Consider the following 121,896-nt stretch of genomic DNA (forward strand, 5'->3'; position numbering starts at 1 on the left):
TTCCATGCCCCCACTACTCTCTGGGTAAAGAACTTACCTCTGATATCCCTCCTATATCTTCCACCTTTCACCTTAAATTTATGTCCCCTTGTAATGGTTTGTTCCACCCGGGGAAAAAGTCTCTGACTGTCTACTCTATCTATTCCCCTGATCATCTTATAAACCTCTATCAAGTCGCCCCTCATCCTTCTTCGTTCTAATGAGAAAAGGCCTAGCACCCTCAACCTTTCCTCGTAAGACCTCCTCTCCATTCCAGGCAACATCCTGGTAAATCTTCTTTGCACCTTTTCCAAAGCTTCCACATCCTTCCTAAAATGAGGCGACCAGAATTGTACACAGTACTCCAAATGTGGCCTGACCAAAGTTTTGTACAGCTGCATCATCACCTCACGGCTCTTAAATTCAATCCCTCTGTTAATGAACGCGAGCACACCATAGGCCTTCTTCACAGCTCTATCCACTTGAGTGGCAACTTTCAAAGATGTATGAACATAGACCCCAAGATCTCTCTGCTCCTCCACATTGCCAAGAACTCTACCGTTAACCCTGTATTCCGCATTCATATTTGTCCTTCCAAAATGGACAACCTCACACTTTTCAGGGTTAAACTCCATCTGCCACTTCTCAGCCCAGCTCTGCATCCTATCTATGTCTCTTTGCAGCCGACAACAGCCTTCCTTACTATCCACAACTCCACCAATCTTCGTATCGTCTGCAAATTTACTGACCCACCCTTCAACTCCCTCATCCAAATGATTAATGAAAATCACAAACAGCAGAGGACCCAGAACTGATCCGTGCGGTACGCCACTGGTAACTGGGATCCAGGCTGAATATTTGCCATCCACCACCACTCTCTGACTTCTATCGGTTAGCCAGTTCGTTATCCAACTGGCCAAATTTCCCACTATCCCATGCCTCCTTACTTTCTGCATCAGCCTACCATGGGGAACTTTATCAAATGCCTTACTAAAATCCATGTACACTACATCCACTGCTTTACCTTCATCCACATGCTTGGTCACCTCCTCAAAGAATTCAATAAGATTTGTAAGGCAAGACCTACCCCTCACAAATCCGTGCTGACTATCCCTAATCAAGCAGTGTCTTTCCAGATGCTCAGAAATCCTATCCTTCAGTACCCTTTCCATTACTTTGCCTACCACCGAAGTAAGACTAACTGGCCTGTAATTCCCAGGGTTATCCCTAGTCCCTTTTTTGAACAGGGGCACGACATTCGCCACTCTCCAATCCCCTGGTACCACCCCTGTTGACAGTGAGGACGAAAAGATCATTGCCAACGGCTCTGCAGTTTCATCTCTTGCTTCCCATAGAATCCTTGGATATATCCCGTCAGGCCCGGGGGACTTGTCTATCCTCAAGTTTTTCAAAATGCCCAACACATCTTCCTTCCTAACAAGTATTTCCTCGAGCTTACCAATCTGTTTCACACTGTCCTCTCCAACAATATCGCCCCTTTCATTTGTAAATACAGAAGAAAAGTACTCGTTCAAGACCTCTCCTATCTCTTCAGACTCAATACACAATCTCCCACTACTGTCCTTGATCGGACCTACCCTCGCTCTAGTCATTCTCATATTTCTCACATATGTGAAAAAGGCCTTGGGGTTTTCCTTGATCCTACCCGCCAAAGATTGTTCATGCCCTCTCTTAGCTCTCCTAATCCCTTTCTTCAGTTACCTCCTGGCTATCTTGTATCCCTCCAATGCCCTGTCTGAACCTTGTTTCCTCAGCCTTACATAAGTCACCTTTTTCCTCTTAACAAGACATTCAACCTCTCTTGTCAACCATGGTGCCCTCACTCGACCATCTCTTCCCTGCCTGACAGGGACATACATATCAAGGACACGTAGCACCTGTTCCTTGAACAAGTTCCACATTTCACTTGTGTCCTTCCCTGCCAGCCTATGTTCCCAACTTATGCACTTCAATTCTTGTCTGACAACATTGTATTTACCCTTCCCCCAATTGTAAACCTTGCCCTGTTGCACGTACCTATCCCTCTCCATTGCTAAAGTGAAAGTCACAGAATTGTGGTCACTATCTCCAAAATGCTCCCCCACTAACAAATCTATCACTTGCCCAGGCTCATTACCCAGTACTAAATCCAATATTGCCCCTCCTCTGGTCGGACAATCTACATACTGTGTTAGAAAAGCTTCCTGGACACACTGCACAAACACCACCCCATCCAAACTATTTGATCTAAAGAGTTTCCACTCAATATTTGGGAAGTTAAAGTCGCCCATGACTACTACCCTATGACTTCTGCACCTTTCCAAAATCTGTTTCCCAATCTGTTCCTCCACATCTCTGCTACTATTGGGGGGCCTATAGAAAACTCCTAACAAGGTGACTGCTCCTTTCCTATTTCTGACTTCAACCCATACTACCTCAGAAGGCTGATACTCCTCGAACTGCCTTTCTGCAGCTGTTATACTATCTCTAATTAATAATGCCACCCCCCCCACCTCTTTTACCACCCTCCCTAATCTTATTGAAACATCTATAACCAGGGACCTCCAACAACCATTTCTGCCCCTCTTCTATCCAAGTTTCCGTGATGGCCACCACATCGTAGTCCCAAGTACCGATCCATGCCTTAAGTTCACCCACCTTATTCCTGATGTTTCTTGCGTTGAAGTATACACACTTCAACCCATCTCCGTGCCTGCAAGTGCTCTCCTTTGTCAGTGTTCCCTTCCCTACTGCCTCATTACACGCTTTGGCGTCCTGAATATCGGCTACCTTAGTTGCTGGACTACAAATCCGGTTCCCATTCCCCTGCCAAATTAGTTTAAACCCTCCCGAAGAGTACTAGAAAACCTCCCTCCCAGGATATTGGTGCCCCTCTGGTTCAGATGCAACCCGTCCTGCTTGTACAGGTCCCACCTTCCCCAGAATGCGCTCCAATTATCCAAATACCTGAAGCCCTCCCTCCTACACCATTCCTGAAGCCACGTGTTCAACTGCACTCTCTCCCTATTCCTAGCCTCGCTATCACGTGGCACCGGCAACAAACCAGAGATGACAACTCTGTATGTCCTGGCTTTTAACTTCCAGCCTAACTCCCTAAACTTGTTTATTACCTCCACGCCCCTTTTCCTACCTATGTCGTTGGTACCAATGTGCACCACGACTTCTGGCTGCTCCCCCTCCCCCTTAAGGATCCTGAAGACACGATCCGAGACATCCCTGGCCCTGGCACCCAGGAGGCAACATACCTCCCGGGAGTCTCGCTCGCGACCACAGAATCTCCTATCTATTCCCCTAACCATTGAATCTCCTACAACTATTGCTTTTCTATTCTCCCCCCTTCCCTTCTGAGCCCCAGAGCCAGACTCAGTGCCAGAGACCTGGCCTCTAGGGCCCTCCCCCGGTAGGTCATCCCCCCCAACAGCATCCAAAACGGTATACTTGTTTTGAAGGGGAACGGCCACGAGGGATCCCTGCACTTTCTGCCTGTTTGTTTTTTTCCCCCTGACTGTAACCCAGCTATTCTTGTCCTGTACCTTGGGTGTGGTTACCTCCTTGTAACTCTTCTCAATCACCCCCTCTGCCTCCCGGATAATCCGAAGTTCATCCAGCTTCAGCTCCAGTTCCCTAACACGGTCTTTGAGGAGCTGAAGTTGGGTGCACTTCCCGCAGGTATAGTCAGTGGGGACACCGTTGGTATCCCTCACCACCCACATCCTACAGGAGGAGCATGTAACTGGCCTAGCCTCCATCCCCTCTTACCTGACAGAATATAGCTGCCCTGTGGACTAACTAGATCTCTGCCCTCCGACCCTGCTCCCAGTCAGCTACACTTTCTGTAAACTCCTGGCTCTCTTCGCACTCTTTGCGGAAATGTCGGAAACAAAATGAAAGGAGCACCTTACTCCCTCCTCACCTAACTCCCTCGGTCACCAAACTCTTACTATAGCACTCAAATGCACCAAATTCAGCACTCCCTCGGTCACCAAACTCTGACTATAGAACTCAAATGCACCAAATTCAGCACTCAGTGCAAACAAAGTCTGCACTGTAGGGGATCACTTTTATACTGTGAATCTAGCCTCTGAAAACTGGCCTAATCCAATTAACTAATTAACAAGCTCCAGCTGCAAGTGCCTACAAGTAGAAGCCTGTTTAAAGCTTATTGAAAATTCACCTTCTTCGAAAGCAAACAGCAACTTTTAAGTTAATTAACTAAATAAAAGAAAGACTAAACTTTCGATAAAAATGAAGCCTTATACTCCCTCGGCCACCAAACTCTCACTATCGCACTCAAATGCACCAAATTCAGCACTCATTTGGTTCTAATGCACAAATGATCCAACACGGCTGTAGATGGTACAACTCTGTTTTATTGTCTAAACAACGGTAACAACTAACTACTGGCTTGGGTACGTGCTTCACCAGCTAACCTGTGGACTCAGCCCTATCACTATCTTAGTGAGGCACCCAGCATATGGTGTATGTCTGAGTGGCACGCTGTGAGCTCTGTGCTCTGAGCTATCTCCTGGTAGAATGAGTGGGAACTGTGGTGTTCCCTGTTTTATAGTGCGTGTGCTCTCACTGGTGATTGGCTGCGATGTTGTGTGTGTGTTGGTTGGTCCAACTGCCTGTCCATCAGTGTGTGTGTGATTGCACCATGATATGCTGATGTGGATATCATGACACCCCCCCCCCCCTTTCACAAAGGATATGTGCCTACATGCTAATAAATAGAAATGTGTACTGAGTGCATCGGAGTATGTGTGTGCAATATTTACAACATGTACATGAGGCTAAACTATATACAGAGGAAGGTGTCAGGTGCAACAGAACAACGAGGTTGTACCAATAACAGAACAAATGCAATCAACAAACGACGAGAGAAAACTTCTGGAACAATGAACAACATGAAAAGAAACTCATTAACAGTACTGTAAAACAATTCAGTGAGTCCAATGTGCTAACAGGCTCATAAGTCAAGTCTTTCAGGTGGGCGACGAATTCGGGTTGACCGCCTCAAGGGTGGGTCAGGATCCACTGGCTGAGGAATGGGCCTGGCCACGGGCGAGAGAGGAATAGGCAGAGTGGCAGGAAGCTCAACGAAGTCGACATCAGGGAGAACAGGAGGGCGTGGCACCGGTGCATGATCTCGTAGCAAGCACGGAACCAGACGAAGGGCCCGCCGAGTACGGCGGCGAATGGAGCCATCAGACATACGAACCAGGAATGAGCGGGGAGCCACGTGGCGGAGAACCTCGGTGGTTGCCGACCAGCCACCCTCCGGTAGGTGTACGCGGACGTTGTCTCCAGGCGCCAGGGCAGGAAGATCAGTCGCCCGAGCGTCATGTGCCACCTTCTGCTGAGCACGCTGCTGTTGCATCCTTCGCAATACTGGAGCATGGTCGAGGTCAGGAACATGAATGGATGGCACAGTGGTCCTGAGGGTGCGATTCATCAACAGCTGGGCTGGCGAGAGGCCCATGGACAGTGGGGCCGAGCGATAGGCCAGCAGGGCTAAACAGAAGTCATATCCGGCTTCAGCAGCCTTGCAGAGGAGCCGCTTCACAATGTGGATGCCCTTTTCCGCCTTGCTATTCGACTGAGGATGCAAGGGACTGGACGTCACGTGTGTGAAGTTGTATGAAGTGGCAAAAAGAAGACCATTCTTGGCTTGCAAAGCAAGGTCGTTGTCAGACATGGCGGTGAACGGAATTCCATGGTGAGCAAAGGCTTCTTTGCATGCCCAGATGACAGCTGATGATGTCATGTCGTGCAGGCGTATGACCTCCGGATAACTTGAGAAGTAGTCAATAAGAATAATGTAGTCCCTGCATGAAAGAGGTCCATGCCCACCTTCGACCAGGGGGATGTGACCAACTTGTGGTATTATCAGGTATTACAGTACACGAGAGGCTGAAGACCATTGGTTAAACCTAGGAGTTTACCATTGGCTGTTGGTACGTAGCTCCACCTTGACGGGCAGGGTCTAAGAACCGGTGCCGTCCCAGCAGCCCTCATTTTCTGTACTGAAGCTGCTGGGAAACAGTTCTAGTCGATTAAAGCCTTCAGTTATGTTACAACCTCGTCTTTGAGTTTAATTTATCATGCATCAATTTAATCGACGAGACTTAAGCTGAAAGAATGGATCTTCGAATCAAGCCGGAGTGCCTACAACTCAGCCCCCACACGGATGACTCGGCGGCGATATTTAAGCACTGGCTGGCGTGCTTTAAAGGCTACCTCGAGACGGCCGGAGGCACCCCGTCAGGAGAACAGAAACTGCATCTCCTGCACTCGAGAGTAAGCCCTTAAATCTTCACCCTCATCGAGGAGGCGGAGGACTACGATGCTGCGATTGAACTGTTAAAAGGACATTATATCCGCCCTGTAAACCAGGGTCTATGCATGTTACCTGCTCGCAACTAGACGGCAAAGCCCCGCTGTTTCTGCTGCGGGCAGACGAAGCATCCCCGCACGCGCTGCCCGGCCCGCAACTCCACCTGCAAAGGGTGCGGCAAGAAGGGCCATTTTGTGGGGGTCTGCCAAGCACGAGCCGTGGCCGCGGTCTCCAGCGACTCCGGACCGCCGCGGCAATCTTCCCCTCAGGCCCAGCACTCACCGCCACCCCCTATCCTAGGGCCACGTCCGATCCACGGGCGCAGCCATCTTGCCCCTCGACACCACGCTGGACGGATGGGCGCTGCCATTTTGTCCATCCCTGACCTCCATGTGCGATCCATGGGAGACGCCATCTTGGATGGGGCCCCAGGCCCTCAGCACGGCCGACTACACGCTGCCCGATCACAACCCGCAACTGCTCCATCTGGCCTCGGTGACGCTGGACCAAAATCGACCTCGCGACTGCAACGTGCAGGACCACGGTGTTCATCAACGGCCACGAGACGTTTTGCATGATCGACTCTGGGAGCACGGAGAGCTTTATACACCACGACATGGTAAGGTGCTGTTCACTTGTTACCCATCCTGTAAACCAAAGAATCTCCCTGGCCTCCGGGTCACACTCGGTGGAGATAAAGGGGTTCTGCCTAGCAGACCTCACCGTCCAAGGCAGGAAATTCAACAATTTCCGCCTTTATGTCCTCCCGCACCTCTGCACGGCTACACTCCTGGGGTTGGATTTCCAATGAAACATGCAAAGCCTGACCTTTAAATTTGGCGGACCTTCCCCCCTCTTACTGTCTGCGGCCTCGCGACCCTTAAGGTCGACCCGCCTTCCCTGTTTGCGAACCTCACCCCGGATTGCAAACTTGTCGCCACCAGGAGCAGACGGTACAGTGCCCAGGACCGGACCTTCATCAGGTCAGAGGTCCAAAGGCTACTGAGGGAAGGGGTCATTGAAGCTAGCAACAGTCCCTGGAGAGCTCAAGTAGTGGTGGTAAAGACCGGGGAGAAACATAGGATGGTCATTGACTACAGTCAGACCATCAACAGGTTTACGCAGCTGGATGCGTACCCTCTCCCCCGCATATCCGAACTGCTGAACAGGATCACACAATATAAGGTCTTTTCCACGGTGAATCTCAAGTCCGCTTATCATCAGCTACCCCTCCTCACTAGTGACCGCAAGTACACTGCCTTCGAAGCAGATGGGCGGCTCTACCAATTTTTAAGGGGGCCCTTTGGTGTCACTAATGGAGTCTCGGTCTTCCAACGTGAGATGGACCGAATGGTTGACCGATACGGCTTACGCGCAACGTTCCCGTATCTGGATAACGTCACCATCTGCGGCCATGACCAGCAGGACCACGACACCAACCTCCGGAAATTTCTGCAGACCGCGAAAATCCCTAACTTAATGTATAATAAGGATAAATGCGTATTTAGCACCGACCGCCTAGCCATCCTCGGCTACGTAGTGCAAAATGGAGTTACAGGCCCCGACCCTGAATGCATGCGCCCCCTTATGGAGTTCCCCCTCTCTCACTACCCCAAGGCCCTGAAGCGCTGCCTCGGGTTTTTCAGTTATTACGCACAGTGGGTCCCCAACTACGCAGACAAAGCCCGACCCCTAATCCAGTCCACAACCTTCCCCCTGTCGACGGAGACCTTCTGCCGCATCAAAGCAGACATTGTGAAGGCCACGCTGCGCGCCATCGATGAGTCCCTCCCCTTCCAGGTCGAGAGCGATGCGTCCGACATAGCTCTGGCCGCCACCCTCAACCATGCGGGCAGACCCGTGGCCTTCTCCCGTACCCTCCATGCTTCAGAAATTCGCCATTCCTCGGTTGAAAAAGAGGCGCAAGCCATAGTAGAAGCTGTGCGACATTGGTGGCATTATCTGGCCGGCAGGAGATTCACTCTCCTCACTGACCAACGGTCGGTGGCGTTCATGTTTGATAATGCACAGCGGGGCAAGATAAAGAACGACAAGATCTTACGGTGGAAGATAGAACTCTCCACCTACAACTTGTACCGTCCTGGGAAGCTAACCGAGCCTTCCGATGCCCTGTCCCGCAGCACGTGTGCCACCGCACAAGTGGACCGCCTCCGGACCCTCTACGAGGACCTCTGCCACCCGGGGGTCACTCTTTTTTTCCACTTCATTAAGACCCGCAACATGCCCTACTCCATCGAGGAAGTCAGGACAGTCACCAGGGACTGCCAAATCTGCGCGGAGTGCAAACCGCACTTCTACCGGCCAGAGAGGGCGCACCTGATAAAGGCTTCCCGTCACTTTGAACGCCTCAGCATGGACTTCAAAGGCCCCCTCCCCTCCACCGACCGCAACACGTATTTCCTGAACGTGATTGATGAGTACTCCCGGTTCCCATTCGCCATCCCCTGCCCCGACATGACCGCAAACACCGTCATCAAGGCCCTCCAGGGTATCTTTACACTGTTCGGTTTCTCCGCGTACATACACAGTGATGGAGGTCCTCCTTTATGAGCAACAAACTGCGTCAATTCCTGCTCGGCAAGGGCGTTGCCTCAAGCAGCACGACCAGTTACAACCCCCGTAGAAATGGGCAGGTAGAGAGGGAGAACGGAACGGTCTGGAAGACCGTTCTACTGGCCCTACGGTCCAGGAATCTCCCCGTCTCCCACTGGCAAGAAGTCCTCCCGGAGGCCCTCCACGCCATCCGGTCGCTGCTGTGTACAACTACCAATCAGACACCTCATGAACGTCTCCTTGTTTTCCCCAGGAAGTCCTCCTCCGGGACCTCGCTCCCAACCAGGCTAGCGACACCCGGACCCATCCTGCTTCGGAAGCAGGTGCGGGTGCACAAGTCAGACCCGTTGGTCGAGAGGGTCCACCTGCTGCACGCTAACCCCCAGTACGCCTACGTGGCGTTCCCTGACGGCCGGCAAGATACAGTCTCCCTCCGTTCCAGCAGCCCTCACTTTCTGTACCGAAGCTGCTGGGGAACAGTTCTAGTCGATTAAAGCCTTCAGTTATGTTACAACCTCATCTTTGAGTTTAATTGATCGTGCATCACAACTCATGGGGCTGAAGTGTCTCAGGGGGTTGCGTTGGCTGAAACCTTTGGCAGGTGGGGCAGTTGAGCACCATGTTGGCGATGTCGTCGCTGATGCCCGGCCAGTACACAGCCTCTCGGGCCTTCCGCCTGCACTTTTCAACTCCGAGATGGCCTTCGTGCGTTGTTCGAGGACAAGCCGGTGCTTGCTGTGTGGGATCACGATCCGGTCCAACATCAAGAGGACACCATCAATGACGGCCAAGTCATCCCGGACGTTGTAAAATTGTGGGCACTGCCCCTTGAGTCACCCTTCCGTCATGTGGCACATCACACGCTGTAGAAGGGGTTCAGCCACAGTCTCATGGCTAATTTTGGCCAGACGTGCATCAGTGGCCGGCAGATTGGCCGATGTGAAGGCTACTTGTGCATCGACCTGACAAACGAACCCCTCCGAGTCGGGCAGTGTGTTGACCGTCCTGGACAGAGCATCTGCGATGATGAGATCCTTCCCTGGGGTGTAGACAAGTTGGAAGTCATATCTCCGGAGCTTGAGCAGAATGCGCTGGAGGCGAGGGGTCATATCGTTGAGGTCCTTCTGAATGATGCCGACCAGGGGGCGATGGTCGGCCTCCACAGTGAACTGCGGAAGACCATATATATAGTCGTGAAACTTGTCGATGCCAGTCAACAGGCCTAGGCACTCCTTCTCAATCTGCGCATAGCGCTGTTCTGTGGGGGCCATGGCCCACGACGCATAGGCGACCGGTGCCCATGATGCGGTGTTGTCCCGTTGCAGGAGTACCGCCCCAATGCCGGACTGGCTGGCGTCAGTTGAGATCTTTGTTTCCCGTGCGGTATCGAAAAACGCCAGTACCGGGGCGGTGGTGAGCTTGACCTTGAGCTCCTCCCATTCACTCTGGTGTGCGGGCAGCCACTGGAATTCCGTTGTCTTTTTGACCAGGTGGCGAAGAGCAGTCGTGTGCGAAGCAAGGTTAGGAATGAACTTCCCCAGGAAGTTGACCATCCTGAGAAAGCGCAGCACTGCCTTCTTGTCTGACGGCTGCTGCATGGCTGCGATGGCTGCCACTTTGTCGGCATCCGGCCGCACACCCGACCGGGAGATGTGGTCCCCCAAAAACTTTAGCTCAGTCTGGCCAAAAGAGCACTTGGCTCGGTTAAGGAGCAGGCCCTGATCCCGTATCCGTGCAAATACACGCTAGAGAAGACTGATGTGCTCCTGTGGTGTGGTGGACCAGATGATAACGTCGTCTACGTAGACGCGTACCCCTTCGATGCCCTCCATCATATGTTCCATGATGCGATGGAACACCTCGGAGGCCGAGATTATGCCAAATGGCATCCTATTGCAGCAGTATCTGCCAAATGGAGTGTTGAAAGTGCACAGCTTCCTGCTGGACTGATCCAATTGAATCTGCTAAAAGCTCTTTGAGGCATCAAGCTTGGTGAATATTTTTGCCCGAGCTATCTCGCACGTGATTTCTTCTTGTTTGGGTATGGGGTAGTGTTCCCTCATAATGTTGTGATTCAAATCTTTTGGGTCGATACAGATCCGGAGCTCGCCGGAGGGCTTCTTGACGCACACCATGGAGCTGACCCATGGCGTTAGCTCCGTGACCCAGGAAAGCACTCCTTGGTCCTGCAGGTCCTGCAGCTGATGCTTGAGGCGGTCCTTGAGTGGTGCTGGGACCCTACGAGGTGCGTGAATGACCGGGGTGGCGTCCGGTTTGAGCCATATTTTGTACGTGTAGGGCAGTGTGCCCATGCCCTCGAAAACCTCCTGGTTGTGCGCGAGGAGTGAATGGATCTGCGCCCTAAAGTCTGCATCCGGGAAATCGGACGTGCCTTCTGGAGACAGAGTGTGTACCCGCTGAACGAGGTGGAGGATCTTGCACGCCTGTGCGCCTAACAGATAGTCCTTCGAGAATCCTACGATTTCAAATGATAATGTGGCTTTGTGTGAGTTGTGTGTAACATCGAGCTGGCAGGACCCCATGGCCGGGGTGACGTTTCCATTGTAGTCAATCAGCTGACAGTGGGATGTCAGAATCGGTGGTTTAACCTTCAAGGTCTGGAAGGCTGACCATACGAGGAGATTGGCGGAGGCACCAGTGTCCAGGCGAAATGTGATCTGGGATCGGTTGACCGTTAGGGTTGCACACCACTCATCGCCTGGATCGATGCTGTGCACTGGCAGTGGCTGGTGGTTCCGACTTGGGGACATCCGGTTCTTGTGGATTACCGCAACGCAGAAGGGTTCCCTGTCTTCGGTATCGCTGGTCTGCATGTTGTCAGGATATGACTCGGTGTAGGGGGGCTGAATTGCCCGCACGTCCCTGCGAGGCTGGCGGAATTGTTGGGAGTTGGCAGGTTGAGCTGCCCGACAGCAGGCAGCATAGTGGTCGATCCTGCCACAACGGAGGCATTGTCGCGCTTTGGCCGGACATTGCCGCTTTAAGTGGGCGGAGTCACAGTTGCCGCATGTCGTGACGTCATGGCGTTCGTTGCGCCATCGCGCATACGCGGTGCGGTCCTGCGTAGAGAGCGCCTGCGCATCCCGTCCCTCTGCGTCTACGTCCCCTCTTTTGACACGTACAAGCACAGGAGGCCTCGGAAAGCGCGTGGACTGGCCGGCCGCCCTCGTCCGGGCCGCGGGCCGGTAGGAACTCGATCGACTGGACCTGCTCCGCCTCGTAGGACCCATGCCGTGCCGTTTCGGCCGCCTGGATTTGGGAATACCGGCTGGTCGCGTTCTCATGGAGGACGCAGGTCTCGATGGCAGTCGCTAGGGTGAGGTGCTTTATTTTAAGGAGCTACTGGCGTAGGGTGTCCGAGATGACCCCAAACACTATCTTATCCCGTATCATGGAGTTGGAGGTGGCCTCATAGTCGCAGGACTGAGCAGACCACCCGACCGACTCGTGGCGTCGATGTAAAACAAAGATGGACTGTCCAATGAACATTTTGTTTTTCCTATACCCTCTGTAAATAGTTGTAACAGGACGATACTGTCCAATACTGTACTACCATGTAACTGTTCTATCCTCCCAGGACCAGCCCTGTAAACCCTTACCACCATACGAACCATCACCCCGCCGGGTTCATTTTTGACAAGGGGTGAATGTGGTAGTATGTATTGGGGGTCATGTGGGACTGGAAGCCCTAATGTCATTGGCTGACAGATCCCGGGTCCTGGTTGGCCGTTGACCTCATACTCCGCCCTGAAGGCGAAGTATAAGAAGCCGGTGCCTTCCCCCGCAGGCCAGTTTACTATCGGGCTGCTGGGGAACAGACACGCTTAATAAAGCCTCATCGACTTCACTCTATTCGTCTCACGGAGTCTTTGTGCGCCACACAAGTATATGGAGGTGTGTCAAGTCAGATTGGAACGGCTCATCCTTACCCTGCAGGCGCTGCTGGAATAGGTACCTCTCGAAGCTCTCATTGACTTCCACGCTGAAGTGTTCCTCGAACTTCAGAAGCACCGTCTTATATTTTGTTTTGTCCTCGCCTTCCGCGAATGCCAGGGAGTTGTAGATGTGGATGGCGTGTTGCCCCGTCGTGGAGAGGAGGAGGGCAAGCTTCCTGGTGTCCAATGCATTCTCCCTGTCTGTGGCTTCTAGGAAGAGCTGGAAGCACTGTTTAAACAGCTTCCAGTTTACGCCAAGATTTCCAGCGATTCAGAGCGGCTGCGGCGGGCTGATGTTTTCCATGGAGCAGGATGGCGGATTTCTGAAAGGGTGCAGGTAGGTCTCACAGTCGCTGGTTAGCTTCCACTACTGGTATTATGTCATGTTGGGTGTTCTGATGCACAAATGATCCAACACGGCTGTAGATGGTACAACTCTGTTTTATTGTCGAATCAACGGTAACAATTAACTGCTGGCTTGGGTGCGTGCTTCACCAGCTAACCTGTGGACCCAGCCCTAGCACTATCTTAGTGAGGCACTCAGCACATGGTCTATGTCTGAGTGGCACGCTGTGAGCTCTGTGCTCTGAGCTATCTCCTGGTAGAATGAGCGGGAACTGTGGTGTTCCCTGTTTTATAGTGTGTGTGCTCTCACTGGTGATTGGCTGCGATGTTATGTGTGTGCTGGTTGGTCCAACTGCCTGTCCATCAGTGTGTGTGTGATTGCACCATGATATGCTGATGTGGATATCATGACAGCGAGGTGGAGAATCCCGCCGCTGTTAGATGAATTGGACGTTCTGAATTCTCCCTCTGTGTACCCAAACAGGCGCCGGAATGTGGCGACTAGGGGCTTTTCACAGTAACATCATTGCTGTGTTAATGTAAGTCTACTTGTGACAATAAAGATTAGTATTGAAGCTAGTTGGTACCACTTAAAACTAGTTGGTACCACTTAAAGCAATTGATACCACTTAAAGCTAGTCTATTCAACTTAACACTAACCTGTACCACTTAAAGCTAGCCATCACCACTAAAAACAACCTGTACCACTTAAAGCAAGCCATTGCCACTTAAAGCTATCCGGTACCACTTAAAGCTATCCGGTACCACTTAAAAATAGTCAGTACCTCTTAAAGCTATCTGGTACCATTTAAAGCGCTTAAAAATAGCTGGTACCGCTTAAAGCTAACCGGTGCCACTTAAAGCTAACCGGTGCCACTTAAAGCTAACCGGTGCCACTTAAAGCTAACCGTTGCTACTTAAAGCAAGCCAGTGCCATTTAAAGCTAGCCAGCACCACTTAAAGCTAACCGGTGCCACTTAAAGCTAACCGGTGCTACTTAAAGCTAGCCAGTGCCACTTAAAGCTAGCCAGTGCCACTTAAAGCTAGCCAGTGCCACTTAAAGCTAACCGGTGCTACTTAAAGCAAGCCAGTGCCACTTAAAGCTAGCCAGTGCCACTTAAAACTACGATTGCCACTTAAAGCTAGCCAGTGCCACTTAAAGCTAGCTGGTACCACTTAAAGCTAGCTAGTGCCACTTAAAGCTAACTGGTGCCATGCAAAGCTAGCTGGCACCACTTACAGCTAACTGATGCCATGCAAAGATAGCCAGCCCACTTAAAGCCAGCAGTGCTACTTATGTTCGCTGGTACCACTTAAAGCTAGTTGGCAGCACTTGATGCCATCTGGTACCACTTGAAGCAAGTCAGTACCACTTAAAGCTAACTGGTACCACGCAAAGTTAGCCAGCACCAGTTAGATTTAGCTGACACCACTTAAAGCCAGCCGATGCCATTAAAAGCTAACTTGGCACCACTTTATGGGGAGGTGCATTCAGTCAGGTGCAGATTCTCAAATTGTTTGTTGCAGAGGAGGAATTATGGCCAAGTGCTGGAGGCCTCCGTGGAGTAGGTCAAGAGGGTTAGAGATGTGCTCTTTGTATGTTCTCCCCATGTCTGCGTGGGTTTCCTCCCGGGTGCTCCGGTTTCGTCCCACAGTCCAAAGATGTGCGGGTTAGGTGGATTGGTCGCGCTAAATTTCCCCGTAGTGTCCAAACGTTAGGTAGGGTTGCTGGGTCACGGGATAGGGTGGAGGTGTGGGCTTAGGTAGGGTGCTCTTTCAGGGGCCGGTGTAGACTCGATGGGCAGAATGGCCTCCTTCTGCACTGTAAATTCCATGATCTATGATCTATCCACAAAAGGTAGTGGGCCAGATAACACTGGGAGTCAATGCACAGGAGTCAAGCCCTGAGGACCTGGATATAATGCTCCCAAATGTAGCAGTAGACTCACTCGCCACCCAATGCATCACATCGCCTGCCAACATTCGCTACGAATTTAGATTCATTGCTAACATTCAGGGCATCTCCTCACCTTCACACATTTAGCAATGCTGCAAGAATCACACTCACATCTCACAGTCTGCACACAATGCATGCTATTGAATCAGGGCAGTCATACACCTGAATAGGTGACACCACTCTCAACGATGGTCTCTTGCCAGACAAATTGCAGAGACAGCGAGAGCTAGCATGAATGGAACATGCATGACTGCAGCTATTGGCACCATTGGCGGAGACTGTGCTCGCTATTAGTGATACGGCCATGGCTGAGGCTATGCGCCTGAACCCATCAAAGATGGGAGATGTTGCAAATATCACCCGTTCAAGCCTGGCAGGAGCCTGGCACATTCGTAATCTGCCCTGTGGCTGCAGATTTCAGTGAGGATGTCCTTAATGAAGCACTGACATCGCACCCACTATTCGTCACTTAGGCTTCGGAAGAGAATATCTCTCTGAAGACCCTGGGCAGATATGGCTGCCTGCTGAGAGCCCTCTCCCCATTCTTAATCACCCTTTTCCAGCATAATTTGGTAAGGTGTCACTTCAAAGATTAGTGTGAAAAATAAAAATCCATTGTATAGGAATAACATATTGGTCTGGGTAGAAGATTGGCTGGATGACAAAAAGCATTGAGCAGGCATACTTGGGTCTTTTTCAGGTTGGCAAGATATAACAAGTGGTGCACCACAGGGATCCGTGCTGGGACCTCAACTGTTTAAATTTATATCAATGACTTGGACGAAGGATTTGAAGGGATGGTTACCAAATTTGCTGAAGACATAAATATAGGTTGGAAGGTAAGTTGTGAGGACATAAAGAGGCTACAAAAAGATATAGATAGGTTAAGTGAGTGGTGTAGAAATGTAGATTTCTGGCTAACTATAATCAAGGCATGATGGGATACTTGGCCATAATTGTGGTATACTGAAAATACTTCTAAGAGGGCAAGAATAGTTTGGCAAGTCCTCTTTCCTGTGTATTGTAGTGTCACTTCTTTATCTATATCCATCTGTTTCCACACATTGTCACACACACATAGGCATGTATTTCCCTGTCAGCCGAGTAGGGTTAAGTATATTCCGCTCCGGCTGGGTCAGATACTGTGATCTGTAAAACTCTATTCGAGGACGTGACTACCTTTTGCATAACATTTTCTCTTTCAGATACTGACTAAGAGAACAGGGTTTTGAAAATGCAGGTCCTGGACATAACTTCACCATTAAAATGTTAATGAAACGTCAGGAGAAGGCTGTCAGGGACGCCTTAGGACTGCCAAATGTGTTTGGAACACAGTTAATAGATCGGCAGTAGATGTATTGGAGAAGGACGTGAGGGACGCTTATGAATTGCGGGAAATTTTGGTCAAAGTATAAGTGCAATTAAGGACTCGGTCTATTGTGGCATACAACGTAGACTGAGAATTGACGGTATGTTTAGTTAAAGACTAGAGTTTATGAGTTACATTTAGATAAGATGTGTATGTCTTTGAACCGTTATAACCTCTTGGAAATCATTGCCATAAAACAACCTGGAACTGATAGGTAGTCAGAAATATCTGGTTGCCTGACTTGCCGTAGGTCTGTACCTCAACAATATCTCACACATCTAGGCTGAGCCCGAATTAAGAGCCCAAATGGGCCACGTAACGGCCAGGTGAAGTGGGTGTAGAGAACTTGATTGGGATGGAAGGATTGTGATACCCGGGGCTGGATTCTCCCAAAACGAGACTATGTCCCCACGCCAGAGTAAAAACGGTTGAGTTTAACACCAGAAATTCCTTCCAAAACGTTCAACGAATCCAGTGCCCTGCAGGGGGCTAGCAGGGACCCGGAGTGAATCTCGCCGCTTTTGCTGCAGATGTGGGCTTATATTTGTTTTCATGAGGCCCAAGATTCTCAAGCCTCTGGTAGATCAACACAGGTTGTCATCAGAATAGTGTCTACTGTAGGGGATACTTTACTTCATCAAAGCACTAAATGGGGGGAAAACCACCATTGCGTGGCAGTCTCACTGCCGCTATTCCTGCCCATCCAATCAAGTTCATCAGACACAATTTGCCTTTAACAAATCATGCTGGCTGCCCTTATTAAACCAGACCTCTCTAAGTGAGGTCTCAATTCTCCAATTTTGTCTTGACAATGATTTCCAGTAATTTACCCATTCCTGATTTTACTGCTTTGTCTATAATTACCAGATTTAGTCTTCTTCAACTTTCGGAACAGGGATGTAACATTTACAATCCTCTAGTCCTCTGGAACCACCCGGGTATGTCCAAGAAGGGTTGAAAGATTATGTTTGGAGTTTCTTTTATTTGCACCCTAGATTCCCTGAGCTGCTTGGGATACATTCCATCTGGACCAGGTGATTTGTTATTCTTAATACCTTCTCTTTATTTTTTTCTATCCAAAATCTCTACCTTGCCTTTCTCTGTTGCAAGCTTACATTTACCTTCTTCTTTTATAAGGACAAATGTGAAGTATTTGTTCGGTAACTCAGCCATGTCCTCTGCATTCACAAAAAGATTACAGGGGCTAAGATGGACAATCCACAAAAATGGGGGTAGGGAGAATGATGCGCCATCAGTCTGCATCTGTTCCTTCTGATGCAGACAAACTTTGTGCTGCACCATTGCTGTCAGTATCCAGGGCTAAATGCACTGTTGTGTTTCGGCTCACTCCAGCAAGGGGGGGTACATTCTGGAAGAGACAAGTCCCACTGAGAACCATTGGGCATTGCTTAATGGGAGGCACATTCAGTCTGGAACAGGTGCTGGAATTGTTTGTGGAAGAGATCCTGAGCAGGAAAAAGAGGAATGACCAGAAAGGCGAGGTCTTATCCCACGTTCTCTGACATTGCACCAGAAGCTTTAGTAGAGGAGGTGGAAAGGAGTTGTTATCTATCCACACAATGCCATCCAGAGAAATGTTTCATAGGTAGTGGGGCCATATTGCACTGGGAGTCAATGCCAGGAGTCTACACCTGAGAACCTGGATGTTATGCTGGCAAAGGTTCAATGAAATCAAACAAGTAGCAAAAGTCAGATCATGCATCTTTCAAATGCCACTTCCTAGCAACTGTACCACTAGATTCACACAATGCCCAATGCGTCACATCACTCACTGACCAATCACCTCTATGAATTACAAATCATATTCATTGCGTAAGATTTTCTCAGAAATTGACAAAGGCCACTGGCGGGCAGGAATGGCGGCAGTGAGACTGCCACACAATGGTGGTTTCCCCCCCATTTAGTGGCAAAAGGTTTTATCCACGGGTTCCATGCCATCTGCCCTGGCACCACCTCAGCGCTGCAATCATCAGGATGCCACATTTAAAGGCTGCCCGAGAGATACACCAGCCACACTTTGTACGTCGATGGGAAGTGATAGCTGCCAGGAAATTCTCCCCCAAATCCTCTGACGCCTCCCTGACGCAACTCCTCAAATCTATAGATGCCTGATCTGATGTGCTGTACCCACGCTGAGGCAGAAAACCAACCAACAAGGTCACCAACCCAGCATGGGCAGCAGTCGCAGGGGTTGTGAGTGTCAATGGCCTGCAGAAGAGGACAGCCATCCAATGCCAGAAGAAGATGAATTATCTCTTCCATTCTGCCAGGGTAAGTCACTCATCTCATCTCTCTTAACTCACACACTCACATGCCCATTACACATGCTCAAGGATCTCGCTCACTGTCAGCTCAAGGGACACCACCGCTCACTCTCCCGAACACATCTTCGTCTTCCCTGCAGGTCATGACTTCATCAACTCGCTGGTCCCATTCACCATCCACACATGCCAGGAATCCTTATCATCTGCCCTCGCATCTGCCTTGCTTTCATGCAGGAGAAGCTGGCATGTAACTAGAGGGATAAATCGCAGACAGGTGGAGGGATGAACAAAGAGAACAAAGAACAAAGAAATGTACAGCACAGGAACAGGCCCTTCGGCCCTCCAAGCCCGTGCCGACCATGCTGCCCGACTAAACTACAATCTTCTACACTTCCTGGGTCCGTATCCTTCTATTCCCATCCTATTCATATATTTGTCAAGATGCCCCTTAAATGTCCCTATCGTCCCTGCTAGAGCTTAAAGTCCTCACCTTTATCCTGAATGATGAGGTGAAACCCTCCCTGTTGCATTGCCATGATCTGACCCTAGTCATTGAGAGCCAGCGAGCTGCCATCAGCCAAATAGGAGTCAAGACATTCACAAAAGCTCCATGAGGATCTATACACTGTCCCCACTGCAAATCGTCATCAGCCTCCTGCAATGTAGGGACTATGTTCTGCAGGGCGCAGCAAGCAACCACAATGCGAGCCACCCTCAGTGGATTGCATTGCAGGGCTCCACCAGACGGATCCAGGCACCAAAACCCCATCTTCAGCATTCCTATGGTCTGCAAAGTCCAAGTTGCAGCATAAATGTTATTGTACCCTGTCTCAGCTACACTCTGTGACCTTGGCACAGGCATCATTAGCCACACCCTCAGTGGGTTGCCCTTGTTCGTGAAGAGCCAACACTGTAGCCTCTGTGGACCCAGAAACATTTCACGGATCTGTAAGTGGCTCAGAATGTAGAGGTTGTGGACACTGGGAATTGAGTATACAGAGGATGTATTTGGTATGGTCGCAGACCAGCTGAACATTCACTGAGTGGAAGCCCTTGTAGTTCATATAGTTCAATGCTTGATGCTCCGGAGATCTGAGTGCCACATGAGTGTAGGCAATGGCACGTAGTGCCTGTGGAAAAACAGGGATTTTATGCAAAGCCCATTACTGTTGCATCCGAGCTTGCTTGATCCTAGTTGAAATGGACACATTTATGTGCCCTCATGAATATAGCTTCCATCACCTCCTGAATGCACTTGTGTGCAGAGGCTTGCAAAATCCTGCAGAGGTCACTTGTGGAGTCCTAGAATGAGCCACTGACATAAAAATGGAGCGCCGCTGTACTTTCAGTGATACTGGCAATGGGTACACTCCAAGCGCAGTACGGCAGCACAGTGGTTAGCACAGTTGCTTCACAGCTCCAGGGTCCCCGACTTGGGTCACTCTGTGTGGAGTCTGCACGTTCTCCCCAGTGTTGGCGTGGGTTTCCTGCGGATGCCCCGGTTTCCTCCCACAATCCAAAGATGTGCAGGTTAGGTGGATTGGCCATGCTAAATTGCCCCTAGTGTCCAAAAAGGTTAGGTGGGGTTACGGGATAGGATGGAGGTGTTGGTATAGGTGGAGGTGTGGTCTTAGGGAGGGTGCTCTTTCCAAGGACTGGTGCAGACTCGATGGGCTGAATGGCCATCTTCTGCACTGTAGATTCCATGATTCTATGATGAAGTCACTGATGCCAAATCCTGCAGAAGGTGGCAAATGTGACCGACTAGTTCATGCATACATAGCCTTTAACAACACTGGTTTCTGCAGGTATGTCAGGCACTATTTGTATAACCTGGGTCTAGTGAAGCACCTGGGAGCGACGGCTCGCTGGGGTTCATCCTCTGCATGCAGGATAGGCCCTGTCATATCTTCCTCTTCACGGTTCTACTCCTCCCTTTGGTAGGTGCCTCTGTTGATGTCTTCTCCCTCTATCCTGTCTCCCTCTATCCTGTCTATGTGCGAGAAGAAGTTCACCAGGTTCCATGCTTCTTTTGTTCTCCTCACTGCAGTATTAAAGAGAGAGACTTTATGATTAGTTACTGTCTCCTAAGGATCACTCTTTGCCCATTCACCATCTGAAGCTGCCTCTCATGTCCTGGCCACCACATTGATGTGCAGTCCTTCAATTCACATTCTGGTTGGGCAAGACCCCCTCATCATCCTTGCTCCACACCAGATGACCAAATGGTCACAGCTTTGACCACTCTACTGCATCATGAGCTTTCATCTCAGATGCAGGCATTGTCCCAAGCTTCACTCCAAGGCCTTGTGCTCAACCTGGTCTATGGGGTGAATGCTTGTCAATATGTACCTCAGCACACGGCCAAGGATTACAAATGCTGTCTTCATACTGCCCAGCCTTCCCTTCTCTCTGTGCGAGCCTTCCACGAAGCCCGAGGTTCAGCAGCAGAAGGCATCCTCAGGAACTGTGCTTGAAAAACTTGATAGTCTAGCACCTGGTATACCCCACAGTCTTTCCCCTGCTACCCCCAGGTTAGCACACTCCCCCTACCCAGTACCACCAGAGTCAACCCCCTGGTCCTCCCGATTCTTCTGCCCAATCTCCCCTCCCAACTAGATCCCCTGGTACCTTGGAGACTTCTCTCCAAGTCTCCTCCAATAAGCCCCCGGTACCATGGAGTCAACCCCCGTTTTCCTTCCAGCATTACCTTAGTCTCCCTCGAGTGTTACCTGGTTGCCCTCGAGTGAGACCTGGGACAACCCTGAGTGAGATCCAGGTCATGCCCAGGTCAAGTCTGGTCACCCCAAATCAGGGCCAGTACCCCCGTGTGTACCCATGAAGCTGCACCGTGAGTTCCCCCCGCACCTCCATGTCATGTGTTAACGTCCTTTAAAGAAGGCAATGAAAAGCCTTGACCTTGTGGAGAACTCCTCCTCCACCTTGAATATGGCGAACGTGATTTTATCCTATGTGGAGGAACTCTGCAAATGGCTCCCCCATGCCCTCGCTTTTGGCAGCTCCGAGTCCCGGCAGCACAACAAAATCTGCCTCCGGGCCATCAAGGAGGCAAAGGCCACCACACCAGCCTCTCTCCCCACCTGCAATCCTCGATCCTCTGACAACCCAAATATCGCTCGTGCCACCTCCACTCACAAGGGGCGAAATTCTCCGACCCCCCGCCGGGTCGGAGAATCGCCGGGGGCTGGCGTGAATCCCGCCCCCGCCGGTTGCCGAAGTCCCACCGCTAAAATGCCTGTCCCGCCGGCGTAAATTGAACCACCTACCTTACCGGCGGGACAAGGCGGCGCGGGCGGGCTCCGGGGTCCTGGGGGGGGGGCGCGGGGCGATCTGGCCCCGGGGGGTGCCCCCACGGTGGCCTGGCCCGCGATCGGGGCCCACTGATCCGCGGGTGGGAATGTGCCGTGGGGGCACTCTTTCCCTTCCGTCTCCGCCACGGTCTCCACCATGGCGGAGGCGGAAGAGACTCCCTCCACTGCGCATGCGCGGGAATGCTGTCAGCGGCCGCTGACGCTCCCGCGCATGCGCCACACAGAGATGTCATTTCCGTGCCAGCTGGCGGGGCACCAAAGGCCTTTTCCGCCAGCTGGCGGGGAGGAAATTCCTCCGGCGCGGGCCGAGCCCCTCAATGTTGGGGCTCGGCCCCCAAAGATGCGGAGCATTCCGCACCTTAGGGGCGGTGCGATGCCCGTCTGATTTGCGCCGTTTTGGGCGCCAGTCGGCGGACATCGCGCCGTTTCCGGAGAATTTCGCCCAAGATCTTCGACATTCCGTTCGCAAACTCTTTCCAGAACCCCTCCAACTTCGGACATGCACAAAAAACCTGATAGTCTAGCACTATCAAGTGCACTATCAAACTCAACTCCTTCCTCAAGAAGTCCCTCAGCTGCAGGTTGTGGTATTATAAGTATTACGGTACCTGAGAGGCTGAAGTACCATTGGTAGAACCTATATGCTTACTATTGGCTAGAGAGTATAATAGCTCCGCCCTGATAGGCGGGTTATAAGAACCCGTGCCGTCCCAGCAGCCGTCATTCTGTACCTGAGCTGCTGGGGGAAACATCTAGCTTATTAAAGCCTTCAGTTGTACTACAACCTCGTTTTAGTGGTCATTGATCGTGCATCACAGGTACCTGAACCATTTCCTTTCGGCAGCAAGTACAACTTGAGCTCCTCCAATTCCACAAATTTAAGCTCCACGAACAAGTCCCGAAAATACATTATCCCCAACCCCGAAACCTCACACCCAGCCACACTGGAACAAACTTGTGGTTGCCACAAATTGGCGTCCAGAGAGACATGCCTTCCATCATACAGTGCTGCCAACATTGATTCCACACCCTCAACTCTGATACCTCCATGGGCTTGTGGATTACCTGGCTGGCGTGAATGGAAGAGGTGCCGACAATAGTGCCCTCAGACTGGTCCCTTTACACAAAGCCTCCTCCACGTTCCCACACCGCCCTCTCCTCCACAGCCCACCTCAGCACCATAGCTATGATCACCGCCCAGTAATAATTCTCCAGATACAGCAGCGCTAGCCCCCCGCCTGCCTATCCCTTTCCAGAAATACCGTCCTGGTCTGGGAAATCTTGCCCACCCATACGAACCCCAGTAACACCTTACTCGCCCTACGAAAAAAAGACTTGGGCACAAAAATTGGGAGATTCTGAAACACGAATGAAAGATTCAGGAGCACCGTCATCTTTACCATCTGGATTCTTCCAACCAACAATAAAGGCGACACATCACCGGCTGGATTCTCCATTTCAGGAACTATGTCCCCTGCCGTCGTAAAAACTGCGGCCTTTCACGCCAGAAAACCTGGCGTCAAAAGGCCCCATATTCATAGCCCTGCAGGGGGCTTGCAGGGACCCGTCATGAATCTCGCAGCTTTAGTTCCAGATACGGGCCCCTTCCGGTCAGAGGCTGCGCAAGTGCACGCCAGCGGCCGCACCATGCTCCATGGCGGACTCAGACCGCAGAGCTGGACTTCCTAAATAGTGCCCCTGATCGGCCGCGCGCCCGGCCCAGACTGCCTGCTCGAAAATACCCCGGACGTGTATGAGTCCGCCCTTGCACTCTGATCGGCCCACCCCAAGCATGGCAGCCACAGACTGAGTCCACAGCCGCCACGCGAGTATCCCGAACGGCAGGATCAGATTAAATCCACGCTGTCGGGATTTTGGCTGATCGGGGGTGGAGAATAGCGGGGCTGGCCTCTGGCAATGGCCGCAGGACGGTGATACGTGACGCGGCGTACTTCCTGGGTACGCTGCTCTTCGGGGGCCGGAGGGATGGAGTTTAAGACTAGGGAGGTTCTGCTGCAATTGTATAAGGTGTTAGTGAGGCCACACCTGGAGTATTGTGTTCAGTTTTGGTCTCCTTACTTGAGAAAGGACGTCCTGGCACTGGAGGGTGTGCAGAGGAGATTCACTCGGTTAATCCGAGAGCTGAAGGGGTTGGATTACGAGGAGAGGTTGAGTAGACTGGGACTGTACTCGTTGGAATTTAGAAGGATGAGGGGGGATCTCTCCTAGTTCTTATGTTATCAACAACTCCGCCAATCTTTGTGTCACCCGCAAATGTACTAATCAGACCACCCACATTTTCCTCCAGAACATTTATATATACTACAAATAATTGAAGTCCCAGCACTGATCCCTGCGGAACACCACTAGCTACAGATCTCCATTTTGAGAAACACCCTTCCACCGCTACTCTTTGTCTTATGTAACCAAGATGTGGAGATGCTGATTTTGGATTGGGGTGAGCACAGTAAGAAGTCTTACAACACCAGTTTAAAGCCCAACAGGTTTGTTTCAAATCACTAACTTTCGGAGCACTGCTCTTTCCTCAGGTCGATCCCATGTGATTTTAGTTATTGTACCAGTCTGCCATGTGGGACCTTGTAAAATGCCTCACTAAAGTCCGTATAAACTACATCCACAGCCCTTCCCTCATCAATTTTCTTTGTCACCTGTTCAAAAAACTCAATCAAGTTGGTGAGACATGATCTTTCCCATACAAAACCATGCTGCCTGTCACTAACTAGTCTATTTTCCTCCAAATATGCATATGTCCTGTCTCTCAGTATCTTTTTCAAAAGCTTCCCCACCACTGATGTCAGGCTCATCGGCTATAATTTGCTGGATTGTTCCTGCTTCCTTTCTTAAACAAGGGAATAACATTGGCTATTCTCCAGTCCTCTGGAACCTTGCCTGTGGTCAAAGTGGATGTGACCCGCCTTCCTGTACCAGCCTCCCTGAACAGGTGCTGGAATGTGGCGACTAGGGGCTTTTCATAGTAACTTCATTGAAGCCTACTTGTGACAATAAGCGATTTTATTTATTATTTATTTATTATTAAGCTATCTGTTACAGCCCCAGCTATTTCTTCCCTTGTCTCCCTCAGTAATCTGGGTAGATCCCATCCGGCCCCGGGGACTTGTCTATCTTAATGGATTATAGGATACTCAACATTTCCACCTTTGATAAATTGACGTTCTCAAGAGCGTTCACACACTATCCCTGACCTCAACATCCGTCATGTCCTTCTCCCTGTGAACACCGATACAAAGTGCTCATTAAGGATTTCACCCACTTCTGTGCATAACTTCCCTCCATTGTCCTTAAGCGGGCCTACTCTTTCACTTGCTACCGTCTTGTTCCTAATATATGCATTAAAAGCCTTGGGATTCTCCTTGACCATGTTTGTTAAAGACATTTTAGCCCTCCTAATTCCATGTTTACGTTCTTTCCTACTTTCACTGTATTCCTCAAGGGCTTCGTCAGTTTTTAAATGCCTAATCTATCATATGCTCCCTTTTTCCTTTTTACTAAGCTTACAATTTCCCTTATCATCCATGGTTCCCGAATCCTGCCATTTCCATCCTTCATTTTTGCAGGGACATGCCTGTCCTGCACTTCAATCAACTGGCCTTTAAAAGCCTCCCACAGGCAGATGTGGATTTGCCCTCAAATAGCCGCTCCCAATTCAAATTCCCCAGTTCCTGCCTAATTCGGATGGAATTGGTGCTCGCCCAATTAAGCTCCCTCATCCGCAGGCCACTCGTGTCCTTATCCATGAAGACCCGAAATCATATGGAATTATGGTTGCTAAGCCCAGAATGCTCCCCCACTGAAATATCAATCACCTGGCCCGGTTCATTCCCTGATACCTAGTTAGTATAGGCCCCTCCCAGGTTGGATTGTCAAAAGCCCACCTGGACACATCTAACAAATTGCCCTCCATCCGAGCCCCTGACTGCAAGGGATTCCCACTCCATATGGGGGAAGTTAAAGACACCTATCACAACAACCCTGCTTTTTTCACACCTTTTCAGTATCTGGCTACACAACTGCTCCTCTGTCTCCTGCAGGCTGTTGGGAGGTCTACAGTACACTTCCAACATTGTGATTTTGCCCTTCTTATTCCTGAGTTCCACCCATAATGCCTCACTACAAGTACCCTTCAATGTATCCTTCCGCAACACAGCTGTGATCTACTCCCTAATCAGCAATTTAACTCCCCCACCTCTTTTGTTTTTCCATCTGTTCTGTCTAAAACAACAATATCCCGGAATGTTCTTGCCAACGGTTCAATCGCTAGGGCAAAGAGCGAAGGGGAGAGCGGGCACCCCTGCCTCGAACGTGATGCAACCCAAAATACTCCGAATTAACACAATTGGTCCGCACACTCACTTTAGAAGCCCGAAATAACAATCTCACCCAATCAAAAAACCCCTACCCAAAGCCAAACCGCCACAGCACCTCGAGTAAGTACGACCACTCCACAAGGTCAAACACCATCTCTGCGTCCACAGTCACAGCCATCTCCACCTCCCGACCCATCGAGGGCATCATTATCACATTCAATAGACTCCGAACATTGATCAATATATGTCGGCCCTTCACGAACCCTGTCTGGTCCTCCCCTATTAACCCTGGCACACAATTCTCTATCGCCACCGCCAGTACCTTCAGCAATAGCTTTGCATTCAAATTTAACAACAATATTGGGCGATCTGACCCACAATGCTCTGGGTCATTATCTTTCTTCAAAATAAGCAAGATAGATGCCTGACACAGCGTGGAGGGGAAGCTCACCCCATCCCCACTGACTCATTGTGCATCTCCACTAACAGGGGCACCATCTCCGATCCAAACTTCTTATGAAACTGCATGGAACCTATCCGGGCCTGGGTCCTTCCCCGACTGCATCACCCCCACACAATCCATCGCCTCTCCCAGATCAATCGGGGCCCCCAGCCCTCGCCTCATCTGCCTTCGGGAATTCCAGTCCATCCAAAAAACGCCTCATGGAGGGACATGCCTTGTGAAGCCATTTGTGATTCACACCATTAAGTCATCACATAGTCATGGATGGATATTTTGATGAGGGCAGTATAATTCCACCCTCGGCAAGAACTCATGGAACATAGAACATAAAACATACTGTGCAGAAGGAGGCCATTCGGCCCATCGAGTCTGCACCGACCCACTTAAGCCCTCACTTCCACACTATCCCCATAACCCAATAACCCCTCCTAATCTTTTTTTTGGTCACTAAGGGCAATTTATCATGGCCAATCCTCCAAACCTGCACGTCTTTGGACTGTGAGAGGAAACCGGAGCACCCGGAGGAAACCCACGCAGACACGGGGAGAACGTGCAGACTCCGCACAGACAGTGACCCAGCGGGAATCAAACCTGGGACCCTGGCGCTGTGAAGCCACAGTGCTATCCACTTGTGCTACCGTGCTGCTCACAAATTCATCTGCATCATAGTTAAGTGCCAGACATCTTTTATCTGGGTAAAAACAGAGGGATATGTCAGCTAAAATTTTATAGTTCTTTTGATTTGATCCATCATTAGAGAGATGTGTGAATTCCTTGAAGGGCCTTGACAACCATTCACCCAAGCAGATTGCACCACACTTAATGACAGAATTACCTCTCTCTTGCAAGGCAAGTTTGCGTGTTACTAGAGACAGCAAGACAAACTGATTTGGAACATATGCAACTCCAGATCGCTACCCCAATGGAGAAGATTGTTCTTGCCATCATTGATAATAATAATCGCTTTTTGTCACAAGTAGGCTTCAATAAAGTTACTGTGAAAAGCCCCTAGTCGCCACATTCCGGTGCCTGTTCAGGGAGGCTGGTACGGGAATTACATCCATTGCTGAGGCTGCGGCCAGTGGTGAGGCTCAAGTTATCAAACATGCGAGATATTGCAAATGCCACCCGTTCCCCTCCTAACCACTAGGTTTGAGACCCTCACTTGGGAATCTCCCCTTCCCCCTTTCCTCCTGTATGAGTTATATATAACCTTTTCCCAATGGACTGGGATTTGTGAGTTTCATACCTGACTTTCCCCCGCTCTCTCTAACTGTTGTCATGTCAGCCCTGATGTGTTAGGCAAGTTGGTTCGATGTGGACTGCACTCGATGCAGAGAAGTTAGAAACAGACGTCTAACACAGGAGAAGATCCAACACTGTTTTATTCAACTAGATGAACTGCTGTGCATATCCAGCTGTGGGTCGACACTACACTGATCTGACTAGTGACCTTGTAGTAGCCTGACCAGACTTACTGGCTACCGCATGGTGTTTGCACTGTGCTAGCTCGTGGACTCTGACTGTCTCAGTAGCTGGGTCCAGAGAGAGCGGGAAACCTAGTGCCCTCTGGCTTGATAGTGGTAGTGTCCTGTCTTGTGATTGGTTGTGCTGTGTTGTATGCTTACTGGTCACCTATGTGTCAATCACTGCCTGTCTGCATCTCATTATATACATGAGTTGATATTATGACAAGCCCCTTCCCTCGCTGGTTTCTCTGGCCATCCCTCTGTTAACTTAGGCCACAAAGAACCTGTTTGCCAATGACTTACGGAATATACACATTAGCTCACTTGAGGGTTAGTGAGTCGAAGGTTGTTGGGCTTTGATTTCTATGTATCTGGTTCCTATGTATTTAGTTCCTAAGTATTCCTGTGTATTCTTGCAAATGCAACAGGACAGCAGCTGAAGCCAAGTATCAGGCACTGTGAGACGTCACCACTGAGTGTTATTAATGATCCCTCTGGGTCACAGAAATCTTTTACTGTTGTGGTTTGATATCATTCACCTCCTCTCAATGCAACTATCATTAGGATTAACTTCCACCACACTTCCTGTAACCCTTGAAATAAAACAAATTTTTTCTCCGTGAGTAGATTTGATCACGGGTGTATTATAGCTACTTATTAATTCATACAGCTTCAGTTATATGCATACACATACAGATTCAGGCATCCTTTGGTTTTCTTTGTACTTCCACACTCCTCTTTCTGGGGGCTGAGATCATGACCAGAAGCTCTTAGGGTCTAATTCCTCTGCATCCTCACCTTCTTCTTTATCTTACCTACTGCTGGGGCTTCACAGACGGTAATCATCACCGTGAACATCATCAACTGCATAAGCACACAATACCTCCCCCCCCCCCCACTCCACCCCTTGGCCCCAGGTGAGAATTGTAGGGGCTCCTCACAATCCCACTATCCCTCATGGTTTGACCCACCATGCACATGATAGTTTCCCGTCGGCAACCAGTTTGGGATGTTGCTTACTTCTACTGATTAATGTGGAACCATTTTACCTGCAAGGGTAACTACTGCACAGACGATGTGGCGATCGTCGACCTCAATGCTGAAGTGTCTTTCATACAAGGTTACAAACACACCCATCCTCGTATAGTTTTGCACCATCACTTAGTCACCTATGCACCATTCCTGCTGCTTTGACACAGGTGGAACAAAAGCCCTTATATGAACGAGTGATACCTTGATCATTCCTCCCATCTCTTTTTTCAAGAAGAGCAGAACAAAGAATAAAGCTGTTGCTGTGTGTGGTGGCTTGAGTTGTAACAAGGTTTTTTTTTCATTCAAGAAAATACCTCAATATCTCCCTCTAGACTAGTTTGTTTCCAAATTATTGTGATATATTTTTTCCTTCAACTTTCTCAGATTTCAGGACGTTCGCCTCAATAACGTAAATCACTCTTTCAATTGTTTCAAAGTTCCAAACTCTCCCTTTTTATTCTGATGCGACCATCAATTCACACGAAACCAAGAGTAGAAGTAAACTGTGGCTTTATTCAACTAGAACAGTGCCTGCCTGCGACTGGTCTGCTAGTGAGAGCCGCCTACAGGGCTACTGCACTTTATATCTTCCCTCAAGGGGTGAAGCCAGGGGCGGAGCCCACAAGGCACCAACATGATACATTATAGATAATACCTTACAATGGTCCATAGGTGGAGCCCACATGGGCAACAGTGTGATACAGTTATATACATGGTGAATGGTTAATGCAATAGGTTCACCACATTCATCCCCCTGTTAAAAAAATGAAGTCCGGCGGGGGTGAAGGGTTCATAAGTTCAGCCTGTCCGGCGAACGGATCGTGCGCTGTGATCACCGAAGCTCTGGTAACGCAGCTGGCCTGGGTGTCGAACTCATCCGTGCGGGCGTGGGTAGTGAAGTCGCCAGTGCGGGCACAGACGTGGACTCCGGGAGCGTGTCTTCTGGAGCTTCATTCCTGTGGGTCGGTAAAGGGGTAATGGAGAGTGGGAGGCAGTGCGGGTGCCATGTAGGGCCGGGGGCGCTGGTCAGCATAGGTTGGGCGGGGTAAGTTGGGGTGGCAGTGGTAGTGGAACGTGCGGGTGCCAGGTCCCAGAGGGAAACCGTATCCTGTCGGCCGTCGGAGTGTTCTATGTATGCGTACTGGGGGTTGGTGTGTAGGAGCTGGACCCTCTCGACCAGGGGGTCGGATTTATGGCTCCTGACGTGTTTGCAGAGCAGGACGGGCCTCAGTATCTTCAGCCAGGACGGAGGCGAGGCCCCGGAGGTGGATTTCCTGGGGAAACCAAACAGGCGGTCATGAGGGGGTCTCGTTTGTGGCCGTGCAAAGGAGGGACTTAATAGAGTGGAGTGCGTCGGTGAGGACCTCGTGCCAGTGGGGAACTGGGAGATTCCTAGACCGTAGGGCCAGGAGGACGGTCTTCCAGACCGTTGCGTTCTCCCTCTACACCTGCCCGTTTCCCCGGGGGTTATAACTGGTAGTCCTGCTCGAGGCGATGCCCTTACCGAGCAGGTACTGACGCAGTTCGTCGCTCATGAACAACGAGCCCCGGTCACTGTGAACGTACGCGGGGAAACCAAACAGGGTGAAGACACTATGTAGGGATTTAATGACAGTGGCCGCGGTCATGTCGGGGCAAGGGATTGAAAGGGGAAGCGGGAGAACTCGTCAATGATGTTGAGGAAATATGTGTTGCGGTTGGTGGAGGGGATGGGCCCTTTGAAATCGATACTGAGGCACTCAAAGGGCCGGGATGCCTTTCCAGGTGGGCCTTATCCGGTCGATAGAAGTGCGGCTTGCACTCCGTGCAGATCGGGCAGTCCCTGGTCATGGCTTTGACCTCTTCAGTGGAGTAGGGCAGGTTGAGGGCCTTGATGTAGTGGAGAAGCCAAGTGACCCCCGGGTGGCAGTGGTCATCGTGGATAGACCGTAGTCGGTCATCTTGCGCGCTGTCACATGTGCCGCGGGACAGGGCATCTGGGGCCTCGTTGAGCTTCCCAGGACGATATACTATATCATAATTATAGGAAGAGAATTCGATCCTCCACCTCAAGATCTTATCATTCTTGATCTTGCCCCATTGCATATTATCGAACATGAAGGCTACCAATCGTTGGTCGGTGACGAGGGTAAACCTCCTACCAGCGAGGTAGTGCCTCCAGTGCCGCACGGCTTCCACGATGGCTTGGGCTTCTTTTTCGACTGAGGAGTGTTGAATTTCAGAGGCGGTGAGTGTTCATGAAAAAAATGCTACTGGCCTGCCTACCTGACTGAGGGTAGCGGCGAGGGCGACTTCTGATGTATCGCGCTCCACCTGGAACGGGACGTACTCGTCCACCGCGCGGAGGAAGTGGAAGAGGCGGCAGTCTGCATCAAAGGCCGTTTAGTGGCGGTCCTCCGGGCGGATTGGGAGCTGGTGGTATGCAGGCTTCAGATCCACCGTGGAGAACACCCGGTAGTGTGCGATCTGGTTAACCAAGTCTGCGATCCGGGGAAGGGGGTACGCATCGAGGTGCGTGTGCCAGTTTATGGTGAGGCTGTAATCTACAACCATCCGGTTCTTTTCCCCGGTCCTGACGACCACTACCTGGGCTCTCCAGGGGCTATTGCTGGCCTCAATGATTCCCTCCCGCAAGAGTCGCTGGACCTCGGACTTGATAAAAGTCCTATCCTGGATGCTGTACCGCCTGCTTCTGGTGGCGACTGGTTTAAATTTGGCGGTGAGATTTGTGAAGAGCGGGGGAGGGCCGACATTTAGGGTCACAAAGCTACATATGGTGAGTGGGGGTAGGGGCCCGCCGAACTTCAGAGTTAGGCTCCTGAGGTTACCCTGGAAGTCCAGTCCCAACAAGGGGCAGCACGGTAGCCTTGTGGATAGCACAATTGCTTCACAGCTCCAGGGTCCCAGGTTCGATTCCAGCTTGGGTCGCTGTCTGTGCGGAGTCTGCACATCCTCCCCGTGTGTGCGTGGGTTTCCTCCGGGTGCTCCGGTTTCCTCCCACAGTCCAAAGATGTGCAGGTTAGGTGGATTAGCCATGATAAATTGCCCTTAGTGTCCAAAATTGCCCTTAGTGTTGGGTGGGGCTACTGGGTTATGGGGATAGGGTGGCGGTGTTGACCTTGGGTAGGGTGCTCTTTCCAAGAGCCGGTGCAGACTCGATTGGCCGAATGGCCTCCTTCTGCACTGTAAATTCTATGATAAAAAAGAGAGGAGCGCAGAGGTTAGGGAGTACATATAACTTAAAATTGGCGTACTCGGCGCCCTGTATTGCGAGGGTTGCGGTAGTGCACCCCCAGGTCTGCACCGAGTGCGACCCAGAAGCGAGGGAGATGGTTTGATGTGCCAGGAAGATTGGGAACGTGCAGCGTCTTACCATGTCTGGATGAATGAAGCTCTCCATGCTCCCGGAGTCGAACAGGCAGGGCGTTTCGTGTCCATTTACCCGGACGGTCTTCATGCAGCTCCGGAGGTGTTTGGGTCGCGACTGGTCAAGTGTGATCGCGCTGAGTTGCGGGTAGCCGGCGTGGTCGGAGGTGTTGGGGTGGTCCCAAGATGGCGGCCCCCGTCAGTTGCACGTGTCGGGTGGTGAGGAAGATGGCATCCAAGATGGTGGTCCCCATGAGTCGCATGTGACGGGCCGCGTGGGCGCGGATGGCCAAGATGGCGGCCCCCATGAGTCGCCCATGTTGTGCAGGCTGGAAGATGGCTGCCCCCACGGACAACACAAGGCCGATGTCGAGTTCAGGAGGGGCAGAGCCGGCTCTACACTGCAGGATCTGCCGGCCTGTGAGTCTGAGGGTTGTGCCTGCGATTTTGACGGTTTGGACCTGGCCAGGCAACCCTTAGCGAAATGTCCTTTTCTTTCACAGTTGCAGCAGTTCGCGTTCCAGGCCGGGCAGCGTTGCCTGGGGCGCTGAAGCTGGCCGCAGAAATAGCAGGGTAGTCCCCCATGGTGGGCGGGCAGCCGCGCAGCACAGGCCTGGGGTACTCTTTGGTCGGGGGTCCACGAGGGGGTTGTATGATCAGACGGGAACGCGTTGAGGCTTTGGAACGCTACTTCTAGAGAGGAGGCTAACTTTACCGTCTCTTCCAGGTCTCGGACACCTTTCTCGAGTAGGCGCTGTCTCACGTAGTTGGACCTGACTCCAGCCACGTAGGCGTCCCGGACGGCGAGGTCCATATGTTGAGTGGTTGTAACGGCCTGGTAGTTGCAACTTTGCGCAAGGTACTCTTCCAGCGATTCCCCGGGGCGTTGGTGGCGAGTAGTGAGGAGATGCCGTGCGTATACCTCGTTCACGGGCCTTACGTAGAGGCGCTCTAGCATCGCGAGGGCGTCTGCGTAAGTGGAGGCTTCCTCGCGTTGCACAGAGATTCGATGGCTCACCCGGGCGTGGAGGAGGCTCAGTTTCTGATCGTTGGAGATGGAAGGCGAGGAGGAGGCGGCGGGGTAGGCCTTGAAACAGCGGAGCCTGTGCGAAAAAAATCCCTTTTGCCTCCGCGGCCTGCGGGTCGAGTTCCAGTCGGTCAGGTTTGAGGGCCGATTCCATAGTGGTGTTGTAGCTGATTAAATTGATGCGATAATCAATTCATGCGAAACCAAGTGTAGAAGTAAACTGTGGCTTTAGTCAACGAGAACAGTGCCTGCCTGCGACTGGTCTGTGCGTGAGAGCCACCTACAGGGCTACTGCTCTTTATACCTCCCGTCAAGGGGTGGAGCCAGAGGCGGAGCCCACAAGGCACCAACATGATACATTACAGATAATACCTTACAATGGTCCATAGGTGGAGCCCACATGGGCAACAGCGTGATACAGTTATATACATGGTGAATGGTTACTCCAAAACATTCACCACATGTTCCAGCGCCTTTTTTTAAAACAAAGGAATAAATGTATCCCAACAATGCTGACAAACCAGTTCAAGCTGTTTTCTTCTGAGCAGAGAAAGGCCTTTTAAACTGCCTAATTTCTTTTCTCAACAACTTCAGAGCAAGCACCCTAATGGGCCAGAAACGATGCATCCAAGGTCGTAACGGGAAAAAATGACCTTATTTATGATGCGACCATCAATTCACGCGAGACAGAGAGTTGAAGTGAACAGTGGCTTTAATCAACTAGAACAGTGCCTGCCTGCGACTGCTCTGCTAGTGAGGGCCGCCTACAGGGCAGCTGCTCTTTATACCTCCCCTCAAGGGGGCGGAGCCCACAAGGGCACCAACATGACACATTTCTGTGTAATATCGTACAATGGTCCATAGGTGGAACCCACATGGCCAACAGCATGATACAGTGTAACATAGTGGTGAATGGTTAGTACAATACGTTCACCACATTCACCCCCTGTTAAAAAAATGATGTCCGACGGGGGTGAAGGGTTCACAGGTTCAGTCTGTCTGGTGCCCTGATCGTGCACTGCGATCGCCGGAGCTCTGGTATCGCAGATGGCCCGAGTGTCGAACTCATCGGTGCGGGCATGGGTGGTGAACTCGCTGGTGCAGGCACAGACATGGACTCCGGGAGCGTGTCTTCTGGAGCTTCATCCCTGTGGGTCGGTGAAGGGGGAAGGGAGTATAGGAGGGGATGTGGAGGCCATGTAGGGGCTGGGGTGCTGGTCGGGGTAGGTTGGGTGGATAGTTGGTGGTGGAACCTGCGGGTGCCAGGTCCCGGAGGGAAGCCATATCCTGTCGGCCGTCGGGGTGTTCTATGTATGCGTACTGGGGGTTGGTGTGTAGGAGCTGGACCCTCTCGACCAGGGGGTCGGATTTATGGCTCCTGACGTGTTTGCGGAGTAGGACGGGCCTCAGTATCTTCAGCCAGTACGGAAGCGAGACCCCAGAGGTGGATTTCCTGGGGAGAACAAACAGGCGGTCATGAGGGGTCTCGTTCGTGGCCGTGCAAAGGAAGGACCTAATGGAGTGGAGCGCCTCGGGGAGGACCTCCTGCCAGTGGGAAACTGAGAGATTCCTAGACCGTAGGGCCAGGAGGACGACCTTCCAGACCATTGCGTTCTCCCTCTCCACCAGGGGTTGTAACTGGTAGTCCTGCTCGAGGTGAGGCCCTTACCGAGCAGGTACTGACGCAATTTGTCGCTCATAAACGAGGAACCCCGGTCACTGTGGACGTAAGTGGAGAAACCGAACAAGGTGAAGACACTATGTAGGGCCTTAATGACAGTATCCGTGGTCATGTCGGGGCAGCGGATTGCAAAGGGGAAGCGGGAGAACTCGTCAACGACGTTTAGGAAATACGTGTAGCGGTTGGTAGAGGGGAGGGGCCCTTTGAAGTCGATCCTGAGGCGCTCAAAGGGCCGGGATGCCTTCACCAGGTGGGCCTCATCCGGTCGATAGAAGTGCAGCTTGCACTCCGCACAGATTTGGCAGTCCCTGGTCATGGCTCTGACCTCCTCGGTGGAGTAGAGCAGGTTGCGAGCCTTGATGTAGTGGAGACGTCGGGTGACCCCCGGGTGGCAGAGGTCATCGTGGATGGCCCGGAGTCGGTCATCTTGCGCGCTGGCGCACGTGCCACGGGACAGGACATCTGGGTGCTCATTGAGCTTCCCAGGACGATACACTATATCTTAATATAGGTGGAGAGTTCGATCCTCCACCTCAAGATTGTATCGTTCTTGATTTTGCCCCGCTGTGTATTATCAAACATGAAAGCTACCGACCGTTGGTCGGTGACGAGGGCAAACCTTCTACCAGCAAGGTAGTGCCTCCAGTGCTACACAGCTTCCACGATGGCTTGGGCTTCTTTTTCGACTGAGGAGTGCCGAATTTCGGAGGCATTGAGGGTATGGGAAAAAAATGCTACTGGCCTGCCCGCCTGGTTAAGGGTGGCGGCGAGGGCGACCTCTGACGCGTCGCTCTCCACCTGGAAGGGGGCGGACTCGTCCACCGCGCGCATCGCGGCTGTGGCAATATCTGCCTTGATGCGGCTGAAGGCCTGGCGGGCCTCAGCTGCCAGTGGGAAGATGGCAGCTTTGATCAGTGGGCGAGCTTTGTCCGCATAGTTGGGGACCCACTGGGCTTTGCAGGAGGGGACGCATACGGTCGGGGCCGGGCCCTGGAACTCCGTTTTCCACAATGTAGCCGAGGATGGCGAGTCTGGTTGTGCGGAAAACGCATTCTCCTTGTTATAAGTGAGGTTGAGGGCTTGGGCAGTTGGCGAAAGTTCTGGAGGTTGACGTCGTGGTCCTGCTGGTCATGGCCGGAGATAGTGACATTGTCCAAGTACGGAAATGTGGCCCGCAGCCCATGCTGGTCCACCATTTGGCCCATCGTTCTTTGGAAGACCGAGATCCCGTATGAGACGCCAAAGGGAACCCGGAGGAAGTGGGAGAGGCGGCCGTCTGTCTCAAAGGCCGTGTAGCGGCGGTCTCCCGGGCGGATTGGGAGCTGGTGGTATGCGGACTTCAGATCCACCGTGGAGAACACCCGGTAGTGTGCGATCTGATTGACCATGTCTGCTATCCGGGGAAGGGGGTACGCAATGAGGTGCGTGTACCGGTTTATGGTTTGGCTATAGTCTACAACTATCCGATTCTTTTCCCCAGTCCTGACGACCACCACCTGAGCTCTCCAGGGGCTATTAGTGGCCTTGATGATCCCTTCTCGCAAGAGCCGCTGGACCTCCGACCTGATAAAAGTCCTGTCCTGGATGCTGTACCACCTGCTTCTGGTGGCGACTGGCTTACAGTCGGCGGTGAGATTTGCGAAGAGCGGGGGAGGGTCGACCTTCAGGGTCGCGAGGCTACATACGGTGAGTGGAGGTCGGGGCCTGCCGAACTTCAGGGTTAGGCTCCTGAGGTTGCACTGGAAATCCAGTCCCAACAGGAGAGGAGCGCAGAGATCGGGGAGTACATATAGTTCACAATTGGCGTACTCAGCACCCTGTATCGCGAGGTTTGCAACAGTATACCCCCGGATCTGCACTGAGTACGATCTAGAAGCGAGGGAGATTGTTTGAAGTGCGGGAAGATTTGGAGCGAGCAGTGCCTTACCGTGACTGGATGAATGAAGCTCTCCATGGTCCCGGAGTCAAACAGGCAAGGTGTTTCGTGTCCATTGACCCGGATGGTCATCATGGAGTTCCGGAGGTGTTTTGGTCATGACTGGTCGAGGGTGACTGCGCCGAGTTGCGGGTAGCCGGCGTGGTCGGAGGTGAAGGGTGGTCCCAAGATGGCTGCCCCCGTCGGTCGCACGTGTCGAGCGGCATTGCAGATGGCGGCCAAGATGGCGGCCCCTGTCGGTCGAACGTGTTGGGCGGCGAGGAAGATGGCGGCCAAGATGGCGGCTCCCGTGAGTCGCACATGGTGTGCGGGGTTGAAGATGGCTGCCCCCATGGACAACACGAGGCAGATGACGTGTCCGGAGGGGGCGGAGCCGGCAGGCACGCAGCCACACTGCGGGGTCTGCGGGCCTGTGAATATGAGAGTCGGGCCTGCGATTTGGACCTGGCCAGGCAAACTTTGGCGAAGTGTCCATTTTTGCCGCAGTCGCTGCAGTTCGCGTTACTGAAACAGGATATACACTGTTCTCAGCAGCAAAAAACGAGAGTACAGACGGCATTGTTGCCTGCCTAATGCCAGTGTTAAGGACACATGCTGAGGACCGGATCCAGTGGTCATGGTCCATGTAGGTACCTATGACATAGGCAGGATGAGGAAGGAGGTTCTGCATTGCCAGTAGGTGGAGCTAGGCACCCAATTAACAAACAGAACTAAGCAGGTAATCATTTCTGCATTGTTTCCTGAGCCAAGTGCAAATTGGCATAGGACAAATAAGATTAGATAAATGAATATATGGTTCAAAAGTCTGGTGTTGGAGAAATGGGTTCTGGTTCATGGAGCACAGGCAGCAATACTGGGGAGAGTGGGATCTGTATCATTGGGACAGTCTACACCAGCACAGTGCTGGTGTTCTAGTGAGCTGCATAGTTAGGAAAGGGAAGAGTGTTAAACTAAATATGGGGAACAAGAAATACATTTGAGAACATGTGTTAAGCTAAAGAGTGGAGATAATTAAGGCACAAGAGAAAAGTACTAATTTGAGAAATGATAAACAGATCATGACAGGAAGGGACTGAGAGTGCAAATCTAAGAGTAAATCAACAGGTAAGGCTAGACACCACAAATATAAGAAAAACTAAAGGCTTTGTATCTAAATGCACATAAAATACTCCAGGAAATAAGGGAAGCAAATGGAATGTTGGCATTTATGACAAAAGGAATTGAGTATAAAGGTAAGGAAGTGATATTGCAACAATGTAAGGCATTGGTGAGACCACATCTGGAGGGTTGTGCACAGTTTTGGTCCCCTTATTTGAGGAAAAATGTTGGGGCATTGGAGGCAATTCAGAAGTGGTTCACTAGATTGATTCCAGAGTCTCTCCGGCGACACGGTAGCACAGTGTTGCTTCACATCTCCAGGGTCCCAGGTACGATTGCCAGCTTGGGTCACTGTTTGTGCGGAGTCTGCATGTTCTCCCCGTGTCTGCGTGGGTTTCCTCCTGGTGCTCCTGTTTCCACCCACAAATCCCAAAAAGACGTGCTGTTAGGTAATTTTGACATTCTGAATTCTCCCTCAGTGTACCCGAACAGGCGCCGGAGAGTGGCGACTAGGGGCTTTTCACAGTAACTTCATTGCAGTGTTAATGTAAGCCTACTTGTGACAATAATAAAGATTATTATTATTATTAGATCAGTGGTTTATCGTATAAGGAGAGATTGAAAAGTTTAGGCCTATACTCTAGCGTTTAGAAAAATGAGGGGAGATCAAATTGAGGTATACAAGATGCTAAAAGGTATGGATAAAGTAGACATGGAGCTGATGCTTCCTCTTGTGGGGTGTTCTAGAATGTGAGGTCATAATCTTAGAATAAGAGGTACCAAATTTAAAACAGATTTGAGGAGGAACTACTTCTCCCAAAGGGTTGTGAATCTGTGGAATTTGCTACCAACAGGCAACAGTTGGTTGACATAAATGAATCTTATTTTGGATAGCAGACTGCAACAAGTGATGTGTCAGAAAGGTCAGTGCTGGTCCCAATTTTTATAATGTATATAAATATCTTGGTTGAAGGGACCGAAGGCATGGATGTGAACTTTGCTAATGACACAAAGATTAGTCGGAAAGTAAATTGTGAAGAGGACATAAAAGAGGCTACAAAGGAGCATAGATAGATTGAGTGAGTGGGCAAAGGTCTGACAAATGGAGTATCATGTGTGAAAATGTGAAATGATCCATTTTGGCAGGGAGAATGAGAAGGAAATTTATTAACTAAATGGTGAGAGATTGCAGAGCCCTGAGATTCAGAGACACCTGGGTGCCCTAGTGCACAAATCACAAAAGGCTAGGAAGCAGGTACAACAAGTAATTAGGAAAGTTAATAGAATGTTATAATTTATTGTGAGGGCAATTGATTGCCAAAGTACGGAGAATATTTTTCAGTTGTACAGGGCACATAGAATCATAGACGTTTACAGCATGGAAACAGGCCCTTCGGCCCAACCAGTCCATGCCGCCCATGTGAGACCACATCTGGAGTACTGTATACAGTATTGGTCTCCTTATTTAAGGAAACATGTAAGCACATTAGAAACAGTTCAGAGAAAGATTACTAGACTGATGCCTGGAATGGGCGGGTTGTCTTAATAGGAAATGTTGGGCAGGTTAGACCTGTATTGACTGGAGTTCAGAACCGTAAGCAGTGACTTGATAGAAACCTTTAAGATTTGGAGGGGTCCTGACAAGGTGGATGTGGGGAGGACGTTTCCTCTTGTGGTAGAATCTAGAACTCGGAGTCTGTTTAAAAATAAGCGTTCGCTTGTTTAAAACAAAGTTGTTGTTATAACCTGCCTGGATGCTATTGGTTGGGAATAAATGGCCACGCAATGTTCCTTGAAGAAAATGAGCTCCCACAATGAGGGATGCCCCTGACTTGTCGGGTTCTGGACAGCCTTCTTCGAGGCAATGTCCAAGGTTGTGGGGGTGAGGGTTGAGCCTGATGTGTTATGTACTCTGGGATAACACAAGCTGCAACTGGATGCAGCTTTAACCAAAAGATACTCCAGACCTTGAAGTTAGTTCAATCTGATTTATTGAACCAGTAGCACAGTTAGCACAGTTCTCTATGAGTTTGACTTTCTGCTAACTTAAGTGTGGTTACTCTGTCTGACTGAACCAGACTAGCTCTTAGCCACGTGCTGGAGGTGTGATACTGTACATGCACCCTGACTCACTCTGTAGCTGTTCATCAGTGTAAAGAGGCGGAGTGCGAGTGCCTCGTGCCTTTTATATTGAGATACCACCCCTGAGTGTCCTGCCTGATCATTGGTCATGTCCTGTTCTCTGTGTTCATTAGCTGCCTGTCTGTGCCTGTCTGTATATCATTATCTGCATGTCTGCATATCATGACAGAGCCATGCCCGTGAGTGGAAGTCTTCAGGGTACTCGACCAGCCAGAACTTCATTTGAGGAAGAGGACTCCAAATCGTCTATGTAAATTGTGAACAGTTGTGGGCCCAACACTGATCCCTGAGGGACACCACTAGCTACTGATTGCTTACAGAGAAACACCCATTAATCGCCACTCTTTGCTTTCTATTAATTAACCAATCCTCTATTCATGCTACTACTTTCCTCTTAATGCCATGCATCTTTATCTTATGCAGCAACCTTTTGTGTGGCAGCTTGTCAAAGGCTTTCTGGAAATCCAGATATACCACATCCATTGGCTCCCCGTTATCTACCGCACTGGTAATGTCCTCAAAAAATTCCACTAAATTAGTTAGGCACGACCTGCCCTTTATGAACCCATGCTGCATCTGCCCAATGGGACAATTTCCATCCAGATGCCTCACTATTTCTTCCTTGATGATGGATTCCAGCATCTTCCCTACTACCGAAGTTAAGCTCACTGGCCTATAATTACCCGCTTTCTGCTTACCTCCTTTTTTAAACAGTGGTGTCACATTTGCTAATTTCCAATCCGCTGGGACCACCCCAGAGTCTAGTGAATTTTGGTAAATTATCACTAGTGCATTTGCAATTTCCCTAGCCATCTCTTTTAGCACTCTGATATGCATTCCATCAGGGCCAGGAGACTTGTCTACCTTTAGCCCCATTAGCTTGCCCATCACTACCTCCTTGGTGATAACAATCCTCTCAAGGTCCTCACCTGTCAGAGCCTCATTTCCATCAGTCACTGGCATGTTATTTGTGTCTTCCACTGTGAAGACCGACACACAAAACCTGTTCAGTTCCTCAGCCATTTCCTCATCTCCCATTATTAAATCTCCCTTCTCATCCTCTAAAGGACCAATATTTACCTTAGCCACTCTTTTTTGTTTTATATATTTGTAGAAACGTTTACTATCTGTTTTTATATTCTGAGCAAGTTTACTCTCATAATCTATTTTACTCTTCTTTATAGCTTTTTTAGTAGCTTTCTGTTGCCCCCTAAAGATCTCCCAGTCCTCTAGTCTCCCACCAATCTTTGCTACTTTGTATGCTTTTTCCTTCAATTTGATAGTCTCCCTTATTTCCTGAGATATCCATGGTCGATTTTCCCTATTTCTACCGTCCTTCCTTTTTGTTGGTATAAACCTTTGCTGAGCACTGTGAAAAATCGCTTGGAAGGTTCTCCACTGTTCCTCAACTGTTTCACCATAAAGTCTTTGCTCCCAGTCTACCTTAGCTAGTTTTTCTCTCATCCCATTGTAATCTCCTTTGTTTAAGCACAAAACACACGTGCTTGATTTTACCTTCTCACCCTCCATCTGTATTTTAAATTCCACCATATTGTGATCGCTCCTTCCAAGAGGATCCCTAACTATGAGATCCTGAATCAATCCAGTCTAATTACACAGGACCAGATCTAGGACCGCTTGTTCCCTCGTAGGTTCCATTACATACTGTTCTAGGAAACTATCGTGGATACATTCTATAAACTCCTCCTCAAGGCTGCCTTGACCGACCTGGTTAAACCAATCGACATATAGATTAAAATCCCCCATGATAACTGCTGTACCATGGCTACATGCATCAGTATTTCTTTGTTTATTGCCTACCCCACCATAATGTTACTATTTGGTGGCCTACAGACTACTCCTGTCAGTGACTTTTTCGCCTTACTATTCCTGATTTCCACCCAAATGGATTCAACCTTATCCTCCATAGCACCGATGTCATCCCTTACTGTTGCCCGGATGTCATCCTTAAATAACAGAGCTACACCACCTCCCTTACTATCCACTCTGTCCTTCCGAATAGTTTGATACCCTCGGATATTTAACTCCCAGTCATGACCATCCTTTAACCATGTTTCAGTAATGGCCACTAAATCATAGTCATTCACGATGATTTGCGCCATCAACTCATTTACCTTATTCCGAATACTACGAGCATTCAGGTAAAGTACACTTATGTTGAATTTTTTACCTCTGTTCTGAATCTTAACACCCCGATCAGTGACCTCTCCTAAGTTATATTTCCTCTTAACCTTTCTCCTAATTTTCCTTGTCATTGAACCCATATCTTCATGTCGCGTCAACCTGCCGCGTCACTTACCATTAATGTTTTCACTTCCCGTTTTATTCCTTTTAGTATTCCTGGTCCCATTCACTGAGCTCCCCTCAGTCACTGTACCTTGTACTAACACCCTTTTTAAATTTTTGACTATGGCTTCTCTGCCTTACACTTTCCCCCTTACTGCCTTTTGTTTCTGTCCCTGTTTTGCTACCTTCCAACTTCCTGCATCGGTTGCCATCACCCTGCCACATTAGTTTAAACTCTCCCCAACAGCTCTAAGACATCGGTTCCAGTCCCGCCCAGGTGCAGACTGTCTGGTTTGTACTGGTCCCACCTCCCCCAGAACCGGTTCCAATGCCCCAGGATTTTGAATCCCTCCCTCTTGCACCATCTCTCGAGCCATGCATTCATCCTATCTATCCTGACATTCCTACTCTGACTAGCTCGTGGCACTGGTAGCAATCCTGAGGTTACTACCTTTGAGGTCCTACTTTTTAGTTTAACTCCTAACTCCCTGAATTCAGCTTGTAGGACCTCGTCGCGTTTTTTACCTATATCGTTGGTGCCTATGTGCACCATGACAGCTGGCTGTTCACCCTCCCCCCCCCCCCCCCCAGAATGTCCTGCCGCCGCTCTGAGACATCCTTGACCCTTGCACAAGGGAGGCAACATACCATCCTGGAGTCTCGATTGCATCCGCAGAACCGCCTGTCTCTTCCCCTTACAATTGAGTCCCCTATCACTATAGCCCTGCCATTCTTCTTCCTGCCCAGCTGCGCAGCAGAGCCAGCCACGGTGCCATGAACCTGGCTGCTGCTGCCTTCCCCTGGTGAGCCATCTCCCTCAACATTATCCAAAGCGGTATATCTGTTTTGCAGGGAGATGACTGCAGAGGACACCTGCACTGCCTTCCTACTCTTGCTCTGTCTTTTGGTCACCCATTTTCTATCTCAGTACCTTTCACCTGCTTTGTGACCAACTCGATAAACGTGCTATCCACGACGTCCTCAGCATCGTGGATGCTCCAAAGTGAGTCCATCCGCAGCTCCAGAGCTGTCAAGCGGTCTAACAGGAGCTGCAACTGGACACACTTCTTGCACGTGAAGGAGCGAGGGACTGTGGACGTGTCCCTGAGCTCCCACATCGCACACGAGGAGCAGGACACGGGTCTGAGATCTCCTGCCATGTCTTAAACCTAGGTTAACTTCAACAGTTACAATTTCCATAAATAAATAAATAAACAACGAAGAAAAAAATAAATAAATATACCAATGAAAAGAAAAAGAAAACAGAAACACTACTTACTGTCACTTACCATGAATAAAAAGCACCTCCTCCCCACCCAGCTTCGAATTCCCACCGAGATTCAAATTCCCAAACTCACTCTTGGTTCTGTCTCACTGTGACTGTGTCTTCTCTGGCTCACTGGGAGAACTCACTGGGACCACAGTGAGTTTTCCAAGTCCTGTTTGAAGCCAACAACTGATGGAGCAGGGAGGGTGTGAGGGGGGTGGGGGGGAGGGTGCATGGGAGTCACCGGGACCACAGATAGCAGTCAGGAATGAGGTTGGGGAGGTGGAAAAAGGAGCGGGCGAGACAAAAGGAAACACCTTGGGGGTGGCCAGAGAGAGACCGATAAGGGGACCAGAAGGCGCAGCACAAGGCCCACGAAAAAGAACTCCCAAAAGACAAGTAGACAACAGGAGGGGAAGAGCGGGACAGAAGGGAAGGGAGGCCAAGCGACAGGGAGAGTGAAGGGTGAAGGAGGTTACTGCCCACAGCCAAACACCGAACAACCACCCATGGTAAAATAAAGGGCCTAGGATCAGACCTGGAAACAGCGGAAGAAGGGAAGCGGGAGCAAGGGGAGGGGTGTGCAGGTACAAAGCAGGTGGGTGGGGGGGGGGGGGGGGGAGAGAGGAGGGGGGGCCAAAAAGGAACAACATGAAATCTGTAACTGTCTCATCTATCTTTATGTGCAGTGTAAAAATGTAAACTTTAATGAAAGTATTTTTACAAAAGGAAAGCCTTTTTCCTACATAGTCACTCTGAACGTATGTTGGTATCTGTACACCTGGATACAGTTCATCGAAACTATTTCATTGTTGGCGTGTCTTTGTAATCGCAAATCAGTTAACATAAAATGTGTTATTTTGTGTCTTGAAGCATTTGTTGTTGAAGCAGAGGAGACTGTCAACACAGAGCATGCAGCAAGTTCCAAAATAAATAAAACATAATCCCGGTGGGGTGGGTGTTATTTTGCATTGGTGATGAGGTTTCCATGGATGAACAATCTGTGACTTTCGGTTTACAATCTCAAATAGAATTCTGCGAAACCACCTGACTCGATAGAAAATGTAAAAATATCTTTCAAGGGCTCAACGCAGCTAGTCCAGTTTCTGCAGCTGATCAGTGGGAGCAAATGTAAAGAATCAGCTGAGCCTCTTCATTCTGATCATCATGAGGTAAGAGAGATTTTCACTTCAGAATAACAGATACAGTAAAGGATAGTGACAGTGTAGTGAAGAAGGGTCAGACTCAGTCCACAGATGTTCCCAGACCTGCTGAGTATTTCCAGTGTTTACTGTTTTTATTTCAGTCATAGTAAAAGTGTCGCTCACTGGTAACATTCCATTCTCAGAGTTAATGGGTCATGGCCAGTGTTGCAGAGCTGTACAATTGCAGGTGTGAATTTTCAGGTTGGATGTTAAACCAGGCCCCAAATGCCGTGGTAACAGTTGGTTGAGGCTTCAGGATCTTTTCTGTGACTCTCGTGGCCTCTTTCCAGGGAGGCTGTGTTTCTGGCTAGTGGAGGGCAATGGGGCTGGTGATGTTGAAGTTTATCCTGATGGTATGGCACAGATTCTACTGGTCGTTTCCCATCCTGTTGTTTCTGTTTGTTTGTTTGTTTCAGCTTCTTGTTGTCATTTGAGTTGTCAGTTTTTGGAGCTGCTTATTAGCTTTTCTGAGTTTCTGGGTTTGCCTGTGTGTAATAGTTTCTCCAGTGCTGTTTTGTTGCTGGATGTTCAATAAAAATAATAAATATTTAAACATATTTCTAACAGTGATGCTGAAAAGGACTCCCTTAAAGTGAAATTACTTCAGCTGCAATGTCACTTCACATGGAATCTGCAAACAGAACATTGAAATTGGGATGATTTGCTGGAACGAATACATTATACAATCGAGTCCGATATTGTGAATTATAAAGTCATGCCTTACAATCTACTTACTTTTATCAACTGTGTGAGAGGAAATTGTGAAGAGTCTTTCAATAATTTATGGGAAGCTGAAGAGATCCTGAGGAAGTGTCACCAATTTGAAATTGAAAAATGGAGCATTGTCACCTATGGAAACGCAGCCTGGGTTTATTATCACGTAGGAGAACTGGAAGAAGCTCAGTCCTACCTCGACAAACTGGAGAGGATCTGTCAACAGTTTCCTGATGCCACTCGGTACACAGCAATGATACCTGAAGTATACGGGGAGAAGGGTTGGTCACTGTTGAAATTTGGCTGGAAATATTATGAAGAGGCAAGTAAATGTACTGAGAAGGCAGTGGCAGAGGATGCTGATAACGTTGAATGGAATACAGCTCATGCAACTGCGATGTTTCGAATTAAAGAAACCTTTGGTGACCCACAGTTTCCTGAACACTGCAAAGTAGTGAAGCAGTTACACCGTGCATTAGCACTGAACCCAAAGGACTCTTTTCTTAAGATCATGTTGGCTCTTAGACTACAGGAATTTAAACGAAAAGAAGAATTTTACAGATTATTGAAAGAAGTGTTGCAGAATTCACCTGATGATCCGTATATAATTCAGTACACAGCCAAGGTTTTAAGAAAAGCACGATACGTTGATTATGCCTTGCAGATATTGAAAAAGGCACTGAAGTTAAGACCAAATTCTGCACTCCTTCACCACCAGATCGGCTTATGCTACAAAAATCGGCTGCTTGAACTGAAAAGAATGTCTCAGAAATATTACGCTCAGCAAGAAAGAAAAGAATTGATTGAACTTTGCAAGTACCATTTTCAAACAGCGTTCGATCAGAAATCCTCACTATTTTGTGCACTACTCGATCTGGCAGAAATCTATGAAGGAACTCAAGAATATTCCAAAGTCGATGAGATCTACGAAAAACTGATTAGAATTGAGGATTGCAACCGTTTGAGCAGACAATTAATACTGTGGAATTACGGATTGTACCAGCTTGACATAAAAAGATCCCTGCTTACTGCCATTCATCATTTCAAGGAATGCTTAAAACTTAAAGTTCCAAGCAAGAAGAACGAAGACTGTCATGCAATATTGCAACAAATTGCTGAAGATCGACTGGACGAGTATTCAAGAGACAGTGTAGCCTTTGGTATATTGGGACTAATACACCAACTGGATGGTAAGAAATCAGAAGCCATTGGATTCTTTGAGAGAGCCCTGGAGTGCGATCGTCACAATGAAGAATTTAAAAGTGCCCTACGTGAACTGCAGCAGGCTCCATAGAACAATGTTAAAGTGCATCTCTGATTTACCTGGGATCCTGATTCCCTTTCTCTGTGAGTTTGTTTGTAATAAATAGGTCACAACTTTGGAGACTAATTGAGATGTTAGTGTGCAGGATTGAACTGGACACAGGGTTAGGGATGGGAGGCAGCAGGGCATGGAACGTAGCAGAGACCCAGTCAGGATGCCTCACTGATGCAGTCCCTCCGCCGGGCAGGTTTCTCCCTGGCAGGAGCGGAGGTCTATCATTTTCCCACTGAATGCAGACAAGCAGTTAATTTGAATATTAAAGGTGAATTTCCGAGCCTGCAATCCAGACAAAATGTGTGTGTGTCGCAGAATCAAAAAGCCAGCCAGCATCAAAAGCACCCCTATAAAAGTATATCGCCAACTCTCTCTCTGATTTTTGAAGTAAATCAGGTCGGCGGAGACCACAGCTGAAACGGAAACGGAACCTTCTCCACAAAACTGCAGTACACCAGAATCTCGAAACCAACTATTCACCTGCTGAAACCAGCGCTACTGGAGTCTCGAATTGCAATGGCCACAACACTCACTCAGCTACTCCTCACGAGTCAGGGATTGTTTTGAGTACTCTTATTTAATCCCTTACTGACTGTGGACTGAATTCTTACTTCTAATCTGTTGGAAGATTATTTTATCATTTTGGCATGTGTGTTTATCATTTTCTTGCCTTTGTAATGAGTAAACTCACTCTATCTTTAACTTACGAAAATATGTTTAAATTGGATTCTTTTAAAATATAAATATTGAATCGGGGAAAGGAATACGTGACTGGAGGGATCCCTTTTAGATTAATCTTGATGCGACCAGCAGAGGGGGCTGAATACAGAAAGGGAGAGTCAGTTCATCCCTCCTCACCTGGGGCTTAACAACTGTTTAAAATTCATTTCTATGTGATGTGGGTTTTGCTAATTGCCCTCACTAATTGCTCTTGAGAAGGTAGTGGTGAGTTGTCTTCTTGAACCGCTGCACTCCAGGAGGTGTAGGTACACCCACTGTGCTGTTGAGGAGGGAGTTCCAGGATTTGGACCCAGCGACAGCGAAGGAACTGTGATATATTTCCAATTCGAGGGAGGGGAACTTCCATGTGATGCCGTTCCCATGTATCTCCTGCCCTTGTCTATCTCCTGGGTTTGGAAGGTGCTGTGTAAAGAACCTTGGTGAGTTCTTTCAGTCCGTCTTGTAGATGGTGCGCACTGCTGCTACTGTGCATCGATGAAGGAGGGAGTGAATGTTTGTGGATGGGGTGCCAATCAGGTGGGCTGCTTCGTGCTGGATGGTGTCAAGCTTCTTGAGTGTTGTTGAAGCTGCACTCATCTATGTCAGTGGGGAGTATTACATCACACTCCTGACTTGTGCCTTATAGATGGTGGGTAAGCTTTGGGGAGTTGGGAGGTAAGTTACTCTCCACAGGATTCCTAGCATCTGACCTGCTCTTGCAGCCACAGTATTTATATGTGATGTGGAGGTGCCAGTGTTGGACTGGGGTGAGCACAGTAAGAAGTCTTACAACACCAGGTTAAAGTCCAACTGGTTTGTTTCAAATCACTAGCTTTCGGAGCACTGCTCCTTCCAAGGAGCAGTGCTCCGAAAGCTAGTGATTCGAGACAAACCTGTTGGACTATAACCTGGTGTTGTAAAGGCTTCTTACAGTATTTATATGGTTAGTCCTGTTCAGTTTCTGGTCAATGGTAACCCCCAGGATGTTGATAGTGGGGGATTCAGTGATGGTGATGCAAATACTAATCTCATGGGGAGTTAGTTTGATTCTCTCTTATTAGAGATGGTCAATGCCTGGCACTTGTGTGGCACATCCCAGCTGTCCCAGTGGTGCACAATTCCCCAGATGTGAGCAAGGAGGATTTGCAAGATTGGTTGGGCAGAGTATTGTTTTTGGTGCCTGGGTCAATGCCGAGTATTCCAACCTACTTCATCATTTTTCAACTTTTCTGTAATAGCTTGTTACAGCTAAGTGGCTTGCTGGTCCATTTCAGAGGGCACTTAAGAGTCATCTACATTGCTGTGGGTCTGGAGTTACATGCAAGTCAAACCGAGTAAGGATAGAAGATTTCCCTCCCTAAAGGACTTTAGTGAATCAGATAGATGTCTCTAGTAATCCAATAGTTTTATGGACACCAGCTGCTATGGTGGGATTTGAACTCAGACATTAATCTGGATGTTTGGCTTGTTAGTCTCTTACCATTACTATTTTGTGACTGTCCCTCTTCTTTCTGGTCTCTGGTAATCTCCAGGATGCGACGGTGGGGGTTGTTTTAGTAATGCTAAGACTATTGAACATCAAGGGCAGAATGTTGTATTCTATCTTGGAGATGGCTATTGTCTGCCACTTGAGTGACACAAATGTCACTTGCCACTTATCAGTCCAAGTCTGAATGTTATCCAGTCTTGCTGCATATGGGCATGGACTGCACCATTATCTGAGGAGTTACAAATGGTCCTGATCACTGTCCATACCCACATTGTGCAATCACCAGTGAATATCTCTACTTCTGACCTTACATTGAAGGGAAGGTCATTGATGGAAACATTTGAAGATGGTTGGGCTGAGGACACTACCCTGAGGTGTTCCTTAAGCAATGTTTTTAGACTGAGATGATTGACCTCCAATGATCGTGAACCATCTGCCTTTATGCTAATGATGATTCCAATGAGTAGAGAGATTTTCCACTCTATTCTCATATCATTAATATGCCTGGAGACAGCAGTAGACAGTATTCAAAGGGGCATCCATTGGTATGTGTCTCCTGGTAGTGAGTATAGATCGGCAGGTTAGATAACAATCAACTGTGAATAGTTTATGGAGGTGAAACAGATTATAGACAATTGGGAATGTCCATGAAATATGCAAATATTAATTTATAATCAAGAAAGTTGATGGGGGCAGGCAGCCTAATACATAGAAGACATAATCAAAGAACAACAAAGGTATAATACACAGACCCTGAAAAGTGTTCAAAGGATGGGTGGGATTTCGGGGATTGGGCCTTTGTAGGGAAGTCTTTTGAATGGTCGATACAGACTCGATGGGCTGAAAGGCCTCCTTCTGCACTGTAGGGATTCTATGAAAGCCAGAGGAGGCAGTTACCATCTAACAGTCTCAGAAAGCAGCCAGACCAGTTTTCAGCCACCAAGCCTGAAGGCCAAGTTTACAGCATGCACGTTTCTAAGTCTTAAAGTTAAGGCAATGCAGAAACCTTCGTAATAGCAGTTTTAAAATATCTTCAGGAAAAAGACGAGGAAAAGACAGTCCCCAGATTTGAGACTCACCCAGTGTTGTGTGGTAACTATAGCTGGTTATTCAATTTGGATGTTGTTTGGGAAACAGTGGAAGTCGTCCAGAGTTCAGGTATAGTGGATATATTTTGTAACAAGGGTTATGCGTTTTATGGTTCTATGCGTTAGTAATTCATACATCTTAATTATGTGAGAGTAGAGTCATCCTGTTTGTTTGTATTTGTCTCTACTTTAATAAAAAGTCTTCAATAATTGTTACCTGATGACTGGGTTATTTATCCTCACTGCGGTTCCACTTGTCTCCTCACACAAAAACAAAACTATACACCCCGGCAAACTAGTGGTCACAGCCGAGATCCATAAATAACATCAGTGTGCTTCATGACACTCATTGTCTTGAATTTTTCCAAGACTCATTGATGCCACACTTGATCAAACGCTGCTTTGATGCCAGGGACTGTCACTTCTTATCTCAGCTCTGTCCATACTTGGAGTAAAGCTGTAATGAGGTCAAGAGCCAGGTGGCTCTAGCAAAATCAAAACTGAGCATCAGTGAGCAAGACATTTTCTGCTCAGTAGGTGCCTCTTCGTGGCACTGTTGATGAACCCTTCCATCAGTTTCTCGATGATTCAAGTCGCCTGCTGGAAGCAGGAGGAGGACACTTGGCTCCTTGAGCCTATTCCACCATTCAATAATATCACGGCTGATCTAATTTTAACCCTAATTTCACATTCCTGCCTATCCCTGGTAACCTTTCAACCCTTTGCTTATCAAGAATCTAATCCTTCTGCTCCAAAGATATTAAAAGACTTCTTCCTCAAAAGGTGGTTGAGACTAATTTCCAAAGTCTCACAACTCTCTGAGAAATGCCTTTTCCTCATGCCTCTCAAATTGATGACCCCTTGCTTTCTAAGCAATGGCCCCTAGTTTTAGATTCACCGCACAAAGAAAGATTCACTCCATATTTACCATGTCAAGTCCCCTCAGTATCGTATATCTTCCAATCAAGTCACCTCTTTTAAACTCCAGTGGACAGAAGCCGAGCCTGAGGAGTCATTTCTCATTAGAAACCTGTCCATTCCAGGTACAAATCTCGTCAACCTTCTCTGAACTTCTTCTGATGAGGTGAAGATCCTGAGGGCTATTGACAAGATGGATGCAGAGAGGATGTTTCCTCTTGTCAGAGTACCTAGAAGCAGGGGTCTCTGTAAAAGGTTGCTTATTTAATACGGAGATTATGAGACTTTTTTTCTCGCAGAGGGTCGAGAATCTCTGGAACTCTCTTCCTCAAAAGGCATTGGAAGCAGATTCTTTGAATGCTTTGAAAGCAGAGCTGGATAAAGTCTTGATTAACAAGGTAGTGAAAGGTTATCGGTGGTAGGCAGGAATGTGGGGTTGAGGTTGCCAATAGATCTGACTTGTCTTATTGAATTGTGGAGTGGACTTGAAACACCGAATGGCCCAACTCCTGCTCCTAATTCATATGTTCAAATGTGCAACCAGAAATTCATTATTTTGTGCAGGAAAACACTACAATCAGATCAGCCATGATCTTACTGAATGACGGAGCAGGCCCTAGGCCAACTGACTCTTAAGTTGTATGTTTGTATGTACATGTTTCCTTAAATAAGAGACCAAACTGTACATAGTGCTCCAGATGTGGTCTCACCAGTACCCTGCATAACTGAAGCATACCCTCCCCAACTCTTGCATTCAATTCTCTTTTAAATAAATGATAACATTCTTTTAGCTTTACCAATTACTTGCTGCACCTTTTGTGATTCATGCACTGACACCCAGATCCCTCTGCATCTCAGAGCTCTGTGATCTCTCACCATTTTGATAAAATGCTTTTATTCATTTTTTCTGCTAAAATGGACAACCTCACATTTTCCCACATTATACTCCATTTGCCAGATCTTTCCCCACTCACCTAACCCATCTATATCCTTTGTAGCCTCCTTTTGCCCCCTTGACAACTCTTACTATCTGTCTTTAAATGTCCCAGCTAGCTTTCTCTGATACTTTCACCTCATGAATTTTGTTGTTATTCTTTGCTGTTTTTTTATTCTGTCCCATTTTCTGAACTGCATCCATCTTTGCTTAATTATGTTTTTTCTTTAATTTTGATATAAACCTTTTTAGTTAACCATGGAAGAGGGGGGGAATTCCCCTTGGATTTTTTCTTTTTTGTTGGAAAGCATCTATTCTGTGCATTCTGAAATATCGCCTTAAATGTCTACCACTGTGTCTCTATTGACCTACCTCTTACCTTAAAATTCTAGTTCATATTTTCTAGTTCTGCTTTCATGCTATCATAATTGCCCTTGTTCAAGTTTCCAACACTAGTCTTAAACCCACTGTTATCTCCTTCAAACTGAAAGTAAAATATTATCATCATTGCGATATGGGATTACTTCATTATGAGGTCATTAATTAATGCGATCTCATTGCATCAGACATAGTATTGCCTGCTCCCTGGTTTGCTCCAGAATGCGCTGGTCTAAAAAACTATCCCCAAATCATTTTGTGAATTCTTCATCTATGCTATCATTGAGCATCTGATTATCCCAGCCGATATGTAAATTAAAGTCCTTCATGATAATCGCCGTACCGTTCTGACAAGCTCCCATTATTTCTTTTTTGATACTCCATTCTAACGTGCAATTACTCTTAGTGGGCCTGTACACTACTCCCACATGTCACTCATTGTCTTTATCATTCATCTCTACCCACTTCCCCATCCTTATTTTCTGAACTGAGGTAATTCCTCTCCGTTGCGCTAATGTCATCTTTAATTAACAGAACAACTAGTTTGCCTTTTCCTAACTTCCCATCCTTCTTAAAGGTAACGTACACTTCATTATTCAGCTCGCAATCTATGCCATCCTGCCAGCATGTCTTGTAATGACGCCTCGATTATACTTCTTCAACTTTATTTGCACTAAAACTTTGTCTGTTTTGTCTCAAATTCCACGTCCATTCAAATACAGCCTTATTTACAGCCTTAGACGAGCCTTATGTCTCGTCCTTTTTTTGTAACCTCTAGCCTTATCTGTTAATTTACCCTTGCATTTCTACTCTCTGTCCCCACCTGTCACAGTATGTTTATCATTTCCCTTATTAATACCTTCCTCCCTTCCCTTGTCTCTACTCTTTGATGTACCACATTTGATCCTTTGTCCCCACTATTTAGTTTTAAACCCTCACTACTTCTTTTGTTATGCGGTTCGGAAGAACACCGACCCTCGCACTATTTAGGCGTAGACTGTCCCAATGGTACAGATCCCACTCTCCCCAGTATTGCTAACAGTGCTCCATGAACTGGAACCCACTTCTCCCACACCAATATTTGAGCCACGCATTTATCCCTCTGATGTAATGTAACCCTATGCCAATATGCATGTGGTTCAGATAATAATCCAGAGATTCTAATCTTCTAGGTTCTGCTTTTTAGTTTAGTGTCTAGCTCCACGCACTGGCTGTGCAGAATCTCTTTCCAGGTTTTACCCATGCCGTTGAGTACCTACATGGACCATGACAACTAGATCCTCCCCTGCCATTGCAAGGTCTTCTCCAGCCCTGTGCAAGTGTCCTGAACCTAAGCATCGGGCAGGTAACACAGCTGTTTGGACTCTGGCTCTTTGCTGCAGTGAACGTTGTCAATCCCCCTCACTATACTGCCCCCCTACTGCCACTACATTCATTTTTGCTCTGCCCACTTGAATGACTTCCTGTACCACAGTGCCATGGTCAGTTTGCCTATCCAATTTGCAGCTCCCACTACCATCCAAACAAGCTGAGAGAATTTCCAGCTCTTGGACAATTGAAGAGACTCACACCCCGACACTCCTGTCCTCTTGGTCCCCTTCCTTGTTTCATGTCAGTCACAGCCTTCTGTCTCTGACCATTGACCAAATCAGATGACCCTATCCTAAAACATGTGACAGGCTCATGGTACAAAGCATCCAGGTTAAATTCCCCCTCCCATATCTGTTGCAGCGTCTGCAACTCAGCCTCCAGCTCAAAGACCCTGAGCTGAAGCTCCTCGAGCTGCAAACATTTATAGTAGACATGTCTGTCCTGGATCAAACCAGTATCCAGGAGCCCCACATGCTGCAGCCTTGACGCATCACCTGTTCTGCCATCCTTAATACCTTTTAATTCTTTACTTAATTATATTATTCACTTATTTTTATTGCTCTTAAATATATTTGATTAACTTTACTGCTGGTATGTATACTATTTTATACCTCAGGACTGCAACTGACTGTAACCACTTACCAGATACTCACCAAATAGCTAGTTGCTTTCTCTGTAGTAGAGTAAGAACCAATTCTACAGGATGAGGAGCACAGAAAAAGCAAAAAGAAACAGCCACCCCCTTACCCCTCACCAAACTCCCTCACTCAGCAAACATTCAGGTGTACACTCAGTTCTTCAGCTGCACTTGTTTCCTTTGGCCGCACTAAAGATCCCTGAAATCATCGAAAATTGAACTGGGGCTAGAGGAGCCAGATTCAACTGGGCACGTAATTAACTACCCAGCTCTCTCAGCAACATGTGTTTACCCCGTCTCAGGCTGGAAGAAAGAAACTTTGGCCGAGATTCTTTGGCCTCCCCGTGGTATGTTTCTTGATGGATGGAGGTGGCCCGTCTGTCAATGGGATTTTGTATTTAATCCACTCCATGCCGCCGGGAAACCCATGGCGGGGGTGCGCAGTCGATGGAACCCACCAACATTAACAGCCTGACGATCTTGCCCTCAGCCTACCTACTCAGTGTTGTCCAATTACTGCTAATCACCGACTAGACTCGATTTACAGAACAAAATTAAAACTTTAATTCCCCCACTCACCAAACTTTCAGGTATGTTTCCCAGCTGAACACGTTTGCATTGATTCTTTCAAGTTCCTCTGTTTTTTGAGTCCAATTTCAGTTTCAATGACCTCAGTGGGGTTTCCCAAAGCTACTGCAGAAGGCAATATCTTACCTTCAGCCATGTCATTTTCTAACAAGTCATCGAACCGTCAATGGATAATGTTGGAACAATACCCAGAGTAACAAAGCCAGTGAGCGAACCACACAAGTGGTAAATAATGGCCTTCAACACCCTGAATCAATGCCATTTTATTCAACGAACATTTTAGAAAGAGCTTGGTCCATTCTCTTTCTCAATTTTTAAAATTTCAGACTGGCCTCTGGCATCAACTTGTAAACATTGAGCACAGTTACATTTATTTCCTTAGAATCACTTGAATGCATTGCTGAAAGAGATGAATACACCTCCAAGTCCATCCAAACAAAACACTTTGTAGGAGCATAGTCCACTGAACTTTCCACCAATTCAGATTCTTGGCAATTTTATTTAAGAACACAAAGTACATTTTCACTCTTTCCTCATTAAATTTAATAAAACTTCTTTGCCAAATCTAAATTAAGAAGTGTTCTCTCTGAATCAGCCTCATTTCTGGTCAACTCAAGTTTGTGGAAATGAATCCATCAGGTTGGATTCTCCCAAAATGAGACTATGTCCCCACGCCGGTGTAAAAACAGTGGAGTTTTACTCCCAAAATTCCTGGAAAAAAGTTAAAGAAATTCTAAGCCCTGCAGGGGGCTGACAGGGACCTGGAGTGAATCTCGCAGCTTTTGCTGCAGATACGGGCCCCCGCACTTCCGGGTCAGAGGCCGCGCATGCACACGGAGGCGACCTCCAGCAGCTGCGCCATGCTCAATGGTGGACTCGAACCGTGGAGCCGTACCGAAGAAAGAGACCCCCTGCTCGGCCATGCATCTGAGGCTCAACTCCCGCACATTAAATCCCCTGCCACCTAGAAGGCCCACCCTGGTGTCCGATGCGCCCGTCCACGACCAGGGCGGCCGTGGACTGAGTCCACAGCTGCCACGCGAGCATGCCGACTGGCAATAGGTTGTTAGTTCCACTCCGTCGGGAACTCAGCCATTCAGGAGCGGAGTATTGCTGAGGGGGACTCTGGCAATGGGCCCCCGGCGGCAAGGCATACTCCATAGTCTCCGATTTTCAGTGCCCGGAGAAATGTCGGACCGGCGCTGTGCCCGATTACAGCGTCAAACTGGATTCTCTGCCCTGGCGCCGGCCGCAATTATGACATTGGGCTGCGAGGAATCCAGTCCATGGTCTATTTTGAGTTTTCTCACCTCATTCTTTCCCTTTTATATCTTTTCTTACCATCGTCATCTCTTTCCTATTTTCCTGATTTCTCTCTTTCTAAGTCAAATATATATATGCATCACCCATGAAAACAGATGATCAGGAGGTCTTTGGACAATTTCCACTCGTGTTTTGAATCAACGTTTATGGGTTCCAGTCCCACTCCAGGACTTTAGCACAAAAATCGAGGCTATCAGTCCAGTGTAATACTAAGTATTATGAGCCAGGGTTTAGAGAACACCGAAGTATATCATGGAGTTCACCTGACCCACAACTTTTCATAGATTTTGGTTATAAGGAACACAAGAGCCGACTTTCCAGGTGTGATGCAACAGAGAACTTAAGTATTTTTAAACAAAACAATGTTTATCCTATGAATTCAGTTAACATTTTATAAACACACAGTAAACATCTGATCAACTACCAACACAGATACCTGCCCCCTCCCCCCCCCCGCCCCCCCCAACAAGATACAATACTCTGTAGGTAACCCTTCATAACTTTCCTAACAACATCCGTAAGCCAAACACCCCTTTTTTCTACAAAAACAGTAGATTTGTAGTCCTTACAGAAACAGGTATTACTTTGAAATTATCATGTGATCTGGAGGCATTCTTTAGCATGCAGAGAGAGAGACCAGAATACACCTTCTTGGTTTGGATGAAGGTCCTCAACTGAAAACAAAAGTAAAACTCAGAGTTACAAACAGCTTCCAGCTCAAAATGAAAGTAAAAAGCAGAGCCAGAGCCCAGCTCCTCCCACACAATGACATTACTGCAGCCCCTTGAGAAGACAAACATTTCTTAAAGTGGCATTTCCATGACATAAGGGTGTGCTGCACAGTTGGAGGCTCTGTCCTTCAGACAAAATATTAAAAAAGGGTCTAGTGGCCTTCTTCTGTGAATGTAAAATATCTGATATCACGATGTCAAATAACAACAGGGCAGTTATCCCTCACATCTTGGCTGATAGATATCCATCTGTCAATATCTCAAAATAGGTGATGTGGTCATTATTTTGTTTGTGGGAATTTGCTATGTACAAATTGGCTGCTGGGTTTCTGGGATTACGACGCAACAAAAAATACTTCACTGACTGAAGACCATTGTGTGACGCACTGTTGTCATGAAAGGTGCTATAACAATGTATTTCTTTCTTTTCAATTGCTGAACCTTATTTATAACCATGGCATTTCCACTGTCTGATTCCTCTCACTGAAAACCTTTCTTTCTTTACCTGTAATTAACTTTAGAATGAAAAACAAAAACAATACAGCCCAGGAACAGGCCCTTCGAACCTCCAAGCCTGCACCTTTCATGCATCCTATCTAGACCAACTGTCTGTATCCTTCTATACTCCGTCTGTTCATGTGTCTATCCAGATAAGTCTTAAAGGTCGCTAACGTGTCTACCTCAACCACCTCACTTGGCAGTGCATTCCAGGCCACCACCATCCTCTGTGTAAAAAACCTTCCTCCGCACATCTCCACTGAACCTATCCCCCCTCACGTTGAACTTGTGCCCCCTTGTAATTTTCAATTCCGCCCTGGAAAAAAGCATCCAAATGTTCACCCTATCTGTCCCCTTAATAAGTTTGTAAACTTCTATCAGGTCGCTCCTCAGCCTCCGTTTCTCTGGGGAGAACAATCCCAGTTTATTCAATTTCTCCTCGTAGCTAATACCCTCAATACCAGACAATATCCTTGTAAACCTTTTCTGCATTCTCTCCAAAGCCTCTACGTACTTCTGGTAGTGTGGTGACCAGAATTGGACATAAATGTGTTCCAAATGCGACCTAACCAGTGTTCGATATAATTAACATAATTTGCAAGCTTTTATACTCGATACTCCACCAGTTTACCCGAACAGGCGCCGCAATGTGGTGACGAGGGGCTTTTCACAGTAACTTCATACTTGTGACAATAAAAACTTTGGGGCTGGTTTAGCACAGTGGGCTAAACAGCTGGTTTATAATGCAGAGCAAGGCAGCAGCGAGGGTTCAATTCCCGTGCCAGCCTCCCCGAACAGGTGCCAGAATGTGGCGACTAGAAACTTTTCACAGTAACTTCATTGAAGCTTACTTGTGACAATAAGCTGTTATTATTATGAAGGCAAGTATGCTGTCTGCTTTCTTTACCACCATTTCCACCTGTGCTGCCACTGGTAAGGATCTGTGGACCTGCATGTTCAGATCTCTCTGTGTCTCTATGCTCCTGATGGTTCTGCCATTTATTTTATAACTCCCACCTGAATTGGATCTACCAAAATGCATCACCTCGCATTTGCCAGGGTGAAATTCCATCTGCCATTTCACCACTAAATTTTGCAGCCTATCTATATCCTGCTGTATTCTCTGACAATCTTCATCACTACCCGCAACTCCTACAATCTTAGTATCATCCGTAAACTTGCTGATCAGACCCGCTCCGTTTTCTTCCAAGTCATTTATATATATTATAAAGAGCAAGAGGTCCCAGTACTGATCCCTGCGGAACACCACTAGTTACAGACCCCCACTCGGAAAAACACCCTTCCACTGCTACCCTCTGTCTTCTATGGCCAAGCCAGTTCTGAATCCATACAGCTAGTTCACCCCTGACCCCATGTGATTTAATCTTTTGCACCAGCCTGCCATGAGGGCCCTTATCAAATGCTTTACTAAAGTCCATGGAGACAATATCCACAGCCCTTCCCTCGTCAATCATTTTTGTCACCTCTCAGAAAACTCAATTAAATTAGAGAAACATGACCTCCTTCGGACAAAACTATGCTGTCTGTCGCTAATAAGACCATTCACTTTCAAATGTGCATAGATTCTGGGCGGGATTCTCCAATCACCGACGCCAAAATCTCGTTTGGCGATCGGCCAGGGAATCCGTTTTTACGCAGGAATCGGGGGTGGCGCCGGTTTTCTGATGCTCTGCCCCCTCAAAAACGGCATACTCGAGAAGTACACCGCACGCCTCATGGCATCACCTGTGGCCCTCCCCCGACGCTCCACCCCCAATGGGCCGAGTCCCCGACGGCGTGGGGCGTGTGTCCTCCGGGGATCTTGTGTGGTGGCTGCGGACTGTGTCCAGTGCCGCCACAGTCGAGGGGAACTGTTCCGCTGGCAGGGGGGCTTCGGTGTGGGCTGGGGGGGGACTGGGAGGACGTGGTCCAGGAGTAGCGAGGAGGGCTACGGGGAAGGGCGGTATTTTGGCAGGCTGGATCCAGGCACGGCCGGCGCCATGCTGCCGCAGGCCATCGCCATGCGCATGCGCTGCCATGGACCCGGCCACTCTGCGGCTGTATCCGCAGTTAAAGCTGGGGGTTTTGTGCGGCGCACCTGCTAGCCACCCCACCGGGTGGAGGATCGGTGTGGGGGCGCCGCCGACGTTCTGGTCAGAAGACTAGATGGATCCCACGGCCATAAGCCGCTGAATCGGAGAATCCAGCCCAGAATCTCTGAGTGTCTTTTCCAACAATTTCACTATCACTGATGTCAAGCTCACTGGCCTATAATTACCCGGCTTATTTTGCAACCCTTCTTAAATAATGGTACAACATTGGCTATTCTCTAATCCTCTGGGATCTCACCTGTGGCCAACGCGGACACAAAGATTTCTGTTCGAGGCCCAGGGGTTATCTCTTGTCTCCCTCAGGAATCTGGGATAGATGCCATCTGGCTCTGGGGATTTGTCTACCTTAATGCTTTTTAACACACCTAACACTTCCTCCCTTGTAATAACGACCTGTTCTAAAGTGTTTACACATCTCTCTGAGACACCACCAATCAACATGTCCCTTTCCTCTGTGAATACCGATGCAAAATACTCATTAAGGATCTCACCTATTTCCTTTGGTTCTACACATAATTTCCTTCCTTTGTTCTTAAGTGGACCAATTCTTTCTCCAGCTACCCTCTTGTTCTTAATATACATGTAAAATGCCTTGGTATTCTCCTTAATCCTGTCTTCCAAGGACATTTCATGACCCCTTTTTGCCCTCCTAACTGCCTACTTGAGCTCTTTTCTACTTTCCTTGTATTCTTCAAGTGCTTCATCTGTGTATAGTTCCCTATACCTCACGTGTGCATCTTTTTTCTTTTTGACTAGACTCGCAGTTTCCCTGCTCATCCATGGTTCCTAAATCCTGTCTTTCCTGTCCTTCCTTTTTACCGGCACATGCCTGTGCTGCACTCCTACCAACCGCCCCTTAAAAGACTCCCACATGTCGAATGTGGATTTACCGTCAAACATTCTCTCCCATACAACAGCCTCTGGTTGTAGTTAGCCTTACCCCAATTTAGCACCTTAACCCTGGGACAAAACTCATCCTTTTCCGTGAGTATCCGAAAGCTTACAGAATTGCGGTCACTGTTTGCCACATGTTCCCCCACTGCAACTTTGATGACCTGGCCGGGCTCGTTCCCTAGTCCTATGTCCAGTATAGCTCCCTCTCTAGTTGGACTATCCGACTATAATATAGCTTCTCACACCCCTTCAAATTTCTGCAAATCATTCCATTCAGGGAGGGCGAGGCCCAGAGTCAGATCCCCACTGATCACGGGGCTGGCACTGGAGGGAGATCACCGTCATCACTGCCAAGCTCAGTATTGGAAATGGCGAGATTGATAACGTGTTGCTGCAGTCTAACTGAATTAACCTCTCAGTCTCAAACCTCTTTCTTCTCTTTTCTCGGGACATCATGTGAAGAACTGGAAACTGGAGATCAGCTGCTGGAGAACAGGTACAGGACTCTTGCAATATAGGCACCACTGCAGATACTCACACTTCACTTGCTTGCATTTTGCACCAAAAACATTTCCCCGGTCAGGAATGAGAGAGGAAAATATTCTGCTCCATTTTATTGAATAAAATTGATACACGTGTAGGAGCGAAGAACTGAGGACATCCAGAGTATTTGATTATCCCTGGCTAAACAGATCCTTTTCCCCGTCAGTCCATTCCCAATCAGTCAATTAGCTCTTTTAGACAGCACAAATAATTGTGTATTAACTGCTCTTATTATAATTAATTAAATTATTCTAGTGTTGTAATAACATTTGTGAAATAAAATTTTAGTTGTTCCTTATGTTAATTTAGGAATTATTTAATGAACTTCAAGCTAATCACATGGATAGTGAAGTTCAACACTGACAAACAATTCCATCTTTTTTTATTCTTTAAAAAAAAATGTAGTTTACTCAATTCATTTTTTTTTCCAATTAAGGGGCAATTTAGTGTGGCCAATCCACCTACCTTGCACATCTTTGGGTTGTGGGGGTGAAACCCATACAAACACAGGGAGAATGTGAAAACTCCACACGGACAGTGACCCAGAGCCGGGATCGAACCTGGGACCAGCGCGTGAGGCAACAGGGCGAACCCACTGTGCCGCCAAACAATTCCATCTTGAGACAAAATAGTCATGTTATAATACAAGCCAAGGTTTCTGAAAAAACTGAACACTGCGAAAGCAGACTATTTAAAAACATAATATGCAAGCGTAAATGCCATTGACCTAAACAGCTGCTTCAGATGATCACATCGAGGGTCTTCATTAGGGTCAAAAGACCAAGTGTGTGATTCTCCGTTGGCCAACGCCGAAATCGCGAAATGCGATTGGGCGGAGTATTGGTTCCGATGCCAAAATCGCGGCGGGCGGCAATTGACGCCAAATCGTATTTCTCCATCACCTGGACAGTGGCGCCAACTTGTACCAGAATGCATGTGCAGTAAACACCATTTAGATATCATTAGCAGGCCAGACCCGGTATTCTCCGGCGCCTCTGTGATTCTCCTCCACCGATGCGCTGAGTTCCCAATGGCGCGCTTCATTTGTGATTTTAAAAATCGTGACACCGGCGTAGTGGCTGATGAGGGAGAGAGAGAGATGAGGTATGGCACAGAGAGGAGCGACTGTAGGCTGTCGGGCCGGACACTAGCAGAGTTTGAAAATGGTGCTGTTGAATTTCATCCAGGAGACCAGCTACCAAACTTCCCCAATCACCCACCAAATCCCTCCCATCTTCCCCAAGTTTCAACACCTCCTAATTCCCCTTCCTGGTGTCACTATCCAGCTGCTGCCCCCCTTTACCCTTGAACCCATCATTATCCATGTTGATATTTCTGTCTGTGCCCTTTGTTGACCAACCCCTCCTCGTCTCGAGGCCACAGGCACGCTGACTTTCCAGCATGCCCCACTATGAGACGATGCAATACCTTTCCATGACATTTCATCTACTCAGTTACAAGACACTGTCTACCCTGACTTTGCCGGTGCCAACTGCCCCACAGTGCCATGATTCTAAACCCGAGGACCAAATTTCTTAGGTGACTTGTCAACGCTCTTCGGGCTCAACTGCGCATGAACTTTACAACGTGAAGAGAGGCCTTCACCTGTCCATGACCGGGCTAAGAAATGCATGACTGACAGAGCGCTTCATGGCCCGCACAGCCTCAGGACAGACTCTGATGCTTTGCAGTCTTATAATTCTTACCCTGGGGCAGTCTTTCACCAATCCACTATGTTCCTTGTGGGATGAGCTTCTGGTGGGACCAGAGAATCCCACCGCCGGCGAATGGAGAATTCCGGCGGCAGAATTATTTTCTTAGGATCGTAAGGTGGATCAAGCTTCCTGAGAAACAATGTTGGGAAACCCTTTTGCGAGCATTGGCTTGTTCATTAAATGGCTACCTCGCCAGAATTAAGCTCAACCTCCACATTAAACTCCCAACCAGTGAGAAATTAGAACAATGACTTTTACAACTGCTCAAAAGTGGCGAGCTTGACTTCTTCAAATTCTTTGATTTGAATAAACGCTACTTTCCCCTCTTTGGCAAATCATAAATTGAGTCATATCGGGAGCTGGTAATACAAGATGCGCCAAGGTCGAACTTGGCAGACGAAATGGGGGAAGTGAAAGAGGCTACCTGGGTGTCCTTTCAATCTGGTGCCTGTCATGATATGCACTCATGCACATAATGAGATACAGACAGGCAGTGACAGACACCCAGTACAGCCAATCAACACACAGGACAGAACACAACCAATCACGAGACAGAACACGAGAGGGGGGTTTCCCACTATAAAACACACGAGGCATCAGCACTCTGCCTCTTTCCACTGGTGACAACTGTAGTGACAGTCAGGGTGCATATATCAGTTAGCACCTTCTACAAGTGGCTCAGAGCTAGTCTGGTCTAGTTAGTTATAGTTAGCACACTTAGATTAGTAGAGTGTCAACCCACAGCAAACTGTGTGCACTGCTCCAGAAGTTCCATAAAATGTATTGAACTAACGTCTAAGTTTGGTGTCTACCTTACAGTGCAACTGCATCCAGTTGCAGTCCGTGTTACACCAGGGTGAATAACACGCCATGGTACCAGTAGTCTACTTTATCAAAGTGGTTTACCTCAAGTGATCCAGTGATGACCAGCGAGTCCCTTCCAACGGCATGGAGAAGATCCAGGCCCCTCCACAGCTACGGATCTCCGGCAATCTCAGCGTCAACTGGCGGGTCTTCAAGCAGAGGTTTCGTCTCTACATTGAGGCCTCAGGCCTCGAGGATGTGTCGATGCCAGAAAAATCGTGCTTCTTCTATCAACTGCGGTCGACCAAGCCATCCAAATTTTCAACTCGCTCACTTTTGCCGACGGCGAGGACAAGTCCAAATTCAAGACCATTTTAGCTAAATTCCACAGTCACTGTGAAGTTGAAACGAATGAGAGCTTTGATGGTTATGTCTTCCAGCAACACCTTCAGGGTAAGGATGAACCTTTCCAATCCTTTCTAACTCATCTCCGTATATTAGCGCAGCCCTGCAACTGTAGTGACACCGCTGATTCCATCATCAGGGATCAGATCGTGTTTGGGGTCAACTCCGAATCTTTGCGGGAGCAGCTCCTCAAAATTAAAAACATGACGCTGCCAGTCGCAATCGAGATGTGTAAAGTGCATGAACAGGTGAGAAATCAGTACTCTCGTTTCAAATCGGCAGAACAGGAGCAACTTGCCTCCCACGTGGCAGAGAATGTACAGGCCATCGCCCGGATGCAGCGCCTCAGTATTGATGAAGGCGGCCATTTTGCGTGCTTTTCCCAGGTCCCACGCATGCGCACCACGAACGGGAGAACAAGGCGGCCGACGACCAAACTGCGCAAGTGCAAACGTCGGCTGACCCACTGCGCATGTGCGACGACGCACGGAGCGTAACGACGTCGATGTCATGACGTGCCCGAACTGTGGTGCCGCCCACTTAAAGCGGCAATGCCCTGCAAAAGGCAGGCGATGTTTAAATTGTGGGAAGCCTGGACATTATGCAGCCTTGTGCAGGTCTGCACCACGGTCAAGGGCCAGCGATCCCATTTCCAACGCGTGTCGATGTGTACAGCAAGGTCTACTGGATTCTGATCCTGGTAGCACTACGGATCCAGAGGATGACTGCCTGGAGACCCCATATCATGTGGGCATCATCACTACATGGGAATATGCCTCCTCAAATTCAGCAAGACGCCTAGCGATCCTCAATGTGGATTCTGCGGACGAATGGCGTGCTGTCATACATGTTAACCAATGCAGCATCCAGTTCAAGTTGGACACTGGTACTTCAGCCAATCTCATCACTCAAGCTGATTTTGACCGCAATAAAAAGCAACCCAAAATTCTTCTGCCAGCCTGCCAGCTCCTTGATTATAATGGCAATGCTATAACTGCATTAGAATCTTGTCATCTGTTTGTCTCCAACAAGACTATCAATGCCACACTGCGATTCGAAATCATCAAGCCTGACAAGGCATCCCTGCTTGGTGCCCATGCATGCAAGCTACTCAACCTCGAGCAGCGAGTCCATGCCATGTCCTCTTTCAACGTGGATCTTCAGGCTGACATTGATGACATCCTTGCTCAATATCCGAATGTGTTTGATGGCATGGGCACTCTGCCATACTGCTACAAGATCTTACTCAGGCCTAATGCCACGCTTGTAAGCTATGCACCATGCCGGGTGCCGGCTCCTCTGAAAGAACGTTTAAAGGCACAGCTACAGGTGCTCCAAGACCAGGGCATAATCTCTAAAGTGACGGAACCGACTGACTGGGTCAGCTCGATGGTCTGTGTGAAGAAGCCCTCAGGAGAGTTGCGGATATGCATAGATCCCAAAGATCTTAACCGGAACATAATGCGGGAACACTACCCGATCCCGAAGCGGGAGGAACTGACCAGTGAGATGGCACACGCCAAATTCTTCACGAAGCTAGATGCATCGCGTGGTTTCTGGCAGATACAACTGGACGAGTCCAGCAGGAAGCTCTGCACGTTCAATACACCTTTGGGAAGGTACTGTTATAACCGGATGGCGTTCGGCATTGTTTCAGCCTCTGAAATCTTCCACAGGGTCATGGAGCAGATGATGGAGGGCATTGAAGTTGTGCGTGTCTACGTAGATATAACCATATGGTCCATTACCCCCGAGGAAGACATATCTCATCTCAAATAAGTCTTTCGACGTGTCCATGCAAATGGCCTCAAGTTGAACAAGGCCAAGTACTCCTTTGGCATGTCATCCATCAAGTTCTTGGGCAAGCATATATCCCAGCAGGCTGTGCAACCAGATTCGGACAAAGTCAAGGCCATTAACGCCATGAAGACCCCGGAAGACAAAAAGGCGGTACTACACTTCCTCGGTATGGTAAACTTCTTGGGAAAGTTTATTCCCACCCTGGCATCACACACCACGGCTCTCAGGCATCTGGTGAAGAAGTCCACTGCATTCCAGTGGTTACTCACACATCAAGCAGAGTGGCTTGAGTTAAAGGCAAAGCTCATCACTGCTCCGGTACTAGCGTTTTTTGACACGGACAGGGAGCCAAAAATCTTCACGGATGAAAGCCAGGACGGCATTGGTGCGGTGCTCCTCCAAATGGATGACTCCTCATCCTGGGCTCCAGTGGCTTATGCGTCAAGGGCCATGACTCCTACTGAACAGAGGTATGCCCAGATAGAAAAAGAGTGCCTGGTCCTCCTAACCGGCATTGTAAAGTTCCATGACTACGTCTACGGTCTACCAACTGTCGTGTTGGGTGTTCCGCTATACAGACGAACCAACACGGTTGCAGATGGTACAACTATGTTTTATGACTATCAATAACAACATCTGTAAACTTATGACTGTGGTTCGTTCTTTACCCTTTAACCTGTGGACCTAGCCCTAACACTTATCTTAGAGAGGCACTCAGCACATGGTGTATGTCTGAGTGGCTTGCTGTGAACTCTGTGCCCTGAGCTGTCTCCTGCTGGAATCAGCGGGAACTGTGGTGTTCCCCGTTTTATAGTGCGTGTTGTAGAGGGTTCCATCTCTGCTACTCCACTACTGGGCCGATATCTGGGGTTTGAGTATCTGTGTGTGTCTCTCTCCAGCTGGCACTGAAACTTCAGAGGCCAGGAGATGCCGCACTGGGACACCTCCACGGAAGAGAGCACTGAATCAAGCCTCCAGTTTATCCCTAACCGGAAGCCTGAGGCTTATATCACACAGTTAACCAATGCAGCATCCAGTTCAAGTTGGACACTGGTACTTCAGCCAATCTCATCACTCAAGCTGATTTTGACCGCAATAAAAAGCAACCCAAAATTCTTCTGCCAGCCTGCCAGCTCCTTGATTATAATGGCAATGCTATAACTGCATTAGAATCTTGTCATCTGTTTGTCTCCAACAAGACTATCAATGCCACACTGCGATTCGAAATCATCAAGCCTGACAAGGCATCCCTGCTTGGTGCCCATGCATGCAAGCTACTCAACCTCGAGCAGCGAGTCCATGCCATGTCCTCTTTCAACGTGGATCTTCAGGCTGACATTGATGACATCCTTGCTCAATATCCGAATGTGTTTGATGGCATGGGCACTCTGCCATACTGCTACAAGATCTTACTCAGGCCTAATGCCACGCTTGTAAGCTATGCACCATGCCGGGTGCCGGCTCCTCTGAAAGAACGTTTAAAGGCACAGCTACAGGTGCTCCAAGACCAGGGCATAATCTCTAAAGTGACGGAACCGACTGACTGGGTCAGCTCGATGGTCTGTGTGAAGAAGCCCTCAGGAGAGTTGCGGATATGCATAGATCCCAAAGATCTTAACCGGAACATAATGCGGGAACACTACCCGATCCCGAAGCGGGAGGAACTGACCAGTGAGATGGCACACGCCAAATTCTTCACGAAGCTAGATGCATCGCGTGGTTTCTGGCAGATACAACTGGACGAGTCCAGCAGGAAGCTCTGCACGTTCAATACACCTTTGGGAAGGTACTGTTATAACCGGATGGCGTTCGGCATTGTTTCAGCCTCTGAAATCTTCCACAGGGTCATGGAGCAGATGATGGAGGGCATTGAAGTTGTGCGTGTCTACGTAGATATAACCATATGGTCCATTACCCCCGAGGAAGACATATCTCATCTCAAATAAGTCTTTCGACGTGTCCATGCAAATGGCCTCAAGTTGAACAAGGCCAAGTACTCCTTTGGCATGTCATCCATCAAGTTCTTGGGCAAGCATATATCCCAGCAGGCTGTGCAACCAGATTCGGACAAAGTCAAGGCCATTAACGCCATGAAGACCCCGGAAGACAAAAAGGCGGTACTACACTTCCTCGGTATGGTAAACTTCTTGGGAAAGTTTATTCCCACCCTGGCATCACACACCACGGCTCTCAGGCATCTGGTGAAGAAGTCCACTGCATTCCAGTGGTTACTCACACATCAAGCAGAGTGGCTTGAGTTAAAGGCAAAGCTCATCACTGCTCCGGTACTAGCGTTTTTTGACACGGACAGGGAGCCAAAAATCTTCACGGATGAAAGCCAGGACGGCATTGGTGCGGTGCTCCTCCAAATGGATGACTCCTCATCCTGGGCTCCAGTGGCTTATGCGTCAAGGGCCATGACTCCTACTGAACAGAGGTATGCCCAGATAGAAAAAGAGTGCCTGGTCCTCCTAACCGGCATTGTAAAGTTCCATGACTACGTCTACGGTCTACCAACTGTCGTGTTGGGTGTTCCGCTATACAGACGAACCAACACGGTTGCAGATGGTACAACTATGTTTTATGACTATCAATAACAACATCTGTAAACTTATGACTGTGGTTCGTTCTTTACCCTTTAACCTGTGGACCTAGCCCTAACACTTATCTTAGAGAGGCACTCAGCACATGGTGTATGTCTGAGTGGCTTGCTGTGAACTCTGTGCCCTGAGCTGTCTCCTGCTGGAATCAGCGGGAACTGTGGTGTTCCCCGTTTTATAGTGCGTGTTGTAGAGGGTTCCATCTCTGCTACTCCACTACTGGGCCGATATCTGGGGTTTGAGTATCTGTGTGTGTCTCTCTCCAGCTGGCACTGAAACTTCAGAGGCCAGGAGATGCCGCACTGGGACACCTCCACGGAAGAGAGCACTGAATCAAGCCTCCAGTTTATCCCTAACCGGAAGCCTGAGGCTTATATCACACAGATATCCAGACCGCGACCAATGCCCAGGTGATTCTCTCTCTTGCCGGTGGTGCAACACCCACCCGGTTCCTACTTCGCTGGAGTAGCTTTCCCAAGAGAGAGAATAGGACACTGCTGTTTATTACCTAACCAGCAGCCTGTCCTGAGTGAACGGGTTCGAATCGTTCAAGATGACCCTAGATTCTCGACCCCGAAATTAAGGTGAGGAATATCTTAACAATGACTTGGTCAGAGATCGCTGGTGAGAGATTGAAGAATTTAAACGACTCCAATTATCAGCAAATCAAGGTTTATTGCAAAACCCAGGTCAAAATCATCAAACAGAAGAAATTATAATAAAATCTTAAACTCTAACACAAACTAAGTCTATTCAGAAAGTACGATAACAGACACAACGTAAAATCTTATTGTTACACAATTTTAGCAAGGGCACAAAACACAAATCAAGCCCCCTTCCCCAAAGCCTCAACCACTATCAAGGTCAAGGGAGTTTCGCAAGCTGCTGCAGGGTACTTACGGTCACAGGCTGCGAGAGGTCAAGTCGAAGGTGGAGAGGTCAAGCCAAGAGACCCCCAATCGCAACACAGCCCCTTTTATATCCGTTTTACCTGGCTTTTTCCTGTGTTCGGCCAGCCCCTTTTGCATTGAATTGGTAAGGTTTAAAGTTCCCGCTGGTCCCGCCCCCTTTGAGCCGGTCAGAGCTGTCGACTTCCGGGTTTTCCTCCCCTTTGCGTTGTATCGGTCCAAGTTTAAAGTTCCCGCTGGTCCCGCCCCCTTTGAGCCGGTCAGACCTGTCGACTTCCGGATTCTCCTCGCAGGTCCGCTCCTTCCAGCCAGGCAGACCTGTCCCGATTTGAATTTGGCGCCGACTCCGCCCCCTCCACCCAGTGAGTTCCTGCCGGTGGCTTCTGTCAAGATTGGAGTACCTCCCCCAGGTCCGCCTCCAACTTGGTTTTTTTCTACCGTTTATCTTCAAGGGGCTTTTCCAGCGCAATATACTGAGCCCAGACAGTCTGCTTTTTGGGATAACAAGGTTAAGCTCTCTTGTGAAGATTTTCAAAGTCTTCCATCTTCTCCGGAGATCGCTGCTATTCTCACCTCGCTATGTTGATGGGGTGTTGATTGGATTCTGCTCTGGTGGAGGCCAAGTCATTTACATCTGCATGGGGCTATGACCATCCCATTGTCCTGCTTGCAGGCAGGCCCCCTGTGTATTCCCGTGCCCCTTTGTCTGTGTTTTAATCTTATCTAGTTGTCTGGCTCCTTCTTCCTTGTAGCTCCTGGGGGGGAGGGTTTGTAAATACCTATGCCCCTACTCGGCTCAGCGGACCAAGCCTGCTGGGAAATTTGGTCACGTTCCCTTGGCTGAAAAGTGTCCAGTTTACAGTCTCTGGGTTTTATTCTTGGGCAGTCCAAAAAGGGCTGAATTGCCCGAAAACCTTACAGATGCCCCTTCGATACGTCCCTACCTGCTTGGACCGTATCGACACAGGTGAAGGGCAATAATTTCCTTTTGTGTGGACCGTAGGCCCCCCCTCAACAACATGCGAAACTACAAGTCCCAAGACAGTTCCCTTAATCTAGGCTACCCCTAATTTCATTGAAAGGGAAAGACAAGACCATACTTAATTCAAAACACACAGTAACATACACTCATTTCACCGGAACCCCAAACGTAAGGGTCCCTGTACATATATCACAGTCAAGTAACTGAAACCCGCGAATCCATACAACTATTTACATTTGAATCTCTTTATTTCACTAAGGATCCTCTTTTCTGGGCTGCACTTCGCTTCTTCCCAAAAGCCCGTTGAAGGCTCTTCATTTTCCTCCGTCGTCGATACCTGCAGCTGAGAGGTTCAGTACAACTGAGGCGACAGCATAATGTACCCCCTGGTACAACATTTTCTTGGTGGGGACAAACACTAAACCATTCTCAGGCCCCCTGGTGGTGATCGGACAGTTGTGAGGGTCGATTGGTTGGGCTGTGGGCAGGGGTCTCTTTACCTGAGCCAGCAGTTCGGTAGCTTTTACAGTCATCCCTTCCCTGGGCGTTACACATCCCTCCCCACTGCGGTCAATTCATCCCGTTCCCTGGGTTCTGCCACCACCTTACAAAAGTGATCAATGCCCCTTGTGGACATGCCTTGGCAGACCCCCATAAACACAAATAAATGCCCTGGTCAGAAGCCCACCACTTATCCCAGCAAACGGTGATCCTACCCGGTGACCCCGTGATGGTCCGGTAGGTGTTATTGTCCAGGCGTTCCCAGTCCGAGGACCGATCCCTCATGTCCAGGCTCAGCTTCCTGAGCCACCACCATCTCTCCAAAGGAACGTCCCCCTCACAGGTTAAACACACCCGCCTGCCCTCAGTCACCCTAACCCGGTCAGTCGCCACCTGTATCTCCTTGCAGAGTACAGAGGCCTCTCCATAGGTGAAGCTCTGGTGGCTGGAGTACCTGGTCGAGTTCGACCCCAGCCACCCAGGCCACCTCCCCAGGTGTGAGTAGCGGGTCTGCTCTGTGGCCACCTGGTCTCCCTGTCCGGTAGTGACAAGGGGGGCTCTGCCGCCAGAGCACCCATAGACGAAGGACTCTTCTGTCTCGCCTCTGCGGAGTTCTCCCGGTCCCACCATCGCCAAGATCATCAGCAAGCTCCACATCGTCGGGTGCCCCATCTGTAAAACAGACAAAACACATCCTTGCCTCTACAGAACTACCTCCCTTAAAGTGCATGGCTTCTATCCAGCGGCAGCAGCAGCTCCCGCTTTGAAGTTGTGAAATCACCATGAAATTGCCGCAGCCTGTCTGTGGTTCTGTGTCCACAGCCCGGCTCCACTAGGGTCCTAGTGCCTGCTGCTATCCGGTGGCAGCAGCAGCTCCCGGTTTGTAGTTGGGAAATCAACATGGAATTGCCGCAGCCTGTCTGTGGTTCTGTGTCCACAGCCCGGCTCCACTAGGGTCCTAGTGCCTGCTGCATATCCATTATATCACTACACTATGCGCTTCTGTGATCCCACGATCCTAATTAACCCACACACCACTAAACACTAATTAGAACTAACAGGGGGGAAATGCTATATACAATGCCACCCGTCTCCGGGTGGCCAAATTAAAACTGGACCCCGCTATACTGGGGCTGTTCACCTGTTTGGACCAACGGCTCGGGCCAGACCTTCCCCTCGCGGGGGTTCGGGCTGCCCCTTGCCTCTCCTTCCCCAAAGGGGTTCGGGGATCCCTTTCTGCGCCCTCCGGAGACTGGGCGACCTGTGGCAGCACTGGATAATGTCCTACATCCCTCACTGTTCCCTTCTACTGGGGACCATCTTACCGGGGGCTTGGAGACCCGATTGCTCCTTCGTCCCCTGGATGGTTCCCACGCCCAAGGTGATACCTCCCTCTCCTCTGCCTCCCTAGCCTCTATACTAAGGCAGGCCACCTGACCCACAGGTAAAGGCTTGGGAATCGTTACTGTCCCTGGGCTGGGTGCTTGCAGCACTGTCGGTTTCTTTGGGACTGCCCCTTCGGGACAGCACCTTGTCACCGGTTGTGTGACCGTGGAGTCAGGGACCTCCCCCACCGTCGTTAATTCTACAGGGGGTTTCTCCACTACCACCCCCAGTCTTCCCCCCACCTTGCTCTTTCTTGCCCTTATGGGGTGGAACAATTTAAATTGACTGATGTGGCGTTCGCATGGGTCCCACCTTAAGGGATTTAAACTGCAAATAGCCGCTGAGGCAGCCTCCAGAATGGGACCCTGCACCTGGACTGGACCAGGGTCTGGGGCTAGAACTACCCCTGCTCCCCCTTTTTCCTGAGGCTGCTCCCTGGGTAGTCATACGGGTTCTTGTGGTGTGGGTGCGGGCAGGTCCTGGCCCGTTGCCATTGCCACCTGTCCCGACCCAGCTGCTAGGCTCTGCAAAAAGGCTAAAAGCCTTTTCAAGTTGATGGTTTCTGGGGCAGCTGCTCCTGCCGCCGGGGTCTGACTCTCTACTGCGGGAGCCCTCTCCTCCTTGCTAGGGTTCTCACACTCCCTCTTGAAATGCCCGGTCTTACCACACCCGTAGCATACCGGTCTCTTGTCGGAGGTCCGGGTGCCCTCATGCTTCCACTCGCTCTTAGGGGGTGCTGGTGTGATTCCATGCACCTGACCCTTATGGGGCTTTTCCTCACTCCTCTCCCCGTTGCGATATGCAAGGGTGAGTTTTCTAAGGACCTCTGCCTCATTAAGGTCCGGACTCTGCGGGTCGAACCAGTGTTCGGCCTTTGCCCTAACGTGAGGGAGACAGTTAGCTACGAGGGTCTTCAGCCAGTGAGCTGTTCTCTCATCTAAATTCTGCCTATCCGCGGGAGTCCCGCACGCCTCCACATAGACAGTCCACAGCCTGTCTGCGAACATATTTGGCGATTTCCCTAGCTGCTGCTTGGTTTCCCCCACCCTCATGAAAGGGCTACCCAGATTCAAGCCCATTGCTTCCAGTACAGCAGTCCGTGCTGCCACCCATGTGTCAGGTCGTCCCCCATTCCCGGTGGTCACTGCCCTGCATAGTTGGGGATCTAGGGTCATCAGGAGCATCCTTATTTGCTCCCCCTCGTCGCAGTCATTAATGCTGGCCGCCTGCTCCACCTCCATAAAATGAAGTGACGGATCCCCTTTCAGAGTTAGCCTGGGGACGTGGGCCACCATCCCCCTGAACGCGGATGCCCCATGAGGAATGATAATGTCGCCCTCAACCAGTCCCCTATTCGCCAGCCCCGCCGGGGGACCATACCTTCTCTGCCTGACAGGGCACATCTGCCATACCTGGGGTTCCTGCTCCTCCGCCTCCCCGGCGTCCAGCTCTCCTGCCCCGTTGGGTAGCCCCCCTGTCCCCGGGCTAACTACCCATATAGGAGACACCGCTATCTGGGGATACGCCACTGACCCCCCTTGGACCTGCCCCTGACCGGGCGGTCCGAACCCTACCTGCTGACCCGGCCCCATCACCGGCATCCCAGGCAGCGGTCTGTCCCCATCCCATGGGGACCCACATACGAAACCAGGCGGACACGCCGCCAGCTGGGGGTACCCTGCCGACCCCCCTTGGACTTGCCCCTGAACGTGCAGTCCGATCCCCCCCTGCTGACCCGGACACAATCCCGGCGCCTCAGGAGGCGGTCTATTCCCCTTAGCCTTTGGGGAATCATCCGCTGCGAGGAGCCCCTTGCCCCTTGGGAACCCCCCTGGACCTACCAGGTGTACCTGTCCCCTGACCTTGGACAAGGTCTCCTCCAACTCCGTTATCCGTGCCTGGCACGGCCCGTGAGCACAGTCCCCTACTTCCTCGCGAGCCACTCGGTACGCTGCCTGGATGTCCCGGAACTTCCCCTCCAGCTTCCTACACTGCTCTGTACTCCGAGCATAGAGTTCCTGGAGCCTCCATTCCTTTGTCTTACCCTCCACTATCTGGCAGTGGAGATATTCCTTCTCGCACTGGTTAGACTCGCTTTCCTGTAGGCTGTCCTGTTTCATTTCTGCCAATTCCTCCCGCAGTCGTTCCGCTGCGCTAGCGCTGTCCTCTGCGCTGGCCCTAACTTCTCCCAACTCCTGCTCTAATTCTTCGACCCTTCGCTCTGTTTTGGCTACCTGCTGGGACAAGCAGACCAGCCACACTGCCTTCTCCAAGTGCCTTTTGTGTGCCTTACTTTGTGTCCATGCGGCCGCCGCCATTACAGGTCGCTCCGCATTGATTAGCTCTGAGACTCAAGGTTTGGTGAGGTTGACCTTTTGCCACATATACGAGGAGATTCTCTCCTCCATTTTACTTCGTTCCCTCACCCCCTCTGCCAAGTCACATACTCCAAACCACCGGGCTCCTGCCGCGGTCGCCATTGTAGAGGGTTCCATCTCTGCTACTCCACTACTGGGCCGATATCTGGGGTTTGAGTATCTGTGTGTGTCTCTCTCCAGCTGGCACTGAAACTTCAGAGGCCAGGGGATGCCGCACTGGGACACTTCCACGGAAGAGAGCACTGAATCAAGCCTCCCGTTTATCCCTAACCGGAAGCCTGAGGCTTATATCACACAGATATGCAGACCCCCACCAATGCCCAGGTGATTCTCTCTCTTGCCGGTGGTGCAACACCCACCCGGTTCCTACTTCGCTGGAGTAGCTTTCCCAAGAGAGAGAATAGGACACTGCTGTTTATTACCTAACCAGCAGCCTGTCCTGAGTGAACGGGTTCGAATCGTTCAAGATGACCCTAGATTCTCGACCCCGAAATTAAGGTGAGGAATATCTTAACAATGACTTGGTCAGAGATCGCTGGTGAGAGATTGAAGAATTTAAATGACTCCAATTATCAGCAAATCGAGGTTTATTGCAAAACCCAGGTCAAAATCATCAAACAGAAGAAAATATAATACAATCTTAAACTCTAACACAAACTAAGTCTATTCAGGAAGTACTATAACGGACACAACGTAAAATCTTATTGTTACACAATTTAGCAAGGGCACAAAACACAAATCAAGCCCCCTTCCCCAAAGCCTCAACCACTATCAAGGTCAAGGGAGTTTTGCAAGCTGCTGCAGGGTACTTACGGTCACAGGCTGCGAGAGGTCAAGTCGAAGGTGGAGAGGTCAAGCCAAGAGACCCTCAATCGCAACACAGCCCCTTTTATATCCGTTTTACCTGGCTTTTTCCTGTGTTCGGCCAGCCCCTTTTGCATTGAATTGGTAAGGTTTAAAGTTCCCGCTGGTCCCGCCCCCTTTGAGCCGGTCAGAGCTGTCGACTTCCGGGTTTTCCTCCCCTTTGCGTTGTATCGGTCCAAGTTTAAAGTTCCCGCTGGTCCCGCCCCCTTTGAGCCGGTCAGGCCTGTTGACTTCCGGGTTCTCCTCGCAGGTCCGCTCCTTCCAGCCAGGCAGACCTGCCGCGATTTGAATTTGGCGCATGACTCCGCCCCCTCCTCCCAGTGAGTTCCTGCCGGGGGCTTCTGTCAAGATTGGAGTACCTCCCCCAGGTCCGCCTCCAACTTGGTTTTTTCTACCGTTTATCTTCAAGGGGCTTTTCCAGCGCAATATACTGAGCCCAGACAGTCTGCTTTTTGGGATAACAAGGTTAAGCTCTCTTGTGAAGATTTTCAAAGTCTTCCATCTGCTCCGGAGATCGCTGCTATTCTCACCTCGCTATGTTGATGGGGTGTTGATTGGATTCTGCTCTGGTGGAGGCCAAGTCATTTACATCTGCATGGGGCTATGACCATCTCATTGTCCTGCTTGCAGGCAGGCCCCCTGTGTATTCCCGTGCCCCTTTGTCTGTGTTTTAATCTTATCTAGTTGTCTGGCTCCTTCTTCCTTGTAGCTCCTGGGGGGGGGGGTTGTAAATACCTTTGCCCCTACTCGGCTCAGCGGACCAAGCCTGCTGGGAAATTTGGTTACGTTCCCTTGGCTGAAAAGTGTTCAGTTTACAGTCTCTGGGTTTTATTCTTGGGCAGTCCAAAAAGGGCTGAATTGCCCGAAAACCTTACAGTGTGCTCTTGCTTGTGATTGGCTGTGATTTTGCGCGTGTGTTGATTGGTCCGTTGATCTGTCCATCAGTGTGTATGTGTGTTTGCACCATGATGTTTATCTGAATATCATGACATACCCCCTTTTTTTACAAGATTATGTGCCTATGTGGTAATAAACATAGATGTGTACTGAGTGCAGCTGAATGTGTGTGTGCAATATCTAGAACATGTACATGAGGCTAAACTATATACATAGGAAGGTGTCAGGTGCAACATAGCAACGAGGTTGTACCATAAACAAAACAAGTGTAAACATCAAGCATCATAACGACAAAAAGAGAAACATATTAATATTGTGGCATAACACTTTAGTGAGTCCAATGTTCAAACAGGCTCATAAGTCCAGCCTAGTAGGTGGGCGACAAATTCGGGTTGACCGCCTCAAGGGTGGGTCAGGATCCATCGGCTGAGGAATGGGCCTGGCCACGGGCGACAGAGGAATGGGCATGGTGGCAGGAAGCTCCACGAAGTCGACATCAGGAACAACAGGAGGGCGTGGCACCGGTGTATGATCACATAGTGAGCGCGGAAGCAGGCGAAGAGCCCGGCGATTACGCCGGCGAATGGAGCCATCAGGCAGGCGAACCAGGAATGAGTGGGGAGCCACGCGTCGGAGAACTTCGGCAGTTGCTGACCAGCCACCCTCTGGTAAGTGGATGCGGACGCTGTCTCCAGGCGCCAAGGCAGGGAGATCAGTTGCCCGAGTATCATGTTCCACCTTCTGCTGAGCACGCTGCTGTCGCATCCTTTGCAGTACTGGAGCATGGTCGGGTGTAGGAACAAGAATGGATGACACAGTGGTCCTGAGGGCGCAACCCAGTAGGGGTCCTGAGGGCACAACCCTGAGGGGGCAGCACGGTAGCCTTGTGGATAGCACAATTGCTTCACAGCTCCAGGGTCCCAGGTTCGATTCCAGCTTGGGTCACTGTTTGTGCGGAGTCTGCACATCCTCCCCGTGTGTGCGTGGGTTTCCTCCGGGTGCTCCGGTTTCCTCCCACAGTCCAAAGATGTGCAGGTTAGGTGGATTGGCCATGATAAATTGCCATTAGTGTCCAAAATTGCCCTTAGTGTTGGGTGGGGTTGCTGGGTTATGGGGATAGGGTGGTGGTGTTAACCTTGGGTAGGGTGCTCTTTCCAAGAGCCGGTGCAGACTCGATGGGCTGAATGTCCTCCTTCTGCACTGTAAATTCTATGAAATTCTATGATTCTATAACCCATCAACAGCTGGGCTGGTGAGAGGCCAGTGGACAGTGGGGCCGAGCGATAGGCCAGCAGCGCGAAGCGGAAAACCGATCCGGCATCAGCAGCCTTGCAGAGGAGCCGCTTCACGATATGAACGCCCTTTTCCGCCTTGCCATTTGACTGGGGATGCAGAGGGCTGGACGTCACGTGTGTGAAGCCATACGAAGCAGCAAAAGAAGACCATTCTTGGCTTGCAAACGAAGGCCCATTGTCCGACATGACAGTAATCGGAATGCCATGTCGAGCGAAGGTGTCTTTGCATGCCCTGATGACAGCGGACGGAGTCAAATCGTGCAGGCGTATGACCTCTGGATAATTCGAAAAGTAATCTATAATGATGACGTAGTCCCTGCTGAGCGCATGAAAAAGATCCACACCCACCTTCTCCCAGGGGGACGTTACCAACTCATGGGATTGAAGCGTCTCAGGGGGTTGCGCCGGCTGAAACCTTTGGCATCATACAAAAGGACCTGAATGAGGAGCAGTTGAGCACCATGTTGGCAATGTCATCGCTGTTGCCCGGCCAGTATACAGCTTCTCGGGCCCTCCGCCTGCACTTCTCAACCCCGAGATAGCCTTTGTGTAATTGTTCGAGGACCAGCCTGTGCATGCTGTGTGGAATCACAATCCGGTCCAGCTTTAGGAGGACACCGTCAATGACGGCCAAGTCGTCCCGGACATTGTAGAATTGTGGGCACTGCCCCTTGAGCCACCCTTCCGTCATGTGGCGCATCACACGTTGTAGAAGGGGGTCAGCCGCAGTCTCCCGGCGAATACGGGCCAGACTTGAATCATTAGCTGGCAGATTGGCCGATGTGAAGGCCACATGCACTTCAACCTGACATATGAACCCCTCCGAATCGGGCGGTGTGCTCACTGCTCTGGACAGGGCATCCGCGATGATGAGGTCCTTTCCCAGAGTGTAGACCAGTTGGAAGTCGTACCTCCGGAGCTTGAGCAGAATGCGTTGGAGGCGAGGGGTCATCTCATTCAGGTCCTTTTGTATGATGCTGACCAGGGGGCGATGGTCGGTTTCCACGGTGAACTGGGGGAGACCATACACGTAGTCGTGGAACTTATCTATGCTGGTTAACAAACCCAGGCACTCCTTCTCGATCTGCGCATAGCGCTGTTCTGTGGGGGTCATGGCCCGCGAGGCATAGGCGACCGGGGCCCATGATGCAGTGTCGTCCCGTTGCAGGAGCATCGCCCCAATGTCGGACTGGCTGGCATCAGTCAAGATCTTCGTATCTCGAGAGGTGTCGAAGAACGCCAATACCGGGGCTGTGGTGAGCTTAATCTTGAGCTCCTCCCATTCCTTCTGGTGTGTGGGCAGCCACTGGAACTCCGTGGGCTTCTTCACTAGGTGGGGAAGAGCCGTTGTGTGGGAGGCAAGGTTGGGAATGAACTTCCCCAGGAAGTTGACCATCCCGAGAAAGCGTAGCACTGCCTTCTTGTCTGCCGGCTGCCGCATGGCTGTAATGGCGCTCACTTTGTCTGCATCCGGACGCACTCCTGACCGGGATATGTGGTCCCGCAGAAACCTTAGCTCAGTTTGGCCAAAAGAACACTTGGCTCGGTTGAGGCGCAGGCCGTGTTCTCGTATCCAAGCAGACACACTGGAGATGACTGATGTGCTCCTGTGGTGTGGTGGACCAGATGACGACATCATCAACATAGATGCCCACCTCTTCGATGCCCTCCATCATCTGTTCCATGATTGTATGAAATACCTCGGATGCCGAGATGATGCCAAACGGCATTCTGTTGTAGCAGTACCTGCCAAAGGGAGTGTTGAAGGTGCACAGCTTCCTGCTGGACTGATCCAGTTGAATCTGCCAAAAACCCTTTGAGGCATTAAGCTTTGTAAAAATTTTAGCCCGTGCCATTTCGCTCGTGATCTCTTCCCGTTTGGGTATGGGGTAGTGTTCCCTCATGATGTTGTTTTTCGGGTCGATGCAGATCCTGAGTTCGCCAGAGGGCTTTTTAACACACACCATGGAGCTGACCCATGGCGTGGGCTCCGTGACCTGGGAAAGCACTCCTTGGTCCTGGAGATCCTGCAGCTGCTGCTTGAGGCGGTCTTTGAGTGGTGCTGAGACTCTAAGAGGTGTGTGAATGACCGGGGTGGCGTCCGGTTTGAGCCGTATTCTGTAAGAGTAGGGCAGTGTGCCCATGCCCTCGAAAGCCTCCTGGTTGTGGGCGAGGAGCGAGTGGAGCTGTGCCCTAAATTCTGCATCCGGGAAGTCGGACGTGCCTTCTGGAGACAGAGTGTGTACCCGCTGAACAAGGTGGAGAACCTTGCATGCCTGTGCGCCTAGCAGGGAGTCCTTCGATGATCCAACTATCTCAAAGGACAGTGTGGGTGTGTATGCATTGAGTGTGACCTTGAGCTGGCAGGATCCCATGGCCGGGATAACATTTCCGCTGTAATAGACCATCTGACAGCGGGATGGCCGAATCGGTGGTCTGACCTTCAAGGCATAGAAGGTTGACCATGCTATAAAGTTGGCGGAGGCATCAGTGTCCAATCGGAATGTGATTGGTGATCGGTTGACCGTTAGGGTGGCACACCATTCATCACCTGGATTAACGCTGTTCACTGGCATCTGCTGGTGGGTTCCAAACCTGGTACTATGTCGTGTTGCGTGTTCCGCTATACAGACGAACCAACACGGTTGCAGATGGTACAACTCTGTTTTATTACTATCAATAACAACATCTGTAAACTTATGACTGTGGTTCGTTCTTTACCCTTTAACCTGTGGACCCAGCCCTAACACTATCTTAGAAAGGCACTCAGCACATGGTGTATGTCTCAGTGGCTTGCTGTGAGCTCTGTGCCCTGAGCTGTCTCCTGCTGGAATCAGCGGGAACTGTGGTGTTCCCCGTTTTATAGTGCGTGTGCTCTCACTGGTGATTGGCTGTGATGTTGCGTGTGTGTTGATTGGTCCGGTGATCTGTCCATCAGTGTGTATGTGTGTTTGCACCATGATGTTTATCTGAATATCATGACACCAACCTTTACAGTGGAGACTGACCACAGACCCTTGGTCCATATAATTCATAAGGACTTGAATGACATGATGGCCAGGCTTCAGCGCATTCTCCTTCGGCTCGACAGGTACAAATTTGAGTTAGTATACACACCAGGCAAGGAGCTGATGATTGCAGATGCCCTGTCACGCTCCATCACCTCGCCCAGTGAACAGGTTGACTTCATCCGCCAGATTGAGGCGCAGGTGTAACTGTGCCATCAACCTCCCGGCCTCAGATGAAAGAGTGATCAGCATTCAAGAAGAGACTGCCAAGGACCCGCTTCTGCAGTGTGTAATGCACCACCTCGCAAATGGTTGGCAAACAGAGCAATGCCCTCAGTTATTTAATGTTAAGGATGACCTGACAGTCGTCGAGGGGATCCTCCTCAATGTAGATCGTATCGTTATTCCTCGCAGCCTGCAGAGCTTAGTGCTCAAACAAATCCACGAGAGACACCTCGATGTCGAAAAGAGTAGGCGCAGGGTCCGGCAGGCTGTCTATTGGCCTGGAATCAACCAGGACATATCCAACATGGTCCTCAATTGTGCGACCTGCCAGCGCTTCCAGCCTGCTCAGGCGAGAGAGACACTCCAGCAACACGAGGTCGTGACCTCTCCGTGGTCCAAGGTGGGAATCGACCTTTTTCACGCCAATGGGCGTGACTATGTGCTCATCATGGATTTCTTCTCAAGTTACCCGGACGTTGTGAAGCTGTCAGACCTCACATCAAGGACAGTCATCAGGGCCTGCAAGGAGACAATTGCCAGGCATGGTATTCCACTCACTGTCATGAGTGACAATGGTCCCTCCTTCCACAGCCAAGAGTGGTCCAATTTCGCCAAGTCCTACCAATTCAAACACATTACCTCAAGCCCACATTACCCGCAGTCCAACGGGAATGTCAAGAAAGGGGTCCATATAGTGAAGCAACTGCTCCGCAAGGCTGCGGACTCTGCTCCTGACTTCAACCTTGCGCTGTTGGCGTACAGGGCAACCCCTCTGTCCACCGGTATGTCTCCGGCACAACTCCTCATGAATAGAGACCTGAGGACGACTGTTCCGGCCATACACTTACCAGACCTGGATCACCTCCCAGTGCTGCAAAAGGTGCAGCAACTCAGGAACCGGTAAAAGCTGACGTACGATGCTCATGCTACCGATTTGCCTGTGCTATCTCCGGAAGATGCTGTTCGCATCAAGCTACCTGACGGAGGCTGGTCAGCCCCAGCTGTTGCTGTTCGACAGGCTGCTCCCAGATCGTTTGTGGTTCGTATGGCTGATGGCTCCATTGTCAGGCGCAACAAAAGGGCACTACGCAGACTTGCCTGCCCACCACCAAATCTCACCTTTCCAGATGTTGTCATGCCTCCTCCGGATATCTCGCACCATGAGGCCACCAATCTGGCAGCAATCCGCCTGTCAAGGCGCCATCGTCCCCACCTCCACCTCTCAGGCGGTCGACGGGGATCCGACGCCAGCCCCAAAGATTGGACTGAAAGACATTTATCTTGTAAATATTGTTGTGTATCTGCACGCTAGACACCTTTCATGTACATATTCATCCACTCGCATTTAATGTAAATAGTTATAGGTGTACATACAGTCACATATGCTCGAAGCAACCTACAAATTTTTTTTTAAAAAGGGGATGTCATGATATACACTCAGGCACATAATGAGATACAGACAGGCAGTGACAGACACCCAGTACAGCCAATCAACACACAGGACAGAACACAACCAATCACCAGACAGAACACTGGAGGGGGGTTTCCCACTATAAAACACACGAGGCATCAGCACTCTGCCTCTTTCCACTGGTGACAACTGTAGTGACAGTCAGGGTGTATATATCAGTTAGCACCTACTACATGTGGCTCAGAGCTAGTCTGGTCTAGTTAGTTATAGTTAGCACACTTAGATTAGTAGAGTGTCAACCCACAGCAAGTTGTGTGCACTGCTCCAGAAGTTCAATAAAACGTATTGAACTAACGTCTAAGTTTGGTGTCTACCTTACAGTACAACTGCATCCAGTTGCAGTCCGTGTTACACCAGGGTGAATAACACGACAGTGCCTGGACCTTGGACCCCATGAAGCAACGTGGGGGATGGCAACTTCCTGCCCCACCCTGCTATGAGAGCTACACTCTTCACCATGAATGCATAAGTAATGGCTGGTATTTATTGCCCATCCCTAGTTTCCCTTGAGAGGTCTGAGGATTGGAGAAGTTTGCACTGTTTTTCTTGGAGAAGAGAATGTTCAGAAGAGATTTGATAGAGATATTCAAAATCATGAGGGTCTGGACAGAGTAGATAAGGAAAAGTGGTTCACAATGGTGGAAGGAGGAAGAACAAGAGAGTAGAGATTTAAGGTAGTTGGCAAAAGAAGCAATGGACATAGGAGGAGAAACTTTTTCATACAGTGAGTGGTTTGGATGTAAATCGCACAGCCGGAGAGTGTTGATAGAGCCAGATTCAGTTGAGGTGTCCAAGTGAGAATTGGATCATTATCTGAAAAGGAAGAACATGGTGGGCTTCAGGGAGAAAACGGGGGAATGTCTCTCAGTAAATTGAACTTCTCGGGAGCCAGCACAGACATGATTGGTCTCCTCCTGCACGCTAATAATCCTGGGATTCTGTGAGCCAGTGAAGAATGGTAAGACAGGCATCAAGGTTGTCTGTGAAGAGGATGTTGAATGTGGGACAGATTTATGCTGGTGAAGTGGGCTGAGTGGGCTCAGAACTTGTCAGATCACTGCATTGCCTTGCCCTGAGCGAACTGTGCCTGTCTCAGATAATCCTGGGCAGCTGTGTGTATCACATCATGTTCCTTCTTCTACTCTTCTGGCCATGTGACAGTGAGCGCAACATCTTGCTCTTCCACCTGAGACTTTATTACTGCATTCCAGCAATTCCTTCATTCTTCCTATTTGGAATGTTTACTGGAGATCTAATTGGTTTAGAGGAATCATAAACCTCTTGTTCTACCATTTGGTTGAATAGACCACATGACCCACATCCTTAATCCTGCCCTAGTGATCTCACTGCTAAGTGGGAACGTCCAACCAGGGGGAGCAGACTGACATTTTTTATTTGTTTTAATGAGGACAGCCATTCAGATTTATAGTTTTAACCAGACCCTGATCTTACCTCGATCTCTTCAGTCTGGGGCTGGACGTCTCTCCTCACGGATTGCAGGTTGTTTGTCTCCCTGCCCTTTTTACTGTCAAAGGATTATGACTGGAACTCTCTGGCTGCAAGGATTTGCTGTTCCTGTTGACAGCACACCCCCGCCCATGGGTTTCCCGGCAAGGTGGGGTGGTTTCAATGGGAAATCTCATTGACAAGCGGAGGAAGCCGAGAATCCCGCCACCAGCGAACAACGCTGCCGAGAAACACACGACTGGGGGAATTGGGGAACCCAGCCCTATGTTGTGTGCTTAATTTTTTGAAAACAGCTGTATGGAGTGGGCAACAAAGGATCAGGATTCCAGCTCTTTGTTTTAATGGTGGATGAGGGATGGGGGCGGGGGTGTGTGTGTGGGGGGGTATGTCCTGGCACTGACTGCTCTTATTGTGCTCATGTCCCTGACCCTGGGATTGGGAATGGTGCCAGGGCTCAGGCAGGGTGGGTAGGGTGTGCTACCCCAGCCCGGTTCCAGTGACTGAGCAGCCTGACTAGAATTTCCAGATGTTGGTGTTACCGACACCGGGATCAATTTATTCTGGAAAAGTCATTGAAGCATCTCCTGCCATTGGATTCCTGGTGAGAATGTGGGGAATTTTGCAAACAGGAATAGGTGAGATTAATCAAGCAGGTTGGGCTTGTTAATTGTTTCTGTGTTCGTGAGCAGGTCCATGTTGTCAATAAGATCCATGGAGATCTGTGACATTATAAACAACTCTTGTTTTGGCACCAATATCCCTGGAGATCAAACAATGTTGGTTAGGATTTACATAACTGCTTCAGTTTCTATTCTCAGACTCAAGGTATAATTATTCTGGAAATGAGAACACATCGAGCACTGTTCATCGACAACTCGCCGGTGGAGCTAAAGTTGAAGAAGGAATTTGGCTTTTGATCAGCATTATGAGGTAAATTTCATTGGCATTCTGTGTGTTAGATGATTAGACATGTAGACTAGCAAACAAGGAGCTTGTTCCTGAAATACAATATTATAAATTACACGGGAGTCGAAACACGAGAGTGGGATTATTTGTCACAATGAGTCATACAGATATGTGTATACTGCTGCACCAAGACAAGTGATTATCAGAAGAAATTAGACACAAAAGGCAGATCTATTTACAATATTGGGTGCAATTCAATGGGATAAACAGAGTCTGCTTTTGGGCGGGTTTAGTGGGGTGTTTCTCAACGGCTGCAGTGCTGGGAAACACTCCCCTATTCAACGGCACTTTGCCTGTTTTTTTGGCCTCAATAAGGAATGTCCCACTGAGACTGCACTTTAGTCACTTCCGGCACTGACCCAGTGCAGGAAGACTACTCGTGAATCGGAACGCCATTTTTAAAGGTAGCCCCGATCTTTTGACCCCCCTCAGCAGCCCCAGCATGGCCGCCCACCACCCAACCTACTCTTAAGGGGTCCTCGAGAACCCCTCATCCTTTCTTATAGAATTTACAGTGCAGAAGGAAACCATTCGGCCCATCGAGCCTGCACTGCCTCTTGGAAAGAGCACCCTACTTAAGCCCATGATCCCTCTGAAGACAATGACACCCCAGGCCGCAACTGGCACAGGCAACCTGGCATTGTGGAACCTTGGCACTACCAGCCTTGCACTGTGGCATTGCCCCTGCCAAACTGGCAGTGCCATCCAGGCTGGCAATGCCAAGTTACCCAGTTTTCAGCATGAGAGCGAGGGTACATGTTGCCCAGAGCCTGACCACCCAGAGGTCTCCAATGGCCTGGGAGATCCCTCAGGTGTCGTTACGAGTAGTCCACACTTGTGTAGACCAGTACTAAACAGCGTCCGGTCAAGGCCTCGCTGGGGAAAGCATTAGATCCCGGGTACCGGGAGAATTGGCGCAAACATATTGAAATGAGTCTTATGGCTCATTTAAATATGCTGATCTGGATCACACCCAGCGAAGGCGAGATCCGGATCATGCTGTCTCGTGAGGGTCATTCAATCTCGGGAGACGTCTCAAGCATCGCGAATCTCGTCAGAGGCGTACTGCGAATGGTTTTATCTTGTCACCAAGTCGGGCGTGACGAGGTCGGTTAATCCCGGCTATTGTATCAGGTAATATTTTAAGTAAAGTAAGTCTTATTTTCCCAGTACATTTTACAGAAAATACAAAGATAAGCTTCAATTCTAAACTCTCACAATGTGGAATAAAGCATTCTGTAAATAACCTCAGGCAGATATTATGGATCACGACTATCTGGAATTATTAACTATTGGAAAACTGTGGGCAGTTCAACTTGATGAACTGACTAAATCAGTCAGCACTGTAATTCCCAGAGAAACAGAGAATATATCCGTGCGGCACAGTGGTTAGCACTACTTCCTCACAGCTCCAGGGACCTAGGTTCAATTCTGGCCTCAGGTGACTGCCTGTGTGCAGTTTGCACTTTCTCCCCGTGTCTGCGTGGGTTTCCTCCGGGTGCTCCAGTTTCCTTCCACAGTCCAAAGATGTGCAGGTTAGGTGGATTGGCCACACTAAATTGCCCTTAGTGTCCAAAGGTTGCGGGGGTTATTGGTTAGGGGGATAGGGTGGAGTTGTGGCCTTAAGTCGGGTGCTCGTTCAAGGGCCGGTGTGGACTTGATGGACCGAACGGCTGCCTTTTACACTGTAAATGCTACAATTGTACAATTCTACATTAGACTACAGGGTTCAATTGATCATCTTGAATCTGAATTTGGCTCCAGAGGTCACTCAACTGGTCAGCTGATGCTGGTGTTGGAAACCTTCTGCAGTTCTTGTTCTTTAAGAGTTACAAAGCCATTGTGCAGACTGGATGGGGCAAGTCCCTAATCCAAAACCGTGATTGCTCCTAAAACTAATTCGGATTCAGTCCAATTCATGCTCCCCCAGAAAGGAACAGACTAGATGCACATTGACCAGGACAGGCATTGCACCTGTCCTCCCACTTGATCCAATGTTTGATCTTCGCCAAAAGCCCAAGAAGCGGCAGTTACTGTTGCATTTTTCCAAGACTCTGCTGCCGGAGAGTCCTGCTCTCTGCTCCAGTGACTGTTCTGCAGCTTTAGTTTCCTTGTCTCCCACCCTCTCTTCATTAGCAAGTGCAATAAACAACAGTAAATATTATTAATCTGTGAAACAAATACTCTTGTTCCTAATCTCCTGGTTTATGTCTGATAGTGATTGAGGATATTAACAATTAGATAAAAAGATAGACTTGTAATTATATCACATGCTGCCCAATCTCAGAACATCCAAAGAGTTTTACAGGCAGCAATGTTTCCAAGTCTTTGCCACTGTCGCATTGTGGGAAGCACAGGTGACAGTTTGTACATAACAAGCTGCACAATGTGATAATGACCAGGTAATCTATTTTAGTCATGTTGATGAAGCGATAAATATTTTCCAGACAACGGATCTCATCTGCTCTTATTCCAATGACACCATGGGAACCTTTACATTCTCTGAAGCCCTTAGAGGGAGCCTTGTTTAAATGACTCATCCAAAAAGATGGTGCCTCCAACCACAGAGCACCTCCCTCAGTGCGGCACAGCAGTGTCAGACTCAATTATTTGACCAGGTCTACGGGTTGGGGATTGAGCTGCTGACCTTCTGAGTCAGAGTTGAGACATGCAAGCTCACGAAGGGCAGCACGGTTGCACAGTGGTTAGCATTGTTGCTTCACACCATCAGGGACCGGGATTCGATTCCCAGCTTGGGCCACTGTCTGTGCAGGGTCTGCATGTTCTCCCTGTGTCTGCGTGGATTTCTTCTGGGTGCTCTGGTTTCCTAATAGAAGTCCTGAAAGATGTGCTTGTTAGGTGAATTGGATATTCTGAATTCTCCCTCTGTGTACCCGAACAGGTGATGGAGTCTAGCGATTAGGGGCTTTTCACAGTAACTTCATTGCAGTGTTAATGTAAGCCTACATGTGACACTAATAAAGATTATTATTATTATTGAAGAAGGACAATGATAACTAAGATCAACTAAGGACAGTTGGGAATATTGGGCGGGATTCTCCCAGCCCCATGCCGGGCCAGAGAATCACCGCGGGCGGGCTACGCCACCCCGATGCCGGCACGCTGCGGAGAATCGGCGCCATTGGCACCGGCGTGGTTGGCGCGGCGCCGGTCGCGGGCCGCTCTATGCGGCCGGCCCGCCAATTCTCTAGCCCGGATGGGCCGAGCGGCCGTGGGAAAGGAGCCGAGTCCCTCCGGCACCGTTCTAACCTGCTCTGGGCCGGCGGGACCTCCGCGTGTAAGGGTCGGGTGGCAGCCTGTGTGCTCACCGAGCTGCAGCCATTTCGGCAGCTGCTGTAGGAGGCTCCACATCTCTGCATAATAAATCCTCGATTACACTCTACTCTCGTCTCGTCGTAATTGGTGGTGCATCAATTTATTAAGCAGTGATCTTGTATACGCGGCTGAGTTCCGATATCTTTCCCTGCGCCAACTTACGCTGAAGCCATGGCACTACTGAAAGAGAACTGCACTCAGCAGACCAACAAGCTATACGCCAGGCACCTCCTGTCCACGTGGCATCAACTCACTGGTGAGTCTGTGGTAGATTTCTGGTGTGCCCTGTATGTCCTGGCGAAGGACTGCGATTGCCAGGCCGTTTCGGCCGTTGAACATTCCGAGCTCCTAATTAGGGACGCTTTTGTTACAGGCATAGGGTTGGCATACATCCTCCAGCGCCTCTTAGAAGGTGCTACCCTCGACCTCGAGGTGACCAAGAAACTCGGGATCTCACTAACGGTCACCTCCCATAATGTACAAGCGTACGCCCACGACCGCACGGCGCCTCCCTCCTGGACACCGTGGACCCCACCAGCGAACATCCCATTGTGGACCCCACCAGCGACCGCCCCCTGCCAACCCCAAGCCTGCGCTGCGCGGCAGCCAGCCAACCCCGGGGGATCCAAGTGCTACTTCTACAGACACACAAAGCACACACGGCAGCGCTGCCCGGCGTGGAGCACACTCTTCAAGGCCTGTGGGAAGAAAGGAAATTTTGCTGCTGTGTGCCAGGCCCGCTCGATCACCGCTGTAACCAGGCCCATTGTTCCTGCACCCCCCACGTGCGACCCGTGGGTGCCGCCATTTTCGCCCCCGCAACCCACATGCGGCCCATGGGTGCCGCCATCTTCCTCGCCTCAGACCAAGTGCGGCCTGTGGGAGCCGCCATCTTGCTTGCCTCAGAACACGTGCGGCCAGTGGTCGCAGCCATCTTCCCCCCCATCAGGCCTCGTGCGACCCATAGGCGCCGCCATCTTTAACGCCGCCCGCCTCGTGCACCCCGTGGGCGCTGCCATCTTCCCCGCCTCAGGACCCCTGCTTGTCGGGCACCTCATCGGGCCGCTCATCGCCTGCTGACCAGCCAGGGGCCTTCCAACACCAGCGACAGCTCGCCTCCATCACGATCGACCAGTCCTGGCCGCACAACCTCGCAACCGCATCGACGACGGTAAAGGTCGATGGGCACAAGACATCATGCCTTCTTTACTCCGGAAGCACAGAGGGCTTCATCCACCCCGATACGGTAAGGCACTGCTCCCTCGCGGTACACCCCATTAACCAAAGAATCTCCCTGGCCTCTGGATCCCACTCCATGGAGATCCAGAGGTACTGCACCGCCACCCTCACCATCCAGGGCGTAGAGTTCAGTGACTTCCGGCTCTACGTCCTCTCCAACCTCTGCGCCGCCTTGGTACTCGGCCTGGACTTCCAGTGCAACCTCCAAAGTCTAACCCTGAAATTCGGTGGGCCCCTACCACCCCTCACCGTATGCGGCCTCACGACCCTTAAGGTCGACCCACCTTCTCTGTTTGCAAACCTCACCCCGGGTTGCAAACCCATCGCCACCAGGAGCAGACGGTACAGTGCCCAGGACCGGGCCTTCATCAGGTCTGAGGTCCAGCGGCTGCTGCGGGAAGGCATCATTGAGGCCAGCATCAGCCCCTGGAGAGCCCAAGTGGTAGTTGTGAAAACTGGGGAGAAAAACAGGATGGTCGTGGACTACAGCCAGACCATCAATCGGTAACGCAGCTCAACGCGTACTCCCTCCCACGCATATCTGATATGGTCAATCAGATTGCACAATACCGGGTCTACCCGACAGTGGACCTGAAATCTGCCTACCAGCAGCTCCCCATTCGCAAGGCAGACCGCCCATACACCGCGTTTGAAGTGGACGGCCGCCTTCACCACTTCCTTAGGGTTCTCTTCAGCGTCACTAATGGGGTCTCGGTCTTCCAACGGGTGATGGACCGAATGGTTGACCGGTACGGACTGTGGGCCACTTTCCCGTACCTGGATATCGTCACCATCTGCGGCCACGACCAGCAGGACCACGACGCTAACCTTTCCAAATTCCTCCACACCGCCAAACACCTCAACTTAACGTACAACAAGGAGAAGTGCGTGTTCAGCACCAACCGCTTCGCCATCCTCGGCTATGTGGTGCAAAATGGAATTCTAGGGCCCCACCATGATCGCTTGCGCCCCCTCATGGAACTCCCCCTCCCCCACTGCCCCAAGGCCCTCAAACGATGCCTGGAGTTCTTCTCATACTACGCCCAGTGGGTCCCTAACTGTGCGGACAAGGCCCGCCCACTCATTCACACCACTGTTTTCCCCCTGATGGCCGAGACTCACCAGGCCTTCATCCATATCAAGGCCGACATCACCAAGGCTGCGATGCACACGGTTGACGAGACGCTCCCCTTCCAAGTCGAGAGTGATGCATCAGACGTCATTCTGGCCTCCACCCTCAACCAGGCAGGCAGGCCCGTGGCATTCTTTTCATGCACCCTCCATACCTCCCAAATTTGGCACTCCTCCATCGAGAAGGAGGCCCAAGCCATCGTAGAAGCTGTGCAGCACATTGGAGGCATTACCTGGCCGGCAGGAGATTCACTCTCCTCACTGACCAACGGTCGGTTGCCTTCATGTTCAATAACACACAGCGGGGCAAGATCAAAAATGATAAAATCTTGAGGTGGATGATCGAGCTCTCCACCCACAATTACGAGATTTTGTATCGCCCCGGTATGCTCAACGAGCCCCCCAATGCCCTATCCCGAGGTACATGTGCAAGCGCACAAGTGGACCAAATCCGAACCCTACACAACGCTCTCTGTCACCCAGGGGTCACCCGGTTCCTTCACTTCATAAAGGCCCGCAATCTGCCCTACTCCATTGAGGAGGTCAGGGCTATCACCAAAGACTGCCAGGTCTGCGCGGAGTGCAAACCGCACTTCTACCGGCCAGACCGCGTGCATCTAGTGAAGGCCTCCCGCCCCTTTGAACGCCTCAGCGTGGATTTCAAAGGGCCCCTCCCCTCCACCGACCGACGAATACTCCAGATTCCCCTTCGCCGTCCCATGCCCCGATATGACGTCTGCCACCATCATCAAAGCACTCAACACCATCTTTGTCCTGTTCGGTTTCCCCGCCTACATCCACAGCGATGGGGGATCCTCCTTTATGAGTGATGAGCTGCGTCAGCACCTGCTCAGCAAGGACATCGCCTAGAGCAGGACCACCAGCTGCAACCCCCGGGGAAACGGGCAGGTGGAGTGGAAGAATGGGACGGTCTGGAAGGCCGTCCAGCTGGCCCTATGGTCCAAATATCTCCCAGTCTCCCGCTGACAGGAGGTCCTCCCCGACGCGCTTCACTCCATCTGATCGCTACTTTGCACGGCGACTAATGCAACCCACCCCGAACGTCTCCTTGCCTTCCCCAGGAAGTCCACCTCCGTGGTTTCGCACCCAACGTGGCTGACAGCTCCAGGACCGGTTTTCCTCCGCAAGCACGTGCGGCTCCACAAGGCGGACCCGTTGGTCGAGAGGGTACAGCTACTCCATGCAAACCCGCAGTACGCCTATGTGGCGTACCCCGATGCCACCAAGACACAGTCTTTCTCAGGGACCTGGAACCAGCTGGGTCCCCACCCCCCATCCCCTCTGTCCGGCGCCACCCTTCCTTCCCCCCAGCGCACCTCACCACAGCCCCCGCTCCAGGACTATCCGTCCTCCCCTTGGTCCCACTCGGGAATGAAGATGAGGTCTACACACTCCCAGAGTCGCTGGTGACCAAACCGATGCCTGCATCGCCACCGTGACTGCGGCGCTCACAACGGAGGGTCAAGGCACCCGATCGGCTGAATTTGGGAACTTTCCCCAAAATGTTTACCTTAAAATGCATGTAAATAGTTTTTCACCAGCCCCGCTGGACTCTTCTTTAACAGGGGTGAATGTGGTAGTCACCACTGTTGTATATATCACATATGAGATGTAATACGGTAAGGCTCCTGTACTACAGGTACGGGGGTAGATTCCTGCCTGCTGGCCCTGCCCAGTAGGCGGAGTATTAATGTGTTTGCTCACCGAGCTGCAGCCATTTTGGTAGCAGCTGCAGGAGGCTACACATCTCTACTTAATAAAGCCTCGATTACACTCTACTCTTGTCTCGTCGTAATTGGTAGTGCATCACATCACGAGCCAGCTTTCCAGCCAATTGAGATGATTCAGAGGTAGTCTATAATGTAAAGTAAACACTGCATACCATGGGCTGGATAATTTTAAAATGTTTTCAATGTTTGTTGTGATATTGCATGGATGGTGTTCAATGGCATGTAGCTTTAAGAAGCTGCATAGTGTTAACACTAGGACATCACCATGTGTAAGGCTGGAGGATAAATAGTGCAGTACGAAGTCTTACAACACCAGGTTAAAGTCCAACAGGTTTGTTTCGATGTCACTAGCTTTCGGAGCGCTGCTCCTTCCTCAGGTGAATGAAGAGGTCTGTTCCAGAAACACATATATAGACAAATTCAAAGATGCCAAACAATGCTAGGAATGCGACCATTAGCAGGTGATTAAATCCTTACAGATCCCCCACCATTACATTCATCCCCCACCATCTGGCCTGCAAAATCCTACCAACTGTCCTGGCTTGATACAATTCACACCTCTTTAACCTGGGGCTACTCCATCTCTGGATCTGTAAGGATTTAATCACCTGCTAATGGTCGCATTCCTAGCATTGTTTGGCATCTTTGAATTTGTCTATATATGTGTTTCTGGAACAGACCCCTTCCCACACAAACGGCATGATTAATTTGTCTACTATGTTGACGAAGGCCAAGGGGATGTAGATTGAAAGGGATCTGAACAGGAAGAGGAACCTGGGTGACACATTCATTTTGATCATCTGCAGACTGCTTGGCAGGGAGTGTGGGATTGTGCCCTTCCTCTGCAGGTCCTTTTTAACTTCCTCCACCGGACTCATCAGGTTCCATTTGAGGATCCGTTTCCAGTCGTGGGCTATTTGGATCCCCAGGTAGCAGAATTTGTTTTGGGCTTGTTTGAACGGTAGTCCCTCTAGCTCTGAGTTTCATTATCCCTTCCTTGCTGGCTTGGGGGGTCTGGTATATAGAGGAGCAGGTCATCCGCATAGAGTGAGATTCTTTGCTCTCTCCCCCCTCTGGATATCGCTTCAGGCTTTCCCCGCTTTGTGGGCGATTGCTAGTGGCTCGATTGCCAGCAGCAGGGACAGCGGGCATCCCGACCTTGTGCCTCTGTGCAGCTGGAAATATTTAGAGCTGGTTGTGTTTGTCCAGAGGCTTGCCACGGGAGCGCTGTACTGGAGTCTCGATTGCATCCGCAGAACCGCCTGTCTCTTCCCCTTACAATTGAGTCCCCTATCACTATAGCCCTGCCATTCTTCTTCCTGCCCAGCTGCGCAGCAGAGCCAGCCACGGTGCCATGAACCTGGCTGCTGCTGCCTTCCCCTGGTGAGCCATCTCCCTCAACATTATCCAAAGCGGTATATCTGTTTTGCAGGGAGATGACTGCAGAGGACACCTGCACTGCCTTCCTACTCTTGCTCTGTCTTTTGGTCACCCATTTTCTATCTCAGTACCTTTCACCTGCTTTGTGACCAACTCGATAAACGTGCTATCCACGACGTCCTCAGCATCGTGGATGCTCCAAAGTGAGTCCATCCGCAGCTCCAGAGCTGTCAAGCGGTCTAACAGGAGCTGCAACTGGACACACTTCTTGCACGTGAAGGAGCGAGGGACAGTGGACGTGTCCCTGAGCTCCCACATCGCACACGAGGAGCAGGACACGGGTCTGAGATCTCCTGCCATGTCTTAAACCTAGGTTAACTTCAACAGTTACAATTTCCATAAATAAATAAATAAACAACGAAGAAAAAAAAAAAAATATACCAATGAAAAGAAAAAGAAAACAGAAACACTACTTACTGTCACTTACCATGAATAAAAAGCACCTCCTCCCCACCCAGCTTCGAATTCCCACCGAGATTCAAATTCCCAAACTCACTCTTGGTTCTGTCTCACTGTGACTGTGTCTTCTCTGGCTCACTGGGAGAACTCACTGGGACCACAGTGAGTGTTCCAAGTCCTGTTTGAAGCCAACAACTGATGGAGCAGGGAGGGTGTGAGGGGGGTGGGGGGGGGGAGGGTGCATGGGAGTCACCGGGACCACAGATAGCAGTCAGGAATGAGGTTGGGGAGGTGGAAAAAGGAGCGGGCGAGACAAAAGGAAACACCTTGGGGGTGGCCAGAGAGAGACCGATAAGGGGACCAGAAGGCGCAGCACAAGGCCCACGAAAAAGAACTCCCAAAAGACAAGTAGACAACAGGAGGGGAAGAGCGGGACAGAAGGGAAGGGAGGCCAAGCGACAGGGAGAGTGAAGGGTGAAGGAGGTTACTGCCCACAGCCAAACACCGAACAACCACCCATGGTAAAATAAAGGGCCTAGGATCAGACCTGGAAACAGTGGAAGAAGGGAAGCGGGAGCAAGGGGAGGGGAGTGCAGGTACAAAGCAGGTGGGTGGGGGGGGGGGGGAGAGGAGGGGGGGCCAAAAAGGAACAACATGAAATCTGTAACTGTCTCATCTATCTTTATGTGCAGTGTAAAAATGTAAACTTTAATGAAAGTATTTTTACAAAAGGAAAGCCTTTTTCCTACATAGTCACTCTGAACGTATGTTGGTATCTGTACACCTGGATACAGTTCATCGAAACTATTTCATTGTTGGCGTGTCTTTGTAATCGCAAATCAGTTAACATAAAATGTGTTATTTTGTGTCTTGAAGCATTTGTTGTTGAAGCAGAGGAGACTGTCAACAGAGAGCATGCAGCAAGTTCCAAAATAAATAAAACATAATCCCGGTGGGGTGGGTGTTATTTTGCATTGGTGATGAGGCTTCCATGGATGAACAATCTGTGACTTTCGGTTTACAATCTCAAATAGAATTCTGCGAAACCACCTGACTCGATAGAAAATGTAAAAATATCTTTCAAGGGCTCAACGCAGCTAGTCCTGTTTCTGCAGCTGATTAGTGGGAGCAAACGTAAAGAATCAGCTGAGCCTCTTCATTCTGATCATCATGAGGTAAGAGGGGTTTTCACTTCAGAATAACAGATACAGTAAAGGATAGTGACAGTGTAGTGAAGAAGGGTCAGACTCAGTCCACAGATGTTCCCAGACCTGCTGAGTATTTCCAGTGTTTACTGTTTTTATTTCAGTCATAGTAAAAGTGTCGCTCACTGGTAACATTCCATTCTCAGAGTTAATGGGTCATGGCCAGTGTTGCAGAGCTGTACAATTGCAGGTGTGAATTTTCAGGTTGGATGTTAAACCAGGCCCCAAATGCCGTGGTAACAGTTGGTTGAGGCTTCAGGATCTTTTCTGTGACTCTCGTGGCCTCTTTCCAGGGAGGCTGTGTTTCTGGCTAGTGGAGGGCAATGGGGCTGGTGATGTTGAAGTTTATCCTGATGGTATGGCACAGATTCTACTGGTCGTTTCCCATCCTGTTGTTTCTGTTTGTTTGTTTGTTTCAGCTTCTTGTTGTCATTTGAGTTGTCAGTTTTTGGAGCTGCTTATTAGCTTTTCTGAGTTTCTGGGTTTGCCTGTGTGTAATAGTTTCTCCAGTGCTGTTTTGTTGCTGGATGTTCAATAAAAATAATAAATATTTAAACATATTTCTTACAGTGATGCTGAAAAGGACTCCCTTAAAGTGAAATTACTTCAGCTGCAATGTCACTTCACATGGAATCTGCAAACAGAACATTTTAATTGGGATGATTTGCTGGAACGAATACATTATACAATCGAGTCCGATATTGTGAATTATAAAGTCATGCCTTACAATCTACTTACTTTTATCAACTGTGTGAGAGGAAATTGTGAAGAGTCTTTCAATAATTTATGGGAAGCTGAAGAGATCCTGAGGAAGTGTCACCAATTTGAAATTGAAAAATGGAGCATTGTCACCTATGGAAACGCAGCCTGGGTTTATTATCACGTAGGAGAACTGGAAGAAGCTCAGTCCTACCTCGACAAACTGGAGAGGATCTGTCAACAGTTTCCTGATGCCACTCGGTACACAGCAATGATACCTGAAGTATACGGGGAGAAGGGTTGGTCACTGTTGAAATTTGGCTGGAAATATTATGAAGAGGCAAGTAAATGTACTGAGAAGGCAGTGGCAGAGGATGCTGATAACGTTGAATGGAATACAGCTCATGCAACTGCGATGTTTCGAATTAAAGAAACCTTTGGTGACCCACAGTTTCCTGAACACTGCAAAGTAGTGAAGCAGTTACACCGTGCATTAGAACTGAACCCAAAGGACTCTTTTCTTAAGATCATGTTGGCTCTTAGACTACAGGAATTTAAACGAAAAGAAGAATTTTACAGATTATTGAAAGAAGTGTTGCAGAATTCACCTGATGATCCGTATATAATTCAGTACACAGCCAAGGTTTTAAGAAAAGCACGATACGTTGATTATGCCTTGCAGATATTGAAAAAGGCACTGAAGTTAAGACCAAATTCTGCACTCCTTCACCACCAGATCGGCTTATGCTACAAAAATCGGCTGCTTGAACTGAAAAGAATGTCTCAGAAATATTACGCTCAGCAAGAAAGAAAAGAATTGATTGAACTTTGCAAGTACCATTTTCAAACAGCGTTCGATCAGAAATCCTCACTATTTTGTGCACTACTCGATCTGGCAGAAATCTATGAAGGAACTCAAGAATATTCCAAAGTCGATGAGATCTACGAAAAACTGATTAGAATTGAGGATTGCAACCGTTTGAGCAGACAATTAATACTGTGGAATTACGGATTGTACCAGCTTGACATAAAAAGATCCCTGCTTACTGCCATTCATCATTTCAAGGAATGCTTAAAACTTAAAGTTCCAAGCAAGAAGAACGAAGACTGTCATGCAATATTGCAACAAATTGCTGAAGATCGACTGGACGAGTATTCAAGAGACAGTGTAGCCTTTGGTATATTGGGACTAATACACCAACTGGATGGCAAGAAATCAGAAGCCATTGGATTCTTTGAGAGAGCCCTGGAGTGCGATCGTCACAATGAAGAATTTAAAAGTGCCCTACGTGAACTGCAGCAGGCTCCATAGAACAATGTTAAAGTGCATCTCTGATTTACCTGGGATCCTGATTCCCTTTCTCTGTGAGTTTGTTTGTAATAAATAGATCACAACTTTGGAGACTAATTGAGATGTTAGTGTGCAGGATTGAACTGGACACAGGGTTAGGGATGGGAGGCAGCAGGGCATGGAACGTAGCAGAGACCCAGTCAGGATGCCTCACTGATGCAGTCCCTCCGCCGGGCAGGTTTCTCCCTGGCAGGAGCGGAGGTCTATCATTTTCCCACTAAATGCAGACAAGCAGTTAATTTGAATATTAAAGGTGAATTTCCGAGCCTGCAATCCAGACAAAATGTGTGTGTGTCGCAGAATCAAAAAGCCAGCCAGCATCAAAAGCACCCCTATAAAAGTATATCGCCAACTCTCTCTCTGATTTTTGAAGTAAATCAGGTCGGTGGAGACCACAGCTGAAACGGAAACGGAACCTTCTCCACAAAACTGCAGTACACCGGAATCTCGAAACCAACTATTCACCTGCTGAAACCAGCGCTACTGGAGTCTCGAATTGCAATGGCCACAACACTCACTCATCTACTCCTCACGAGTCAGGGATTGTTTTGAGTACTTTTATTTAATCCCTTACTGACTGTGGACTGAATTCTTACTTCTAATCTGTTGGAAGATTATTTTATCATTTTGGCACGTGTGTTTATCATTTTCTTGCCTTTGTAATGAGTAAACTCACTCTATCTTTAACTTACGAAAATATGTTTAAATTGGATTCTTTTAAAATATAAATATTGAATCGGGGAAAGGAATACGTGACTGGAGGGATCCCTTTTAGATTAATCTTGATGCGACCAGCAGAGGGGGCTGAATACAGAAAGGGAGAGTCAGTTCATCTCTCCTCACCTGGGGCTTAACAACTGTTTAAAATTCATTTCTATGGGATGTGGGTTTTGCTAATTGCCCTCACTAATTGCTCTTGAGAAGGTAGTGGTGAGTTGTCTTCTTGAACCGCTGCACTCCAGGAGGTGTAGGTACACCCACTGTGCTGTTGAGGAGGGAGTTCCAGGATTTGGACCCAGCGACAGCGAAGGAACTGTGATATATTTCCAATTCGAGGGAGGGGAACTTCCATGTGATGGCGTTCCCATGTATCTCCTGCCCTTGTCTTTCTCCTGGGTGTGGTGTTGGGTGTTCTGACACACAGATGAGCCAACACAGTTGTATATGGTACAACGCTTCTTTATTTAAACTCACTATTTACAGTTTGGTCTTTGCACTCTGCACGTGGGGGGCTCCCTGCTTGTGGTGTTTCAACAGCTCTTTCTTGTTCCCTTCTCCCCAGACCAACTGAACACCAGGTATCGTGCTCGTGCTTTTTATGTGGTTGGTGTTCTTGTCTGTGATTGGTTGTGGTGTTGTGTACTCTGATTTGCCTGTTAGTGTGTCCATCATGATGTATGTGTTTGAATATCATGACATCCCCCCTTTTTACAAAGATATGTGCCTACGTGGTAATAAATATGATCGTGACGTGAGTGCATCTAAGAGTGTGTGTGTGTCATGTGCAGCATGTGCCTATGACGGAACTATGTACATGGGGCGATGTCGGGTGCGTCACATGAATCAAGTTGTACCATAACATAACAGAAATGCGAACGAGAGAAGAAGAAGAAAAAAAACTTGAACAGTTGTCCAGTCAGACGACATCTGGAACGATAAACAACAACAGGTTATCATGTAAAATCGTGGAACTTGTTAAACATATGAACGGTATTATAAGTCCAGTCTAATGGGTTTGCGACGAATTCGGGTTGACCGCCTCAAGGGTGGATCAAGAACCACCGGCTGCTGTGCAGGCATGGCCATGGGTGGCGATGGAAAGGGCGTGATGTGCGGCAGCTCCACAAAGTCATCCTCGGAAGCCTGTTGAGGATCTGGCGTGCTGTGTGGCTGTGAGCGTGGAAGTCGGCGAAGGGCGCGCCGATTGCGGCGACGCACGGAACCATCCGGCATGCGAACCAGGAACGAGCGGGGAGCCACTTGTCGGAGGACTTCGGCCGGTGCTGACCAGCCACCATACGGTTGATGGACGCGTACTTTGTCTCCGGAGGACAGGGGGGGCAGGTCCGTCGCTCGTGTGTCGTACCGACCTTTCTGGCGATCACGCTGCAGTTGCATGTTCCGAAGAACCGCCTCATGGTCTGTTGTCGGTGCCAGGACGGAAGGTACCGTCGTCCTGAGGGAGCGACCCATTAGTAGCTGCGCTGGCGAGATTCCCGTGGATAACGGGGCCGATCGATAGGCCAACAAGGCAAGGTTAAAGTCCGATCCGGCATCAGCCGCCTTGCACAGGAGCCGCTTTGCGATGTGGACACCCTTTTCAGCCTTCCCGTTCGATTGTGGATGCAGAGGGCTGGATGTCGCATGAGTGAAACCATATGCTGCGGCAAAGGACGACCATTCACGGCTGGCAAAACAAGGTCCATTGTCTGACATGACAGTCCTTGGAATGCCATGGCGAGCAAACGTTTCCTTGCAGGTCCCAATGACTGCGGACGACGTCAGATCATGGAGAGGCATGACTTCCGGGTAGTTTGAGAAGTAGTCTATAATAACAATGTAATCTCTGCCGAGCGCGTGAAATAGGTCAACACCCACCTTCGCCCAGGGGGACGTCACCATCTCGTGTGGTAGAAGTGTTTCCGGAGGTTGCGCCGGCTGAAACCTCTGACAGGTTGTGCAGTTGAGCACCATGTTGGCTATGTCTTCATTAATACCCGGCCAATATACCGCCTCCCGGGCCCTTCGTCTGCATTTTTCGACGCCCAAGTGGCCTTCGTGTAGTTGATGAAGAATCATCTGGCGCACGCTGTGTGGAATGACGATTCTGTGCGATTTCATAAGGACCCCGTCTATATTGGTGAGATCATCCCGCACATTATAAAACTGGGGGCACTGCCCTTTTAGCCACCCTTCCGTCATGTGGCGCATCACTCGCTGCAGAAGGGGGTCAGTCGCCGTTTTGCGCGTATGTGGGCCAGACTAGGATCATCAGCTGGCAGATTTGCTGCTGTCAGAGTCACGTGTGCCTCAATTTGGCGCACGAACCCCTCTGCATCTGGTGGTGTGCTCACTGCTCGGGAAAGAGTGTCCGCCACGATGAGTTCGTTCCCCGGAGTGTAGATCAGTTCAAAATCGTACCTCCTGAGTTTAAGTAAGATGCGCTGGAGGCGAGGAGTCATGTCGTTCAGGTCTTTGTTAATGATGTTGACCAGGGGGCGGTGGTCAGTTTCGACCGTGAATCGTGGCAGGCCATACACATAGTCGTGGAACTTGTCCAGTCCAGTTAACAAGCCCAGGCATTCTTTTTCGATTTGCGCGTAGCGCTGTTCGGTAGGGGTCATGGCTCGTGAGGCATACGCAACCGGGGCCCATGATGACGTGCTGTCTTTTTGCAGGAGTACCGCTCCAATACCAGATTGGCTGGCGTCTGTTGATATCTTTGTAGGGCGAGTCGTGTCAAAGAAGGCCAGCACTGGTGCCGTGACCAGTTTGTGCTTGAGCTCCTCCCATTCCCGCTGATGCGATTGGTGCCAGTTGAATTCCGTCGATTTTTTTTCAAGATGGCGCATATTTGTTGTATGAGAAGCCAGGTTGGGAATGAACTTCCCAAGGAAGTTGACCATGCCCAGGAATCTTAAGACAGCCTTCTTGTCAGCCGGTCGTGGCATGGCTGTGATGGCGCTAACCTTGTCTGCATCGGGACGGACCCCGGACCTTGAGATGTGGTCCCCGAGGAATTTCAGCTCCGTCTGGCCGAAAGCACACTTCGCACGGTTGAGACGCAGGCCATTTTGTCGGATGCGGGTAAAGACACGTCGTAGACGATGCATGTGTTCCTGCGGAGTGGTGGACCAAATGATGATATCGTCCACATATACACGTACCCCTTCGATGCCTTCCATCATCTGCTCCATAATGCGGTGGAATACTTCAGATGCCGAAATGATGCCGAATGGCATCCGGTTGTAGCAGAATCTGCCAAAAGGGGTGTTGAATGTGCATAGTCTCCGGCTGGCCGGGTCCAGTTGGATCTGCCAGAATCCTTTGGACGCATCCAATTTAGTGAATATCTTGGCTCGCGCCATCTCGCTGGTGAGGTCTTCTCGTTTCGGGATGGGATAGTGTTCCCGCATGATGTTGTTGTTCAGATCTTTTGGATCTATACATATACGGAGCTCGCCAGAGGGCTTCTTTACACAGACCATGGAGCTGACCCATGGCGTGGGCTCCGTGACCTTGGATAGGACCCCTTGGTCCTGAAGAATCTGCAGTTGTGCCTTGAGGCGGTCTTTGAGAGGCGCAGGAACCCTGCGAGGTGCGTGAACGACAGGGATGGCGTCCGGTCTGAGTCGAATTTTGTACGTGTGTGGCAATGTCCCCATGCCTTCAAAAACCTCCTGGTTGTGAGCGAGGAGGGAATGGAGATTTGCGTGGAACTCAGCATCCGGGAAGTCGGATATCTCATCTGGAGAGAGAAACATAATACGCTGTACCAGGTGAAGGACCTTACACGCTTGTGCGCCCAGTAACGAGTCCTTTGATGATCCAACAACTTCGAAGGGGAGTGTGGCCGTGTACCTCTTGTGAGTCACCTGTAGCTGGCAAGATCCTATGGACGGGATAACGTTCCCGTTATAGTCAACCATCTTAAGCCGGGATGGTGTGATGGGTGGTTTGACCTTCATGGCCTGGACTGCAGAGTAAGCAATCAGGTTGGCGGATGCGCCGGTGTCCAGACGGAAGGCGACGCGCGATCGGTTGACCGTCAGGGTGGCACACCACTCATCGGCTGGATTGATGGCATTGACCTTGTTGACATCAATGACGGAGACTCGGAATGCATCCTGGTCATCTGCATCACTTAACTGGAAGTCTTGATGCGTGGGCTGGACGGTCCTGACTCGTGTGCGAGGTTGTCGAGGATGCGCCGGATCCATGGGTTGAGGCGCACGACAGCGGGCTGCGTAGTGGCCCATCATGGCACATCTGTGGCACTGTCGGTTTTTTGCAGGACATTGCCCTTTTAAGTGTAGACCTCCACAATTGCTGCACGTCATGACGTCACGGCGTTCGTTGCGCCACTGCGCATGCGCAGTGCGATCTTGCGGTGGGCGCGCCTGCGCAGTGCGTCCCTCGTTGTGGCCGTTATTTTTGGCGCGCACCTGCGCGGGAGACCGCGAAAAGCGCGGGAAGCGGCCGCTGTCGTCCGGGCCGTGGGTCGGGAGGTAATCGACGGCCTGGATGCGTTCGACGTCGTGGGCGGCCTGGCTTGCCGATTCGACGGCTGGGGACCCCCTCCGTGCCAGCTCGGACGCCTGAAATCGGGCAAAACGGCAGATAGCATTTTCGTGGAGGACACAGGCTTCCACAGCAGACGCTAAGGTGAGGCTTTTCATTTTAAGAAGCTGCTGGCGTAGGCCACTAGAGGCAACGCCAAAAACAATCTGGTCCCTGATCATGGACTCTGTAGTGGTGCCGTAACCGCAGGACTGCGCTAGAATCCGGAGGTGCGTCAAAAAGGGTTGAAAAAGCTCCTCCTTACCTTGCAGGCGTTGCTGAAAGATGTATCTTTCAAAACTTTCATTTACTTCAACTTGAAAGTGCTGGTCCAGTTTGAGGATGACCGTGTCATATTTGGCCTGGTTTTCGCCTTCTTCGAACACCAGTGAGTTAAAAACATCGGTTGCGTGCGGGCCTGCGTAGAAGAGGAGCATTGCAATCTTCGAGTCATCCGAGACATTCTGTTTTTCGGTGGCACGGATGTACAGGTCAAATCGCTGCCTGTAGAGCTTCCAGTTGGTGCCTAGGTTCCCCGTGACTTGCATCGGCTGCGGTTTGCCGGTGTGGTCCATGTCCAGAATGGCAGGTTGGTAGGCAGGTATCGATCCACTCCTGTACCATGTGGTGTTGGGTGTTCTGACACACAGATGAGCCAACACAGTTGTATATGGTACAACGCTTCTTTATTTAAACTCACTATTTACAGTTTGGTCTTTGCACTCTGCACGTGGGGGGCTCCCTGCTTGTGGTGTTTCAACAGCTCTTTCTTGTTCCCTTCTCCCCAGACCAACTGAACACCAGGTGTCGTGCTCGTGCTTTTTATGTGGTTGGTGTTCTTGTCTGTGATTGGTTGTGGTGTTGTGTACTCTGATTTGCCTGTTAGTGTGTCCATCATGATGTATGTGTTTGAATATCATGACACTGGGTTTGGAAGGTGCTGTGTAAAGAACCTTGGTGAGTTCTTTCAGTCCGTCTTGTAGATGGTGCACACTGCTGCTACTGTGCATCGATGAAGGAGGGAGTGAATGTTTGTGGATGGGGTGCCAATCAGGTGGGCTGCTTCGTGCTGGATGGTGTCAAGCTTCTTGAGTGTTGTTGAAGCTGCACTCATCTATGTCAGTGGGGAGTATTACATCACACTCCTGACTTGTGCCTCATAGATGGTGGGTAAGCTTTGGGGAGTTGGGAGGTAAGTTACTCTCCACAGGATTCCTAGCATCTGATCTGCTCTTGCAGCCACAGTATTTATATGTGATGTGGAGGTGCCAGTGTTGGACTGGGGTGAGCACAGTAAGAAGTCTTACAACACCAGGTTAAAGTCCAACTGGTTTGTTTCAAATCACTAGCTTTCGGAGCACTGCTCCTTGGTAGGAGCAGTGCTCCGAAAGCTAGTGATTCGAGACAAACCTGTTGGACTATAACCTGGTGTTGTAAAGGCTTCTTACAGTATTTATATGGTTAGTCCTGTTCAGTTTATGGTTAATGGTAACCCCCAGGATGTTGATAGTGGAGGATTCAGTGATGGTGATGCAAATACTAATCTCATGGGGAGTTAGTTTGATTCTCTCTTATTAGAGATGGTCAATGCCTGGCACTTGTGTGGCACATCCCAGCTGTCCCAGTGGTGCACAATTCCCCAGATGTGAGCAAGGAGGATTTGCAAGATTGGTTGGGCAGAGTATTGTTTTTGGTGCCTGGGTCAATGCCGAGTATTCCAACCTACTTCATCATTTTTCAACTTTTCTGTAATAGTTTGTTACAGCTAAGTGGCTTGCTGGTACATTTCAGAGGGCACTTAAGAGTCATCTACATTGCTGTGGGTCTGGAGTTACATGCAAGTCAAACCGAGTAAGGATAGAAGATTTCCCTCCCTAAAGGACTTTAGTGAATCAGATAGATGTCTCTAGTAATCCAATAGTTTTATGGACACCAGCTGCTATGGTGGGATTTGAACTCAGACATTAATCTGGATGTTTGACTTGTTAGTCTATTACCATTACTACTTTGTGACTTTCCCTCTACTTTCTGGTATCTGGTAATCTCCATGATGTGATGGTGGGGGTTGTTTTAGTAATGCTAAGACTATTGAACATCAAGGGCAGAATTTTGGATTGTATCTTGTTGGAGATGGCCATTGTCTGCCACTTGAGTGACACAAATGTCACTTGCCACTTATCAGTCCAAGCCTGAATGTTATCCAGTCTTGCTGCATCTGGGCATGGACTGCACCATTATCTGAGGAGTTACAAATGGTCCTGATCACTGTCCATACCCACATTGTGCAATTACCAGTGAATATCTCTACTTCTGACCTTACATTGAAGGGAAGGTCATTGATGGAAACATTTGAAGTTGGTTGGGCTGAGGACACTACCCTGAGGAGTTCCTTAAGCAATGTTTTTAGACTGAGATGATTGATCTCCAATGATCGTGAACCATCTGCCTTTATGCTAATGATGATTCCAATGAGTGGAGAGATTTTCCACTCTATTCTCATGTCATTAATATGCCTGGAGACAGCAGTAAACAGTATTCAAAGGGGCCTCCATTGGTATGTGTCTCCTGGTAGTGAGTATAGATTGGCAGGTTAGATAACAATCAACCGTGAATAGTTTATGGAGGTGAAACAGATTATAGACAATTGGGAATGTCCATGAAATATGCATATATTAATTTATAATTAAGAAAGTTGATGGGGGCAGACAGCCAAATACATAGAAGACATAATCAAAGAACAACAAAGGTATAATTACACAGACCCTGAAAAGTGTTCAAAGGATGGGTGGGGTTTCGGGGATTGGGCCTTTGTAGGGAAGTCTTTTGAATGGTCGATGCATACTCGATGGGCTGAAAGGCCTCCTTCTGCACTGTAGGGATTCTATGAAAGCCAGAGGAGGCAGTTACCATCTAACAGTCTCAGAAAGCAGCCAGGCCCGTTTTCAGCCACCAAGCCTGAAGGCCAAGTTTACAGCATGCACGTTTCTAAGTCTTAAAGTTAAGGCAGTGCAGAAACCTTCGTAATAGCAGTTTTAAAATATCTTCAGGAAAAAGACGAGGAAAAGACAGTCCCCAGATTTGAGACTCACCCGGTGTTGTGTGGTAACTATAGCTGGTTATTCAATTTGGATGTTGTTTGGGAAACAGTGGAAGTCGTCCAGAGTTCAGGTATAGTGGATATATTTTGTAACAAGGGGTAGGTTCTATGCATTAGTAATTCATACATCTTAATTATGTGAGAGTAGAGTAATCCTGTTTGTTTGTATTTGTCTTTACTTTAATAAAACGTCTTCAATAATTGTTACCTGATGACTGGGTTATTTATCCTCACTGCGGTTCCACTTGTCTCCTCGCACCAAAACAAAACTATACACCCCGGCAAACTAGTGGTCACAGCCGAGATACATAAATAACATCAGTGTGCTTCATGACACTCATTGTCTTGAATTTTTCCAAGACTCATTGATGCCACACTTGATCAAACGCTGCTTTGATGCCAGGGACTGTCACTTCTTATCTCAGCTCTGTCCATACTTGGAGTAAAGCTGTAATGAGGTCAAGAGCCAGGTGGCTCTAGCAAAATCAAAACTGAGCATCAGTGAGCAAGTTTTTTTTGCTCAGTAAGTGCCTCTTCGTGGCACTGTTGATGAACCCTTCCATCAGTTTCTCGATGATTCAAGTCGCCTGCTGGAAGCAGGAGGAGGACACTTGGCTCCTTGAGCCTGTTCCACCATTCAATAATATCACGGCTGATCTAATATTGACCCCAATTTCACATTCCTGCCTATCCCTGGTAACCTTTCAATCCTTTGCTTATCAAGAACTTAACTCCTCCTGCCCCAAAGATATTAAAAGACTTTGTCTCAACCACCTTTTCAGGAAGAGATTTCCAAAGTCTCACAACTCTCTGAGAAATGCCTTTTCCTCATGCCTCCCTTAAAACACTACAATCAGCATGATCTTCTGAATGGTGGAGCAGGCTCTAGGGACCAAGTGACTCTTAATTTGTATGTTTGTATGTCCATGTTTCCTTAAATAAGAGACCAATACTGTACATAGTGCTCCAGATGTGGTCTCACCAATACCCTGTATAACTGAAGCATACCCTCCCCAACTCTTGCATTCAATTTTCTTTTAAATAAATGACAACATTCTGTGAGCTTTACCAATTACTTGCTGCACCTTTTGTGATTCATGCACTGACACCCAGATCCCTCTGCATCTCAGAGCTCTGTGATCTCTCACCATTTTGATAAAATGCTTTTTATTATTTTTTCCGCTAAAATGGGCAACCTCACATTTTCACACATTATACTCCATTTGCCAGATCCTTGCACACTCACCTAACCCAGCTATATCCTTTAAAGCCTCTTTATGCCCTCTTGACAACTCTTACTACCTGTCTTTAAATATCCAGCTAGCTTTCTCTGATACTTCAATTTATCTCTCGTCATGAACTTCTTTGTTATTCTTTGCTTTTTTTATATTCTGTCCCATCTTCTGACCTGCATCTATCTTTTCTCAATTATGTTGTTTCTTTAATTTTGATACAAACCTTTTTAGTTCACCATGGATGGATGGTGGAAACTCCCCTTGGATTTTTTTCTTTTTTGTTCGAATGTATCTTTTCTGTCCATTCTGAAATATCTCTTTAAATGTCTGCCACTGCGTCTCTATTGACCTATCTCTTACCCTAAAATACCTGTTCACATTTTCTCGTTCTGTTTTCATGTTATCATAATTGCCCTTATTCAAGTTTCCAAAACAAGTCTTAGACCTTTCTCTCCCTTGAACTGAAATTAAAATTCAATCATATTTTCATCTTTGCGATATGTGATACCTTCATAAACAGGTCATTCATTAATGCTATCTCATTGTACCAGATATAATATTGCCTGCTCCCTGGTTTGCTCCAGAATGCGCTGATCTAAAAAACTAACCCCAAAACATTCTGTGAATTCTTCATCTATGCTACCTTTCAGCATCTGATTATTCCAACCAATATGTAAATTAAAGTCGTTCATGATAATCGACGTAACTTTCTGACAAGCTCCCATTATTTCTTCTTTGATACTCCATTCTAACGTGCGATTACTCTCCGAAAGCCTATACACCACTCCCACATGTCACTCATCGGCCGGGATTCTCCCATACCCGGCGGGGCGGGGGACCTCGGCGGGATGGAGTGGCGTGAACCACTCCGACGTCAGGCCATCCCAAAGGTGCGGATTTCTCCACACCTTTAGGGGCCAAGCCCTCACCTTGAGCTAGGTCCGCGCCGGAGTGGTTGGCGTGCCGCCGGACGGCGGGAAAGGCCTTTGGCGCCATGCCAGTCAGGGCCGAAGGGGCTCCGCCGGCCGGCGGAAGTCCGCACATGCGCGGGAGCGTCAGCGGCTGCTGACATCATCCCCGCGTATGGGGGGGGGGGGTCACTTCCGCATCGGCCATCACGGAGGCTGCGGCCGAGGTGGAAGAAAAAGAGTGCGCCCACGGCACAGGCCTGCCCGCGGATCGGTGGGCCCTGATTGCGGGCCAGGCCACTGTGGGGGCACCCCCCGGGGCCAGATCGCCCCGTGCCTCCCCAGAATCCTGGAGCCCGCCCGCGCCGTCAGTCCCGCCGGTAAGGTAGGTGGTTTGATTCACGTCGGCGGGACTGGCATGACAGCAGCGGGACTTCGGCCCATCGCGGGCCGTAGAATCGCCAGGGGGGCCCACCGACCAGCGCGGCGCAATTCCCGCCCCCGCCAAATTTTCGTTGCTGGAGATTCTCCGGCCGGGGGTCGGAGAACCCGCCCATCGTCTTTTTCATTCATCTCTACCGAAACCACTTCCCCATCCTGGTTTTCTGAACTTAGGTCACCCCACTCTATTTGATTTGATTTATTGTCACATGAACAGTGATTGGTTACAGTGCGGAACAAGGGGTGAAACAAAGCAAATACATGAGCAAGAGCAGCATAGGGCACTGTGAATTGTATTCTTACAGGGAACAGATCAGTCCGAGGGAGAGTCGTTGAGGAGTCTATTAGCTGTGGGGAAGAAGCTGGTCCTATGTCTGGATGTGCAGGTCTTTAGACTTCTGTATCTTCTGCCTGATGGAAGGGTCTGGAAGAAGGCAAAGCCTGGATGGGGTGGGTCTCTGATAATGCTGTCTGCCTTCCTGAGGCAGCGGGAGGTGGAGACAGAATCAATGTGCGTGTAGTAAGCTTGATGATGCATTGGGCTGAGTTCACCACACTCCACAGTTTCTTACGATCTTGGACTGAGCAGTTGCCATACCAGGCTGTGATGCAGCCGAATGGGATACTCTGGGAGGTGGAAGTTGTGCCAAGCTTCCTGAAATCGATGATCAGTCCCTTGGTTTTTCCGACATTTAGAGAGAAGTTGTTTTCAGGACACCATGCAACCAAATGATTTATCTCCATTCTGTAGTCTATTACGCTAATGTCATCTTTAATTAACAGAACAACTAGTTTGCCTTTTCCTAACTTCCCATCCTTCTTAAAAGTCATGTACACTTCATTATTCAGCTCGTAATCTATGCCATCCTGCCAGCACTGAAGGTTTGTCTGCTTTGTCTCAAATGCTATGTCCATTCAGATATGCAGCCTTCAGTCTTGTCCTTTTTTTGCAACCTCTAGCCTTATCTGTTAATTTACTCTTGGATTTCTACTCTCTGTCCCCACCTGTCACAGTCTGTTTATAATTTCCCATATTAATACATTCCTCTCTTCCCTCATCTCTACTCTTTGACATACCACATTTGATCCATTGTCCCACTATTTAGTATTAAACCCTCTCTACTTCCTTTATGATGCGGTTCGGAAGAACACCGACCCTCGCACTATTCATGTGTAGACTGTCCCAATGGTACAGATCCCACTCTCCCCAATATTGCTACCAATGCTCCATGAACTGGAACCCAATTCTCCCACACCAATGTTTGAGCCACGCACTCATCCCTCTGATTCTATGTAACCCTATGCCAATATGCATGTGGTTCAAATAATAATCCAGAGATTATAATCTTCTAGGTTCTGCTTTTTAGTTTAGTTCCTAGTTCCATGCACTGGCTATTGAGAATCTCTTTCCAAGTTCTACCCATGTCGTTGAGTACCTACATGGACCATGACAACTAGATCCTCCCCTGTCGTTGCAAGATCTTCTCCAGCCCTGTGCAGGTGTCCTGAACTCAAGCACCGAGCAGTTAACACAGCCATTTAGACTCTGGCTCTTTGCTGCAGAGAACTGTGTCAATCCCCCTCACTATACTGCCCCCTACTGCCACTACATTCATTTTTACTCTGCTCACTTGAATGACTCCCTGTCACTTCAAAAAATACTTCACTGACTGAAGGCCATTGTATGACACACTGTTGTCATGAAAGGTTCTATATAAATGTATTTCTTTCTTTTCAATTGCTGAACCTTGTTTATAACTGATGCGACCATCAATTCACTCAGAGACACGAGGAGAAGTAAACCATGGTTTTAATCAGCTTAGAACAGTGCCTGCCTGTGACCGGACAATACTGAGGATGGCCCCCAGGTCAGCTGTTCTTTATACTCCCTCTTAAGGGTAAGAGCCATGGGCGGAGCCCGTACATGCCCCAACATATCCCCCTGTGGGTGAAGCCACACAATGGCCCACAGGCGGAGCCCACAGGGTTAATAACATAACACCACAGCAGAACATGATGCAATGCACTGGTGAATTATTAGCAGTTATACATTCACCACATTCACCCCCTGTTAAAAAAATGAAGTCCGGCGGGGGTGACGGGCTCATAGATTCAGTCGGTCCGGTGCCCGGATCGTACTTTGCGACCGCCGAAGCACTGGTGTTGCAGCCGGTCCGGGTGGCTGTGGAAGTGGGTCCGGAGCGGCACAGGCATGGACTCCGGGAGCGGCTCTTCTGGAGCTTCATTCCTGTGGACCGGTGTGGCAGGTGGGAGGGAGCGCGGGAGCCATATAGGGGTGGGGGCGCTGGACATGGTAGATTGGACGGTATATAGTATGGGGGATGCAGTAGTGGTGGAGCCTGCGGACGCCAGGTCTCGGAGGGAGACGGTATCTTGTCGGCCATCGGGGTGTTCGACGTAAGCATATTGTGGGTGGAGTGTAGGAGCTGGACCCTCTCTACGAGGGGGTCGGTCTTATGGCTCCAAACGTGTTTTCGGAGGACTGGTCCCGGTGTCTTCAGCCAGGACGGAAGCGAGGCCCCTGAGATAGCTCCTCTAGGGAAAATAAACAAGCGGTCATGAGGAGTCTGGTTTGTGGCCGTGCAAAGGAGGGACCTAATAAAGTGGAGCGCATCGGGGAGGACATCCTGCCAGTGAGAAACTGGGAGATTCCTGGGCCGCAGGGTCAGTAGGACGGTCTTCAAGACCGCCGCGTTCTCCCTCCCCACCTGCCCGTTTCCCCTGAGGTTATAACTGGTAGTCCTGCTTGAGGTGATGCCCTTACTGAGCAGGTACTGACGCAGCTAGTCGCTCATGAACGACGAGCCCCTGTTGCTGTGGACATAACTGGGGAAACCAAACAGGGTGAAGACACTGTGCAGGGCTTTAATGACAGTGGGAGTGGTCATATCGGGGCAAGGGATGGCAAACGGGAAGTGGGAGAACTCATCTATGATGTTAAGAAAGTATGTGATGCGGTTATTGGAGGGGAAGGGCCCTTTGAAATCGATACTGAGGCGTTCAAAGGGCTGGGATGCCTTTAACAGGTGGGCCTTATCCGGTCGATAGAAGTGCGGTTTACACTCCGCACAGATTTGGCAGTCCCTGGTCATGGTTCTGACATCCTCGGTGGAGTAGGGCAGGTTGCGGGCCTTGATATAATGGGCGAACCGGGTGACCCCTGGGTGGCAGAGGTCATCGTGGATAGCCCAAAGTCAGTCATCTTGTGCGCTGGTGCATGTGCCGCGGGACAGGGCATCTGGGGGCTCGTTGAGCGTCTCAGGACGATATACTACATCGTAGTTATAGGTGGACAGTTCGATCCTCCACCTCAAGATCTTGTCGTTCTTGATTTTGCCCCGCTGCGTATTGTCGAACATGAAGGCTACCGATCGTTGGTCGGTGACGAGGGTAAACCTCCTACCAGCGAGGTAGTGCCTCCAGTGCCGCATGGCTTCCACGATGGCTTGGACTTCTTTTTTGACCAAGGAGCGTCGAATTTCAGAGGTGGTGAGGGTGCGTGAAAAGAACGCTACCGGTCTGCCTGCTTGGTTGAGGGTGGCGGCGAGAGCGACCTCTGATACGTTGCTCTCCACCTGGAAGGGGACGGACTCATCTACTGTGCGCATCGCAGCTTTGGCGATGTCCGCCTTGATGCAGCTGAAGGCCTGGCGGGCCTCGGTTGCCAGTGGAAAAATGGTGGCCTTAAATAGTGGACGGGCTTTGTCCGCATACTGGGGGACCCACTGGGCGTAATAGGAGAAAAATCCAAGGCACCTCTTCAGGGCCTTGGTACAGTGAGGGAGAGGGAGTTGTAGGAGGGGGCGCATACGGTCAGGGTCGGGCCCTAGGACCCCGTACTCCATGACGTAGCCGAGGATGGCTAGTCTGGTTGTGCGGAAAACGCATTTCTCCTTGTTGTAGGTGAGGTTCAGTTTTTGGGCAGTTTGGAGAAATCGGTGGAGGCTGGTGTCGTGGTCCTGCTGACCATGGCCGCAGATGGTGACATTGTCCAAATATGGAAATGGGGCCTGCAGCCAGTACTGGTCCACCATTCGGTCCATTGCTCGTTGGAACACCAAAACCCCATTCATGACGCCAAAGGGGACCCAGAGGAAATGAAAAAGGCGGCCGTCTGCCTCAAAAGCCGTGTAGTGGCGGTCCTCCGGGCGGATTGGGAGCTGGTGGTATGTAGACTTCAGATCCACCATGGAGAACACTTAGTAGTGTGCAATCTGAATTACCCTGTCTGCAATCCGGGGAAGGGGGTACGCATTGAGTTGCGTAAACCGGTTAATGGTTTGGCTGTAATCAACCACCATCCGGAACTTTTCCCCGGTCTTGACGACCACCACCTGAACCCTCCAGGGGCTATTGCTGGCCTCTATGACTCCCTCCTGCAAGAGACGCTGGACCTCGGACCTAATGAACGTCCTGTCCTGCCAGCTTCTGGTGGCTACTGGCTTGCAATCGGCGGTGAGGTTTGCGAAGGGTGGGGGGGGAGGGGGGGGATTTTTAGGGTCGTGAGGCTGCATATCGGCCCCCCGAACTTAAGAGTTAGGCTCCTGAGGTTGCACTGGAAGTCGAGTCCCAAAAGGAGAGGAGCGCAGAGGTCTTGGAGTACATATAGTTGAAAATGAGCGTACTCAGCGCCCTGTATCGCTAGGGTTGCAGAAGAGCACCTTTGGATTTGCACCGCGTGCGACCCAGAGGCGAGGGAGATGGTTTGTTGCGCGGGAATATTGGAAGCGAGCAACGTCTGACCATGTCAGTGTGAATGAAGCTCTCTGTGCTCCCGGAGTCGAAAAGACAAGGTTTCTCATACCCGTTAACCCGGACGGCCATCATGGAGCTCCGGAGGTGCTTGGGTCGCGACTGGTCCAGGGTGACCGCGCTGAGTTGTGGGTAGCCGGCGGCATGATTGGAGGTGCTGGGGCGGCCCCGCGATAGCTGTCTGTGTAGGTCGTACGCGTTGAGCGGCGTAGCAGATGGCAGCCAAGTTGGTCGAGTGTGGTGGGCAGTGAGGAAGATGGCGTCCAAGATGGCGGTCCCCATGGATCGCACGTGGCCGGCCGTGTGGGGGAGGATGGGCAAGATGGCGGCCTCCATGAGTCACACGTGTTGTGCGGAGGCGGAGGTGGCAGGCACGCTCCCACATTGTGGGGTCTGCGGGCCTGTGAGTCTGTGGATCGGGTCTGTGAGTTCGAGTTCTTAGACCTGGCCAGGCAGTCCTTTGCGAAGTGTCCTTTTCACCCGCAGCTGCTGCAGTTCGCGTTACGGGCCGGGCAGTGCTGGCGGGGGTGTTGGGACTGGCCGCAAAATTAGCAGGATAGCCCCATGATTGGCGGGCGGCCGCGTGGCACAGGTCTGGGGTAGTCTCTGGTCAGGGGCCCACGAGGGGGTCGTGTGGTCGGCCGGGAACGCAGTAAGGCTCTGAAAAGCGACCTCCAGAGAGGTAGCTAGATCTACCGTGTCATCCAGGTCCTGGGCCCCTTTTTCGAGCAAGCGCTGTCTCACATAGTTCGATCAGACCCCCGCCACGTAAACGTCTCGGACGGCGAGCTCCATGTGCTGAGTGGCCATAACGGCCTGGTAATTACAGTTGCATGCGAGGGCTTTGAGGTCGCGTAGGTAATCATCTAGCGACTCCCCGGGGTGCTGGCTGCGAGTGGTGAAGACGTGTCGCGCGTATACCTCGTTCACAGGCCGCACGTAGAGGGGTTCGAGTAGCGCGAGGGCCTCTGTATAGGAGGCGGCTTCGTCAAGCTGGACAGAAATGCGATGGCTCACCTGTGCGTGGAGGAGGCTGAGCTTCTGTTCATCAGTGACAGATGGCATGGACAACGCGGCGAGACAGGCCTTGAAGCATCGAAGCCAATGCGAAAAAATTTATTTCGCCTCCGCAGCCTGCGGATCAAGTTCCAGTCTGTCAGGTTTGAGGGCTGATTTCATAGTTGTATTTTAAGCTGATTAAATTGATGTGACCATCAATTCACTCAGAGACACGAGGAGAAGTAAACCGTGGTTTTAATCAGCTTAGAACAATGCCTGCCTGCTACCGATACAATACTGAGGTCGGCCCACAGGTCAGCTGCTCTTTATACTTCTTCTTAAGGGGAGGAGCCATGGGCGGAGCCCGTACATGCCCCAACATATCCCCCTGTGGGTGAAGCCACACAATGGCCCACAGGCGGAGCCCACAGGGTTAATAACCATAACAGCACAGCAGAACGTGATACAATGCACTGGTGAATTATTAGCAGTTATACATTCACCACAATAACCATGGCATTTCCACTGTCTGATCACTCTCACTGAAACCCTTTCTTTCTTTAGCTGTAATTGACTCTTTCATTAGAACAAAGAACAATACAGCACAGGAACAGGCCCTTCGGGCCTCTAGGCCTGCGCTGATCATGTGCCCTATCGAGACCAACCGACTGTATCCTTAATACCCCATCTGTTCATGTGCCTATCCAGATCAGTCTTAAAGGTTGCTAACGTATCTGTCTCAACCACCTCACTTGGCAGGGCATTTCAGGCCACCACCACCCACTGTGTAAAAAACTTCCCCCCCCACATCTCCACTGAACCTAACCCCCCTCACATTGAACTTGTGCCCCTATTCAATTCCGCCCTGGAACTTCCATCAGGTAGCCCGTCAGCCTCCGTCTCTCTAGAGAGAACATCCCAGTTCATTCAATCTCTCCTCATAGCTAATACCCTCCATACCAGGCAACAGCCTGGTAAACCATTTCTGTACTCTCTCCAAACCCTCCACGTCCTTCTGGTGGTGTGGTGACCAGAATTGGACACAGTGGGCGGTATTCTCTGATCCTGAGGCTAAGTGTTTACGCCGTCATAAACGCAGTTGCGTTTCCAAAAGGCATCAACATGGCCTCAGGATCAGCAAATCTGGCTCCCACAGAGGACCTGCACGGCACTGGAGCGACCCACGCCATTCCAGCTGCCGATCCCGGCGTCAACTGGGCGCCGCCGAGTCCGCGCATGCGCTGTGGTACCGGTGCCAATGCACGCATGCGCAGTGGCTCCCTTCGCGCCGGCCCCAACGCAACATAGTGTAGGGCTACAGGGGCCGGCACGGAAGAAAGGAGTCCCCCAGCCTGAGAGGCCGGCCCGCCGATCGGTGACACCCCCCCCGGGGTCAGACCCCCCTCCCCCCCACAGGCCGCCCCCGGACCCTTCCATGCCGAGGTCCCGCCGGGTAAGACCAAGTTAGAACGGCTCCGGCGGGGCTTGAGTTTTTTGGTACGGCCGCTCGTCCCATCCCGGGTGGAAAATCACCGGGGGGGGGGTCCGTAGAATGGCCCCCGGCCGGTGCCCGCCGACCACGCCGGCGCCAATGGCGGCGATTCTCTGCTCTGCTGAGAATCGCGTTACAGCGTCGGGACGGCATGCCGCGATTCACGACGGTTGCGGCGTGTCTCCGGGCCGGCCCCCGGCTGAGAGAATCCCGCCCACAATTCCAAATGCGGCTTAACCAGCGTTTATATAACTGTAACATAATTAGAGAGCCTTTATACTCGATACCCCGCCCTATGAAGGCAAGTATGCCATATGCTTTTTTTACCACCATTTCCACCTGTGCTGCCACTGGTCAGGATCTGTGGACCTGCATGTCCAGATCTCTCTGTGTCTCTATGCTCCTGATGGTTCTGCCATTTATTTTATAACTCCCCCCTGAATTGGATCTACCAAAATGCATCACCTCGCATTTGTCCGGGTTAAATTCCATCTGCCATTTCTCTACCCAATTTTGCAGCCTATCTATATCCTGTTGTATTCTCTGACAACCTTCATCACTATCCGCAACTCCTGCAATCTTATCATCTGCAAGCTTGTTAATCAGACCCGCTACGTTTTCTTCCAAGTCATTTATATATATTACAAACAGCAGAGGTCCCAGTACTGATCCTCGCAGAACACCAATAGTTACAGACCCCCATTTGGAAAAACACCTTTCCACTGCTACCCATTGTCTTCTATGGCCATGCCAGTTATTAATCCATACAGCTAGTTCACCCCTGACCCCATGTGATCTAAAATTTTGCTCCAGCCAGCCGTGAGGGACCTTATCAAATGCTTTACTAAAGTCCATGTAGACAACATCCACAGCCCTTCCCTCATCAATCATTTTTGTCACCACCTCAAAAAACTCAGTTACATTAGTGAGACATGACCTCCCTCGTACAAAACCATGCTGTCTGTCGCTAATACGACCATTCACGACCAAATGTGCAGAGATCCTGGGCGGGATTCTCCGACCCTCCGCGCCGGAATCGTGCCTGGCGGAGAATAGCTGTTCACGTCAGAAATCCAGCACCACGGCACTTTCGCAATTCTCCGCGGACCCGCCAGTCGTGTGCGCGCGGTCAACGCTGCGCCGGCCAGGGGCTGTTGGAAGAGGCCCCTGCGCAGATTCTCCGCAGTCGATTAGCCGAGTTCCCACCGGCATGGTTCACATCTGGTACCACCCGGAGGGAGATCAGATCCGTGACCATGGTGGCGGTCCTGGTGGGGGGGGGGGGGGGCGGGGGTAATCTGACTCCGGGGGGAATCAGCAGTGGTCAGGCCACCAATCGGCAGGCCATCTGGGGAGGACCTACCTTTCTCCGCAGGGGCCCGCTGTGTGGGTCCGCCGTGTCGGCAGCGACCACGCCAAAGTGGGCCGCCGCGCGCATACACGGACCCACTTGCGGCCACCGTGCACATGCACTGCCGTGCTGTCTGGACAGCAGGGCCCTGCCGGCAGCCAGAGCTGCGGGATGCACGCTCGGGCCCTGATAGCCCCCTGGAAAACGGGCATTCGCCCCGGACTTTCAAGGAATAAGTCTAGAGTGATTCTCGCCGTTTTCCGGCGGGCGTGGGAACTAAGTCCCCAAAAGGGAGAACCCCGGTCCCTATCTCTGAGAATCTTTTCCAACAATTTCACTATCAATGACGTCAAGCTCACTGGCCTACAATTAACTGAGTTATCCTTGCTAACCTTCTTAAATAACGGTACAACATTGGCTATTCTCCAATCCTCTGGGATCTCGCATGTGGCCAACAAGAGCACAAAGATTTCTGTCAGAGGCCCAGCAATTTCATTTCTTGTCTCCCTCAGTAATCTGGGCTAGATGACATCTGGCCTGGGGATATGCCTACCTTAATGCTTTTTAGCACCCCTAACATTTCCTTCCTTGTAATAATGGTTCTAAAGTGTTTACACGTCTCTCTGAGACACCACAATCAACCTGTCCTCTCCTTTGTGAATACCCATGCAAAATACTCTTTAAGGATCTCACCTACCACCTTTGGTTCTACACATGATTTCTCTCATTTGTCCTTGAGTGGACCAACTCTTTCTCTAGCTACCCTCTTGTTCCTAATATACGTGTGAAATGCCTTGGCATTCTCCTTAATCCTTGTGGTGAGCCACGTGTGGCTACGTAAGGCTGTTGTATATATGTTCTACTGTTCTATTAGTATTGTTATCTCCACTGTTGTATATACTTATTGTTATTGCTGTTCTGTTATTGGTTGTTGCTGGTGCACTGTTGGAATGTTATTACTGGTGCTGATGTTGCTCTGCCTGTGGCTCCGCCCAGCTGTGGAGGTATAAAGCCTGTTGACCTGGGTCAGCCCACCAGTGCGAGAGGAGCTACAGGTCGGCACATATTTAACTTATTAAAGCATCAGTTCACTGCTTCTCAGCATCGCGTCTGAATTGATGTCATAGAATTTATCATAGAATTTACAGTGCAGAAGGAGGCCATTCGGCCCATCACGTCTTCACCGGCTCTTGGAAAGAGCACCCTACCCAAGGTCCACACCTCCACCCTATCCCCATAACCCAGTAGCCCCACCCAACACTAAGGGCAATTTTGGACACTAAGGGCAATTTATCATGGCTAATCCACCTAACCTGCACATCTTTGGACTGTGGGAGGAAACCGGAGCACCTGGAGGAAACCCACGCACACACGGGAAGGATGAGCAGACTCCGCACAGACAGTGACCCAAGCCGGGAATCGAACCTGGGACCCTGGAGCTGTGAAGCAATTGTGCTAACCACAATGCTACCGTGCTGCCCAAATGTCTGTCAATCCTGTTTACCAAGGACATTTTGTGACCCTTTTTGCCCTCCTAACTCCCTGCTTGATCTCTTTTCGACTTTCCATGCATTGTTCAAGTGCTTCATCTGTTCTTAGTTGCCTTTACCTCATGTATGCATCTTTTTTCTTTTTGACTAGTCTCGCAATGGCCCTGGTCATCCATGGTTTCTGAATCCTGCCTTTCCTGTCCTTCCTTTTTACCGGCACATGCCTGTCCTGCACTCCCATCTGCTGCTCCTTAAATGCTAAATGTGGATTTATCCTCAAACAGCCCCTCCCAAATAACAGCCTCCAAATCCTGCCTAATCTGGTTGTAGTTAGCCTTACCCCAATTTAGCACCTAAATATGGGACAAAACTCATCCTTATCCGTGAGTATCCGAAAGCTTGCAGAATTGCGGTCACTGTTTGCCACATGTTCCCCCACTGCAACTTTGATGACCTGTCCGGGCTCATTCCCTAGTCCTAGGTCCAGTATAGCTCCCTCTCTAGTTGGACTATCTGACTATAATATAGCTTCTCACACCACTTCAAATTTCTGCAAATCATTCCATTCAGGGAGGGCGAGGCCCAGAGTCAGATCCCCACTGATCACGGGACTGGCACTGGAGGGAGATCACCGTCATCACTGCCAAGCTCAGTATTGGAAATGGCGAGATTGATAATGTGTTGCTGCAGTCTAACTGAATTAACCTCTCAGACTCAAACCTCTTTCTTCTCTTTTCTGGGGACATCATGTGAAGAACTGGAAACTTGGGATCTTTGCCGCTGAATTCCTCAGACGAACCCATTTCAGAGAGAGTGTCCTGAGATGGGCCAAGAAGGAGCGGAGCAGTAGATGGGAGAATGCGGTGATCCGAGTCTACCAGGACTGGAGCGCAGAGCTGGCTGGTTTCAACCGGGCCAAGGCGGTGCTGCATTAAAAAAGGGTGAGATTCGGAATGCTGCAGCCAGCGCGACTGTGGGTCACGTACCAGGACCGACACCACTATTTCTAAACGCCAGAAGAGGCTTGGACCTTTATCCAAACGGAAAAATTGGACTCGAACTGAGGGGCTGTGGTAGTGGGGGAGATGTTGACTGTATACAGGGTTGTAAATATGGGTAAAGAATGTTTCACGGGTGGGACGATGGATGGGGATGGGGGAAGTCATTTTTAAGGGGGGACAGTGAGGAATGTGGGCGTCGGTGATGGAGGGAGGTGAGACTCGGGGATGGGGGAATTGGGATAAGGCCGCAACAGGAACTGCGCCACAGGGGCAGGGCTGGCTCAGGAAAGCGCGGGCTTTTTTCCGCGCTAGGGAGGGGGGGTGATGGAGGAGCGCAAGGTGGAGGAGGGATTTCCACACGGGGGGGGGGGGTCAACGGGAAGGTGGGGGAAGCCGGGGTCAGCAGGAGTCAGCTGACTTACGGAAGTATTATGGGGGGAGCAAAAGAGCTAGATTTGGATCTAGCGGGGAGTAGGGTGGAGAGGGGGGGACAATAGGTTTGCTACTGCAATGGCCGAGGGGGAACTGAAAATGGAAGAGGTGGTCGGGGCGGGGGTTCCCCGTCTGGGGGACTGGAGGGTGCGGGAGACGCGGGCACGGGACTGGCCTAAAATAGGAGATGGCTAGTCGGCAGAGGGGGTGGGTAACCCTCAATCCGGCTGATCACGTGGAATGTGAGAGGCCTAAATGGGCCGGTTAAGAGGGCCCGAGTGTTCGCGCACTTAAAGGGACTGAAGGCAGACGTGGCCATGCTTCAGGAGACACATCTGAAGGTGGTAAATCAGGTCAGGTTAAGAAAGGGATGGGTAGGACAGGTGTTCCATTCGGGGCTGGATGCGAATAGAGGGGTGGCAATACTGGTGGGGAAGCGGGTGTCGTTTGAGGCGAAGAACATAGTGGTGGACAATGGAGGCCTATACGTGATGGTCAGCGGTAGGTTGTAGGGGACGAGGGTGGTATTGGTAAATGTATACGCCCCGAATTGGGACGACGCTGGATTCATGAAACGTATGTTGGGGCGTATTCCGGACCTGGAGGTAGGAAGTTTGATAATGGGTGGGGACTTCAACACGGTGTTGGACCCAGAACTGGATCGCTCCAGATCCAGGACCGGAAAGAGGCCGGCTGCGGCCAAGGTGCTCAGGGGGTATATGGCCCAGATGGGGGGAATAGATCCGTGGAGATTTGCCAGGCCTTTGGCCAGAGAATTTTCTTTTTTCTCCCATGTACACAAGGCCTACTACTGGATAGATTTTTTTGTTCTGGGCAGGACATTGATCTCGAAAGTGGAGGGAACGGAGTATTCGGCCATAGCCATTTCAGACCACGCCCTGCACTGGGTGGCACTGGGGGAGGAGAAGGACCAACGCCCGCAGTGGCGTTTGGATGTGGGATTACTGGCAGATGAGGAGGTGTGCGGGAGGGTGCGGGGGTGCATCGAAAGGTATTTGGAGGCCAACGACAACGGGGAGGTGCAGGTGGGAGTAGTATGGGAGGCGCTGAAGGCGGTGGTCAGGGGAGAGTTAATCTCCATCAGGGCTCATAGGGAGAAGAGAGAGGGCAGGGAAAGGGAGAGGTTAGTGGGGGAGATTTTAAGAGTGGACACGAGATATGCAGAGGCCCCTGATGGGGGACTACTCAGGGAGAGGCAAAGTCTCCAGACGGAGTTCGACCTGTTGTCCACAGGGAAGGCAGAGGCAGAGTGGAGGAAGGCACAGGAGGCGATGTATGAATATGGGGAGAAGGCGAGCCGGATGCTGGCACATCAGCTCCGTAAGAGGATGGCAGAGAGGGAAATAGGTGGAGTCAAGGACGGAAGGGGAACTACGGTGCGGAGTGCGGTGAAAATGAATGAGG

At 49.7% G+C, this 121,896-nt stretch overlaps 1 protein-coding gene and 1 pseudogene across 1 annotated transcript; both read left to right on the plus strand.

Annotated features, from left to right (window-relative positions):
- The first annotated feature begins 45,221 nt into the window (after positions 1 to 45,221).
- On the plus strand, positions 45,222 to 49,040 carry LOC140393030 (interferon-induced protein with tetratricopeptide repeats 5-like; annotated as a pseudogene).
- A 12,534-nt stretch (positions 49,041 to 61,574) lies between these two features.
- Positions 61,575 to 97,933, plus strand: LOC140392286 (interferon-induced protein with tetratricopeptide repeats 5-like). The gene is made up of 2 exons (XM_072477604.1): positions 61,575 to 61,702; positions 96,493 to 97,933. The coding sequence occupies exons 1-2, from the start codon at positions 61,575 to 61,577 to the stop codon at positions 97,931 to 97,933; spliced, it is 1,569 nt and encodes a 522-aa protein (XP_072333705.1).
- Positions 97,934 to 121,896: the final 23,963 nt, after the last annotated feature.

Source organism: Scyliorhinus torazame, chromosome 16 (assembly GCF_047496885.1).
Source record: "Scyliorhinus torazame isolate Kashiwa2021f chromosome 16, sScyTor2.1, whole genome shotgun sequence".
Classification (NCBI taxonomy): Eukaryota; Metazoa; Chordata; class Chondrichthyes; order Carcharhiniformes; family Scyliorhinidae; genus Scyliorhinus; species Scyliorhinus torazame.

Excerpts from the sequence above, each read along its gene's own strand:
- LOC140392286 (XM_072477604.1), top strand. The coding sequence starts at position 61,575 with ATGGCGAGATTGATAACGTGTTGCTGCAGTCTAACTGAATTAACCTCT. Across the intron at positions 61,703-96,492 it reads GATCAGCTGCTGGAGAACAG|TGATGCTGAAAAGGACTCCC; the intron begins GTACAGGACTCT and ends TATTTCTTACAG.